General features: G+C 34.3%; 6 protein-coding genes across 10 annotated transcripts; 2 read left to right on the top strand and 4 right to left on the bottom strand.

The window, feature by feature from the left end:
* Positions 1-12,945: 12,945 nt before the first annotated feature.
* Positions 12,946-15,768, bottom strand: LOC130798141 (protein FAR1-RELATED SEQUENCE 5-like). Its single transcript, XM_057661021.1, has 2 exons — positions 13,840-15,768; positions 12,946-13,749 (listed from the first exon to the last, which is right to left on the bottom strand). The coding sequence occupies exons 1-2, from the start codon at positions 15,622-15,624 to the stop codon at positions 13,741-13,743; spliced, it is 1,794 nt and encodes a 597-aa protein (XP_057517004.1). The 5' UTR covers positions 15,625-15,768; the 3' UTR covers positions 12,946-13,740.
* On the bottom strand, positions 15,768-20,673 carry LOC130798142 (uncharacterized). Its single transcript, XM_057661022.1, has 3 exons — positions 20,019-20,673; positions 18,038-18,130; positions 15,768-16,061 (listed from the first exon to the last, which is right to left on the bottom strand). The coding sequence occupies exons 2-3, from the start codon at positions 18,111-18,113 to the stop codon at positions 15,778-15,780; spliced, it is 360 nt and encodes a 119-aa protein (XP_057517005.1). The 5' UTR covers positions 18,114-18,130; positions 20,019-20,673; the 3' UTR covers positions 15,768-15,777.
* A 4,540-nt stretch (positions 20,674-25,213) lies between these two features.
* LOC130798143 (Holliday junction resolvase MOC1, chloroplastic-like) lies at positions 25,214-26,616 on the bottom strand. Its single transcript, XM_057661023.1, has 2 exons — positions 26,240-26,616; positions 25,214-25,897 (listed from the first exon to the last, which is right to left on the bottom strand). Exons 1-2 carry the CDS (start codon positions 26,591-26,593, stop codon positions 25,766-25,768), a joined length of 486 nt encoding a protein of 161 aa, XP_057517006.1. The 5' UTR covers positions 26,594-26,616; the 3' UTR covers positions 25,214-25,765.
* A 13,579-nt stretch (positions 26,617-40,195) lies between these two features.
* On the top strand, positions 40,196-56,563 carry LOC130798145 (uncharacterized). 2 transcript variants are annotated; one of them, XM_057661024.1, is made up of 13 exons: positions 40,196-40,551; positions 41,549-42,809; positions 46,899-47,126; positions 47,215-47,438; positions 49,276-49,350; positions 53,352-53,423; positions 53,492-53,590; positions 54,177-54,248; positions 54,322-54,436; positions 54,606-54,674; positions 54,828-55,146; positions 55,228-55,303; positions 55,989-56,563. In XM_057661024.1, the coding sequence occupies exons 1-13, from the start codon at positions 40,405-40,407 to the stop codon at positions 56,400-56,402; spliced, it is 3,171 nt and encodes a 1,056-aa protein (XP_057517007.1). In that variant the 5' UTR covers positions 40,196-40,404; the 3' UTR covers positions 56,403-56,563. The 2 variants fall into 2 exon arrangements, with proteins under 2 accessions (XP_057517007.1, XP_057517008.1); XM_057661025.1 differs by having other exon boundaries at positions 49,285-49,350.
* A 5,154-nt stretch (positions 56,564-61,717) lies between these two features.
* LOC130798146 (solanesyl-diphosphate synthase 1, mitochondrial-like) lies at positions 61,718-91,867 on the bottom strand. Of its 4 annotated transcripts, XM_057661026.1 has the most exons (14): positions 91,582-91,860; positions 90,097-90,253; positions 86,775-86,846; positions 83,949-84,026; positions 77,808-77,888; positions 77,623-77,694; positions 75,087-75,242; positions 72,080-72,166; positions 69,287-69,358; positions 69,107-69,192; positions 67,396-67,528; positions 66,434-66,523; positions 65,759-65,857; positions 61,719-62,905 (listed from the first exon to the last, which is right to left on the bottom strand). In XM_057661026.1, exons 2-14 carry the CDS (start codon positions 90,247-90,249, stop codon positions 62,726-62,728), a joined length of 1,359 nt encoding a protein of 452 aa, XP_057517009.1. In that variant the 5' UTR covers positions 90,250-90,253; positions 91,582-91,860; the 3' UTR covers positions 61,719-62,725. The 4 variants fall into 4 exon arrangements, with proteins under 4 accessions (XP_057517012.1, XP_057517009.1, XP_057517011.1 ...); XM_057661029.1 differs by lacking the exons at positions 83,949-84,026; positions 91,582-91,860 and adding an exon at positions 88,228-88,535 and having other exon boundaries at positions 61,718-62,905; positions 86,770-86,846; positions 90,097-90,234; XM_057661028.1 differs by lacking the exons at positions 83,949-84,026; positions 91,582-91,860 and adding an exon at positions 88,228-88,535 and having other exon boundaries at positions 61,720-62,905; positions 90,097-90,234.
* A 13,991-nt stretch (positions 91,868-105,858) lies between these two features.
* On the top strand, positions 105,859-106,982 carry LOC130798148 (serine/threonine-protein phosphatase 7 long form homolog). The gene is made up of 2 exons (XM_057661030.1): positions 105,859-106,267; positions 106,346-106,982. The coding sequence occupies exons 1-2, from the start codon at positions 105,875-105,877 to the stop codon at positions 106,865-106,867; spliced, it is 915 nt and encodes a 304-aa protein (XP_057517013.1). The 5' UTR covers positions 105,859-105,874; the 3' UTR covers positions 106,868-106,982.
* The last annotated feature ends 37,197 nt before the right edge of the window (positions 106,983-144,179 follow it).

Here is a 144,179-nt window from a genome sequence, read left to right on the forward strand (position 1 = left end):
AAGTACTCTTGCATGTTGAACTATTAAATGTAGAACTTGCATAATATAACTTTATTTAACGTTCAAACGATTTGCAGGCACAAGGCGTTGCAGCTGTGATTAAGTCCAGTCAAGAGGAGCCTGTGTAACACCCCGTAATTTATCGGATTTAAAAAGAGAATATAATAAGATAAAAATTAATAAGATTATTAAATTATACTATTTTACATATATAACTATAAGAATAAGGTAAATTAAATTTTAACGGTAACGAGTTTTATCGCGTACGATGTCATCGTGTGACGTTTCTTTTCTGTTTTAACAATATCATTATAATTACTTAATTAATTAATTAATTGAAAAAAAAAGAAATAGGGGATGTAAGGGGGTGGCCGGTTGTGGAGCATGGGAGGAGTCTTGTAACTCTTCTCATAATTGTGTATTATGGCACAATTGCTATCATGGTCTTAAGTGTCTATTAATCCCTAAGCCCTTTGATTCCATCACCATTTTAAACTTCAAGTAAAATACAAAGAAAAATTCAGAAATTTTTTTCTCCCTTTTGGCTCTTTGAGTTTCGGCACATTCAAAAGAAAAAAAAATATTCTTGTTAGCTCTTTGGGTTTCATCAAGTTCAATGGTTTCAGGTTGTATGAGGGTCATGGACATATTTTCGGAGTTGGAATACATGGAAGACATTGTGGACTTTGGCTAGGTTCAAAGGTAGGGCTAATCTATAGGCTACTTCCCCAATTAGTTCCAATACTTCATAAGGACCTATAAAACAAGGACTCAATTTACCCTTCCTACCAAATCTCATGACACCCTTGGTTGGTGACACTTTGAGCATTTTTCACCTACTTCAAACTCTAATGCTCTCCTCCTTTTGTCTGCATACGACTTCTGACGATCTTGCGCTCCCCTCATATGTTCTTGGATCATTATCCTTACCTTCTTTGTAGTCTCCTCAATCATGTCTGGTCCTAATCCAACGACTCATTAACATCATTCCAACATATAGGACTCCTACACTTTCTCCCATATAGGGCTTCGTAAGGAGCCATTCCTATGCTAGAATGAAAACTATTATTGTAAGAAAACTATACATACATCAAATTATCCTCCCAAGATCCACCAAAATCCATAACACATGCTCTTAACAAATCCTCAAGAGTCTGAATCGTTCTCTCTGTTTGACCATCAGTTGCTGGATGAAATGCAGTACTGAACTTTAGTATCGTGCCCACTGCTTCTTATAGCATCTTCCAAAATTTGGACAGAAATCTCGAATCTCTATTCGATACAATGTCCTTAGGCACTCCATGCAATCTCACTACCTCTTGAAAATACGCGTCTGCCATCTGTTGCATTGTCTAAGTATTCTTCATCGCTATAAACCTTGTTGTTTTTGTTAATCGATCCACTATCACCCATATGGCATTTTTCCCAGTTTTTGACTTTGGCAATCCTACTACAAAGTCCATTGAAATCGACTCCCATTTCCATCCAGGTACTTCTAATGGTTACAATTTTCCCCCCGGCTTCATATGTTGAATTTTCACCTTCTGACACGTTAGACACTTCGCCACAAAGCCTGCAACTTCACGCTTCATGTTGGCCACTAAAAGTTCTTCTTAAGATCCTTGTACATCTTATCACCACTAGGATGTATTGAGTATGGGGAATTATGGGCTTCAGTCATAAGCTTAGTCTTAAGCTCCTCGTCATGCGGTATGCACCATCTTCCTTTATACTTCATTACGCCATTTTCATCACTTTCGAACTCAGGTGCTTGACCATCCTCCTTCAACTTCTTCAATTTAGTTAACCAGTTATCCGTAATTTGCTTCACTCTGATTTCCTCAAAAATATCGGATTCAATCGTCATTCCATTCAATTGAGTACCCACATATCCATACTCTACTACTTCTAAGTTCATCCTACGAATCTCTTCACACAACTCATCTGCTAAAATTAATGCATTCATTGTATGACTTGACTTCCTGCTCAGAGCATCAGCTACCTTGTTTGCCTTTCCCTCACAATACTTCAAGTCCAGATCATAATCCTTAATGAGTTCTAAACCATCGTCTTTGTCTCATATTCAACTCCTTTTGAGTGTACAAGAACCTCAAACTCTTGTGATCAGTATAAATCTTGCACTTTACTCCAAATAAATAATGTCTCCAAATTTTCAATGCAAAGACTACAGCTCCCAATTCTAAGTCATGTGTGGGGTAATTCTTCTCATGCGGCTTAAGTTGTTGTGAAGCATATGCTACTACTTTCCCATCTTGCATCAACACACTACCTAGTCTATTCTTAGATGCATCTGTATAAACTTCATATTCTCCACTTTCATTCGGTAAGGTCAGCACTGGAGCAGAAGTAAGCCTTGATTTCAACTCTTGGAATGCCGCTTCACACTTCTCATCCCATTGAAACTTAGTGGTCTTCTTCATCAAATTAGTGATAGGTTGAGCGATTCTCGAGAAATTTTTCATAAATCTCCTATAGTATCCAGATAGACGTAAGAAATTTCTCACTTCTATCACATTAGTGGGTGTAGGCCAATTCATTACTGCTTGAACCTTCGAGGGATCTACCATTACTCCATCCTTTGTAATTACATGCCCCAAAAATGCTACCTTTTCCAACCAGAATTCACATTTTGAAAACTTGGCATACAACTTATTCTCTCTTAAAATCTCTAAAACTTTCCTCAAATGAGCCTCATGCTCTTCTCGATTCATAGAGTACACTAAGATATCATCAATCAAAACAACTACAAACTTATCCAAATAAGGCTGAAAAGTTCTATTCATAAGGTCCATAAAGATAGCAGGCGCATTAGTGAGTCCAAAGGGCATGATTGTGAACTCATAATGGCCATACCTTGTTCGAAAAGTTGTTTTGGCTATATCCTCTTCTGCAATTCGTAATTGATGATAACCTGATCTCAAATCAATCTTTGAAAATGTTCCTGCACCCCTAAGTTGATCGAATAGATCCTCAATTCTAGGAAGTGGATACTTATTCTTCACCGTCACACTATTTAAATCCCTATAATCAATACATAGTCTCAATGTTCCATCTTTCTTCCTAATAAATAATATTGGGGCTCCCCAAGGTGATACACGTGGTCTTTTATATCCTTTATCCAACAAGTCCTCAAGTTGTACCTTCAACTCTTGCAACTCGGCAGGTGTCATCTTATAAGGTGCCTTTGAAATGGCTCCTGTTCCCGGAACTAAGTCAATCTTGAAGTCTAACTCTCTCACAGGTGGCATCTCTGGAATCTCATCTGGGAACACATCAACAAACTCCTTAACTACAGGTATCTCTCCTAACTCGTCCTCTTTCATGCTCGTGTCCTTTACATGGCAAAAATATACGGGGTAGCCTTTCCTAAGATGGGTCTGGAGATTTAAGGCGAAGATAAGCTTGGTCTTTGGTGGCTCGGAAGTAGTTTCTTGGTAGGTTAGTTAATTTCTCTTAGGGCCTCTAAAGGTAATTCTCTGTTTAACACAATGGATTTTAACCTGATACTTCTTTAACCAATCCATCCCCAAAAACGAAATCGAGGCAACTAACAAAAAAACGAAAGACAACGAAAATATAATTAAAAGAAATAACACATTACTACTAAGTACTTAAAAGTACTTCAAAACAATAAACCCATTCGTCCCCACTCTCATAATTTTTTTTATTTCTAATTTACTTAAATTATTTAAAATAATTTTACCTTGTACCATCTAACCTATTTTTAATTTAAGCCTTTATCAACTTTAATTCCTAAACGACCTTAAGATTTGACCAAAACAAACCTAAGCTACTAATACCACTTTGTAACACCCCGGTCCCTCAGACCGCTGGTGACTACTCTTAGAAACTGTAGACTAGCCCCACAAACCAACACAAGTCTTTCCAGCGCACTTTGGCCTCACTCGTGCGCACCCGGGAAAACTTCCCAAGAGGTCACCCATCCTAAGATTGCTCTCCATCAAGCACGCTTAACTGTGGAGTTCTTAGCAAATGGGCTCCTTAGAAAAGAAGATGCACCTTGTTGATATGAGTAGTCTATCAATCCTTTTTCAAGCTAAATCTGGGGTATTACATTAGTCGTGTTCCGTTGTTTTATGTACCGATGCGTTAAAAACTCGTTAAACGCTTAAAATAATTAAAAATAGTAATTGGATGTCAGAAATTATGAAATTTGGTACCCAAGGTAATTGACGCGTTACAAACGCAACGGCGAAGTCGGATTTTTCACATAAAGTTTCTAAACTGTCCAAATCGATCATTTAAGTTTCTGGTTAAAGTTTACAAATCGGAACTATTAGGAATTTGATGAAAACATTTAAAATTATCAAATCCTAGTGATGTCTTAGTAGTATGGAGTGGATTAAATGTGTAAACACGTTCTAATACGTGATTGTTTTGTGTGTGTGTGATATTTAGGACCTCGATTTATAAGAGGGCGAAATTTCTATCGTTATTAAATATCGTTTGGTTGCAGTGCTTAAAGGTACACGCTTAGACCCATACTATTTATGTGGTTGTGCAAGTAGTGTTGTTTCATTTCTAATCGAGGTATTGTAATCACATAAGGATTAGACACTTCAAATAATTTGAAAGAAATTAATTGGACATTGAGAATTTATGTGTTTGTCACCCAAAGGGGTTGACGTTTGGTTGTATTATGTTACCCAAAGGGGTTAATGTATTGGTTTGGATTATTATAATTATTGTTCTTATGGCAGTTTTGGATCATTACAATCACCATGGGGGTATGCATACTTTAGCCTTTGACGACTCGAACAAGACGGGCAACATCTTAGGTCGGTGGTTGCCTTGAGATTAGCTCTCCCAAGTGTATTCCTCGAAAAAGACTTGGATTTATACTTGAACGACCGGAACAGGACGGACAACGTTACAAGTTGGAATTATCTAATAATGAATGATTTATACTTGAACGACCCGAACAGGAGGGGCAACGTTACAAGTTGGGATTAACTAATAATGAATGTATTAGAGCCTATGCATGCTAGGATAAACATATTACTTGTGTTCAACGTGATTGATATTTGTATGAAGTCTCTGACGTGTATTGGTTTGTTTCTTTGGAACCTACTGTGTGTTGTCATACGACGACTAGTAGGTTGATTGCAGGTGGGGTCTGGAGTGAGGTCTCGACTTAGAACCCGTAATCATCAAGACTATGCTATTATCTTTTTGTATTGGATTATGAGTAGAAAGAAACTCTGTACTTATGTAACAGGAGATAGTGTAGTTTTTTTTTCGCTTCCGCTTATTTCAATTAGTTAGTCTAGAGGCCTTTAGGCTCTCGAGTTGTACGTTAGAGCTTTCGCTGACATATTTTCTTTCACGTTAGTATGTTTTCTGTTTAGTTATATTTCTTTATCGACGGAACGTTGACGAACCTAGAGAAGACTTTTTTCTAGAGCCCAAGGAGTGAACCAGAATTTTTATTTTCATATAGATTATCGGGTCATTTAAACCGGGCCGTTACAGCCTGTAGGGGAGATTGCCCAAGGCATTCTCCTAGGGACCCAGTTCCATCACTTTATTCTAGAAGTGGCTGCGCCGGAGACCTCTGGGAATGTGTAGAGGGCATCTCCTCCTCATGCCGACGTACATTTGGAAGAGGTCGACCTGACGTACCCCTAGGATGTTGTGGGGTCCTCACAGAATGCGGGATCATTGCAAGGTGCGGGGTCATCCCAGTATCAATCACATCCCCTCCCCGAGCGCCATATGACCGCCTCTTACTATCGTAAAAGGCAGTCTAGACCATCAAAACTAGAATGGGTCCAAGAGGAGGATGACCATTAGTGTCTTGTTTATAATATATAGAACATTTGTGTATATTGAATATTTGTAATATTTTGACATTTGTATATAGTTTATAATATATATGTAAATGTATATATGTTTTTCTATCGTGTTTAGCATATGTTTATTACGAATTGAATGTTATTGCTCGGAGATTTTGGCGATGAATCATTCCGCCTTGAGTCATGCATTGGGCTATAATCGCTCTATTTATCTTGAAATGATGTATACGATTAATCTATATCAAACAAATAATCAAATTCAAATAGGGAAGATGATGTCGAAAATTCAACACAATTTCAATCATAACCAACGAATCCGATAGCAAATTACATAGTTTATTCGTTAAATTAAAACATCGCTAACTAAGATTGCTTCTCAAACTTTCTCATAATCCTTTTAGTCTCTTCTTTCATATGTGCCATATCATCTATTTGCCTCTTGAGATTAAATACCTCATCTTTAAGCTCTTGTTTTTCTTTAAAAAGCTGAATTATTAAGTCTCTCTGCCATTTAAATACTCTCCGGATCAACCCACTTAAAAACCGTGCAACCGAATCCTTCATCCAAGTAAAATGGACAAGCAACAAAGCCACGGCCAGGATCGGAGTCACCCCAATCTGTGTTATTTTTAACTTCATAGCCACAATCACAAAGCTCTTAAAAGGATGCTTCTTTGACATCTGAGCAAGACATATAATATATGTAAATCGGGTTAAAATGAATCGGATATTCACATGTAAATATGAATTCCGGATTACACTTTGGACAATTAAGTTAAACTGTTCCTAAGATCGATGATGTTCTAGAGATAAAGAAATAAATAATCTAAAGAAAAAGAAAAAATAAATCTGCGTAAGTCTTCAAGTTTACAATTTGAGAGCCTATCGACCTCATCAAAATAAGATAAAGTTCAAAATAGAATATACTTGCTAATATAAATAATAAAGTTCAAACGATAAAATGACATAAATACGTGTGCGATAGTCAACAAGATTACAGGTTCTAACTTTTGAATTCTCACAATCTAGCCCTACCTGCAATCAACCTTCTAGTTGTCAAACGACAACATCATAGCAAGCACCAAAGAACACAAACCAATACATGTCAGAGACTTCATACAAAGTGTTATACATGTTACATACAAGCAATGAGTTCATCCTAGCATGCAAAGGCTCTAATAGTTAAAATATCATATTTGACTTTCCAATTCCCAACTCATGTTGTTGCCCGTCCAATTCGGGTCGTCAGAATAATATAAAAGTTTGGAGAAATACACATAGGAGATCTAATCCCAAGGCAACCTCCGGCTAAGACGTTGCCCGTCCTATTCGGGTCGTCAAAGGTAAAGTATGCATACCCCTATGGTGACCGTAATGATCCAAAAATGTTATGGGAACGATAACAATAATAATTTTCATCCCAATAATTTAACCCCATATGGGTAACCAAGACAACCATCCTCAAATTCCAATTTAAAACTCCTTTCAAATTATTTTTGGTGTATAAGTCTTAAGTGACATACGACATCATCTCAAAGAATGAACACAACATTACTTCACATAACCAATTACAAAAGTATGGTCTAAGTATGTACCTTGATAGTACGGCAATTCAATTCAAGGCACTTTCACAAACAGGATGTCAACCTCTTATGAACCGAAGTCCTAAACACAGATACACACACAAAAAGCACATATTAGAACGTGTTTACACTTTCAATTCATTTTATACCATCAAGACATTACAAAACTTCATATTTTTAAATGATAAATATTAATCTCAATAACTTCCTAATTTTTAAAACACAACCAGAAATTTTATTGGCCTTTTTGTATAGTTTTGAAAATAAAAATCTGACTTCACCACTGTGTTCGAAAGACATCAATTACATTGGGTACCAAATTTCACAATTTTTAAAGCCCACTTACTATTTTTAACTAATTTAGTGTTTAAGTGACCTTTAATGCAATCGGTGAACAAAACGACAAACAAAACACACTCGAATGTCGAGGTTCAAGGCACGCCTGTCAAGGCACACCTACTGTCTACAATTTTTATTTATTTATTTATTTATTTCATTTAAATATTTATATTCCTTTAATTCCTTTAATTTAAATTCAATGATTTCTATTCCCAATATTTACAATTCAACACATACTACCACAAATCATTCTTAAAAGAAAAAGGTAAAGGACACTCTCAGTATCCTGCACAAGGCAGAGTCCGAATGAGAGTTTTTCTTTCTCCTGAAAGATGCGGACAAATCATACCCGTTCCCCTAAGGAGGGAGTAAAGAGGAGATGCACGCAGTCAAGAAGCCCCCTAACTGATACTTGCGTCTAGTATGGGTCGAACTCCAAACCTTTTGCTTCACATGCAGATGCTCTATCCATTGAAAAATCATTCTTAATAATGAAATAATCAAAATATGAGCATCCACACATACACAAATCTCAACACCTAATTAAAGACAACATAAAAAAAAAATACAAATAATTATATTAAAACATTTCTATATATAGATATATATATATATATATATATATATATATATATATATATATATATATATATATATATATATATATATATATATATATATATATATATATATATATATATATATATATATATATATATAGATTTTGGATCAAATGAGAAGGGGTATGAAAATGAGAAGGGTGAGAAGTAATCTAAAGCATTCATTTTTTTGATCAACGGACAGATTTAATTTGTTTAATTTGATAGTTGCACGCGGTTCATTTTGCTTTTTACATGTAATATGAACCGGTTTTTTATTGATTAACCGGTTCAATATATAAAGAATTTTTTTTTCTCTCTCCTACTTTACTTTCCTCCCGTTCCATCTTCCTCAAGAATTTTCGTTTGAATCTGCATCTTCCTCCCGTTCTTCAACACTTAATCTGCTTTACTTTCGTTTGAATCTCGACATTTTCATTGTTCTTCAATCGTTCTTGATCTTTAGGGTTAATTTCTGTTGATCTTCATTCTGCGATTTTACATTTTCATTCGATTTTTAGGGTTTTGATTTTTTTATTCTCGACATTTTGATTTTTATTCTGGATTTGAGTATTATTCTGTTATTTAGTTGTCATGATGATTGTCAGAAGGTAATGTTATTCTCGACATTACATTTTCATTCTTTTTCATTCTGGATTTTCATTATTCTCGACATTACATTTTCATTTCCTTTACATTTTGATCTTCATGATGATGACTTCAACTTCGATTATCACACTTTTTTTTAGTTGTCATGGCAAAAACAAGAGGTTCGTCAACTTCGAAGTCAGGTCATCAACGAGGTCGCAGTATTCCAGTTGATATTCCCTCCACTTCTAATTTACATTTGAATTCCAACACAAGAAAGAGAAGAGCTGAGGAAACTGACAATGTACAACAAAGGTCTGTAAGGTAATTTTATTGACTAGTATGTTGAATTCCAACATTGTAATTCCAACAAAGTATTCCAGGTTATCAACATTGTAATTATTCATAGTCATAGTATCATTTATTGATAACATAGTATCTTTTTCTAAGAACATTGTACATTTTTTTTGTTGTTGCAGGTTGAGATCTACATTTCAGACCAAAAGTAGACCTTCTCAATTGATCAAATTGATGAAGGGATTCACTGAGAAACAAAAAATCTCAGTGAGAGAGATTGGTTTTGGTGGCCTTCTTAGTTTAAAGTTATGTAGAAATCCATCTGCAATGCTTGGTTGGCTTGTAGATTGTTTTGATCCCGGTAGTTGTATGTTTTCAATAGACTCTTTCAAGTGCTTTCAAATTTCTGAACATGACGTATATGATGTTTTTTGTCTACCTCTGAATCCAAACAATGATGTAGAATTAGTTTCAAGGTGTGCGAACAAGTATAATCCTGATTTTCCCTTGAAACAAGAATTTAGATCCTTTTTTGGTTATGAAGATACAAATGCAGCAATTCCCTTAGAATTGCTTGAACGAATGATCCCTAAGATGATTGATGGTGGGGATGAGTTCAAGCAACTTTTTGTTTTGCATGCTATTTCTTCTTTCTTAGCCCCTACCCAAAACAGAACAATAGACCTTAAGCTTGTAAAGTCTATAGTAGATCCGAATAAGATTAGTACTTTTAATTGGTGTAAATATGTTCTTGATCAGTTTTGTGACTCTGTTGTTAGATATCGTAAAGCAAAGTTGCAATTTTTTTCTGGATGCATTGTTTTGTTGGAAATTATTTATTTTCATCGTTTGAAATTCAAGAATATCTCTTTGCCATCCTCTTTACCTCTTATCTCTCATTGGACTGATAAGGATGTGTCAAAAAGAATTAAGGAGGAAACATCTGCTAATCATTTTGGCAGTGGTTTAATTTTGAGTACATATCCTGTGAGTGAGACGATGGTGTTTGAGTATGGTCAAGCTGTTGGGTTAAAGGTGAACCACGTTGATACTGCACAACCAAGTGTAAATGAAGAATCCTTCAGAGATCAAACAGTGCAAGACGATGATAAAATTGAGTTTCAGTTGCCTTCAAATGCAATGCGTAATTCTGATATACGCCGATTAGCCGGAGATGTAAGTATAATCTTACTTATTTATGTTGCCTTCAACATAGAACACAGTAGCTATACATTGTCATAGTAACTTTTAATCACAACATAGTATCTTTTTCTAAGAACATAGTAGCATTCACCTTGGCAACAAATATTTTTCAAAATTTCAAAACAGAACACAGTAGCTATACACAGTCATAGTAACTTTTAATGATAAAATAGTATCTTTTTCTAAGAACATAGTAGCATTCACTTTTGGAAAATAATCATAACATAGTATTTTTTTTATAATGTTATAGTTACTTTAATTTGAACAACATTTAACTTTATCTTTACTTATTTTTGTAGGAAATATGTGAGTTGCTGATGCTCATGAGGAGGGACACTCAAGTTGTCTCTGAGTTTTACATGGAGAAAATTAAGTTGTTCTTAGAACAAAAACGTTCATTTTCTTCTCCTCCTGTCCCTTTTGCTGATGTTCCTTCTACCTCATCCACACCTTTTTCTGAAACCCAAAGTTTTTTCATGAATCCTACCGTGCTGAATACAATCGATGAGATAGTTGACACGGTTAAATGGGTTACCTCTATTCCAAGTATGGTGAATGAGGTTTTTGTTGCTGATGAGGGTAATGTAGATGTTTTGCATCAGGTAATTGAAGATGATGTAGTGGATGAGGTTGAATTGGATCAAGTTGTTGATGATGTGGCAAATAATGTCACTGTTTTTGAAAGCCATGGTTATGAGAATGTATTGATACATGGCAGGGCAAAGTGTTCCATTCCTTTTAGAGGTTTGAATGATAAATTTACGTTTGTTTCACATCTGATGAAATCAAACAAAAAATATATGAGAACACTTGGTTCGTTACTTCAAGAAACAGTCGACTATTGTTTTGTTTTTGACAAATGTTTCGACAATAGGTGAGTTTTTTTTTTTTGTTTTTCTTTTTTTGTGATTTTTGTTTTTTATTATACTTATTTTATTCCTTTTATTTGACAGTGAATTGCTTGTGAATTTTGAGGACAATTTGAGAATTCAAAGGGAAGAGTTTTATACTCTAGGGGATCCCTCAAAGTGTACTCATGTTTCTGTTGTGGATTGTTGGTGTTTATTACTCAATGAAAATGAAAAGAACAAACAATCTTCCAAAAAGTTCTTTTTTAATGCTAGTTCTAGTGTACGTTTTTTGTCATTTTTATTCTAAATAACTTTTCTTTTATTTTGAACTATTTTTAGTTATTTCATTGTTTATTTTTACAGCTTGCTTTGTTGGATTTTAATAATAGTGGTGGTTCTCAACAAATTGATTTAATTTATGATTCTTGGGTCAAATGGGTGGATTTCAACCAAGTTGATTTGTCTAAGTTTGATCTGGTAAGATATGTTTTTAATGATTGATTTACTTATATAGTCACTATTTTAGTTATTATAGCTACTAATAGGTAGTTAGTACTTGTGTAGTCACTTTTTTTTAGATATATTTATTGATTCAGTGATATATAATATACAGATTGTGGTTCCAATACTGAAGGGCAGTCAGTACTTCTTACTTCTTTTGAATATGAAGTTAAGAATAGTGCAATGGATTGACAATGTGAACCATACTGCTATTTCAGAAGAAGAAATTAGAAAGCTAGGTGACACTATGGTATGTGTAGCATTTTATTATCCTGAAAAACCTTTTGCCTATGTTGCTAAGATTATGAAATATTTATTAATAAATATTTAAATGAAACTTTTGTAGAAAGATTTGCTGTCAACAATTTTTGATGATAAGATGCAAGCTACTGATGTTATTCCATTATGGAAAATGGAACGAGTTCCCACTGATTGGAAAACGACTGCTAGGACTAACATTGAAAGTGATGTATTCATGATGATGAGCATGCTGTTTTTTGAGGGAACAGTTGATTTCCAGTGTCCAATATTGAATGCAGTTACGATTTTTCTTCTTAATATTATCTTTAAATGAATTTTTTTGAATGACATTCTAATTAAAAGATTCAAACTAAATGTATTTTCTTTTTATGTAGGCTCCATTGAGACATGTTGCAAGAGTTAAGATTGCTGGATCTTTATTGTTATCTGATTTGAACAAACAAAGATCTAAAGTTTTAGAAGAGGTGTCCAATTTTAAGGATAAAAGACGCTCCATTGCCAAACAAGTTTCTATCAGAAGATTAAAGATTCGTTAATGTGAAGTACAAGATGAAGTTGTGAATTTTTTAGTTGTACAAACATTTGATGGAACATAGTAGATAATCTAATTGCTGTAGTTACTAGCTAATCTAATTACTAGATAATCTAATGTGAAGTTTTTTATGACTGACAATCTTTTTCTATTTTCCAAATTAAAAAAAGAAGGCAGTAGCTATACATTGTCATAGTTACTTTTTGTTGACAATCTGTTGCCTTTTTTGTTGTTTTTTTTGAATGTTGTTTAACAATTTTGAATATATGCTCCATCGTCCATCTCGAAGAACCTGAATCAAAGAGTTTTGCATTACTAATGGATCCTCAATCCAATTTGAAAAGATATTAATTACTTACTTTTTTTTTTGAATATATGGCTAACTTCAGTACTTTGCTTTCCTATTAATTCATCAAAGATATTAATTACTTCTATTAGATGCGATTAAGTTGAAAAAGATAAAGAAGAAGTTCTTATGTAGTTATTAATGAACCTTTTTTTCTTCTAACTTGTTTGGGCACATGAATTGGAGTGTCGGGTTGGCATCAAGCAAACCAATCACCGGCCTAATCTGTTGGTAAATGAGGATGGTTTCAGGCCGGTAAAGTCGAAGTGGGTGAGAAAAAATAAAGGTTTATCAATTGACCAGAAAACCGCCATGTTTAATGGGCAAATTTAGCAGCATGTAGGAATCCTAAAATTGCAGTAACAGCTGATGTTCCTGAACCTTGTGCATCCACTAGTAAGGAGGATGCTATGAATCCAGCAGAACATCCGCGTGCTCCAATTGGGGAGATTTCACAATACCAGTGTAATCCTCTAATGACTAGTAATGGCTTTGAGGCACTACTAACTATAGATGATTGTGATGAGCACAGAACAGTGTTGAAGGAAAATAGTAGTAATGAGGCAAGTAAGGTGCATAACAAAGGAGGGGGGAATGGAGTGGATGTGCATAACCAGTCAAATGTACAGAAGACAGTAGCTATACATTGTCATAGTAACTTTTAATAACAACATAGTATCTTTTCCTAAGAACATAGTAGCATTCATTTTTGCAACAAAAGATTTTTCAAAATTACAAAACAAAAGACAGTAGCTATCCATAGTCATCTTAATATAATCTCTTCATCTATCTGTTCTTCAGCATCAATTTTCCTGCATAACAAAAATTTTGCACTTTCATTTACATAATCAAATTATTAAATAAGGATACAATAAAATATAAGCAAATTATATATTTTATACCTTCAGTGGGGTATCTTTTGTTGATGGGCAATTTCGACTATCATGATAATCAAATTTACCACAAGTTTTGCACTTTCTTTTAGGCTTCTTGCTTTGCTCAATAGTTTGTTCCTTTTCCCCAATTATTCTTTGCCTTTTTCCTTTGTTCTTTGATTGGATTGGGTTTTGTATTTCCATTGTCGAAGATGAACTTGTGCCTACTAACAATTCGATTTGTTGCTCTTTAGTAATGTCCACCCTCACATCATCACTTTCCTCCAATTTTCTACTAATATCTTTTAGGTTTTGTAAAAGTGATTGTAAATCACTCTCACTCCGTTGAGCTAAACCTACACAATTGAATATTTCACACCAAACTTCCCCCAACAACTTCCCCACGTTGTTACACTTTTTGCTCTCTTCAATCAGATTCCCATGCAAATCAAAAATAGGCTTCTTTAATGCTAGCTTCGTCCAACGATCTAAAACATATTGCTGTGGTATTTGTGTTATTTGTCTTGCACTCATAACACAAATCGCATGGGAACATAATATTCCTATCCGTTTAAATAACTTGCAATCACAATCTACCTTCAACTCGTCAATCGAACTTCCCAGTATAAATTTCACCTTGTACATCTTACTTACCGTTGAGTCCAAAACAGTTATACTTTCCACACTTTCAATCTTTTCAATACTTTGAATATAAGTTTTGAAACAAGACTTATAAACTTCATTTTGAAAAAGAAAAAATATTTTTCTAGTATAGACTTCACCGGCATGTTTTTCAATCGGCAATGGTGTTTTATATTGTGGGTTTGTGTGAAGTGATTCAGCATTGAGCTTATCTTGTTTGTACCTCTGTGCATCCATTGCACTTTCATAACTCATATAAAATTCAACAAGTGTCATGTGCGGGTTTGAAAAATGGTTGAAGAAACTATTAACACTTTCCGATCGGGATGTAGTTCTCAAAATCCCCCCCAATGGGATATCCCTAAAATATGCGGGTATCCATTGATCTCGTATACTAAATATATTAGTAAACCATTTATCTGTTTGAAGATTGTATTTGGTCATAATTCCCTCCCATTTTTCCTCAAATTCATCTTCTTCTTGATCAATATTCCACACACACCCATTTAATTCTTTCAAAAAATCTTCATTTTTGTTCAATTCCGGTCCAACTTTATCAGTCACTTTACTCATGATGTGCCACATGCAAATTTTGTGTATTGTGTGTGGAAATACATTTTTAATCGCAATTTTCATTGCAGGGTCTTGATCAGTTATCAAATATGTTGGCATACACTCCCCCATACAATGTAAAAAAGTTCTAAATAACCACTCAAAAGATTCACTATCTTCCTTAGCTAATAAACCTATACCAAATGTAATACAAGACTTATGATGATCTAAACCAGTAAAAGGGGCTAAAACCATGCTATACTTATTGGTGTTATAAGTACAATCAAAAGTAACCATTTCTCCAAATAAACAATAATTCTTTCTACTTATCGCATCGGCCCAAAATAAACGTGATATGTGGTCCTCCTCATCTAAAGCATAATCAAAATAAAACCCCGTGTAAATATCTCTTTTTCTGATAAAATTCTCGATCAACATCTTCCCATCATCTCCTTTAATATATGCTTTCAAATCCCTATGGAAATTCTTAAAATCTTGCATTGTCACTCCCACATTCTCATAACCCCCGACATTTTCCTTAAACAATCTAAAGGATTTAACCGGTCCTATATTAACCCGTGCATTCTTAGATATGAAATTTTTGTGCAACAAAGTCATTTTCCTATTACCCAATAAAAATTGACGCGATGTAGGGCTAACTAGACAATGATTGTGCGCCTCTTCGAATTTTAAAACATGGTATGTTCTCTTCGCTATGTCATATTTCAAAATCAATCTAGCTTTACAACCAATTCTTTTGGTTGATCTCTTCTAACGTGCAACAACATCTGCACTTTTCTTAAGTTTAGGTTTTATGATACCCTCCCTACTACAAACAAAATATTTTAAAAAAACAATACCCTTTTTTTTGTAGGTAGTAGATGAACGTATATCAAAACCGCAAATTTCAGCATATTTACCATAAAAATCTAAGGCTTTCTCTAAGTTTTCAAAAGCCATACCAACAAATGGCTTTTTATCAAACTCACAATGAGGAATCCACAGGGTTGAACCATTTGGGGTAACTTGTGTAATAGTTCTTGGAGTTTGAGTCCCTGTATAACAATCCAAAGTTTTTCCAAAATTAAAAAAAGAAAACAGTAGCTATACATTGTCATAGTAACTTTTAATCACAACATAGTATCTTTTTCTAAGAACATAGTAGCATTCACTTTTGCAACAAAGTTTTTCCAAAATTAAAAAAGGAAGACAGTAACTATACATAAACATAGTAACTTTTAATCATAACATAGTATCTTTTTCTAAAAACATAGTAGCATTTACTTTTTGAAACAAAGTTTTTTCAAAATTAAAAAAAGAAAGCAGTAGCTATACATCGTCATAGTAACTTTTAATCACAACATAGTATCTTTTTTTAAGAACATAGTAGCATTGACCTTGGCAACAAAGATTTTTCAAACTTACAAAAGAGAAGACAGTAGCTATACATTGTCATAGTAACTTTTAATCACAACATAGTATCTTTTTCTAAGAACATAGTAGCATTGACCTTGGCAACAAAGATTTTCAATATTACAAAAGAGAAGACAGTAGCTATACATTGTCATAGTAACTTTTAATCACAACATAGTATCTTTTTCTAAGAACATAGTAGCATTCACTTTTGCAACAAAGTTTTTCCAAAATTAAAAAAGGAAGACAGTAACTATACATAAACATAGTAACTTTTAATCATAACATAGTATCTTTTTCTAAAAACATAGTAGCATTTACTTTTTGAAACAAAGTTTTTTCAAAATTAAAAAAAGAAGGCAGTAGCTATACATCGTCATAGTAACTTTTAATCACAACATAGTATCTTTTTTTAAGAACATAGTAGCATTCACCTTGGCAACAAAGATTTTTCAAAATTAAAAAAAGAAGGCAGTAGCTATACACCGTCATAGTAACTTTTAATCACAACATAGTATCTTTTTTTAAGAACATAGTAGCATTCACCTTGGCAACAAAGATTTTTCAAAATTGAAAAAAGAAGACAGTAGCTATACATTGTCATAGTAACTTTTAATCACAACATAGTATCTTTTTTTAAGAACATAGTAGCATTGACCTTGGCAACAAAGATTTTTCAAACTTACAAAAGAGAAGACAGTAGCTATACATTGTCATAGTAACTTTTAATCACAACATAGTATCTTTTTCTAAGAACATAGTAGCATTGACCTTGGCAACAAAGATTTTCAATATTACAAAAGAGAAGACAGTAGCTATACATTGTCATAGTAACTTTTAATCACAACATAGTATCTTTTTCTAAGAACATAGTAGCATTCACTTTTGCAACAAAGTTTTTCCAAAATTATAAAAGGAAGACAGTAACTATACATAGTCATAGTAACTTTTAATCATAACATAGTATCTTTTTCTAAAAACATAGTAGCATTTACTTTTTGAAACAAAGTTTTTTCAAAATTAAATAAAGAAGGCAGTAGCTATACATCGTCATAGTAACTTTTAATCACAACATAGTATCTTTTTTTAAGAACATAGTAGCATTCACCTTGGCAACAAAGATTTTTCAAAATTAAAAAAAGAAGGCAGTAGCTATACACCGTCATAGTAACTTTTAATCACAACATAGTATCTTTTTTTAAGAACATAGTAGCATTCACCTTGGCAACAAAGATTTTTCAAAATTGAAAAAAGAAGACAGTAGCTATACATTGTCATAGTAACTTTTAATCACAACATAGTATCTTTTTTTAAGAACATAGTAGCATTGAGAAGACAGTAGCTATACATTGTCATAGTAACTTTTAATCACAACATAGTATCTTTTTCTAAGAACATAGTAGCATTGACCTTGGCAACAAAGATTTTCAATATTACAAAAGAGAAGACAGTAGCTATACATTGTCATAGTAACTTTTAATCACAACATAGTATCTTTTTCTAAGAACATAGTAGCATTCACCTTGGCAACAAAGATTTTCAATATTACAAAAAAAAGACAGTAAATATGCACAATCATAACTTAGTATTTTTTTTTTGAAGAACATAATAACATTACCTTCTGACAATTCTTTTTCATTGTTGGAAGTTTTTGGTGAATCTTTCATATTAAGCACTTTTTGTAAATCTTCCATAGTATCTCAATCTGAGTCTGTTAATCAAAATCAACAAAGAAAACGAAAATGAAAATCTGACTCTGAGTTTTGAAGATACATGTAACGGACAGTTCTTTTCCAAATACAGGTTTAATATAATATAATAGTAAATAATGCTAAGCGGAAGTCTATCGAACCGTGATTATTTCGAAAAAGAAACAAAACAAAACAGAATTTTCAATAAAAACAAAGACAAGGAAAACTTAAATCATTAAAATATAATTTTACGTATTACATCTTTCGTTAATACATAATTATCGTTTTTACATACCCATAATATAAACTACATACTTATAATATCCTAATCTCACATAAACAATACAATAGCTTCTTAATAACTTCATGTAAAGTTACCTGCAGCATCTGCTCCCGAAATATGGGAACAGCCGATGGAAATCGGTCAGCTTTAAAAAAAACCGAGTATAAAAACTTACCGTAATTATGCAAGTATAGAGAATATATGCATTGCAACAAATAATATGTAAAAATAAGTGCATCACAGTAAAAAGTTATGCAAGGTATCTTATGTATTGTAGGGAATTCATTTTTATATTAGATTCATTTATATATATTAAACTTCTGGTCCTTCTGCTTGAGTACCAGGGCGTGATTTACTAACACTTCTGCTTGAGTGTTAGGGCATGGAATCCGATTACTTATTTAATGAATGCAACACATATGATCTTTGTTTGATATATGTAAGGGCCTGTTAGGGTGAGGTAAACCAAAACCCCTAACTTAGTGGGAGTCGTCACTCCTCCAGTATAATGTTGCTCGAGCCACAGATCAGGTTAAACAACCTTACTGTGTTCGCCGTATTTTACGTGCCGGAAAACACGTCCCACGTTTTTTACATGCCGGAAGCATGGTTCGGCATTTCCTTACTATCAAGCCTTTTTATTATCATGTTACTGTTTTCATATAAATGCAACATTACAATAACATACAATAGAAATAAATTCATTACGACTTACATACAAATAATCATTTATTACTATTAAAATCAAAACTAAATGGGTCTTTCGTATTTATTTATAAATAAATTTCAATTATGCTTCATTATTTTCTTAATAACTTATTTTTAGATTTAATACATGAATAATTAATTTTCTTAAGATTAAAATCTACATGAAATATTTTAAAATAAATAACTTATTATTAATTGAGTTGGTGTATATTCTTATTCACCAAAATAAATTAATTTTAATTATTATTTTCATTTTTCTTTCTTTTTTGCCTACAATAACAAATTAGATTATTAATTTATTTCTTTAAAATTTAAATATCACAAAAATTTTACAAAAAAAAAAAAATAATTTAAATGAAATAAAAATACAGTTTTACTAAAATAAATTATTTTTTTCAGAAATAATTATTTTTAACCCAAATTTATGAATTTCTTTATTTTATGCATTTTTTTAGCAAAAATTAATAATAATATTTATACTTCACTATAATTCACGAAATCAATACAAAACTTATATTTCATATATATATATGTACAGAAAAATTTTCGTTTAAAAATATTAATTTTTACTATTTTAATTAAAATTATTTCAGATTATGCGGTTTGTTTTTTTTAGAAAAACAATTAATAATAATATTTATACTCAACAATATTTCACGAAATTAATACACAGTCTATATCTCATATTTATATATGTACAGAAAAAATTTCGTTTAAAAATATTAATATTTACTATTTTAATTTAAATTATTTCAGATTTTGCGGTTTTTGGCAATTTCAAAGAATAAATCATATAAATTAAATTACAACGAATTAATTCACCAAAATTTCCAGAAAATGAAATTTAAATATAATAAACACATATAAAAATTTATGGGCATAATTTCATGTAAATAAATATATGTAAGAATTAATACCTTTACTAATATCACTATTAATTAATTCCCTTTGTTGTAGAATTTTTAGCCACAAAATTAGCTTCCTCCCCTTGAATTTCTATAATTAACACTAAATACTATTATTAGAAAATTTTTGAGAATTTTTAGGAATTTTTCTAGGGTTTTTTTGGAATTTTTAGGAATTAGATTATCTTTGTGAAATTATTTTATTTTTTTTTTTTTCTGATTTCCTTCTTCTGTTTTTTTTTTTTTTTTTTCCACGGCATGTTGGTCTTAAATAGGCCATGATTAGCAAAAATTATCTATTATCTAATTTTACTTCATGGGCAAGAAATAACAACAAAAATCCAAGATATTTATTCTTGGTTTATGTAAGGGATAAGACTAAATTAAATATTTTGTCACCTAGCCTTAGTCTTGCCGCCCACTATTTTAGATTTTTACATTTTTTTTTTTTTTTTTTTATATTATATATATTTTTATTTTTAATAAATTAATATAGGAAATAAAAAGATTAAGTTATTGTAGGTAATTTAGCTAGACTTAATATTTAGGTAATTTATTTTAAGAGAAATAAATTATACATAAAAGAAAATCGAGAGCTTAAAAACGATTGGAATAAAAATTCGAAACGGCATTAAAAAGAAAATAATAAAACGAAATGATTATTGAATTTGTCAAAATATTTAAGATTAAGAAAAACGGTCTGTTACAATACATAAATCCTAAAATGTAAATCTTCAATTAGCATACCTTAATTCAAGGGAAGAAGAAGATTCAAATCAAGATCTGAGTCTGTAAATCAAAATCAACAAAGAAAACGAAAATGAAAATCTGACTCTCAGTTTTGAAGATACTAAATCGAAAACGAAAATGAAAAACTAAGAAAGCAATCAAAACAAATCTGAATTTGTAAAAGGTACACATAAGAAATCGAAAACAAGTGAAGATTTTTGGCAGACTAAGAAATCAAGAGAAGAGGAACATTTTCGCAGAAGAAAACGAAAACTAAGAAATGAATCAAAAAAAATCGAAAAATAAAAACTATAAAATGGTAAATTACTAATTTGCATACCTTAATTGAAGAGAAGAGGAAGATTTCGCAGAATAAATCGAAGGTTTTTCGAAGGTTTTGAAGGTTTTTCGAAGATTTCGCAGAAGAGAAAGTCCCTGTTCTTCAAAAAAACCGAATTTGCATTTTTTTTTTACTTGCCCTATTTTTTCCGGCTTGATATCCAGACCATTAGATCTTTGAGAAATCGACGGCTCAAAATCCTTCTCACCCTTCTCATTTTCATACCCCTTCTCATTGGATCCCTCCCCTATATATATATATATATATATATATATATAGTTCATTAGCTATTACAAGCGGTTTTTTTTTTACTTTTAAAGAAAATAGTTGTTCATCTCCTTCTGGGTATATTCTTTGACATTTTCTCTTCTTTTCTTCAACATTTTCTTGCTCTTTCTTAATTTTTTTAAGGGCTTTTCTCTATCTTACTGCATCACTCTCTCAGCCTACATCTTGATTCTTCATATTCAAGCTTGTAAGTACTAATTTTTGTTTTTGATTTATTAGTTTAATGTATAAGGATTTTTTGATTTTTGCGATCTTGTTTTTGATTTTTTCATTTGTACTTTTATTTTTGAAGCTGGTTTATTTCTTGAATATATTTTTATTTTAGATCTTGTTGTTGATATTTCTTCCAATTGTTTTTCGATCTTCATATTTTAGGGTTTTTTTAGTTAGATTTTGATTTCTTTGATGTTTTTTTTTTTTTTTTTTTTTTTTTTTTTTTTTAAGTTTTGTGGTTGATTTTGCAAATTGATTTTATTTTGAGGAGGAAAGATTTTTTCAAATCCTATCATTTTCTCATTATTGAAGAAGACAATGAAGGTAAGTTAGAGTTTCATAATTATAGTGTTGATTGTGTTAGTATTATTGAAGTTTGTGTGTTTACTTTTGTTAGTTCAATGATGGTTGATTGATGCACAGTGTGTGCTAATCCCATTGTTTCTTACTAGTTATGAAGTTATTTTTGACTTTGTTAATATTTTCTCTTTATTTTTCCTTATACTAATCTGTTTATGACTCATTAAGCCTATTAACTCAATTGGCAGAGCACTCTATTCTTTGTATGGATTGTATGGAGTATGTAGGTTCAAATCCTACATAGGCTATTATTTTGTATTTTGTATTTTGTAAAAACAATATGACCAATTTTTGTGATATTATTGAACATGTTAATCTTATTTTCCAACATTTTGATCTCATTTGTAAAAATAGTAAATCGGCTGTTTTGAATTTGTTTTTCCACAATTTCATATAAGGAGATAGTATCTCATTATAATTATAGTATCTTTTACTAAGAATGTAATGACCCGTCTTAATATAGGGTGTATACACTCTCATAAATAAAAAATAAAACATCTAAACTTCAACTTAATGTTTTAGGTAACCCTACACTCTCTTAGTCTTATTCCCCAGTCGATCCGAGTGAATTCAATCATCACCTGCAACAACTAAACAGCAAATTACCACTTATTGGCCAATAACTAGACTGTCCTTAACACCAAGGTTCAAATTTAAACAAAAAACTAATGTGATGCTTAATTAAAATTCAAATCAATTAACAACGATTCAACCATACAAGCCAAACCGATAGAGTCAAATAATGTTGATCAATTCAATTAATACCAAAGTAGGATAACCAAATCAATTAAAATCAAGGATAATTTTTCCAAAACAATTTAACAAAATCAAGTTAACAATATTTTCAAGTCGTACTTGGAACGGACGCAGTGAACAAATTCGCGGCCCACTAAGCCTAGATAAAGTCAGGGCGAACCTTGGGTTAACCACAATGATATAGCCCTGTCTAAGAATGGCCAATCTCTCTTGTTTTTCGAAGATCCAGCATAACAAGAACGACAACTAAATCTAAAACTAATCTACTATAGACGTGTTGTCCAATCGAACGAACCACTATGGACTTACCCAACGATTTCCAAATAACAACAAAACCAATGTTCATAAGGAACAATTATGGATTTATCCTTAAGAACCCAAAAGCCACAATGACCATTTCCAAAATACCAAAACTCCTAAGGAGTAGTTCAAAACCAATCAAGATCAAAATCATACAGTTTAAGTTGTAATGTCTGAGTTTGGAATAAGGATAATTCGAACTTAATCAAGAATACACCTTACAACAACTCTTGGCAAGAATATACTACAGACAGTGTTATTTTATTCTTAAGTATAAACTTGTCGACAAGCAACAAAATAGTTTTATAAACCATCACAATAAAATCACATAACCATTATAATAGTCAACAAAAGTCAATGGTCATGGTCAAAGTCAATGCCAAAGTCAAGTTTTCTATTTACATGACTTTAACAACAAATGGTCATAAACTATCTAATTAGAATAAATAAGTAGTACATGAAATTAACACATAACCAAGCAATTAGGTACATGACCAAAATGAATTAATAAATTAAATCAGATTTTAATTCCTCTTAAACTAAATAAATTCACAAAATTTAAATTAACTAGTTTAAGCCATTATTAAGTAATAATTTTGTAAAATTAAACCCAAACTCATTAAATTAAATATTAAATGATTACCAACTAACTAGATACTGAATTAGATCACATGAAATTAGATTTTAACCTTTTAGCTAATTCACTTAACACTTTACTCATAAATTAGTTAATTTAATTAACCAAAATGAAACTAGACCAATTATATTAAATAATTTTACTAAAATAATTATTAGACTTAAATTAATGATAAAACTTAATTTTAGACTCAAATTTAAATAATTTACGTGGCTAACTAATAATAAAATAAATTCTGGAAATAAACTGTCAATTAATCGCAATAGTTGAATAATTACTAGAAATTTCATTTTAATTAGATTAATTGGCCCGAATTAAGCAAAATTAATTTACACTATTACCTACTGATTATAACATATTTTATTGTTAAAATAATGTGGAAATAAATTAAAAATCAATAAATTACAGCCAAATTACTATTAAATAAAAAGTGCAGATTTTCTAGATTTTCATAATAATTTAAAATAAAATAATTCAAATTACGAAAATTAATTTTAACCAATTCTAAATTAAATCTATGTTATAAGACATCATAGAAAATTAAAATAACAATAATATATGCACGAAAATAATTAAAGCAAAATTTACAATATAAAACCGAATTAATCAACTTAAATTATAATTAATTCTAAACAAGACTTCCATGTTTGATTAAGAAACTAAGTGAGGAAAAATCTAGTTACCTGGATAACTGAGGAAAGTAATAATCTTTAAAAGATTAAAGAAAACTCCAAGAAAATGACCCAAATAATTTGCAAAATAAATTCCTTGAAGTAAGTTTGAATAATTCAAAATAAGTCTTCAAAAGTAGCCCAAAAATATGATAATATTTTGGCACTTGAAAAAAATGAAGCAAGTATTTTGTTATGTTTTTTTTTGAGAGAGAAAAGAATGAGAGAAAGAAAGTTTATGAGTTAGTTTATGAATGAATGAAAAATTACATAACAATAGGCCAGTATTTATAAGAGGGGAAAAACCATCCCAAAAGACTTCTCATAATGGAAAAAAAATGAAAAGATTTGAAGGATGTTCATGCATTCATTCCATTCTAGAATGTACCAAATAATTAAGCATGAATTAGAATCAATTAACCTAATTAAACACTAATTTTACAACCCTATCATGATAATAATGTACTAAAAAAATATTTAGTCCTCCTAATTTAAAACTTGTTACCACAAGTTGGTCCAAAAATAAATAACTAGGACATATAATAGTAGTACATAAATTTAATTAAAATAATATATTAACTCAACAACAACAACAATAACAATAACAATAGTAATAGTAATAGTAATAGTAATAATAATAATAATAATAATAATAATAATAATAATAATAAAAATAATAATAATAATAATAATAATAATAACTTACGCACATTTTAAATCACATTATAAAGCATAAAAGAGATAGTTATAATAAATCATAAATAATATCATAATAAATTATTTTAAATTAAAAGACTAGACTTAAAGAAAAGTAACTAGAAAGAGGAATAAAATGGAAATTATGCCATAGAGAAAATTCGGGGCATTACAAAGAATATAGTAACTTTTTCCTAAGAACATAATATGTCAAAAACTTTTACAAGAACATAATAATATTTTACAAAGAACATAGTATATCTTGTAATAAGAAAACAGTAAAGCAATAGTAAATAAATAGTCAACTTTAACCAGACATCCTCATCTTAACCATCTATTCATTTATAAGAAAAATATAGTTTCGAATTAGTTTTTTTACAATTACATATAAGGAGACAGTAACTTAACACAATTTTAGTATTCTTTACTAATAACATAATAATTTTTTTTACGGATATTTCATGATATACCATTGAGTTTCTCCGAAATTCACTATATACCACACAAAATGTTTTAATTCACCATATACCATTGAGTTTTCGTTCGTTAGCACAGAATACCATTAATGACAACTGCCGTCAGTGTGCCATTTGTGGTAAATTACCAGTATGCCCTTACGCATTCAACTGGCGCCATTGTTAGGGTTGACTTGCCCAAACACAACATATGTCTTCAAAAAATTAACACCCACCTCAAATTGTATATCATTTAATCCAAAAGAGATGATGGCATATGTTAGTCTGATAGACTGATAGTATGTTCCAAGTCATCAGAGGTTCAAGAATGATCTCATACCTACAGGAACATCAAAACTCTGCAGCAATTGAACAATGGACCTCGCATCCAATTGTTTCCGACATGTTTTCCCAACAGATACTTTCACATATGGAGAATCAAACACCTGGAAAGGTAGAATAGATCAATAACAACACTAGTAAAAAAACCTAATGTAGAGCATCCACAAACCAAGCAGAATAACCAAATGGAACAACTCCACCCAAATTTTGGCACTCAAGGAAGTGTATATTGCAATTAATTAGTGTACAGAATACATATAAACCATATAAAGCATCAAAATCAAACTTTTACAATAAACAAAAGTTATCCAGATGATAATTCAATCAAACTCACCAAAATTAAACCAATTTGCAACAAAAAAAAAAAAGAAAAGTAAAAGTAAAAAAATCAAACCAAAAACACCCAATTGAAAAAAAGAATTCAATTTATGCTAAAAGTTACTTACTTGAGCAGAAATAATACCATTACAATCAAATTTCAACAGAGATAAAGCACCAGAAACATTTAGGTCAACACCAATAACCCATTCCGACCCACCATTTACTTCAACTCCTTCATTTCTGTTGCTATTTATTCCATTAATTGAGAGTGAAGATAACCAATTTTCTTTAAGTATTTGGGAATTAATTTTTGAAATAGTACTGGTTTTAGTAATGGGTTTTCCATTGAGAGCTTGAATTACTTCAATGGTGTTTTCTACATGGTGTGAAGTAGTGTAAAAGAAGCGGAATCTAAGAGACTTTGAGAAGAGGGAAGTTGGTTTAAGGTAAAATTTTGAAGAGGAAGAAAGTGGGTTCATGAAATTTGGTGGTAGAATCAGCTGTTGGAAATATTTGTTCTCAAAAAAAAATGTAATGGTATATGGTGAATTAATAATTTACCACAAACGGCACACTGACGGCAGTTGTCATTAATGGTATTCTGTACTAACGGACGAAAACTCAATGATATATGGTGAATTAAAATATTTTGTGTGGTATATGGTGAATTTCGGAGAAACTCAGTGGTATATCATGAAATATCCGTTGTTTCTAACAACATAGTGTGTCAAAATCTTTTATAAGAACATTCTAACATTTGAATAAGATTATAGAATCTTGTAATAAAAAAAACAATAAAGCAATATTAAAAAAAAATATTCATCTTCAACCAAACATCCTCATTTTAACCATCTGTTCATCCTTATCTTAATCATCTCTTCATTAAACATAAGCAAGTTACAATTTTAAATTTGTTTTTTTACCATTACATATATAAGGAGATAATAACTCATTATAATCATAGTATTCTTTTTTAAGAACACAGTAACTTATTCTAAGAACATAGTAAAACTTTTAAAACATACTATATTTTTATTAAGAACATGACATTACATATATGAAGAGACAGATTTAGCCCAACAAATAGGAGCCTATGTAGGATTGGAACCTACATCCCTTGTGCAATGTAAGCACAGTTTCATAATGCTCGACCAAATTGAGCTAATAGGCTTAAAATTATAAAAGATAGAAAGCTTTTCCAAGGACATAGTAACCTTCTTCATGCACATAGTAATCTTTCTTTGGGTATACTGATTCACATAAGATTTTCCCTAGTTTCATCCCCAAAGAAAGGTACTATGGGATTAAGAGGAAGAACACAGAAGTGGAAACCCAGAAGCAGTCTAACAAATGAACGACAAATTTGATTCCCAAAATCCAAAAAAAATCAGAATTCCTAAAACCAAGAATCTAAATGAACACATAGTCATCGTTTTCAATTTATTTCTCTATTTTTCAATTTGTTAAACCAATTTCTCTTTATTAATTAATATTTTACAACTGAAAACCTTAAATCGTTTTCCCCAATTTGAAATAAACCTTGAAATGCCACAAATCGAAAAATCAAAACAAAAAATGAGTAGAAAACTTACTTGATTATTAGCAATGATAACCAAAATGTCTTGAATTATTCAAAAATCTAAACAAACTCAGGGTTTTTTTTACATATTTTCTGAGAGAGAAGGGTGAGAAGTGTATTTGTTGGTTTTTGAAGAGAGAGAAACGTGAAAGGGATGTTTTTTGCTATAAATGAACCGGTTCTTTTTAATTTTTTTGAAGCGATAGATCTTTCTTAGATCAATTGCTGTAAATCATTCTCATCCTTTTCATTTCAAGACCCCTTCTTTATTAAATTGAAATTTTGCTAAAGAATCATAAATGATTATAAATAAATACTCACCCACAACTCATCTAATAAATTAAGATTTTGTTAAAGAATTAGGATTTCATTAAAAAAAAACTTTATCAATCTAATTGTATGAACACAATCCTTTTAACAATTAAATTTTGTTAAAAGATTATGAACTCATGGAAAACTAAACATGAATATGAATCATAATAAACCATATAAAGGTAACACATGAATATAATTCTTCTAACAAATTAACTTGTGTTAAAGAATTATAAATCATAAGAAACTATATAAAATTAACACATGACTAAAATTCTCCTAATAAATTAAATTTTGTTAGAGAATTATGATTCATAAGAAATTATATAAATTTAACACATATATATAATTCTCCTAACAAATTAAATTTTGTTAAAGAATTATGAATTATAAGAGATGATAAAATTTAATACATGAATATAATTCTTTTAACAAATTAGATTTTGTTAAAGAATTACAAACCATAAGACACTTATATAGAAAAACTAAAACATGATTATAATTCTTCTAACAATTAAACTTTATTAGAAAATCATAAATCATAAGAACCTTTATAAAATTAAAACATAAACATAATTCTATTAACAAATTACATCTTGTTATAGCGTTATAATTTATGAAAAACTATATAATCTAAAAAAAATAAAACTCATGAACAACTTCTCTTTAACAAAATAAATTTTATAAAAGAATCAAGATCTTACAATTTTTTAGGATCAAGATCACCCAAAACCAACACAAGATATTTTTCCTCACTTATTCTCACTTTTTTCCTCCTTGATAGAATGATATTGGAATATGATAAAGATTTTTCTAATTTTTTCTTTGGTTATAGAACCCACATTCAAAAACTAAATTAAATCCTCATAATGTCTAACTTTAAAACCTAGGTTAATTGTCCATTAAGTGTATTTAGGGAGGAGTTACATGAACTCCTCCACTATACACCCCAACCGGCCAAACCCATCAATTACCTTCTTTTTTTTAAATTTTTTTCTTTTTAAATCTATGTATTTATTGTTCGGATTAATTTGTTAGACGCAAAAGTCGTTACATGATAAACAAAGGTATAATCAAATAATTATTTAATATATTTAATCGACTAATTATTTATTAATAATTCATTTTTTTCTTTTTAAAAAAATCGATAATTTAACGGGGTGTTACAATATAGTAACATAATTAATATTCAATAATAATATAAATCTTTGTAAATTAAGCATCATATTAATGTTATACCTTATATTACCTTCAAAAACCGCAAGCTAACATACGAATGACGGAGTTTGGATATAATGAAATAAGGAAATGTTGATGTATTTATAGAACATAATAACAACGACTATTTTCAACTTTATAATGGTTATTTTTCTATTTCATAACGACTAGTTCAAAGACTTGACAAAGAGAGAAAGTCAAAAAAAGTCAACTTATATGTTCGCTTTTAGTAACAGCGAACAAAGGAAGACATGGTCAAAACAGGTCAAATCTTTATTAACTGTTACTTTCGCTGTTAAGTAACAGTGAACATATACCTTGACTTTTTTTGACTTTCTCTCTTTGTTCGCTGTTACTTACATCGAGTACACCCAAACCTCAAGTCTAGGAAAAAAAGTGCTTATCTTAGGAAATAATTTTTCACATTGCTTATTGTTTGACTTTTTATTATCATTTTGCTTATTTAGTTCAAATTTTCACAAAATGTTGGGACTTGGAGTCTCTGATTAGGCCCAATTTTTCAACACTTGGTCTTGGGAGTAACCGTCTCAGTATGAGACAAACCATTTTCTTTCCAAGTTCAATTCCATTCATAATTTTAGAAAAAAGGAAAAGGAAAATATAATAATTGTCATATTTGAAAACCTTGATCACGAAATGATTTTAAAACCGCCAAAAACTTCAAGCTCGACAATAGGAAAGAAAATAATAAAGATTTGCACATTCAATTTTTCACAAATCTCTATAAATCATTAAGGAACTATCAAGAACTTCTACATTTCATCTGTGCAACTCCATAAATCTCTCTTATGAAGGATTTAATAAATGAATTTGAGATGAAAATGACTTTATAGAAATTACGAAGAGATGCAGACGAAATTAAAGGCTTATTATGAAATATTGTACATAAACATGATAATGTTCAAATGATAATCTACTATTATTCAGAGTTAAGGATTGATAATGATCAACAATGATGGTGGTTTATAACGTTGATGGTGAAATTTGGTGCACAAGGTAATTGATACCTTTCAGACGCATTGGTGAAGTCGGATTTTCTGTTTGAAATTTTTAAACTAAATTGTCCAAAATCGGTTGTAAAGTTTCTGTTTGTTTTGGAAAATATAGAGCATTGTTTTGATGATTGAACCATTGAATATTTTTGAGAATAGTCATTCAATAATAGTATAGAATGGTTGTGATGTGTGAACACGTTCTAATATGTGGTATTGGTGTGTGTTTGTGTTAGAACCTCGATTCATAAGGGGTTAGTAACCTTGCAATGTGTGGTGATTATTTTTGGGTGTAAGTGCTATCAAGGTACACGCTCGGATTATATCTTATGCAATTGGTTACGAAAAGTAATGTTGTATTCATTCTGTGATGTGATGTTGCATATTACTTAAGGATTAGACACCTCAAATAACTTGAAAAGAGATTAACTTTCAACTTGAGGATGAATGTGTTATTACCCTAATAGGGTTGACATAAAATAATTTAGGTACCCTTATAGGGCTGGAATTATCATTATTTCTAATAAGAGCCAACATGGGTATACTTTACCTATGATGACCCGAACAGGTTGGACAACATCTTAGATCGCAGGTTGCCTTGGGATTAGCTCTTCTATGTGTATTCCTCCAAACTTATACAACACTATGGCGACCCGAATCGGACGGGCTACGATATGAGTTGGGGGAATCGAAAGTCAAATATGATATAAAGTCTATCGTATGCTAGGATGAACTCATTACTTGTTATTTATCCTTTACATTTCTTTATATCATGTCTTTGACGTGTGCTGGTTGTTGTGTTGTTCTTTGGAACCTGCAATGATGCTGTCACATTGACAACCAGTAGATTAATTGCAGGTGGACATAAAAGTGTGATAGGTGGACCTCTAGGAACATGTTGATATGATACATCCGTTTTGTTTTAGTCATGAACTTTTGTTATTTGTTCAATTTTATTTTAATTAATATTTTGAATGTTAGATTTCTTTAGCTCGTCATGTTTTGGTGTTATCAGATGCTTATCAAGATATTATCTTTAGACTTTTGCTAACTTTATTTGTTTTCTAATGAAGCTTAATTATTTCTTTATCACTAGTTTACCATCGATCTTATAAACGGTTTAACTTAAATGTCCGACATGTCACCCGAAATTCATATTTATATGTGAATATTTGTTCACTTTAACTCGGACTATTACAAAGCTAGTTGTTTATTATCTTCTTCATAAATTCTCATGAAAGACGGTTTCTCAAAGAGACCATCTTTATGGGCCAGCCCATTTAATATTTTTTTTAAATAGAAGTTGCCAAGTTGGGTTCATTAAAACTTGAAATTGTGATTTTCAAAAAATTACTCTTATTATATGTGCATCATTTATGTTAGTTATAATTTTCCTTCATTAACCTCTTCTCCTTTCGTCTTATACTATTCATCTTCAAGCTTTCTCTTCTGAAACATTCTCAAATTTTAGATCATTACTTATTGAATCAATAAGTTTGATTAATCTTTTCATCTTTTCATATTCTCTAGACTTTTTTGTTCACAAAGAAACAAGTTTGATTCATTAATTGTTGATTTATTTTTTTTTTAGTATTTTTGACATATTTATGATTGTTCTTGTTATTATTTGTTTAATAATATGTAATTTTTTGTAAACAATATGTAATTTTTTTATTATATTTATGGAAACTTATAAGAAGAAATCAAGTTTATTCCTTTATTTTGGTTTTGGTGTTTCTTTGGTTTTTTTTTTTGTTTTTTGTTTTTTTTTCTGCATGATTTGTTAGTATTTAGGGTTTTGGAAAAAGGCATTAAGCATTTTATAAATAGACATTAAGAATAATGTAAATATGCATTAGCCATTAAGGATATCAAGTTGGCATTAAGATAACTGTAAGTAGACATTAAATATGATGATGCAACAGCTCAACTTATAAACTAAGTAAGAGAAGTTGTCATGGATTTATATACCCAAAATGAAGTCAAAGTCAAAATAATGTTTGGATCAAAAATCGTCAAATCCTCATTTGTGAAAACTAGCCTGTAACTCAAACAGCTATACCAAAAACCAAATGAATAAACATGAATGTATAAAGGTCCACAACCTATACAACTACTCTATTACACCAACTGACAAATCTAATACACACAAGTGACCAAATCTTCAATCAAAGAGGTCTTCTAAACACTTTCTTATCGCCTCTGATATTCCTTTGTTCCCGGCTGGTACTGATCTGTAAGCAATCTAAAAGATGGAAATAATAAGAAGTCAGATTTAACTGAATGAGCAGAAGCAATTCAAAACAAAACAAACATTACATCAAAATAAAGATTTAAAAGCAACATCAGTCTTAGATCTTTGTGTGCACTAAGAATCTAGTTGAGAGAAACACCTATAGCTCAAAGGCTATGTTACTCTCGGATGAAGCTAGTCAATATCTGAATGACGAATCGCCTCAAAAAATAGGTAGTAGGAAAACAATGTCCCTCTACTTCGTCAAGGACCAGATCCTGAGCCCAATCCATTGACCATATCACATTATCAGCATAATAAGTCAACAAAATTTGTCTCAATAATTATCATATTTATCAATTTCAAAATAGCTTTAATAAAACAATTTTCAAAACTATAGTCTGGTCAGAGCCTTTCAAGGAACTGCTACAACTCACCAACAACATCATTTCAACGAGTTGAATCCAGTTCACACCTATTAACTAGAAGGCTCTTCGACAAAGTCGTCTCCTAAAGCAAAACAATAAACATAATATCAATAAGGTGCGTTCGATACTACTATATTAGCATATAACTTCTTACAACTCCTCGTAAGACCATAACTTAACCAGGATTCTATCTCGACAATCCAACATTTTAAGTCATAAAGTCGGTTTCTAAACATATTAAAGAAGAGTATAAACCAATAATGCTCACAACTTTATATTTTCCTACATTTACACCCTGCTTATTCATCTAGCATTTCAAATCATTAAAATTTGTGCAAATCTCCCTATTATGCCATCAAGATTTTATAATCATCTAAAATTGTTCACATCCTCTTTAAGATTACCAACTTCCACAATTCTCTTTATATTTCCAATTACACAAAGTAGAGATGTAAACCATACCTAAAAGACTCACATTCATTCATTCAACAGGTAAATATCTAATATATCAAAAGCAACATTTTCCAATAATTCCTTAATCTCATCATCCATTAATCTAATATTAATAAACATAATATCCATCTCTTTTTAATTGCACAGTAGATATTATATCTTAAGGTATCTAATTAATTTTATGACTGTAAAAATTCTTAATGAGTACAAAAATTTTAACATAAACAAGATGAAGAAAGTTTAAATGTATTAAGATAAGAATAATTAAAAAAAAAGAAAAAAAATAATGAGGCCATATGCCTCTTGAATTCGGCGGCACTGAGAACCAGGAAAAAGAGAAGGAACACACATATTTATTGGTAGAATTAAATATAATGAGTATGAAACTTTGTTACCTCCTTGATGCTTTTGGTAGCAAGAACCAAGAAATTGTTGTATTCCTACGCCAACTCATACAAGAAGGCCATCCTCTTGTTAAATTCTAACAATCACAGGTAGGAGGACGGATCTTTCGACATTTCAATGCAAACCAAGAATGGAATGGTGTTTTTGCTGCTTTGGGCTTCGAAAAACAAGAGTACGAAATGTAGATGGTTGCAGTTATACGAAAATTGCCTTTCAAATTCCCATCGAGACAAATTAGGGAAGAAACCTGTGAAAGTCAGAGGGAATGAAATGTAATTGTTTAATCGAAAATATTTAAAGGGAACAATGTAAGGGGTTGAAGAAGAATATGAACAGTAACAACGGGTGGGATTCTAAATTCCCGATGCTTAAATTTCGCCACCCTTTTCATTTTATCGCCACCCCTCTAAATGAAATTACGAATTTGCCCCTGAATTTTAAAAAATTACAATTTTGCCACTAATTTCAAATTTCTTATTTATAATAATAATAATAATAATAATAATAATAATAATAATAATTATTATTATTATTATTATTATTATTATTATTATTATATCAATAACAATAATAATAATAATTAACTTTTTTATATTCTTCAAAAAGAATATAAATAAAATTAATATTATTATTATTATTATTATTATTATTATTATTATTATTATTATTATTATTATTTTCCAAAAAGAAAAAAAAAAATTGAGTCGTCCAAAATTGGGCGATTGAACCGGGGTCCAGTCGCCCAGAATCGGGCGATTGAACCATGGTTCAGTCGCCCAGAACCGGGCGACTGGACCCCGGTTCAATCGCCCAATTTTGGGCGACTCAATTTTTTTTTTCTTTTTGGAAAATAATAATAATACTAATACTAATAATAATAACTTATAGATTAATGTGGTCTATTAGCTCAGTTGGTTAGAGCGTTGTACTAATAACATAAAGGTCACATGTTCGAGACCTGCAAAAGTCATTATTTAATAATTATTAATTTTATATAATCTATAAATTATTATTATTAGTATTAGTATTATTATTATTTTCCAAAAAGAAAAAAAGAAATTGAGTCGCCCAAAATTGGGCGACTCAATTTTTTTTTTAATTATTAATTTTAATTTTATTATTTTTGTTGTTGTTATTATTATTATTATTATTATTATTATTATTATTATTATTATTATTATTATTATTATTATTATTATTATTATTATTACTGTTATTATTATTGATTTTATTTATATTCTTTTTTAAGAATATAAAAAGTTTATTATTATTATTATTATTATTATTATTATTATTATAAATAAGAAATTTGTAAGGAGTGGCAATTTTATAATTTTTTAAACTTTAGGGGCAAATACGTAATTTCGTGGGGAGGGGGGGTGGCGATAAAATGAAAAGGGGTGGCGAAATTTAGTAACTCCCTTCTAAATTTTAGGGCAAAAGATTAAATAATAAAAATTAAAATTAAAAATTAAAAGATAGATAAAAGAAATAGTGGTTTTTCTCACTTATACCAACGTACTTTTAAAAATTCTCAGTTGTACCCAATAAATTTACCAATTCTCAATTGTACCCAATAATTAGTAGGGTTTTTCTCACTTATACCCACGTGCTTTTAAAAATTCTCAGCTGTACCCAATAAATTTTTCAATTCTCAATTGTACCCAATAATTAGTAGGGTTTTTCTCACTTATACCCACGTACTTTTAAAAATTCTCAGTTGTACCCAATAAATTTACCAATTCTCAATTGTACCCAATAATAAGTATTAATTTAGCAACAATAACCATTTTTTAATGACAACTTAACAACAGTTAGTTAGATTTATTAAAGGCGTTAGTAATATCTTTTGAATTTTTTTTAGAATTACCAGTAGCATTATAATGTAGCGACTTTAACGGTCCATTTGATGGTAAATACTAAACAACGGTAATAAAATGACTTTTTGAGTAAATTTTCGTATTATGTTATTTTCATGGCGATGTAAGTTTTATCCACAATTAAGTGTTGATAAATTTCTCATGAGAGCTGATTGCACACAAGTGCGATGAATTTTCATCCTAAAATCAATTAGTAAAAAGAGTAGTCCATTAAGTTTATATGCTTGTCTAATCCTCTCTAATTCTTCGATATGAGATCACATGTGGTTACTATGTTCCCACAAATATTTTACTGAATTTTATAAAAAAAAATGATTACTAAAGTAAGACAAGTATGATCAATAGCCTTCACGTGTTTTTTTCTTGCAAATTTAGCTTAAATTTTCATTATCATTTACACGTTCTAATACCAATAATTAAACGAAACGTAAAAGTCATTAGTTCAAAAAATAAGTTTAATTACCTTTTGATGTAATAATAACAAAAGTCAGCCAAGATCAAATTTTGAACAGCTTCAGCTACCAACATGAGTACGTGGGTATAAGTGAGAAAAATCTTACTAATTATTGGGTACAATTGAGAATTGGTAAATTTATTGGGTACAGCTGAGAATTTTTAAAAGTACGTGGGTATAAGTGAGAAAAACCCTACTAATTATTGGGTACAATTGAAAATTGGTAAATTTATTGGGTACAGCTGAGAATTTTTAAAAGTACGTGAGTATAAGTGAGAAAAATCCTACTAATTATTGGGTACAATTGAGAATTGGTAAATTTATTGGGTACAGCTGAGATTTTTTAAAAGTACGTGGGTATAAGTGAGAAAAACCCAAGAAATAATAAAAGGATAGTAAAAGGAATCATTGTATTAATCATACCTTTTGGTACAGTTTGTTTCTTTATTGTCTTAGCTCACAAACTATTTATTCAACTCAAATTTATGTTGAGACAAAAAATAATTCTTATTCTTAATAGTTGTTTTCGATTTCCTATTTATAAAATCATAAATTATTTCCTAAATGTTATCGATCTAAGTAGGTATTAAAGATGATATAAGTAGGCATTAAGGATGATATAGGTAGGTATTAAGCATACTGTAATTTGGCAATAAGTATATTGTAACTTGTAAGTAGGCATTAGCATTCTGTTAGTAGGCATTAACGATGATGTAAGTAGGCATTAACGATGATGTAAGTAGGCATTAACGATGATGTAAGTAAGCATTAAGCATCATGTAATTAGGCATTAAGAATGATGTATGTAGGCATTAAGCATACTGTAAGTTGGCATTAATTATATTGTAAGTAGGAATTAAGCATATTGTAAGTAGGCAATAAGGATGATGTAAGTAGGCATTTAACAATATATAAAGTAGGATATTGATGCTAGTTAAGTTGGTGTTTAGAATATATGTAATAGTGTTTTAGCATTTATTTAGTTATATTTTGCTAATTGGATTTTAAGCAACAATAATTAGTCATTTAACTTAACTAAAGTATGTATTAGATTTATGATTATTCTTGCTATTATTTGTTTATGTCATTTAATACTATTTTATGATTGTTTTGTATACACAAGATTGACAAAGACATATATAATAATTACAAACCACACCGTTACTTGTGTAATGGTAAAGAAGAGATCAAGATGTATCTGCACAAATTGATGCTGTGAATTAAATAAGCTTCAATAGTTGTTAATGGTTTGAAGAAAATTAGAGCAAAAAAATGCATCTCACAAAAAAAGTAGTGTGTAGGGAATGATCTAAATATATGATAGGTTGTTGTAAAAAGCAAGAGTCGGTCTTACATTTTGATTAAATAAAAAACAGTTTCCTTGTGTGTATTAAGCAATTTATAATGTATTAAACTATGTGAATCGTTTATTGTTACTTTTTGTGTGTGTTATGACAAGGATTTTGTGCATTATAAATCCTTTTACATTTTAAGGATTTTGAGTTTCAATGCCTACTTACATCAGACTTGATGCTAACTCACATCAAACTTAATGCCAACTTACATCAAACTTAATGTCAACTTATATCAGACTTAATGCCCACTTACAACACACTTATTGCCTACTTACATCAAACTTAATACCAACTTACATCAGACTTAACGCCAACTTACAGCACACTCAATGCCTATTTACATCATACTTAATGCCAACTTACAGTACACTTAATACCTACTTATATCATCTTAATGTATATTTATATTATATTTATGTCTCATACTTAGTACCTACTTATATCATATCTAATACCAACTTACAACACACTTATTGCCTAATTATATCAAACTTAATGCACTTACAATACACTTAATACCTACTTACAATAAACTTATAGCTACTTAATACCTACTATATTCCCATCATCATGTTCAACGTCATTGTGTTCTTCAATTATTAAAGCTGCATCATCATACTTACTGCCTACTTACACTCCTTAATGCCTACTTACAATATTCTTAATGTCTTTCTACTTCCTCCTCAAAACAACAACTGGGGTTTGTTTTCCAATAATTTTTATAGAAAACAATTTTAAAAGACAAAACAACAACTAGAGTTTAGTTTCAAAAAAATCAAAAACCAAATATGAGTCTTTCTTCTTCCTTCTCAAAAATATTGCAAAATTTAGAGACAATTAGCAGAATAACCATATCAATGGCGGAATATTTAGTGTTAGACACAACAATGGCGAAAGAGAAGAGAAGATCAATGAACATTGAATGCAACGCTTTTTTTCAAGGAGAATTATCCCTACTGTGCTCGGAAAAATAAAACGATACGGTTTCTTTTGAAACTCGTGTAACTTCCTCTACATTCTTATTTTTCAGTTTTTTAAGTAATTAATGAAAGGTATGGAGTGGGCTGGGCTTGAGGACCGTTTCTTATAAAGACGGTCTCTCAAGAGAATAATTGTATCTTCTTCAACAATCTTATTTTTATAATCATCAAATTATTATACCTGTATTTTATTACCTTGAAGGATGATTGAAGGGGGAGAGTTGGAGCTAGTTTCAAGGAAGAGTATGACTCTACTGTGATGCCATTTTCTACAAAAATACATATAAAACAACATTATCAAGATTATGATAAAAACAAGTATATTTAACATAAACATAAAGTTTAAATAACATTCACAACTACATTCACCATTAACAACCATACTTCTAAAAAAAAAAACAAATAAGTAATAAAATCAATTAACAAGTAACTTAATGAGTTAAAGATGCCATAAAGAAGTAGTGATTTGTAAATGTGTAAAGAAACATTTGAATAAAGATAAGAAATTTTAATTGAAACCCTAAAATAAAAAAAAAAACACAAAATCAAAGAAAATTACCTTAAAAGTAGACCTGATCAAACACCGGGTCGGGCGGGGCTGAACGGGAAAAAACAACCCATTGATGCGGGCCGGGGTCGGGCCGGGTTGAAGTACGGGCATAAAAGTTCCTGCCCAAACCCGTAATATGCGGGCTTGTGGGCCTATGTTATATATTATTTATACATAATTAAAAACACAAATTACAAAGTTGAATGATACCCATTTGAGAGTCCGACTTATCGGTAAACTCGCACATTGTACCTAGAAATTGTTGTCTTCAAAATAATTTTCAAATTGTAAAATATAAAAATGAAAAAGAACAAATGTACACACAAAGGATGATCAGTGTGTTTATATAATTCAGCATACTCGAATCTTTGAACAACTTAGAATATCTGAATCCATTCATAAGTTGGCATGATTGGTAAGCATCAGTAATGTATCAACAAAATCCCCTATATGGCTATATGGGGTCTGACTTCTGCACTAATCTAGCCCCCTTACAACTTCAAAGAACATTATCAATAGAGCCCCTTTATCAAAATGCAAATCATGAACAAGCTCCTTTTCGGGTCGGGCCGGGCCGGGGCGGCCCGCGAGCCAAACGCCAATCCCAAACTCGTCCCAAAAAAATTCGGGTCACTTATTTTCTGCCCAAACCCGTCCATCGGGCCATATTTTGGTACCCAAACCCTCACTTTTTCAGACTGAGTCGGGCCGGGCCGCCCATGATCAGTCTACTTAAAAGCAATCTAAGTTTATGCCAAAACACTTTAGTTGTGTTAATTTGGAAGAAGGAGGGATGAATTGAAGCTTGAAACTTTTTAATTGGAGGAATTTGGTGTGAGATTCTCCAAGGTTTTGAGTTAGGGTTTAAGGTTTGGGGAAATGAGAAAGAAGAAAGAAAGCTGTTGAATTTAGCCACGCCTTTGTTCGCTATTACTAACAACAAATAAAGATTTTGGTCAATAAAAGTCAAAGTCTTTGTTCGCTATTATAAACGGCGAACAAAAAATTTAACTTTTTTAACCAGAATTTTTATTTGCTGTTAATAATAACGAAGACTTTGACTTTAATTGACATGCTTATTTATTCGCTGTTAGTAACATCAAATAAGCTCCTTACCTAGCTTTGGAGCATAGCCACCTATATGTTGGAAAAATTTTTCCAAAACTTATTTTGACAATTTTTATTAACAAAAATAAAATGAACTTAGTTTTTTCAAATTTTCTTGTAATTTTCTTTACTCCACCATCCTGGCTGTAAAGAATATTTTATTTCTTCTCTCTCATTCTTCTTTTCGTTGGATCCTTTCTCGTTTTCTCATCGATCTCATCTTCTCCCCCCCTGCACTATAAAATGCAGTAAATCGATTTTAAATCCTTATATTTACATAAAAGTATTAATCAAATAATTTTTTCGGTTTGGAAGCATTTTCAATGGCGGGTCAGAATCAAGGAGGAAACTTGGATCAGTTTGAGGCATATTTCAAAAGGGCAGATTTGGATCAAGATGGTCGTATTAGTGGTGCTGAAGCTGTTGCTTTCTTCCAGGGATCTGGTTTAACTAAACAAGTTCTTGCTCAGGTAATTGAATTATACTTCTACTTGTATTGATTTTTTCTGTTAACTAAGTTTTCTTTAGTTGATTATATTAGCAAATTTGTTGATGTTGTGAATTATGGTTGTGTACTTCTGGGCTATTGGGCATGTGCAAACGCATGGGCGTAGTATCAATTATTAGTTTAAATTACATTTTCTTGCTTTTTTGTTTTAATGCAAGATATTTTGTCTAGGGAATTTTTTTGGGGTGTTGGTTTTCCTATTTGTTGATTATATTGGGCAATTTGGCATGGGAAGTTGGAGATGATATTTGATATCAAAGGTCAATCGGAGATAATTTGCATACATCTGACTTTCCATAACCTAATAACGTGGAAGCCATTTTATGGCGTTAGGGCAATGAAATGGAATCCATCTTACAGTTGTCTTAAGCTTAAGCTGGTGAGGGAACTAGCAACTATCATGGATTAGTTCCCTTTGATGATTTTCAGTCCTCTCTCTATTAAACCATTCTGTAAGAAAATATGAGATTAATTGTCAAGGAACCTAACTCAACCAAAAGCTTAAGCTAATAGTTGAGGCTCCAAGATATGTTATATTCTCTAACACACCCCCTTTGGGCTGAATGTGTGGATGCAGCACAAATCCTCCTCATACTCCTCATATGGACGCTTAATATTCCACTTTAAATGACATGTGGTTGAGATTCGAACCCGTGACCTCGTCACACTGGCTTCTTACCATGTCAAGGAACCAACTCAACCAAAGGCTTACGCTGATAGTTTAGTCCCAAGATATATTATATCCTCTAACATTAATGTACATGGTTGGAACCCTTTTGTAAGATCAAGATGTTTTAGTAATCAAGTGGTCGTATTAGAGGAATTGATAATGAGAACACCATTCTATCTTGATTTTCTTTCTGTTTCAATTGATTTGTGGTTTTGAGAGTTAACTTTGTCACACTTTAGAAAGTTACCTGAGGAAATAATTACTGATGTGCTAGTTCATTTTGTCACAGATATGGACGTATGCTGATCAGAAGCATGCTGGTTTTCTTGGCCGGCAAGAGTTTTTTAATGCTCTCAAGCTGGTTACTGTGGCACAGACTAAACGAGAACTGACACCCGAGATTGTCAAGTCAGCACTCTATGGACCAGCTTCATCCAGAATCCCTCCTCCACAAATAAATCTTCAACCCTCTGCTACAGTTCAGACACCTTCCATATCTGGTCGTCCTGCAATGCAGATGGGTGGTATGATCCCTACAGTGTCACAAAATCTTGGTTATAGAGGACCTTCACCTCCTAACCAGAACATACAGCAGCAATATTTCTCTTCTCCAGGGAACCAATCAATGAGGCCCTCCCAAGGTCTGCCTACTAATTCAGCTTCACTTCCTGGTCAAAGTGGTCTGGGTATTTCAATTTCGGGTGCTTCACCTACTGGTCTTCCAAACTCTGGCATGTCAGTTTCTAGTCGTCCAAGCTTAGGCATGTCAACACCTGGTCTTCCAGGTTCAGGCTTATTTAGCACTGGCCTTACTAGCTCAGGCATGGCAGGACCCAATGTTCTAAGTTCTGGGATGTCTCCCTCTGTTTCAAGTTTAGGAATGTTGTCTCCTGCTCTTCCGAACACTGGCACGTCCACCAATTGGATGGGTGGAAATATTGGTGGAGCTCCATATGGGCTGGAATCTCAAGTTTCCAACAAGGGGACTGCTCCTTCTACTTCTCAAAATACGCTGAATAACAGCTTTAAAGCAACTACTCCTTCTACTGATGGTTTTTCTTCCAATACAGTTGCTGGAGGTGATCCGTTTGCTGCTTTTTCAATGACAAAACCAGGTGCTTCTCCAACAACATCTCTACCTCCCGCCTCAGCTATTGTTCCTGTATCTGCTTCACCTCCAGCATCCTCTGTTCCTTCTTCGACAGTTGTTTCTGTATCATCTGCAACTCAACCTCCATTAAGATCGGGTTCTCTTGATTCGTTGCAGAATGCTTTTGTGAAGCCAGCTTTGGGTAGTCAGCCACTGCAGGCACATACTATCGCTAATTCATCACAATCTGTACATCAAGCCACTTCCTCTGGTGTTCCACCTCGAGTTTCAGCTGGACCTGATAATTCTGTTGGTAAATCTCAGACACCATGGCCAAAGATGACAACTCCTGGTATACAAAAATATACCAAAGTATTTATAGAGGTGGACACTGATAGAGATGGAAAAATCACGGGTGAGCAAGCACGCAATTTGTTTCTAAGCTGGAGACTTCCACGAGGTGCGTAGTTGTTTCTTTTGTAATTCCGACTTCAATGGTAGGTTTTGGAATTAATCATAGTGGCACATCATGCTCAAATTGGATGTTATATTGAAGAATTTACATTTGGAAAAAGGAGAAGTCTCATAAATATATTTTATACAATGTCAATACACCATCTTTAGTTTTGATTCTTTGTTCGAGAAACTTATGGACAAAAGCAAAGATATCGGCTTTCAAGTTATAAGTATCAATTATTTTTTATGACTTCACTTTTTTCTGTGATCGTATTTGGGTTTTTTGTTGCCTTTGATTTTGATCATCTTTTGTCCTTGCTAGTTTTTGTAGATCATGAATTATTCTCTTGGTAGAGGGTCTCATTGCGTAATGTCTAGTCTAGGTGGTTTTGTTAGCATTTTAGTTGTATATGTTTGACCCTAGCCCTTGTTTGGTTTATGGTCGAGGACTTAAGGTTAACACTTTTAGTATCTTTTGATACATTATTTTTTTTGGTACCAAAATCCCCATGACAATTATATGGGTTTGAGATAGAATCTTTCTAATGATGAATGTTGTGAGTAAATGAACTTGGGCACGTCATAGAATTGGAGATTAACTGTTGAACATGAAGTTTTTTGATTAATTTCGCGAAGTAGGATTATCAAGTTCTTAATATGAAATATGAATAGACCTTAATATCTTAAATCTGGAGATAATACCTAATATAAGTGTGTGGATGGACACAATTCATTAATAAGATTTTAATGTAATTATGTTTCTATGTGGCTAAAGATTGTGACTGTAAGTGGATTTGTGGTGATATATGAGTTGTGATAGATTGGTCATGTTGGGTAAAGCTAGAGGATTGTTCATTTCAATTTGATCTTGATATTAGGTTTTGCTTATTCATGATATGTAGTTTTTGGATTTGCATTGGCCCACTAAGTTGAGAGTCTTTGTTTCAGTGCAAGATAGAGATATGGCTAGAATATTACGATCATGTGATGAGGATGGAGATGGAGATGGAGATGGAAAGGGTGGTGATGGAGTTGGAGATAGTGGCGATGAGGATAAGGGAACACTAAAATATTTCCTAATAGGGAACTTTTTTTTCACATTTTCTCCATTGGGGGAGCCTTATAGGTTCAAGTGCATTTGTTATTATCATTAGAACTTTTTCTCATTATAGAGAGAAATTTAATATTTTAGTAGTGGGTACTTCGTTCTTGATTAAGTTCTCATGTTTGACTACCTAGTAGCATTAAGTTGAATTTTTTTTATCAGCTAATAGCCATCTATTAGAGAAAAAAGTGGGTCAAAAAGCCGAATGTCAATGAAAAAGCTACCCAAAGCACCTTTTAAGTTTAATTCAAACCAAAAGCCAACCAAAAACTTTTCAAAAATTCATTTGCCAAACACATCCATGATAAGATGATGAGATTGTACAAAAGGAAATGACAAGATATTATCTGTAAACCAATGGGAACAAAGCCATGTGTCAATCACCATATCACTCATAGGAAGCCTACACCTCAAGCATCATTTTCCTCCTAAAGAGGTTAGTAACTTAATATGAAATTTAACTTGTTAGTTAAGCTTTAAGAAGAGCAGAGGCGTAAGGCGCAAGACCAATGTGCGGGCTTTTCGTATGCGAGGTGCACAATTTTGCGAAAAAGCTCCAACATCATTTTAAAAACATATGTAATACTTAACAACATGAAATTCATATTATAATAACATATAAGTAAGATAAACACTATTTTAGCACATAAAATCATATGATAAGTCGATAATATAGTCATAAGTTAACAAAAGAAATAAAAACTAAAGCAAAAACAAAGGTCAAAACAACAAACAATGATTTTTTGATACTTGAAATGTTTTGCGGCACACTTGAAAAGAATTAAAAATCTAATTAGAATCATCGTCCTCATAAGCATCTTCACCATCTCTTATATAGTTCTCATCATCACTAATATCCTCTTCTTCCTCTTCATCATCTTCCACTAAACAAATTAAATAAAAAAGAAGCTAGACTAGATACTAAATAAAGCAACAACCTTTACTCTTTTATAAAATAAATCAAAACAAGAGAAGAGGGAAGCATGGAGGAAAGACCAAAAGAGACAGAAGCAAGAAAGAAGAAACCAAGACTGAAGGAGACTTTGAAGAGCCTCAAAAGAAGGATATTTAGGGTGAAATTACCTCTTTTCTCGAGCCAAATTTCTCGCATACCTATAGTAAGTTGTGTCTACCGACTACTAGGACATACAAAGTGACTCTTTTTGGTGATTGTGTTGCAATCTGGATGCCATTAATAGTTTCCTATGGCATGTGCTTATCCAATGAGACTTCTTAGTCTTATAGTCTTTGGGTCTCATGACCTATCTCGGTCCCCACTTATAATTCCCTGAACTCTTAGATTCTTTCTATAGGTTACAAGAGGGACATTTGGATAGGTAGTATTATTCGAAGTTATGTTCAAGTCAAAATTTTCACATAGTCCTCAATACGTTTTGTCTAACGGGACATACCTAAGGGACTTTTGGGACCATTATGTGGCCTTCTTGGAACCGTTTGATGGTAACCCAATGAGATCTCTCACATTGCCTTTTTCACCTTATCAAAGTTTTATGAAAACACCACAAACATGTGAATCATACATATAACCGTTGGATTGGGGATGTTGGACATATCTTTGCCCGACTCAGATTCTCTGAATTTTGTCCAATGCTACCTATAGGTCAGTGGAGAGATATTTGGGTAGGTGGAACACTATTATTCAAGCCAAACTGTGCTGAATTGGGTCAAAGGGTCCAAGGGCATTATTAACAATTTATTGTTAGTTAGTATTTGTATTTTGTTAGTTAGAATATTGTATTTTAGTATTTATTTGTTGGGCTTAGGCTTATATATAGAGCCAGCCTTGTAATGTTTTAGGGACTTTTTGGGATATATTGGAATAAGAGAAATAACAAAGGTGCTTGGGCAAACTCTAATTGCTCCACATACTATCTCATTTTGGTTGTGGGTCTTGGCCGGTCTATTACACAAACTCGCTACACAACCCAAAATAACTTGATGAGCCTAGGTGCCTAGGATAGCTTATCAAACGCCTTTCCAAAGACTTTGTTCCATAGATGTAGTCTTTTATAACTCAAAAAGAGACTCATAATGAGGTCATTATCGGATAAAAAGTTACTACCTATTTAATCTTTCAAGTCTGAACTACCTTGGGTTAAATTTAAGGGTTAGAAATTTTAAAAGGAAAATTTTAAGGACATCCACACACCTGTATTTGATGGATTGGAATGGGGCATTGATGGTGCATGATAAGAGGATAAGATTTACCGAGATGCATATGTTGAGATGGATTTATAGTAACAATCTTAACCGTAGAAGTCCATGATTAAATATCCTTTGATTAGAAATTCAAGAAGTGAAGCATTATAGCAGCTAAAAACTTAGAACACTGAGTTATGATGGAATTATTCCCTATATTATAGTTGGCAGCCATGTATAATATAGCCTTTGAATTTAATCTTAGAAGTCCAGGATGAAATGTTGCTTCCAATCATCCAATGTATCTGATTATTTTATTAAAGATTATTTTATTAAAGCCCTCTTGAACTGATGGCATAAACTTAATTACAAAAACAAAAGACATCTTAAATAATATATTTTGAGCTGCTTCAATGAGAAATTCATCCCTGGTAGTTTCTGTTCATCTTCCAAAGTTCTTGGCTGTCAACAGATGTTCAGAGATGTCTAGAATTTGTGCTGAGCTGCAGTATGATAATCACAGGAGAAAATAAGGTGCTTGATATCAGTCATCAGCTTTGTAGAAGGACGGACTGGGATGTTATCTCCTCAATTAAGGAGCATCTGTGGATATTTTATCACTTGGGATTTTCTATTAAGTGTGTGTGCACAATATGTCAATAGGGGAAGTTAGCAAATGTGTGTCATGTTAGGCTCTTAAGTTGCTGGCTTGATTGATTAATGTATAATCAACATGATGCTTACTCTTATTTTATCCATTATTTAAAAGAAGCAATTTTGTGATTTTTTTATATGCTTTGCTCATTCTTGTTTTCAATTTTGTCTCAGAGGTGTTAAAACAGGTGTGGGACTTAGCTGACCAGGATAACGACAGCATGCTTTCGTTGCGAGAGTTCTGCATAGCTCTGTTCTTGATGGAGCGTTATAGAGAAGGGCATGCCCTCCCACCTTCACTTCCTAATAGTTTAATGGTTGATGAAACTCTCATGCGGATGACAGGCCTTCCAAATTCATCGCATGGAAATAATGCAGCATGGGGAGCACCTTCTGGGACTGGTATGGTTAACATTATAATTCTAGCCTTCTGTATTTTCTTTCTTTGTGCCATGTTTTTCTTAGTTCAAATTTTTTTCTTTGAAATTAGGTTACAGGCCTGTTCAGGGTATCCCGGGTGCACAACCATTGGGGCCTGCTGCTGGTTTAAGGCCAGCATTGCAGCCAGCTTCTCAGCCTAGTGCAACAAAAAAACTCCAGCAGCCAAAGTCTAGAACATCTGTATTAGATAACTCCCAAGACTACCAACTCGGTGGCAACGAACATAATTTGTCACAATCGAGTGTTCCAGAGATGAATGATGCAGAAAACAAGGTATTGGCCTTTGAACATGAAATTTACATTGATAAAATTAAGTGGTAATAATTTATTAAATTGTTATTTCATGCTGTCATGTGTGGCTTCATTGGAAGACTCTATCCTATGTAGTAATATATGCAAGTGCAAAAGAAGCATCCCTCTTTGAGAGAACATTTGAGGAATTTTTCTATCCTGGCAATAGGTTTACCTTGACGCTAGATTTCCGTTTGCTTTCCTTTCAAATGAAGATATTGCATTCTTTTTGATGAAAATAGGGCTTAAGGACTATCAGCATTATCTTTTGCTGGCTAGTGCTGAACCTGTTGTGGGGAACTTGTGGCTCTTGATAGACCTTGGGAGTTTAATCTAGCTTGTTACTTGAGTAAGGGGGTGGGACCTCTAAGGTTCCCCTGAACATTCACAAGCTAGATTCTTTTACACATATCTCGCAGACCCTCATTTTTGCTACTCATTGTTTGCATGCGTAGTAAGGAATTGCTTATATGTTTCTTGTAGGCTGACCAGGATCATTGAGTTTCCTACCTCTAGAAAATCAGATGTAGATTTGCATGTATCAAATATCAATTTAAGTTTAGCAAGGAGACCAAATTGCCTGAATATGCAATCTGGAACCCTAAAAATGTCGATTTCGATTCTCTACACAATGGGTTTTATGTTCCTTAGTGGAGGCTGATAGCACTGAGACATAGGAGCTAGTGTCTTTTTTAGTCTAGTGATCATCAGGACTACCAGTGACTAAACAAATTATACGTTATGGGTCTTAGGTGTTGCTAACTATTTTATATTTGTTAATGTCTTCCCTTATAATACATTCTTCTTCTGCAGTTTGTTTTCCCAAGTCCTAACAGAACTGTGAAGAATTAATTATTAATTTTTATTTATGTTTTTTTTTTAATTTTAGCTAGACTTCAGCTGTGTGAGGGAATTTTGGTTGTATCTGTTGTCTGCATATTAATTTTAGCAATTAAAGAGACACAGTTTGAAAATCTGAGCTGTGCGCTTTGTAAAACTCCCAAGAATTGAATTCTCTATGCGAACTCAACTTTGTACCTGTAGAAATCTTTCCAACTGTCATACTTCATAATGTAGCTCTATATTAATAGCCCTGTGCTTCCAAGGACAAGTTCTGCGCTCATAATGTCTTCTAAGTCAAATTTAAATTATATGGAGATTAGACTGGCTTTCCAATTTTATTTTAAAGAATCATTTGCAAACTACAGCTTTAAGTTTAGGGCTTTTGCGAACTACAACCTCGAAGTTTCATATTTGTGAATTACAGCCTTCAACTTACTAAGTCACCAGATTCCGATGAATTTGTCCCAAAATACCCTTTGATTGGGTATTTTGTGAATAATTCACTGAAATCCGGTGAGTTGGTTGCAATGATGTTCACTTTGGTAAGTTGAAGGCTGTAATTCGCAATAATAAAACTTTGAGGCAATAATTCGCAAAAGCCCTAAACTTGAAGGCTGTAGTTTGGAAATGATTCTATTTTGAAATTACATAAATTGTGGGAAAACATGTTGTCCATGGTTAAAAAGAGATTCCATCTTCCATCTAGTAAAGGCTTGGGAGTAAAAAAAGGAAGATATATATATGATATGTATTTGGAGACAAGTAACCATTTTGCATAAGTCATGTATCTATTGCAACTACATGTGCATGTATAAGCTAGAAATGTTCCTTTTTTTTGCGCAGAATAATTCCTTTGGTTGTTTACATATGCCTTTGGAACACTGGTCATACTTAGCTTGTTATTATACTTTTCTGCTTTCCACAATATTTTCAACAACACATTAGATCTCTCTAACTACTAATACATTTTTTTAAGGTTGAAAAGGTAGAGAAGGTAATTCTAGATTCGAGGGAAAAGCTGGAGTACTACCGTACAAAAATGCAAGAACTTGTGAGTCGCTTCTTTATGATATTTTCAATTTTGCTGAGTTTCAAAACGTTTTATTTTCTTAGCACACTTGATGATGGATGTAGCCGATCCTAATCTTTTGGGATTAAGGCTCTGACATTATGTTGTGTACTTTACAATTGATATTCATCCTCATTGTAATATGTGCATTGGCAAATTCTGCTTCTTGGAAGGACTGCGGAATTGTTGCTATAAACTGTTTTCCTGGGCTAAGAACGCGTTCGAATGTGAATTATCATGTTTGGTAGAGTTATTCATGGCCGGGCTACCTGCTAGGATCGACCAATCCGCCTTGGAAAAAGCAAGCCAACTTGGACAATATTTTTATATAAAAATTTAAATTTGGATGGGTAATACCCGCCCGCTAAGATAAATGGGTGGGTAAAGACACAAAAAGTAACATCACAAGAACTTAGACTCTGAATTCATAGTCATATTACTTTGAATGCCTATTAGTATGGACTTTAAAGGTTTTACTTTTAACTTTAAAACACCAAAACTAAAGTCTAAAAGGCACTAGGCATTACTTAGTAGTCGTATCTCACATTTTGGGCAATGCATTGTATTATATTCATTGGTGTTAAGACTTAAATTTTTAGACTCTGTATTGTAATTAAATTTCTTGTGGGAATGTTTGTTTGAATTTTTTAAGTTTGTGTTTTTATTTTTGTATTTTTCATGCTCATTAACCTTAGGTTTCGCCTAGAGCTGTTCATGGGCGGGCTACCCGCCAGGCTCGAAAAACGGGCGGATTTGGACAACCTTTTTCAAAAAAATTTAAATTTGGACAGTAATACCCGCCTGCCAAGATAAATGGGTGGGTAGCGATGCCAAAAAAATTCCAGCGGGTATACCCGCCCACCCGCTAAGTTTAATATATTAATTATTAAATAATTAATTCTATTGATTATGAAACTAGTAGTCTACTGTCTAGTACTGTTTGTCTACTACATACCTAACTTTAGTAATTAGAGTCCATACCCATTTTAATAATTTTTTTAATTTATTATGATTGGAGAGGTATATGTCTGGACTTCATACTCTATAGTAAGATAAATCGATGATGCAATGCTTTTGTTGGATTATCCAACATAATGTTTATATTCATGTAATTTGAGTATTTTGAGACTTTTTTATGTATTTGGAGTATTTTGGACAATGTATTGTAATTTAATTGTTATTAAAACTTAACTATATATAATTTGTATTATATTTTTAATTTTATATAATAAATACCTGCCTATCCGCGGGTTCCGCTCGCTTAAAAAATAGGCGGGTAGCGACAAAAAATATGGCCGCAAATATGGGTAGACTTTTGAATATTTGAGCCCCCGAGTAGATTTTTTAGGCACTATCCGGTCCGCTACCCCCCAAGCCAGCCCATGAACACCTCTAGTTTCGTCCACTAAGAAATAGGCCGGATAGCGGCAAAAAAATTAGGTCTGCAATGGTGGGCAGACTTTTTAAATTTGAGCCAATGTTCAAATTATTACTACCTGCCCAAACTCACCCATGAAACACTTATATCGTATGGTGTGATTGATGGGTAGAATTAGAGCCCTTGGTATTAATGCTCATTAGTTGTTTAATTCTTGATCAATCAATTGGTTCACTAAGATCCTTTAGTAGGTAAAAACTGTTGTTTGAACCTAGCTAAACCACCCGTTGTCCTCACATATTCTAGTGAATTGAGGACAACAATGACATTCAATTATCCATATACTATTTAAGGGATCCCTAGGAGTGGTTTGGGGGGTCGGATGTACGCAACTTTAAATTATTTGTGATAACAGAGGTTATTGACTTGTTTCCAATTGACCCACCTAGAAGGTTTAAGAACAATGGAAGAAAAAAATTGAAGTTTTTTTTGGCATAATATAGAAATGATGATTGTGGCAATTATGGAATGTGCACAGAATTCAGGTAGGAAGATTGGGGAAGAATCGTAGTGCAAAATACATTTTAGTCATGGTTGCAGTAATGGTCATGAAATGGATTTCACAACCAATGTGGAGCCTTGGCCTATATCTCGGTTGCGTTAAGCTTGTGAACCTTTACAATATTATCACGTAATATGGCAATATATCGCACTAGCATCATGCTGGATTAATGGTATCATATATGCATATGGAAAAGCTTGAGCTAGAATGGAATTCAATGGGTTTAACCCATTCCATTTAAAAATAATTACTTTTGCCTCTAAGGAATATCTTTTTTTTGCCATCATAGTTAGATTAATTATGAAAATCTCTTTTTCTCTCTTAGATAATGACTAAGAGAGTTTATTCCAATATTGGGTTTTGTGAACCTTTTGGGAAGGGAGACCACATGTTAGTAATAAAAGTCCGATTGTTGCCCATCAAAGGCCTTTTCAACTGTTTTAAATAGAAGTTTATAGATCAAAAAAATTGTACAAGAAAAACTCTTGAAATGTTGTTGCAATGTTGTGTGTGAGCTCGATGACCCGAGATTATATACAAGATTGAAAATCAAGATATGTAATGATAAGATGCGGGGATTGAAAGGTTGTGTTTGTAAATTGATTTTTGTGTTGTTTTTAATATTTTAAAGAACATGTATGATGAATGTTGGGATGGCTTAGAATAGGAGCGAATGTTGGGGGAGTAATCATAGTGCAAAAACAAGGCCACATCACCGTATCACGACCGTATTGTTAAGGTTTTTGAGTTTGCAGTAGGCGAAATATATAGGCTGCATTGACCACTAGATCATTCGTGTTGGGCTTGAAATACGTTTTGCGTGCTTTACCACGACTGTGACTGAAACCGTATTTTTGCTCTATAGAGTATATATATTTGCTTCCTATAGATTCATCACAAGTAAATTTAAGTTTGGAGATGTTAATCGAAAAGTTAAAAGATAGTTTGCAAGCTTTGTGTTGACATTGATACATGCACACCATAATGTTAATAGAAAGGCCTCTAAGATCATAAGTAAGGCACTACTTCACTAAGCATAGAGACTTTCTAATTTGATTTTCCAATCCAAGAAAATTAAACAACACAAAAGTTTTGAACAAAAGTTCGATTTTTCATATTATCATTCAACACTGGAAATGAACTACAACGGAACTATTTATAGTTGTACAAAGCATAGTGTAAAAATGCAGTAACGGTCACAATTAGGTAACAAAATAGTGATGCGGTAACATGAGTGTTGTGCTTGCCGTAACGCCGAAATGTTAGTTAAATCATTAGATATCCCTTTATATGGCCCGAAACACATTTTTTTTACATCTTTACAACGTGGGAAATATCGGTTCGTTTGTTTTGAAAAAGCTTTACAACATGGTCGATATTAATATCTCTAATTATACATAACTAAAAATATAAAAAGTTAATATTAATACAATTTACATTGAGGAATCAAACAAGATTCCATTTGGCTATGTTTCAACTTATATGTTAATAATAAAGTACATATTAAAAATAAACGATGAATAGTATTCAAAAAGAAAATGAAAAACATGTGGTGAATAGGAAGGAGTATATTTTACTAGGAAAAATAACAAGCAAATAAAGATAGATTGCTCTAATGCTTTTTAATTCGATATAGATTTTCTTCACCCCAAATTATTAACTCCTAAGTTTCCAAGAACATTGTGGAAGTATCAAGTTTTCACTAGCATGAACGAATTCTATAACTCTCAATCCCGAAAGAATTAAAGAATACAAAGGCAAGACAACAAAAAGGTTTTTTGATAAACGCTCTATGAATTTTATTGATGCAAATGCCGTCCTTATATAACTGAAATGAAAAGTAAATATAAAATATATAAAGCGGGATTAGAACATATTCAAACAGTAGATAATGGGTTAGAAAGCTATTAGGTCTGCTTTTGGATCTTTGTTGCACTAGTGGAAGATTTTCCTTGTAAACCATAATTATACTCAAGCACTGTGTATACCCTTCACTTTTGTATCTTTACGTTATTTCAAAAATAATATTGATATTCTTGCTAGGTTCTATACAAAAGTCGATGTGACAATCGACTGAATGAGATCATTGAGAGGGCATCTGCAGACAAGCGTGAGGTATGTCTAATTCCTATTATATATTTTGCAATTGTTTTTCACTTGGAACCAATGGAATTATATTTCAGGCGGATTTACTGGGAAAGAAATACGAGGAAAAGTATAAGCAAGTTGCAGAACTAGCCTCAAAATTAACTATCGAAGAGGCTAAATTCCGAGAATATCAGGTTATGGCATCTTCAAATTGATCTACGTGATGATTTAGCTAGTTATCGAAATGATCATTACTATGATGGTGATGTTTGAATATTATGCTCTTCCATTTCATTAAATGGTGCTTGCTTAGTGCTTACTAAATTTTAACAATATGAGATTTGTTAATTGCAACTGTTACCTTCGTAAGCCTTTCTTGGAGCTTCATGTTTGAGTGTAATATTGAGAGGGTGTATGTTTCCATATCTACTAAGTGCTTTTGTTCACTTAAAATATTCCTATGTAAATTATTTCCATTTCTTGTCTCGTGCTTTTGAAACTAGATTTTTGCGGTTTTTCCCCAGCATGGTGCTAACTTACAGAGTCATCCATTATGTCTTCGATTCTGCAAATTCTTGTTTTTAATTCTTTCATTTTCACTCAGGCTACAGGGTGCGTTTTTATCTTCCATTAAGTGGTATGATTTGACTGTTACTGACTGACATGTTGTCTTGGCATTTTGCTGTCTGGAGTATATGATGGACGGAAGTCACAAAAGAATTGTTAGTTTTAAAGGCTGCGTTATCTTTGCTAACATGTCTTTTTTACTTTAATGTGCAGGAGCGAAAAACAGAGTTACAGCAAGCAATTATTAACATGGAACAAGGGGGAAGTGTCGACGGCATCCTTCAGGTAGAGACTTCAAAAAATTGTATCAGATTACCATGCTCTTTTCTTGACTTGTATCCTTGTATTTTTCCTTTAGGTTCGTGCGGATAGAATACAATCAGATTTTGAGGAGCTCTTGAAGGCATTGTCTGAACGCTGCAAGAGACATGGAATAGAAGTTAAGTCAGCAGCATTGATTGAACTTCCTAAAGGTAGTTTGAGTGACTTGGTTGTTTTTCTGATAATATGAATTATCATCTTTCGCATATATTCTAGTAAACTTTGTTATTGATACGTGGGAACTGTTTGGTAGAAGTATCTTTTAGTAGTCAGATAGATAATAGCTAATGCTGCTGAGTCAATTTTTATGTAACTTCTAAGGCTGGCAACCTGGGATTCAAGAAGGAGCTTCTGTCTGGGATGAAGAGTGGGACAAGTTTGATGATGAAGGTATGCACACTGACTTCTTCTGGTCACCTTTAGCGAGGTTTCTTATATGCTGATCGATGCAATTTTTTTTTGGTTCTAGAGAGCTAGCCATCCTCCTAGGCAAAAGGTGAGGCGAACTTTGTATCTGAACTCGTCTTTTTATGATTTGTTCAGGACTCCTATTCGACAAGGATGTCAGTATGGATGGAGAACATGCCAAAGCTTCACCAAGATCCACATTGTTCGAGAATGGAGCATACACTCCTGATGATGTATTTGGTCCTGACTCCCCATCAAATGTGGATGCCAAGTCAGAGAAGCTGTCTAGTAGAGGTGAGCGTGCTCTTGATAGTGAATTTGGATACACTCATAGTGAAGATGATTCAGCTAGAAGCCCGCATGGAAGCCCAGTTCATCGAGCCACATTAGAAAGCCCATCACAGGATTTTTCAGATATCTTTGCGAAGAGCGAGGCAGATTCCGATTTCAATCAGTATGCTATGCTTACTATTTCTTTTCTTGTCTGACTCAGTTTACGAATTTTAACTTTTAATATCTCCATTGTCCTCCACAGAAGCTTTGATGACCAGGGTTGGGGCAATTTTGATGGTACTGATGATGCAAACTCAGTTTGGGGATTTGATTCCAAGGTATGGCAGTTTCTTTATTCCGAAATGGGCCATCATTATAAAAGCCATTCTTGATGTGTTGAATATAGTGAACCGCCCATGGGTAATGTTCCATCTGTTCAAAACAATACCTCATTTCCTTTGAATTGTTTCCATCCAAAACTATGCATTTTTTGTGAGTTTTATTGGGGTGATGAGCTCTTAAATATCAAAATATCCTTTTTTAATATTTTGTAATTTGTTTCAATTTCTTTTATTTAAAAACCCAAATCCTTTCCCTTCCTCTCTTCCTTTCTCCCTCACCACAACTTCTATTCTCCGTCTTCCACCAGCGAGGCGAAAGCCAGGACATCAGATGAAGCAGGGCCAAAGTTTTTATCTCAAAATTTTATCACAAAGATGTTCTTAGGTGTAGGGGTTGAAAATCTTCGTGAGTTTAGAGCATTTGAGCAATTTTGTTATTGTTATGTTAGACAATGAGACTAGCCAGCATGTGATTTAAACATAGAGTTTTAATAATTTCTAGGCCAAATATCCTATTGGTACTTTTAATTGATACTAAAATTTGAGAGTGGGTTGTGACTGATTTTAGCCTACTAATAGCTCTGCTCCAGACCATCAGCAAATATTATTATTCATCTTCATGCTTAAAGTTTCTCTTCCTTGATTTATGTTCATGCTTAAAATCTCTCTTCCATCTGTGCAGGATCATGGTGATCGTCTGTTTGAATCTGGTGGGTTTGGCCTAAGCCCCCGGACGCATTCCCCACAAGGTGACAAAACTTACAATAAAAGAAGCCCATTCAATTTTGCTGAGTCGGTACCAGGAACACCATCCTTCTCAAACTCGAGGAACTCTCCAAGATACAGCGAGGCTGGGGACAATTTCTTTGATAATTACTCGAGATTTGATTCTTTCAGCATGAATGCAAGCAGCCAATTTTCTCCACCACGTGAAAATTTTACAAGGTTTGACTCCATAAGCAGCAGAAGTGGTTTGGGTGAACATAGTCGAGGTTTCAATTCATTTGATGAGGCAGATCCATTTGGATCCTCTGGGCCATTTAAGGTCTCTTCTGAAAATCCCAAGAAAAGTACAGATAACTGGAGTTCGTTTTAGCTCATCACTTCTGAGCCTATGATCAAGCCTTCTACTTTGCGACTCTTTTAAGTAATATGCAGTATATTGTGACCAATATTGTGTGTTTTTATAGCAAATCATATTATTATTATTATTCTTATTATTATTATTATTATTATTATTATTATTATTATTATTTAGTCTGGTGTTGTATCTCCTGTTCTGGCATACAGCCTACAGGAACTGCATTTATGCAAATGTTTTTGTTTGTGCCCCTTTCAAAGAGTCAAGAGTTGCAGCCGACATGAAATCATGAGGGTTAAAAGTACAGAAACACATTGTGATTGTGATTGTGATTGTGTTTGTAGATCATTCTAATTTATGTTTTATATATTCTCATTATTTTTATATATTTTCATTCACATATTTTTTCTATCTTTTAATTTTAATATCCGATAAATTTCAAAATTTTTATTTATTTCATCCGAGTTTCAAGTGCTTAATAATTCGTTCATCATTAGTTGCCCTCTACCAGTTTAAGTGAATTTGATGATGGTGATGATATCAATTGGATCCCAACTAGTTTTATACTCAAGAACTCTGCTCATCACACTATGTCACACTATTTTATATTGTTTATTTGAATCAATTTTCATTGTTTGTCTTTGCTCATTTTGCATTATTTTCTTATTTAAAAATAGACCCTACCTTCTTTTAGTCTCAACCAAAAATTTAAATGCTCTTTTAATATCAACCATACCATGCAATTCATTCATGAAAATTTGAAAAAAATAAGATAAATAAACAACTTAATTCCAAAAATAAGGTTCATGAAAACTTATTTCCCAAAATAAGCGTCCGTACATCCAAGCCTAGCCTCGGGATAAGTCGCTGTTAGTAGCAGCGAAAGAGGAAAAAAAAAAAAGAAAAATAAAAACCCCAAAGTCGCTGTTAGTAACAGCGAATGAGGAAAAAAAAAAAATTAAAACCCCAAAGTCGCTGTTAGTAACAGCGACTTTAAGGTTAACTGATAACTTCTTAATCTCGTAGGTTGGAATGAGGAAGTAACTGAGAACTGAAAATATAAAAAACATCAAGTCGCTGTTACTAACAGCGACTTTGGGGTTTTTATTTTTCTTTTTTTTCCTCTTTCGCTGTTACTAACAACGACTTATCCAAACCAGTGGTTTGGATGTACGGACGCTTATTTTGAGAAATAAGTTTTCACGGATCTTATTTTGGGACATAAGTTGTTAAAATGTCTTATTTTTTTCAAATCTTTCATTCTGTTAATTTAATATCACATTTCATAACTTTACTTTTCTTAAAAATCATCCTATCTTTTTGATTCAGAGGGAATATAACTTTTAACTAATGATGACATTTTCTCACACAATATGTTAGGATAAAAGAAAGTACAACACCAGTCTGCAATTGTATAGCTAGTGATGGCCATCGGGAGGGTTATCCAAAATCGAAGCGGTCCGGAATTGCTGAAAAACCGTTTTAGAACCGGAACCGTCTGCAAAAGGTTTCACCTAGCCGAACCACGAACCGTTAAGTTTCCAAAAAAAAAAATCTGACAGAACTGTGGAACCTTTGGTAGAAATTTGACCAAGGAACTACAAAATAGTTCACCCGAATCAGACCGGTTCAAAGGAACCACCCCGAAATCACCAACTGGACCAGATTGGTTCACTCGGCTCAACGATTCCTTGAAACCAGACCGAAATTGTACGGCTACCCCGGCCCAGACTCCCGGTGGTTCTTTGGAAGGCCAAATACTAGTCATTGGGTTTTAAAATGTAGCTATTGCAATTCTCCCTATAAACATCATTTAATTTCAATCACTTTCATTCATAATTCTTCTCATCTACTACTCTTCTCTACTTATTACACAGTCATTCTCTCAATTATATAATTAGTTTTTTAATTTTTTTAATTATTTCTTAATTACATAATAATTTCATTATTATTATCATTTCTTCATTTTTGAAAAAAGGCTCTAAAAAGGTTACTTAAGTGACAAAATCGAACTTTTTTACTTTTCAAAGTGCCTTTCACTTGTAAATTTTTGAACTTTTAAAGTGCCTTTCACTTGTAAATTTTTGAACTTTCAAAGTGCCTTTCACTTGTGAATTTTTGCATAAAATACTTGTATACAGTAGAAGTAAGAATTATATTGGAAAATTGTGTAGTCCGTTACACGTATATGAAGCACATTTTAGACGCATGATGTTTGGGACGTACGATATTTTGGGATGTGAATTAATATAATAATAATTGATATTAGTTTAGATAATTTATCTAGTTGGTTATATATTATTAATTAATTTCATTGTCTATTTATATAAATATTGTAGGTTGCTTCTAAAGGTAAATAGTCGTTCCGAAAAATATTTCTTTTGTTTTTGGCAACAATATAGTCGTTGCTAAAAATAGTAATCACAAATATTACTTAATTTTTCCCCCTACATTGGGTCGTCGTAAGAAATAAAATTATCGGGTATTGCAACAACTTATGTTGTGAAAAATCTATATTTAACAACGATCAAAGTTGTTGCCAAAAATGTAAAAGGTTTGGGAGCTATTTTTTTTCGTTGCAATAAAGGCTGTAGGAATTGCAACGACATTTCTTGTGCAACAATAAAAGTCATTTCTAAAAACACCATACTTTTCCAACTACCTAAGTCGTTGTTAAAACCTTTAGCTACGGCCTTACACGCAACAACTAAAGTTGTCGCAAAAAACATTTTTAGTAATGAAATGTAGTTTTTAGCAACGACATTTTTTGTTGCTAAAAACGATTTTTCTTGTAGTGATCATTGGGAGGCTCTAGCTACAAAAGAAAGGCCACTTCAACTCCAACGGTACTCGACAACCTTCGTTAGTAATTATGAAAATGAGCCAAATTATCAAGAAGGTTACGACCAAGAATTAAACGATTATGCACATGAGGAAAAAGAACAAGAAATTGAAGAAGAAGAAGACGAAGAAGAGGAATCATCGATCCCTATTGGGATAATTAGATCTCGATAATCATCAACGAGAATGCAAGAATTACAACAACAACAACAACAAACTCGTGGTAAAAGATTCAATTTCCAAAATGTCGGGTAGTTCTATAATTTTATTGTTCAAATTGATTAAATTTAACTATTTGTTCATTTATAAATTGTGGTATTTGAGTATGTCTTTATGTTTTAATTTAGAAGAAGAGCAACTAGTAAGTCAACCTTTTCCGACAATGCCACCTTCTAGTGGATAGCCGTTTTACATGTGTGGTCGTACTTTTCAAAGCATCCAACCGACAATACGAATGTTTTCATGTGTACATGTCAAACTTGTGAAAGTCAAGGAGTAAAACCATTAGTGTCATACAATTTCAGCAAAGGTAAATACTATTTAAGTTTTTAACAAATCATATCCATATTTTGTAAATAAAGAATATACTAAAATGCATTTGTTGTGTTTTGTGAAAACGTGTCAGGTTGTGGTACGAGATATTTCAACAACCATTTAGCAAGGAAACATAAAATCACAAAGGAGACTCATGCAACAAGTGTTAGTGAGACTACAAGTGGAAGCGTTTGATGAACTTTCTAAATATATATGTAATTTCTAAAGAGATGCCATTTAACCATGGTGGAAGTCATGCTTATGAGTATTTCACCATAAAAACTTTGCAACAATAGTATAGAGCGATCCCGAGGAACACTCTTAAATGCTGCGCAATTAAATTATATGAAATAAAATGTTATGAATTAGTAGAAATGTTTAAATCTTTCAATGGTAGGGTTAGCATAACATTCGATATTTGGTCTGCTCCCCCACATTTAGAACCTTATATGTGCGTAACAGCACATTGGATAGATTATAACTGATTTATTCAAAAAAGAATTATATCCTTTGAGTTATAATATATTTATTAGTAGAGATATGCAAAGAATGGAGGTTGTTAGATAAGATATTCTGTTGTTTTATCAATAACGCAACCACAAACATTAAATGCATGGAACTTTTGTATGACGAACCTTCTTTCAGTTTTATCTTAGGTGGTAGATTATTACATATATGATGTTGTTTTCATGTTATTAACTTATTTTGCCAAATAGGTATTTAAAAAGTAAGTGATTTATTAGAACCTATTAGAGACGTGATTAAGTGGCTTAAATTATGACAAGTAAAGAAGAGATATAAATAATTATGTGACCATTATGGACTTAAAAAGTATATTGGTATTTAGATACTCTGACACGTTGGGGCTTGACCCATGATCTATTAAAAAGGCTATTAAATATCGTGCTGTTATAACACAATTGTATAGTGAATGTGCGGATAAAGGTATAAGCAATGCAACATAGGAATAACTATAGGTGTATACAAAATATTAGAAGTGTATGACCATACAACTAAGATTTTTTCATATATTTACGAACCAAATGCCCACCTAGTAATAAGTGAATACATTACCATTTTTTAGCATCTTGTTAATCATTTGCATAATTATACTAATGAATTCTTAAAGTCGGTTCTTGTACAAATGTTAGATAAATAGAAGTATTTTAATGACATTCCTTATATTTATGAATTGAGATAATTTTAGACTCATGTCTTAAAACGTAAAATCTTACAAAATTGATAGGCTTTTACCACCATTCATTAAATCATTCAAAGAGTGGTGTACATAATTATGTTAAAAACTGTAAAATGCTTTTAGTAGAGCTTTATGATTACTATTCAAGTGTATATAACCCTGATCGCGATATGTCTAAGCGTGTTAGTGTCTCAGTATGTCCCACTAGATTTCATCAAGTCATAGCTAACATAATAAGCCAAGATAATAGTTTTATAGGGCATTTTTCTTCCTCACGCTCCTCTTCATATATAGAAGTAGATAATTATCTTAAAAATTATTTTGAAATTGAACAAGATAGTTTTAATATTTTAGAATGGTAGAAAGAAAAATCAATAAAATTCCCCATATTATCGAGAATTGCAAAGGATATCCTTACAATTTCAGCTTCTATAGTTGCGTCGGAGTCTGCTTTAAGTGCAGATAAAAAAGTTCTTGATGAAAAGAGATCTCGTCTTACTCTATATACTGTTCAAATATGTGTTTGCAAAAAAGATTGGGATCAAGTGGAGATTCATACACAAGGACTCAAGAACGATCATGATCAAGACGATAATGATCCATGGATGATGATGGATACATCTGCATCATCGTCAGGAGGAGAGTCAGCGGAAGCATCTAACCAACAAGATGATGACGACGAAGACGAATAGAATCATAAATATCGGACAAAGATTAATCAACATTCAACTACAAATAAAAGGTATGATAAAGAATTACGTGGGCTTTGATTCCTTCGGGATACGTAGGCAGCTTAGTATTCCTTCAGGATACTAGGTTCAAGTCCATTTTCTCCCTCTTTTTTTATTAATCATCTTTATCGTTTCTTATTAATTTATTTTTTCCTTCTTTTTAGTAAATATTTTAATAATGATGACAAGCAATGAATTTCACTAATAATCAAGTAATCATCAAAGGTACGTCCGCATTATTATAGTATTTTTATATTATATTTAAAGGAAAAATAAGAATGGAACCGATGGTTCGACCCGAGAGTTGGACCGCCGGAACCGCCTTATTAACCGTTTGGAACCGCCCGCAACCGAAAACGTTCGAATTAGATTTCAGATGGAACTGGAACCGGAACCGGAACCGAAACCGGCCCAACCCGGACCGTGGCCATCACTAATTGTAAATAAGCATTTTAAGTACTTTTTTCGGTGGACATTAATTATATTGTAAGTAGACAATAAGGATACTGTAAGTAGATATTAAGGATATAGTACGTGGACATTAAAGTTTAATGCACTGTGCCTAAGAGACGTCTCTTTAAGAGACATCTCCCAGAAGATCGGCTGTATATACACTACAACTAAGCATTGCTTAAATATATTTCCTACACCAACAGCCCAAAACATTATACTTCTTTTGCTTATTCACGCTACTCTTTCTCACCAATTCATAACAAAAAAGGAAAAAAGGAGACGAAATTAAAAGCTGAAAGGTTTATGCTTAAAACAAAATAATGGGGTTTTAGGAGCAACGAGCAACAATTTTCGAAAGCTACTTTCACTGGTTATACTGTTGTACAATTGAAAATACTGTCCATTATAATTCAGCAACAATTTTTCATGCTCGAGCTCAAGCCTCTGTTTATAAAATTGCTACAAAATAACATAATCAAACTCGAGAAAGAATAGTGGCAAAGCAGTACCCTTGGAACTGCCCCATTATACATAAATTGAGCAAAATTGTAAATTTGAATTGCTTAGAGTAAAATCTTTGTTCACTTAGTTCTTTTTATGACTCTTTGTGTAAGATCTACGAGTGCACGCCTTGACCTTCTAACATCCTCATCATCACTTTCAGGCAGCGAATCAATAGCTTCTGCTGCAAGGTTTGCATGCTTCAGTGCTAAATCCTTCGCTCTTTGTAATCCTTGACTTCTTCCAAGGTAATCAAGCGCCTAAACACAAAAGTACCGAATATGCATTATACTCCTTACAAAACGCAATAAAAGATATGCGATGAATCAAATATTCCTTGCACCATAGCAAAACAAAAAACGTTCATGACTTTCTTGTACAAGTTTTACACTCAGTCATTTTTTCAAGACAACGATGCCCCCAAGGCATACAAGGTAATTGACATCTTTCAACCAAATGGGTATAGCATGAAATATGAACATTAGGAAACATCATCAATCAACATTACTCTTCCTTCTCCTGAATTTGCTCCATACACTAGACCTACAAATTATTTCTTTTACCTACATTAAAACCTATAATTACATCACCAAAGGAAATGAAGGACATGAACCCACCCTTAATATCCCACTAAAATACTCACTGTTCTATTTTTCTTAACTTTGTATCAGTACCCTAAGATTACAAGAGGAGTATGCCATAAGGATAAAGGTCAAACTAAGTAACTTCAATGTCAAGAATATGTTCAAAATACATCATGCCCTCAACTTGGCAAATTTTGAATTAGATTCCTGAATAATTTAGAACTTTCATTAATTTGATGGAACGTTTGTCCGAAATAATGCATCCTAATCATTTCCCTTGAACAATGTTAAATAGAACATATGACCTCCATCAAACGATCCTGAGCCATGTGCACATTCCACAATCCAAAAGCCCAAAATCTTACAAAATCATTGCACCCTCTTTCACAGCTCCTTGGGGCATGTTTCTACAGCTAATTTTAACCATACTCATTTCTGTTAAATTTAATTTAGCTCCGCTCAGTTGATTAAACTACATTTACTCTCGCATTTCACTAGTTCAGTTCAATTCAATCCAATCCAATTCAGCCCAAACAAACATTGCCTTAATTAGAACTCTTTTTGAATTCTTAAATTATATATTTACATCAACCATCAATACACCAAAAAAGCGACTAGACAACAAAAACAGAACATCAAGAGTAAAGAAAAGCAGCCTCGTGCTTAAGGAAAAACTAAATTTCACACTAGAAGTGTTCAATGGAGCAGGCGGTCCAACTCCTTTAACAGCCTAGTCAGGCTCGGTCATACCTAGCGTATGGAAAAACAGAACATTTGACCCGGCCTGCTCTTGCCCATTAGTTTTTGATTATCATCTAAATATAATTTAAACTATATTTATTTAATTCAACTACAATTTAATGCCTCTGTCTTGATGGTTAAGTTTATAATCTATCTGTTCTTTTAAGCGTAAACGTGCAATACCCAGATCATTTTAAGTCATCTACTTGAATTATATTATCATGAGAAGCTTTTATTAGGAGTATATGAAGATCATAAGAAAACAAATTAGCTGCCACATCAGTTTAGAAATTGTAGCATCAAAACAATTCATAAAAGCCATTTTCCGTTATGACGACACTATACGACATACACACAAATTAAAATAGTGCCACATTATATATCAATTAATTGAGAGGTCTCAAGGTATCTAGTTCAAGAATAGCTATAGTTGCCCAGCAATTTGTTTATGAAACAAAAATAAGTAATTTAGAAGATGCATGCTGTATTGCACGTGTTCTTGACAATATTTTTACCATGTACACGAGTTGCTCACTTCTTAATCCATTTGGGAAAAGTTTTTAGAGCAATATTGGGTGTAAAATTTGTAAATGATTACAGCAAGTACAGCTAGTTAATGGTACATCTTGAATTTTGCGTGTAATATGATTCCGACCCGTTAAATGCCCGTCCCAAATCCCAACCCATTAATTTTGATTATGAGTCGAAACATTAAAATCCCAAGCCTTATGAAGAATTGACGGGCTCGACCAATGGGCATGGTCACAGGCTCTTAGTGGGCCCCCAACCTGCACACCTCTACTTCACAGACAGCCAAGTCTTAAATTCTTGATACAAAATCTGACAAGAGTCTGTTTAAATAACACCCCAGCCCCAATAAACTTACGATGACAATACTAGACACAACTCCTATGATATTGAAATTGACCCATCAAAATAATCTAATGCAGCTAATTTGAAACAATTCTGTATGACAACAATATATCATAACCCCAATATCATTAAGTGACTCGTACTTAGACTCCAAGGTCAAATGTGCATAGCCTTACATTTGTAAAAACAAAGAGGTCACTTCTAACCCTTGTTAGCAAACATGATGTGCAACTTCACACAGAAAAGCACATGATTAAATGAGTCAAGTCCATTATAATCATAAACCAAAACTATAAATCTTTGACTTCATCAAAAAATTGTAAAAATGTATAGATAAAAAGGTACACCTTATTAGAGGCCTACATATGCAGATGATTAAATGAGTCAAGTCTATTCCAGGTGAATTCATTGTTTTGATTGACTTTTTCCATTCTACATTAATTTTTTGCTCTGGTGGTATAAGAAAAAAAATTGGACTACAATAGCAAATTAATAGAACTGAATATGATTTTGCGGGGATAAGAAAATACAAACATAGACACAACACACAAGTCACAAGAAATATGAAAGAAAATGTGATCATTTGGGAGTAGTTTAATTAGGTATATGCAGATGTCATCAAGCTATTGCATAAATTACAATTCATCAAGAGCACACTACATTCAGAGAGAGTTAGATGTTGAAAATAGCTCACAATATGAAATAATACCTTTGTCTTTTTGTTTGTTCATATTTAACCAAAAAGCTCAACTATTTTGTCAAACATGGACAAACAAAAAAACAAAGGTAGTAGATATAAGTCAGTAATTCAACTGCCACCAAGGATAAGATAAAAGGCAGAGTTAAGTGAAATACAAAGAACAAGAAACAAAACAGGATTCAAAATTTTAATGGGAAGTTCCAAAAAAAACATACAAGATCTATATCTGCCGGGTTGTCGAAGCCTCGCTGCACAACTTCACTTAATTGAGGAAACTCTTCTATGGCAAACAACAGTGGAGCTGTGACGATTCCCTGTGAAAACCATAACAAAATGCAGCATTTTGAGAAGAGACAAGAAAATTAGTAACTCAGTATTAAGCCCTCTAAAGAATGGTCTGGATCTTTGGAATGAAAATACACCCCTCAAAGCCAGACTGCGGAGAGACAAAAAATATCCAGGAATCTCTTGTGTGAATAAATGAAAAATAAGTGAGCATATACGTTCATACATTCACACATATACTTTTTAACAGATAAATGCATGTATGTATCAATAATGATATAAGGTATCTCAACATTTGCAGTTATTTGTATTCGAACAGCATTAAAGACCAATTCTGTTTCAATTTGTAAAAAGGACTATGAATGATGCAGTAGCATAATATTGCAGCGTCAAATGCTCATTGCATTGTAACACAAATTTTAAAGTTTGTAAATATTTCAATTTTTATAACCTAACAACCAAGATCAGGTTATTTTGTCAATTTTATGAGGCCTTCAGATGCTTTAGTTGTGCTTGAAAATGTCCCAGATGCCCAAAAAATGAATTTTTCAACACCAGAATTATTGCTCTAAGCCTATATCACAGAAAAATAGGGGGAACCTTACATGATGAATATCAGAAAGTGAACCCTTTCCAAGTGATGCGGATGTGCCCGTGAAATCAAGAACATCATCTATCAATTGATACGCCAACCCCTGATAAGAAAGAAAAAATTAGAGCAGTAATGAGCATTACTCATAATTGAAGAGCTCACACGGTTCAATTTTCTACAATCCTAGCTAAACCTATTTGCATACACAGTTAAATATCATGAACCGACACAAAGGAAGGGAAAAATGGAAGATCATCAAAATTAAGTTAGTACAATCTATTACTTCATTAGAGAGAAGCTCGTAGGAGAACCTAGAAAGAGGAGCATTCTATGAGTAGAGTTGAGTAGAGTAGAGAGAGAATGGAATGCTATAATTGTTTTTGAGGTTTTGTATAGAGCTTCTTAATTCACAAAACTTATCTTAACATCAATTCTATATTTCTATCTTCCTATCTTTCATCCTCTTTCTCTATTTTTGACACACACACGCACACACGCAAAGGATCTAATGAAAACCATTAAAGCGATGAAAATCATAAAATTTAAATTTGGGGGTAAATGAGTCCTTCAAAGGGGTACATATTTTATATGTGCGGGTTTTGAGCTCCTAATTTTAAAATATCTACGAAAACGCCGCTGACAATTTCCAGACACTGATTATGTACTTCATTTCAAAATTGCGGATATTTACCAAAATGACATTGAGATATGTATCTCAAAAAACAGAATATGTACCCGGATTTTAATTTTCATCACTTCCAAGTGGTTTTTATGTGATTTTTGTATTACCTTTGTTCTAGAATATTTGCAACCGATTAACACATCATGTGAGAGAATATCATTATCAGTTACAAGTATAATGGAACGGAGGAAGTTTATCTCCATAAAGAAAAGCTCTTCACTGATCTGACAAGTAGATTTTCTTATTCGATTTTCTTCAACATCTAACATATGCCAAAAGAAGAGGTAACCCACCAGATTTTTCCCATACTCAAAAGCCAACGTTGCAACTTCTGTAGTTTGCCCCGCAAGAAGAGCAATGGCCTTGCAGCTATTTGAGATCAATGACGCTGTCTTGTAATAGGTTTTTTCCAAATAGTACTGCATGCTGCAAGTGGAAATGAACTAAATTATCACCCCAGCAAATTGCTCAATCTTAATATTCCTCCACCAATATCCTCGTAGCTTTGTCAGTTAATGGTAAACAACTTCAAGCTATCTACTCAAATTCCAGTAGTTACGGTAGAAGACATAAAATGCACACTTCGAACTACAGAATACAGATTTCTAACTACTAAGACTCAGCATGTCAACAATCTGATGAATATAAGCTTGTTTCACTTTCTAAATGTTGTAAACCTATCTCGTGCTAACTGCCAACCCTTTTCAATACCTAAATGACAGCATAACGGAACAGCTGAAAACTAAAAATTCTTAAATGAAAGACGTCCTCCCTCTTTGCCCCACCCTAAGAGGAGCCTCACTAAAAGTGCTAGGAAATGGTATGAATTTGAAGAGGACAATATTAGTGTTCCTTTACTTCAAATATGTTAACCTAGAAAGTGAATAAAAAAAGATCCAATGTCAAAAAAATTCAAGATTATAAGGAATTTTACAAATTACACAACTTAAATGCCATGAATTCCTCTAGATAAACATTTTAATTAACAAACCCAACGCCAAACCTTATCCTAACTAAGATAGGGAACACCCCCACATTACTTGAATTTGGTTGATGACATAAGATGCGAAGACGTTTCACGAAAGTTTTCACTACCCTACATAAATATTTTATTGAACAGCTGAAGAAAAAAATGTAATCGGTTCCACATGTATTTATAACTTGTAATAAGGATGAGAATTCTTTACCAAAAACATTTAAATAAGTCAAATATCTTACACAAATCATTCAGACAATTGAAAAAAATTTAGAGATAATGGTATTTTCCAGCTACATGGAAAACGATAGATAAGATCTAGGTGAACTAAATTCAAAATATGAGTAGGAAAGACACTCTACCCAGGACTTTGACCAGGTAATTCTCGCTCCCCCCGAAAGTAACATGGCTACTGATGCTCAAAGATATTAATTATGGAATTCAATGCTTAAGAGCTTATCTAAAAGTACTTCAGTGCATTAACAAAACTCAAAGTTCATAATCTTTCCTTTCATATCAATCATTCAAAACAATTTAACAGTTATCACCAGAAGTTTTTCCCAAATTCTTTTTGTCCATAAAGCCTAGTGCAAAAATGCAGTAACGGTCACAGTGATAGGAAGATGTGATTGTCGTACTGCCAAATATCGGCGGCCTGAACCATTAAATATCGCTTGGAACGACCTAAAACACGGTTTTTTAAACCTTAACGTTGCAGAAAATATCAGTTCGGTAAATTTAAAACCTTTACGACACAACTAATACGATATGGTGTGGCCTTATTTTTGTACAATGCCATAAAGAGCCCCACTCTTTAGTTTTGCTTTTACCCATCCATTAAAATTCTTTGTCTTCAAATTTAACTTTCCTAGACCTATACATCAAATGACAAGAGTTTTTTAATGCCATTCATATACACATTTTTTGTATAAGGAACACTCAAATCATTTAAATCTCAGTGTACTAGACTAGAAGACAAATTTTCACAAGAATGCAGCAAAGATAAATGCAAGAACAAAAAAACATACTTTAAACGCTGTTCAGATGTCGTTGTCATTTGCATTGTCTCACCAGTGACCAGATGCTCTACTACTGTAGCTAGTAATGATACCACCTGCAAAAAGAAATCTCATTTGAAGTTTGTCGCATATGAAGAAAAAATAACTAAAGGCACGACTCATAACCTCAAAAAAAAGTTCAACATTTACCTCAGTGTTTTTCAAAGAGGCTAAAGCTACACAAGCCCGGGAGAGCAAGAAATCACCAGCTAAAACTGCAACCTGCTCTGTATAATAGACAAAGTCAAGAAACATGCACTAAATAGATCAATTTTCACATACTTATTCACGAGAACACACACACAAATATAGATCAGATGGAAAAGGTGTTCCAATTCCTTTTAAAAAATTTAAATTACTTATTTCATAGAGCATCATGAGAACACACACATACAAAAATATAGATCAGACAGAAAGCACATTATAACAAGACACACATTTGCATGAATTCTGAAAATCCACTTATGCTCCAGATTACATGTCCTAACACATAATTGCCGACATTGAGATTAAACTCTATTGTTAGAACACAATTACATCTCCAATGCATGCATATTGAACAGGGCATGCTTAAACTTCTTCCTTCTTTGTTATGCAACAAATTAACGTCCAGTCATAAGAATAACAGCTAAACAAAGAAGAAACCTCGTATATCAAAATCCAGTACCCTTCAACAAAGACAAGCACAGACTTGAGAGAAATATAGAAACTAATAACAAACAGATGAAGTATATACTTAAGCAGCAGGAATGGCTACGTTGTTGTGGTCCATGTTTTATTTGGGAATACCAAACTTCCTACTTGGACAATATGCACACATATAGCTGTATGCCTGTATGACATATGCAAGCATACAAGAACTAATATTGACAGCATACAATGTTGAAACTCTTTCTCAGTATATAGTATCATAGTGCAAAAACGTGGTAGCGGTCATGGTTAAGGTAACAGATACAATGATACAGTAACGGGGATGATGCAGTTGCCGTACCGCCAAATATCGGTCTGCACCATGAAATATCGCTTGGAACGACCTAAAATGCGGTTTTTTTTACACCTTTATAATGCGATAGTGAAAACCTTAACGATACGGCTGATATGAAACGATACGACCTTATTTTTGTACTATGTGAAGTATGGACAAGGGTGTTGGGCGCTGGGTGGAGAATGATTGCAAACTTTTCCATTCAAACCTTGCACTTTTATATGGAAAAAGGGTGCAGGCAGATGAGCTTGAACATTGGTGAGAGCTCTAGAAGATAGGTCAACAGTGATATTTCTGTTGTACCTGCATTTTGTTAAAGAAGTAGATTTTCATTTAGATTGTGCGGAAGAAATTAATTTGACAGAAAAAATATGTTGCTATTTCTCCTGCAAGCAGCTTACTTAGTCGATTTCTGGCTCTTGAGCATTACCCAAGAATTTCTAAACGGCAAGAGCTATGCTGACATTACAAAGTTGTAATAGTGGATGTGGATCTTGGTGTAGCTTGAGTGGTTGCTAAGATGTTAGTATTTAAAGGACACTGTTGAGACTCAAGACACAAAAATGTAATGAATAGTGTAATACTTTCAAAATAATTGAGAAGTACCTTTTCTGTAATAAGTTTGTTAAAGACCCATTTTCAGCCTAGAAAGTCAACTTTATAACATAGTCTTCCTTTCTGGGTTGGAAAATCGATTTGGTTAGCCATTGTAAAGGAATTATGTTCAGGAACTATATATTTCTAATACATCGTCTATGTTACTTATTTGTGTGAGATTATGAAGCGAGCTGTGGTCTATGTTAAGTATTGTGTTTATGGATTAATGACAATCAAGTAATTTAGCTTATTTTGGAACATAAAATTGATTATTATGGACAGAAAGCTGACTATCTCTGCCATTTTCACATGGTTGGAAACTAATTGTGACCCCTATGCTAAATTAGAAGTTAGAGGCCATAAATGCAGAGAGCAACTCTGATAAGACAAACATATAACTGAATAAGACATCTGAACAACAAACTACGAGAAAAAAAGTTCAATTCCAAAATTAAACTCCCAGATGTTTTCAGGGTCTGCAATGTACAAGGCTGAGTGAGTCGATCATTATAAGAGACTTTTGCGTAGTATCTCATAAAAGCCCTGCACTTATTATTGCCTTAATCACAATTGGCTATAGTTTCAAGATGCAACACATCATAATATATATCACATTTTATGGTAACTAGGAATTTCAAATAAGGGAAAGAAAAAAAAGGAAATGTTTTCAATACTTCATTTTCTATTAAAGTTTACTTCAGATTCCTGTATTATACTTTGTAATTTCCCATTAGAAAAACTCAATAAAAAACATCATCTTATTCGTTCTAAGTGCATGGACAATTTAAAAAGATCTCCCTTAAACAAGACTTTCATCAAAGAGAACTCTTTCAAGTTCCCACTCAATTCCATTGATCCCAGTTTTATCATTGACATGCTATCTATAAGACAGACAAGGTCCATCACAAGCCATTGAGATCAGCACACGAGGGGAAGGCAAGAGTACACCACAAATTAATCCCTATCAGACTATCAGTCAATTTAAGTTACCCGTAAGCAGAATGTTGTATGACTCACACACTAAGCAACTATTTAAGCTATCAAATTAGAAGTAATACTACAGTTTAGCAGACAGCACAGAACAAGCAGCTGGTTTTGAAATTCTGAAAAGTCCAAATAAAATGGCAGAACAAAAAAACTTCTAGAGTTGTAATATTTAATTCTCGATTATAATATTAACATTTTTTATCATGTAAATATTTTGAGACAAACCCTATAAAATTTTAAATAGAGCTCAGCACGAGATTAAGGTCAATGTCAGCTAGCAAGACCCATTAAAAAAAAAAAAGTAGTACAATGACCAAGATGTACTCTACCACATTTGACATGCGTGATGCAGCAGGAGAAGGTGTAAACATTACCTTATTGCCCATGACTGCGTTTAATGAACTAATACCACGTCTTGTATCGGCATCATCCAACACATCATCATGAAGAAGGCTAGCCACCTAAGACAACAAAAGATCCTCGCTTCAAACCAAGAAACAAATTATCATGGCAAGCATAAATCCATGAAGCTAAAAGTCAAAAGGGTGTCCATCAACTCGAAGCTAATAAAAACATTTGGAACATCACTAATAAGGCAAATATTGAAAATATCAAAAACATGCACCATATATAAATTACATAAAATTACACACCAGAAATATTTATTCTCATAAGAGTTTAAGAAATACAAAGTTAAAACTAACCACAGAAAGAACAAGACCTAAAATGGGAATGGGATAGTTATTGGATGGAGGTAATAGCAACATAAGAAGCAGTAGCACCATATAGAAATGGCCAGTAGCCTAATGAAATAAAACACAAAATCAAATGTTTTGATTAATACATACATAAGTTAAGGGAGCAGGGAAAAATGTAACAAGGAAAATCACATTTAATGTTCACTATCAACTAATCACAAAATAAGTCCTGATATCTGGTTTTGATAATCTTACAGTTCTACAACATTACTCCAGATACACATTGCAAGCAAAGTTGTCCTTTTTTGTTGCATACACTGTAATAGAAATACAAAGAACCAAAGCTAATTTAAAGTAACATCTTGAACGTTTGCAGAAGAAAAAAATTATTATTCAGGTAATCTCAAACATTTTCTCAGCCATAGATTAATTTTCATGAAATACAAAGCAGCAATTTCAAAATACATAAACATCAAATTAGAAATAGGGGGCCAAGGTCAACATAAAAATTTTAATAATATTATTAGTGATGGCCACGGAGCGGGTTACCCGGAACCGAACCGGTCCCAAACCGCTTGAAACCGTCCCGAAACCGGAACCGTTCGCAACAGGTTCCGAACCGCGGAACCATGAAACCGCCGGAAAAAGTTGCCGGAACCGCGAAACTGCCGTAAAAAAACCGCCTGAACCGGACCAAAGAACCGCGGGCCGGTTCACCCGGACCACTGGTTCCAAGGAACCGCCCCGTAACCGGAAACCTGACCGGACCGGTTCACCCGGCCCAACGGTTTATTAGATCCCATCAGAGACATAGTGAAGTGGCCTAGAGTTGGACAGGTAAAGAGAAGATATAAGCAATTATGTGACCATTATCAACTAAAAAAAGTGTATTGGTCATTAGATACTCCTACACGTTGAGGCTCAACCAATGATTTATTAAAACAGGCTATTGGTTATCGTCCGGTTATAACACAACTGTATATTGAGTGTACAGATAGCCGTATAAGTGATGAAACACGGGAACTAGCTATAGGCGTACAGAAAATGTTAGAAGCGTATGTCCACGCAACTAAGATTTTTTCATATGTTTACGAACCAAACGTCCACTTAGTAATAAGTGAATGTATTACTATTTTTTATCATCTTCTTAAACATTCGCATAATGATACTAATATATTTTTAAAGCTGATTCTTGCAGATATGATGGACAAGTGAAAGACGTATTTAACTGATTTTCCTTTTATTTATGGAATTGCGACAATTTTAGACCCATGTTTTAAGATGGAAATCCTTACTAAATTAATTGGATTTTACTACCAATCATTAGATCACTCGCCTAGTGACGTACATAATTATGTTCGAAATTGTAAAAAACTTTTAGCAGAACTTTATGATTACTATTCTAGTGTATATAACCCAAGTCGCGATACGTCTAGACGTGCTAGCGTCTCGGCCCGTCCCACTTATTATAATCCCATAAAAGCTAACATAATAAGCCAAGATGATAGTTTTGTAGGACCATCTTCTTCCTTACCCTCCGCTTCATATTTAGAACTAGATAATTATCTTAAACATCACTTTGACCTTGACCAAGGTAGTTATAATATTTTAAAATGGTGGAAAGAAAAATCAATAAAATTTCCCATATTATCGAGATTTGCAAAGGATATCCTTGCAATTCCTGCTTCTACAATTGCGTCGGAGTCTGCTTTTAGTGTAGGTAGAAGAGTTCTAGATGAACAGAGATCTCGTCTTGCTCCACATACTATTCAAATATGTGTTTGCAAGAAAGATTGAGATCAAGCGGAGCTCCAAACACGAGGACTCAAGAACGATGATGATCCATGGATGATGATGGATACATCTACATCATCGTCAGGAGGAGAGTCAGCAAAAGCATCTAACCAACAAGATGATGATGATGACGAAGACGAATAGGATCATGAATATCGGACAACGATCAATCAACATTCAACAACTACAAATAAAATGTATGACAAAGAACTACGTGGGCTTTGATTCCTTCGGGATACGTAGGCAACATAATATTCCTTCAGGTACTAAGTTCAAGTCCATTTTCTCCCTTTTTTTTATTAATCATCTTTATCGTTTCTTATTAATTTATTTTTTTTCCTTCTTTTTAGTAAATATTTTAATAACGATGACAAGTAATGAATTTCGCTAATAATCAAGTAATCATCAAAGGTATGTCCGCATTATTATAGTATTTTTATATTATATTTAAAGGAAAGATAAGAATGGAACCGATGGTCCGACCCACCCGACCCGGGAGTTGGAACAGCCGGAACCGCCTCATGAACCACCAAGGAACCGTTTGGAACTGCCCAGAACCGGAAACGTTCAAATCAGGTTCCACATGAAACCGGCCCAACCCGGACCGTGGCCATCACTAAATATTATTAAGGTAATAATATTAAGAAAGAAAAGATAGTAATGTATCACACATATTGTGACAAGGATAGCCTTAATACAAACATAAGCATTTTTTTTTATCCCACTCTTTCCCCACCCCCCCCCCCCCTCCCCCTCCACACACGCACAAATAAAAAAAAAACACCAAACAATTAAACCTACAACATTATGTCAAAGTGTTGGCCTAAACCACATACATTTATAAACAACACGTAACAGGGAAAAGCAGCAGATAATTATATATACTCACATGTATCATCTCAGTGATCTCAGCAATGCACTGCTGTCTTCTTCGAAGTTCTGCTTCCAGGTTATCAACTACTACAACAGGTACAGCAGGCGATAGTCTATCAGCTGAAGAAATAGATACAGGCATGTTCAAAGCTGTTCCCATCAACAGTAAAACCTGCACGAAACGGCAAATAAATCCTAAGCAACATGCTTTGACAAGATTAAATCAAGTCTAGTGCATCAAAATTTAAATTGTTCAGCAAGATTCCGTGTTGAAAACCCAGTTAGGTGCAGATCTAAGTCAATTATGACCTATATAAAATTCATAATACACTCGTGCAAACAGGAATAAGAAGAGGAATCTGTCACACAATTATAAACCTGATACCGGATTTAAGCCAGGAGAGTGGAAAAATAGATTCCAAACATCCAGAGAAGGAAATTCGTACAGTTGGATTCCCGATAGGATTTTAAGTATATGTTAAGTTGTGATTAAAAATGAAAATTGTATTTTTGGAGACAAATGCTTTTATTATTAATATTACCACTTTATGATGATGATCATTAATAAATGTAAATTATCAATTTTTTATTTGTTAGTGACACTATTCGGGATGAGATTCTTCATCATTTACGGAAACCAGGAAAATAATACACAAATACTAACAAATTTTGATAGATTGTGATGACAGATTGAATTAATTAATCCTTCTAATACTTTGAAGATGTGGTCAAAGGATACGTTATCTCTGTGATGAATTTCTAATTGAGGTTAAAAATTAAATTTAAATAATAAAAATTAAAAAATCATTTGGTCTATGATGAATGATCACCTTAATGAGAAAGTTGGTTGAGGGCCTTGAGGCTATCAGTCAATGTCCCTTGCTCTAATTTACCAAGGTTTGATGTGTAATCAAAATCCCACCACTCAAGTAGGAGACAAATGAGGTTTCCACTAGATAGTGGCATTCTCTTTCATGTCCCTCTTTAAATAAATGAAAATAGTTGTATTGGAGAGTAATGACGATTACTTGTAATTTTATGATCATGTGATCATGTGACTTCAGCATTTCAAAAGTATATTAGTTTTGCAAGTACACATTTTTAAGTAATTCTTTAAAAACGTTTTTCCAAATCAATTATTTTATGAAATGGAGTCTCGGTTTTTCCAATATAGGGAGTTCATCTCCCTAGTATTATCTTCCTCTCTATTTTGCAAATGGGTAGTAGGACTTGAGAGTGGGGAATAATGGGATCATAGGATCACCTAGAAGATCATTTTAGTTCATGTAATTAGATTCTTGAATTTTTAACATTTGGATAGTTTATAGACTATTTCGGATGCAATTCAATATGGTTGATTACAGATATTTGAGTTGCCCTAGTTTCCTTGATGAATCAACGCGGCAATAACACCCTTATCAGCTAAGATGAGGATTTCCTAGCACATTTTTCAAATGTTCAAATTTTGAAGGTGTTACACCCTCAGTTTTCCATTTCGAATTTGAAGGTGTTACACCGCATTGATGAATCAACTCAAACATTTTTCAAATTTGAAATGGATTCAAATTTTGAAGGGGTAGAAAGAAATCACAGGATTTTCAGTTCTAAAACAAATGGGACAAAGAAATCACAGGATTTGATTTGTTTGCAAGCACAGGCCTGTATTCATTTCAAAGAGTGATTTGCTCCCGCGTTCATCACCATTGATTGATTAATGTTTCTTCCTCTCTTCTGGGAGTTTCTTCTTTAATTATTCCCCAATTTGGTTTTGCGAACTGCTTCGCCCCCCTAATAAACACTTATTTCTTCCCAAAATTTTAAAAAGTTAGTTTACTAATTTGGATGGGGTAAATTCTAAATTTTCAAAATCCAATTAGAATGAGAGAGTAAATTTTCTACTTTTGCCAGGCGAGGGTGGACAGAAATGAAGCATTGGTGAGTGGTTAGTGAGAAGCAAGTAGGAGGAAGCAACAAGGTGAAGTGAAAGAAAAGGGACAATGGATGGTTTTCGAGTGGTAATCGTAGTCTTGTAGGTTGCTGGACAGGAGAGCAACAGGAAAGGTGAGCAGAGAGATCTGCTGTGATTGAATAATTAGCTAATGGTGGTCTTAGGGATAATGACGGTGATGTTGGGTGAGAGCAAAAAGGTCAAGGCAGGCTAAATTTTATTAGCTAAAAGTGGGATTTTTCTAGTTGATGCAAAGGCGGGATTGTTCTTATGTAATGCAAAGGTGGAATTTGTGTAAGTCAATCGCACAAAGGTGATATTTTTAGAATCATTTTGCCCAATGTCAGTGATGGAGACACCATGTCCCAGTCCTACAGCTACACAGTAGGACTCAATACACCAGAAAATGCATAAACTTCAGAACCACGAAAAAATATAAATATACCAATTGTAAACTATGACTCTATGAGCATCATTGGAGATTATCTCAGATATCGCATTTTTCAAGTAAACAATTAGTATCATGTCACTTTATATCACAGATTCACAGTTTAAAAGCACACAATAGAGGAATAAACCATGAATATATGCAATTAACACATACAGTTGGGCGGAAGCGCTTTCCTTCAACTCCTAATTTAAAGAAATATTCAGCAGCAGATGCCAATTTAGGGACCTGCAAGATGCCAACAAAAAAGCACCATATAGTCTCCATTATCTATAGACCTATTCCTTATTCAGAAATTACTTATTATTCATTTACAGGACAAGGACAAGTAACTTGTTCACCTCTGCAACCACCATTGACCTCAATCTATCAGCTACGAGTGCTAATTCATCAGCAACGAGGGAAAATGGATCTGATTGGTCCTGCAAAAGGATTTAAGCAACTTTAAAACAAAAAAATATACACACTTAGAACCATGAATAAAAAATGCGATTATCAGAAGAAATAAAGCCAGCATGAAATATGTGTTTAAAATCAAACAAAAACAAACAATTAGAATTGTGACTTAAGCATTTTTCTTTTTAGTTTATTACCACTTCATTAACTAAACAAAAACCATTTATGGGCATACCCATCAACAATTATTCAAAAGCAACAAACAGATGCCTATATTGGATACTGTAATTGCTTACAGCTTTTTTTTCAGGAAATACAAAAGGGCAAAGAGAAAAAAAAAAAACATGTCCTAACAGCAAAACAGATTACGCATGTTTTAAGTCTCACTAATTTCAGAAACTCTCGAAACACCCACCCCGTAACCTATGATGACCTAATATTAGTTCCTGTTGCCCCGCATGGAAAAGAAGACAGAGTAACTCATCAAATGACATGCGCGTGCCCTAAACACACACATACAACAGATTTTCATCAAAGCACGAGGCCACAGCTGGTTCTCAAAAATTTCTACTTAAGGAATACAAGATTTCCATTTAGCGAAAACATATTATTCAACTTAAGCGATAACCCTGAAATTTAAAAACAAAGGTCTAAGAAAAAGAAAACAAAAAAAAATTCCATCTGGTGACATAACAAATGGATACACAAGTTCAGCTAACATACAAATGTTCACTGCAGGATCAATATAAAAGCAAAAATAGCATTAAGAAACACCAAAGCATTCACTCTTGAATGATCAACGGAAGCACTTTTCCAACTTGTAGAATGACGTCAAAAGGCAAAGCTACTATGTATTTGGTGTATCCATGTTAATGGTTTTCTTGCTGAGAACACAAAGCAATACCCATTGCTTGCTGGGTTGAGCTAGCCCAGGGACCATGAGCCAATAAAAAGCTCTAATTATAAAGGGAATCTTGGGTACTGAGATCATTTTGGAGAGAGAAATGAAGCAAAGAATTATGAGGCAACGATTAAAAAAGCGAGGTGCATGAGTCACTCAAAGAAGAGTAAAGAATCCAAATCCTCTTATCAGGAGTTAAGGATAGGCGAAAATTCTCTAGAATGGTAAGCTGAACTATAGAACATGAAAGACAGAATTTTTGCCTATGTACGGTGGATAGATTATATAGTCTAGGAAAAAGGGCTCTTAAAGTTTGATATTGTCTTACCAAAATATAATGTTGTCGTGAGATGGATAATAGTTTATTTTGATAAAGAAAATATATAACTTAGAAAAAGCAATAAAAATCTAAAGACACGTAAATAGTAGAGAGCATTGAAAGAAGAAAAATAGAATAATTTAAAAAAAAAAACATAGACAATAGATTGATTATTGAAGAAAAGAAAATCCGAAAGATTAAAAATCTAAGAAGCCATAAGAAGAGAAGAAAAATGATGACAATTCAAATAGAATAAAAAAATGAATCTATTACAAAGACGATAGAAAAGAAATAAAGAAAATAGATTGTACCTAATCGGGTGAGACTAGAGAGTGAGGTCCACAAAGTTGTAAAATTGTAAAAGAGCAAATCCTTTTTCAAAAGACAACTTTTTTGTCTAATTATTATATAACAACTTACTAAAGTCATTTTTTCCTTCATCAACTTAAAGTGCAAAAAGCACAAGGAGCAAAAAAAGCGCACAAAAGTGTGCGCCTTATGTGTATCGCTAAACCCATAAGAAGAAAAGAGATTTTTTTGACCAGTCTTTGTAATGGAGAGTTTTTGGCTTGTCCCTCCATTAATATGGCCAAGATTTGTTCCGTTTTGTCTTGTTTCTTGGCGATTTCTCCCACTGTGGTCACTAATTCATCTCTTCCCGACCCCATAACAAATTCTTTGATCTTTGCCATTTCTTGTTCCAGAATTTCCAACCTTCCCGGAGCATTCGGATTACCCATTGTCATAGATCAAATGAACCGCTCTGATACCTGTTGTGACACTTGCTGCCTGCGTTCTCTTGTTGAGAGCAATAAAAGAACAAACACCAAAAGAACACAAGGATTAACACACGGCTTAGAGTGTCGTATAAACTCCCACACAACTTCGAGTATTGTGTAAACTCCCACACAACTTCGAGTGTTGTATAAAGTCCTTATTTCTGAATTCTTATTCCAATTACAAGATAAGATCATACAATGAGAGGCTATCCCTATTTATAGCCTTCTAAGCCTAAGACCTTGAGCCCACTAACAAGAATAAAGGCCCGCTAAAAACATAACAAAATAACAAACTAACATGTCACCTATTGACTTCGTATCCTCCTTCTTTGATATGTTTTGATTATCTCGGGAGCCTTAGATGTTACAAAACTCTACCCATTTTGCATGTCTTTTGTTTAGCTTTTGTTGCCCATGTATAAATTTTAAAGCCTCATGATCAGAATGAAGAACAAATGATTTTGGTCTTAAGTGGTGAGACCAATGATCAAGAGCTCTAACTATGGCATAAAACTCACGATCGTAAGTAGAATAATTCAACTTAGCCCCATTCAACTTTTCACTAAAGTAACTCACTGTTTTTTTTTTTTTTTTTTTTTTTTTTTTGTTATCTTGAATAAGGACAACCCCTATTCCAACCCCACTTACATCACACTTCACCTCAAACACATATTAAAATCAAGAAGCCTAGGTATTGGAGCATTACAAAGCAAGTTTTTCCTTTTTTTAAAAGCATTTTGAGCATATTATCCCTATTCAAACTCTCCTTTTTTTGGTCAACTCAGTAATAGGAGCCATAATGGTTGAGAATTTTTTAAATGAACCGCCTATAGAATGTTGCAAGTCCATGAAAACTCCTGACCTCATGCACATTGGTTGTAGCCAACCAAGACTTCATTGCCTCCACCTTTTCTGGATCAACAAGGACTCCTTCCCCAGTCACAATGTACCCTTTAAACACTACACTAGGATTCATGAATACATATTTCTCAAGCTTCCCGTATAACTTCATTTCTCTCAAATTTTCAAACAACCTCCTCAAATGTACCACATGATCTTCATTTATTTTACTATACACTAAAATATCATTCAAGTAAGCAACAACAAAATTAGTGATAAACGGACAGAGAACTTCATTCATCAACCTCATAAAAGAACTAGGAGCACTGCAAAGCCTATATGGCATCACTAACCACTCATATAACCCCTGTTTTGTTTTGAAAGCAGTTTTCCATTCATCCCCTTCCTTATTCTCGTCTGATGATATCCACTCCTTAAGTCTATTTTGGAAAAGACTAAGGCTCCACTCAACTTGTCAAGCATGTCTTGCAACCTAGGCATCTGAAAATGGTATTTGATGGTAATGCTATTTATGCACCGACTATCAACACACATTCTCTACGTATCATCTTTCTTAGGCAAAAACAACATAGAAACAACACAAGGACTAAGACTTTCTCTCACATAACACCTTTCAATTAACTCATTCATTTGCCTCTCAAACTCTTTATCTTCATCCGATTTGCATCTATTAGCGGCTCAATTTGGTAAACGTGCTCCTGAATCAAGTCAATGGCATGCTTAATGTCTCTATTTGGGGTGAGGCCCTTGGACAAGTCATCAGGGAACACATCTTTGTACTCTTCCAATAACTCATTTAAGGATGACGAGTTATCACAAGAAGTAGCTTTTGTATCTTTGTTCCTTACAACTAAAGCATACCCTTCACCATTCTCTTCCACTATTTTTTAAATTCATTACAAGTCACAAGAGAGTTTCTTTTTCCTTTTTCTTTTTTCGCAACTTTAGGGGGTAAGGGAATTAATTTAACTTTTCTACTATCCTTAGTGGTTATAACATATTCATTACTTTGTCCTCTATGCTCTGAATTATGGTCAAATTGCCATGGTCTTCCAAGCAACAAGTGACAAGTATCCATGGGTAGTATATCAAACCACATTTCATCTTCAAAGCTTCAAATAGAATAAAAGACTAGGACTTATTTCTTCATCCTTATTCTAGTGCTATCATTCAATCAATTCAGTTTGTATGGTTCAACATGATCTCTAGTAGTCAACTTCAATTTACTCACCGCCTCCGTTGAGATTACATCGGTTTGAGCACCACTATCAACAATCACATTGTAAGTCTTCTCACCAATCTTGCATCTAGTATGATACAAGTTATTTCTTTGCCTCAAATCAGATTATGGTTCACTAAACAACACTTTTCTTACTACCATCATGTTATATTCATCTTCTGGTTGTATTTCTTCATCGTATTCATTCTCCACTTCCTCAAAAACAAAATTGTATCTTTGTTCCTCTTCATCCATCATAGCACATTGAGTAGCAATCAAAACAGCCTTGCTAGAGTGTGCCCTTTTCCATGACACTTGAAACATTTTCTTCTTAAAGCAAATTCACTTGGGGGTAACAACAGCCTTTTCTTTCTTTAAATCATTTTTCAAACCACATGATGTTGCTTTACTTTGAAAGGTGCCCCCTTCAGAGTATGAAGGAGTAAATTTCGAAGTATTTTTGTAAGGAGTTCTCTGGTTTTTCCTTCTCTTTCTCTTCTTTGTCTTGGCTTTCATATTTCAGAGCCAATTTGGACACATCACTAAAATAAGTGTAGTGAGTGACTTCCACCTTTCTATTGATTGTTTTAGACAATCCTTTCACAAATTAAGCAATTTCAAAGGCTTCTTTCTCCTACAAATCACATATTAAGCAAAGTTTTTCAAATTCTTTTATGTATCTTTCACACACATGCCATTATCTTGTGAAAGATGAGTTTAATTCAAATATTGTTCCTGTTCATACTCCTTACTCACCCATTTATCTTTCATCTTTTGTTTTTTCAAATTTTCCCATGAATCTACCTTTTCTTTTTCGGCTCTCCTCCTATTAACTTTGAAATTTTCAAACCCTAAAGTAGCAAGTTTTGCAAATTTAAGCACAACAAGCTTAAACTTTTTTTTTATCATCATACCCCTTGTATTCAAACACGGTTCAATTTATCGTAGCCAATCAAGAAATGATTCGCTATCATGACTTCATCAAACTTCGGAAGATCTATTTTCAACCCCCTACCTTCATCAAAAATTCGAAAACTTCCTACACTACTACCATCTTCTTCCTCCATTTCATATTTTCATTGATTCTATTAGATGTTTTTAACAATAATTCACCCATAATATCCATTTGAGCATTTTGACTTTCTTTTTCAGCAACTATTTCTTAATTTTTCCTCTCCAACTTATGTAATTTTTTAAAAATAACACGCAACATATCTGCAAGATCTCCATTAGTGCCCATTGTCTCAATATTTTATTTTTTAAAATTTTTTTTTTACACCATATGCCGAGACTATTAGCCACAAACAACCATTTTTTTAAAAAAAATACGCCATTTCGATCCACCAAAGTCCAAAAGCTTCTAATACCAAATAATGTAAGTGTAATCAAGAGAACACTTAGATTAATTTTTATTTGTAAGACAGAAAAAAAGAACAGAAGGATAAGAGCCAAATCACAAAACAAACTCGATGATTTGGGATTTAGGCTAGAGACAAGAACACACTCAATCTCCCCTAGATTAACACTCAAGATAAACTCAAAGTATTAATGGAAATCTTGATTCTTTGGACAAATACAAAGATGACCAAGAGAAATAAACTCAAAGTTTATAATAAGCATAACAACATTCTGATTTTTACATCACATCAAGACTCCTATTTATAGGGCTAATACAAGATACTAGAAGCTCTAAAATACATCCCTTATTTTCGGTCAATACATCCCCTTTGCTGGTAAACAAATTCATGAATGAATAAGAGTTCATGTACCAAAAGTCTTCAAGCAATTATGTTGATATTTAGAAGATATATTCATTGCCCCTTAGCCATGGGCGGATCTATTCATGGGAACCCCTGACACGTGCCCTAGGGGGATTTTAAAAAAATTCAAAATTCAAAATCTAGGGGAAGGAACAGAACGCGCGTTTCACTTTTCACAAATTAAAATGCTCTCAAAAAGACTCCCTTCTCTCTTTAAAAGATAAAATCCTAAAAAATCAAAAACTACCACCACAGCTCTGCCGCCGACCGATTGCCTACCCCAGCTGCCTCCTTCCCCAAGCGCTTGTGTGCTTTCAGCAGTCGGCTGCCACCATTCACAAAACAAACCCTAAAAATCAGAATTTTGATTTTTAAGGTATTTTCACTCTTAATCTTAATATTAATCTTTATGTTCTAATCTTTAATCTTAATCTTAATCTTAATGTTGTAATCGTTAATCTAAATCTTAATCTTGAAAATTGTTAGAAAGTTAGTCCTTGTTTTTTTTTTTTTTTTTGTTTATCTACTTTGAATAATTGAACATTTGTTAATGTTGATGTATTTGTTATTGTGTTTGTTATGTTAATGTGTTTATTAATGCGTTTAGTAATGCTAATGTGTTTGTTAATTGAATATTTTTCAATGTTAAATCATGCCTCTACTTACATGGCTTGCTATATATGTTAAAGAAAGTAAAAAAAAAAAAAACAAAAGAAAAAAAGCAAATCGAGAGAGGAGAAAGGGAAAAAAGGTTGTCATTCTTTTCAATGCTTTCAATCTGAACCTATTTTTTTGGTTGTGTCTGGTAAGCTATTGCTATGCTCTAGATTGAGTATGTTCGATAAGTTCATTGGTGTTGAGAAGAGGTCAACCGTTGCCTAAAGTACCATTTAATTACACACCATAGATCTCTCCTCTTGTTTGATGTATCAGAAATTGCAAATGGTAAGCTTTCGTATAACCAAATTGTAGAGTTTTTGAGGAGTTTTCTATATGCAACTTATAACATATCACGCATGTACTTTGCATCACCCAACTTGCAATGTGCGTTGTAAAGAAGCATGAAGCAAATGCAGAATTCTTTAATGCCACAAAAGATAAAGATAATGTATTTGGCCACATTGCAGAGGTACATTGAAGTTTTGTTTATTTATCCCTTGTTGAAATTGAATCTTAAAATTAAGCCATTGTTGAAATTTATTTATCCCTTGCACATTGAAGTTTTGTTTTTTGAATTGTGGGCTGAAAAAAGGCTTTGATTACAAAAGAAAATCTGTCGAAGTTGACGAACAATTTTCATAAAATTTCATTCATTTGATGGTGCCCCGTGGAACTCTGAACCTTGGATCTGCCACTGCCCTTAGCTATACATAATAAACAAATTCATCCCCCAAATACATTAAAACTGAACAATCCTATTCATGTATTAGACCCTTGATTTTCTTAGTTTTTCATTAGATAAACATAATAAAATATGAAAATAAAATAGGTAATATTATGGACCAACATGAACCAATATGATGCCACCCTTAAATTTTGTACCATGTGATTATTTGTGATCCCATATTAAGCATGTAAAAAATTCTGACTTGTGAAAAAATGTTTTAAACCCAAGTGTTTCAAGAACCAACGTAACCGGCCTATGAACACTCGATCTTGGATCAAAAGGTATATGAGAAAGGTATTGTTTTCTTTTTACCCTTTTGTTCATTATATAGTAGTTGAGTATTTTTTATTGATTGACAAGTTGACAACATTTATTATGACATGCCCACTAATTCTTTTATGTGTTTTATTTCTCCCCATCATACTTCAATTTTTTCTAAAGTCCAATTAAGAATAATGATGGATCAATTGATCATACACTTATTTTTATTTACTACTCCCTCCTATTATCTTTACTTGTCCCATTTGGTTTTGGCACATTTGCCAATGCACGTTTTTAATCTTAAATATCTCTAATTGTGCTTGAGTAAAAATTATAAAAAGTTGATATTAATAAAATTTACAATAAAACGAATTAAACAAGAACCCACATGACTATGTTGTAACTTATAGATTAATAACAAATCACATAATAAGGGTGATTGATAAATAGTGTTGAAAAACCAAATGGGACAAGTAAAGCGAATAGAAGGGAGTATTAAATTTAGTAAATACAATCTCCATTCCACTAAAAAGGGGACATTTTCTTTTTCACGCTATCCAATGCATTTATTCAATGCTTAATATCACTTAAAATACATAAGGAAATATTATTAAAAGTGGATATTAATAATCTTTACATTAAGATGAATCAACCAAGATCTCACTTGAGTATGTTTTAAATTATAGATTAAGAATAATATAAAAATTAAGAGTAATAAGTGAATAGTGTCAAAAAGCAAATGTCCCCTTTTCAGTGGAATGAAGGGAGTAATAATTTTTATCAAATATGTTTATCTCTAAGTACTTTTATTTCATTTGAGAACTATTTTTCAAATTTTCGAGTCTCCATAGGCGTACCCAATACTAGGATGATGTCCCCGTATCCTTAAATTCTAAAAAAACATATTGGACACTGGGACCCACACCCGTACCCAATATACATACCCGAATCCAGGCAACATAGGTTACAACTAACGCATAACATATTTCTCTAACATGTATATTTAGGTACAATCTTGTGCTATTTTACTATTTTAGTAAATTTTAGCGCAATATAATGGATGTATGTTAATGTTTCATGCAAGTATCATATGAATATCATTATTTCACATATCAAACATGTTTTAGAATTGTTTTATGAGCTTTTAAGTCAAAAGTTGTGCCTCTCCTACAAAAAATTCTCGTTTTCGTTGTACGCCTCATGCGACCCTTTTGCGCCTCACTGTGCCTTGCGCCTTTTAAAATTAAGGTCTAGAATTCTTGTCCCATTCCCCATTGCGCAGACAATGCCCGAAATAAATTAGGTTCAAAATTCAAATCCTAATCTAAGCCTTAAGATAGAAAAGTGAAACATCATTACTCATCCAAAAAAAAAAATAACATGCATAACTTTGAATAAAAAACCACAACAAAATTCACACCTAACCTCAATAGTAGATGTGGCACTATGATGGACATGATGTCTTGCTGCATGAAGAAAACTGCAAGATGTTTCATACTGCACATTAAAGACAATATCAACTTATGAACAACATGATGAATCATAAGGATTTGTGAGATGGATATCACAATTATACACTACAAATTATCTTAGAAAGGGACTGAGAACTATGATAGAGATACATGTATATTTTAGTCACTCAAACAAATAACATTCTATAAATTACAGAAAACAACACTCCATAAAGTGAGCAAAGAATTGGCACTGACACCCAAAAAACTACTTGACTCACTATCCACTACATTGGAAATGCAAACATGAGCAAAGGCAGAAAAATAGCATATATAATGTTGTAAGTGTAACCCCATCAAAATCATCACAATATTGCAAGAAAAAATCAGTAACATGAATTGTGTAACCTTCATTAAATTATCAAGATGACATGATCACACACAAATAATACTTTGGATGGCATGAGGCCCCATCAAAATAATCCAAGAGGGCAGCAAGGTGCTATGAACGCAAAAACATACAATTTCAAACCAGAAGTAATTGATTTCTCAAGGCTTTTCTGACAACTTGAATTTTGGAACAAGACAGCCTCCTCCTATAACATGTTTCTTTTGTTTCTTTTAGGTGCAGGCGTTTGGCCTTTCCATTGAAAATAAATTAAAAAAAAAAAAAAAACTCCATTTCTTAACAATTCAAATTTTCTAGATTATGCATTTAAAAGAAAACTTAGGATAGTTCTTTTAAAACCATGGTGTAAAAATGTGGTGGCGATCGTGAGTCGCGGTAGCGGAAAAATGTGATTATCCCGTAATGGGTCGCGGTTTTCATACATAATGTATTTATTTATTTTTAAAATTTTTTAAAGTGATTTATTTAAAAATTACTACTATTATTAACAAGTTGCATATTAAAATGCTTATATGTTAATAATTAAACATAGTCAAATGATATTATTTATATGTGGTCCCCATTTAAACTTTATTAATTCCATTTGTCTTATTAATTTGAGATAGATTAATGAAAATGAGACAAATTTAGTGGGACGAAAGAACTAATAACTTATAAAATACCATACAACACCATTTATTAATAACTTTGATTAAAAATTTTAAACTCCACATTTGATCATTTACTACAGCTGGCTGCTACAATACTGAGGTGAGTTGAAAGAAAGTAATTATTGAAGAAGTACAATCTGCATCAAGAGTCGTCAGTAAATGTAATTATTCAGCTGTAAAAGGCTTTTAGTTTCTAGCTTTCTTGAGAAGTTCAATCAAATGGAGGTGAGAGATTGTAATTTCTCATCTTCAACATGAAGACATGAACTCCGACGGTCCAACCTCACCAACAATCCGTAAAATACAATTCAGCGGCAAAAAAGATTCATAGCAACTTCAATACACATTATGAAAATCAGAAACCAAACCTTAAATAGAGTTTCTTGAAGATGGGATTAGAGAATCTGGTAAGTTTCTCGACTATTTTTCAATTTTTTTTTTTTTTTTTGTGTTTTTGCTCTATTGTTTTTTGAAAGTTTCTTGAAAATTTGCAAATCTCGCTCGTGATTATGAGATTTCCGGTCTGAAACGGTCGTACTGTCCGAATTCTGTTTTGATGCGTCTCTTTTTAACTCGTCATTACAAAACGCGGTATCTCGTAACCGTGAACTAAAATCCCGTTACAAAATGGCCGCATCGAGATATAACGGCCGCATGTTTACTCCATGTTTAAAACCTAATATACGTAAAATAAAAAGGGATTAAAATGGCTAATATGTTAGAATAACAACCTACAATGGTTGTTACTCCCAGATTTTAAACCATGAGTTACGTAACGGACTTTTGCGTAGTGATAAGTTCATAATCTATCATAAAGCGACGGTAATGAAACATAACGACTTCATTTTTATTTCATCTCCTAACCCAGCTTTATAAATTAATGATCTTCTTTAGTCAAACCTTTTTCACATAGATCACCCACATGTCTATAATATAAAACCTAATCATCCACATAAATAGATGTCACAAATTGCAATCAAAAACAGCAATACCAAAGCACGCCTATGAGAGCTTAGCGCTTAGTGCTTAGTGCTTAGTGCTTTGATTCAATTGTGGAACATTGTGAATTAACATAAATATTGTCACATCTGATGTCATGGGCCAAACGCAATGAACATCACTAGACAACCAAAATTTAGCACCGCTTCAATCTTAAACCCTAATATCCCATGCAACTTCCAACCACAAGTACTCCTATTTATATAAATTCACTAATTGACAAAAACTCATAAACTTGCAAAGAAAAACATTTAAAGTATTGTTGGTTTATACATAATGCAAATTCTTCCCAATTTTCCGTGTCATTTTAATTAATATAATGTAATTACCTAAAAGACAACCCTTTTATGAGCTCAAGGGAAATAAGAGGAGCCTAAATTACAAAAAAGCTCCTACTTGGTCCACATTTTTACCGTAAATAATGCAATTTCTTCCCTATTGGTGAAAATTTTACCAACAATATCACAATGAAGGGGTAGTGAGGATCAAACCACCATGATTGGGAGGTCAAAAGTCGTACCACTTGAGCTCCCACTTGATCTCCTACTTGAGCATTACCAAATATATAATTCACATCATTTACATTCAAGAGGTTAGAATGAACCCAAAGCACTATATATAGCTTCACTATTCGTAAAAGAAGCAATAATGATGTATTCTATTCACCTTAAAAGATTTAAATATGTTGTTTGAATGAAAGCTCCCAATACATAACAAGAAGTTCTCATCAGATCAGGATTTTAGATAAATTAATTTACTCAAATTGAAAGACGAATCAGAAATTGGGTGTCTCTAATTCAAGGGCATGCGTTGAGAGAAAACTGTGATGAATCATTAAAGCTAGACATTTGCCTTTCTACCAATGAACACCTACTAAATTTATGTTTTTTTTTTTTTGTTTTTTCCAGCTTCCTCATAAGAATTTTCAGAACTCTAAAATCTAAACTACTTACATGAAGGCACATAAATTCAAAAAAATCTCATACTAGTGAATGATGGCAAATACAGCCAAAAGAAAACTTTCAAAGTAATATAAGAACAATAGAACACAAACGACCCAATCCTCGTGGTAGCACAAACATAAGTAGAAATAAACCAAATAAGAACATAAACTGAACCAATCTTAAGCAATGAAGTCCACAAGTCAACATTCAAGAAAAAAGCTAATCCATCCACATACAAAACATAATGAAAAAGAATGAGCAAAGGGGAGAAAGAAAGTAAAGATATTGATGCACCTTAGAAGTCAAAAGAGGATTTATTGTCGCATTAGAGTTGAACAATTGGTGATACATCGAAAATGCAGAATTCGAAGCTGATGAGCAAGAATAACACCATCGATATGCACTCACCACCCTTGAAGTCCGAGAAAATCTTTGGAAAAATAACATCTCTCTAATCATGCCAATAGGGGGACAAGATTGTAAGTAATAAAAAACATATCACATACTAAATGGGAATTGATAAAACACTTATTTTTTGTCGAACCAATCACATTTATAAATATACTACTAGTATTTTAAGCAACTACAATTAAAATTTCTACAACTTATACCCAAACACAATTGAGAATACTTTTAGGTTGTGTTTGGAGTTAAGTAATTCATTTCAAATTATAGATTTCAATTTTAAATCATAAAGGAAGAATTTGAGAATGACAAGGTTTGAGAACTCATTTTCAAATTCTCAACTTTAACTACATTTAAAATAATGGTAGTGGAATTGACTCAAATCTAAAATTGCATTTCATTGATTTATCAAACATTAAATTTGAGTCAATTTTAAATTTTCAAATGAAATCATTGTTTACAAACATAGCACTAAAGATATTGCAACTAAGAATATCTAATTTATACTAAGTTTGGTAAAAGTGGTACGTAAAGGACATCCTCCTAAATCTCATAATTCCAACCAATTACAGTTATAAATACCAAATTAACATCACTATGGTAAAAGTAATCAAAAAGTATTATACGAATCATGTTTGTTCCAATCACTACAATTAAAAATTATTGGTTGACTTGATGTTGATAAAAATGAGCTGCTAACTATTATGAAACATAAACATTATCATAATTAACATTTCCATCACCCATTACACAATCACATAATGATAAAGAGAAGAAAAAAGAAGAAAACTTGGTCAACAATCAACATATCCAGGAATTAAACATTAAAATTTAAAAGGCTCACAAATAAAATTTATATTCAAGCAATTAATGAGATAACAATTTCAAAATTACATTTTAATAATCACTAGCTAGGCCACATACGAATATTTCATAAATTTCAAAGCTCAAACAATTAATTAATTAATTAATCAACTAGAGTGCGAGCATTAACAAAAAATGCACAAACTAATTTCTGATAACAAAGAAAGAACAAATGAACGATATATATTTCTTCCTAACCAAATTCAGTTATTTCTTCCTGCTCCTTTCAATGCGTCTGAATTTAGCAAAAACAATTCAAAAATAAAACAATACCTCAGACAGATTAGCGTCAGCAGAAACGGCGACTAATATATACTTCATAGATATTTTTGATGATAAATAAAGAAGGACAAATATTGATCAAATTTGGAGTAATTGTTGAAAATGTCCACGGACTTGAATAATAAACTATAAACCTAAACAAATCAAAATTTCATAGATATTTTTTCCTGCTTACTTCCAATGAATTTGAGTTCAGATATTAAAAAATTTTCAAATATCAAAAAATACCTAAGACAATAGCCTCAAAAACTTTATCAATTCGGCGGCAACGGCTGATAAGATAATCGTTTAACAGCAAAAGTTGAGCACAAAGAAGAATCAGGAAACCGCCAATAAAGGCCACAAAGTAGTTCAAAAAAGCGTCGTGGTTACACGTCGGGAAATTTCCGGCGCATGAAAAAAGCGACGAGAAGAGGGGATAGAAAGGAGGTGTTCAATAACGACGACTGAGAATGGGAAAAATTGGAACTTGTTGAGCAGGAAGAAGTTCAAGAAAAGGGTTTTTTTTTTTTAATTTAAAGGCACGTGTTAAGTCACATGAAGTGGTTCATTTGTCTTCCTACCTAGTTCCTAACCTATAGTGAATAGTCTAACCATAACAAAATAAAATAAAAACTTAAATAAGGTATGTGGTATGCCATTTGTTACTGAGATGAAAAATCAGTCTACTACCGTGCTCTTTTGTGCACCACCTGTATAAGGTTTTAAGTTTTGGGGCAAACTACTAGTTCATACATGTGGTAAATTTTTAACGTGGAAAATTATATAGAACAATTTAGTTTTTTTTTTTTTTTTCTTATAATAATCTCATCTATTAATTAATTATGAATAATTTAAACTTTAGATAATATATGCCTATAGTAAACACGATAATCAGATGACTTGCTATACTAAGTTTTATTCTTTAAAAATAGATAAACACAATAAAATATCGAAAAAGTGTAAAAAAAATGTTTAAATTTTGTTTTTGATTTTTTTTATTATTTAAAATCTTTTATGTAAGTTTTTAAAATTTTTCTCTAATTTTACATTAATTTTCAGTTTACTTTTTTAATAAATTAACTATTATAGCAAGTTATCCGGTTACCCGAGTTTACTCTAAGAAAATACTCCCTAAAGTTGGGATTATTATGGTTAATTAATAGGTGAGATTATTGTAGAAAAATCATGAAAAGATCATATTATTCTAGGTAATTTTTCATTTTAATAATATACTATTTTTGCCTTGAATGCTACGTATATACACTTCCAAAACACTTTTTTTTGGGGAAATTATCATTGGTATTGCTAAGTTTTTGCACTTTATCATTGTTATCCCTAAATTTTTTTTTTAATTATCAATGGTACCTCTATCATTTAATGCTTCTAACAACCGTGACATTAATGTAGTTTTGGTCGTTTTCTATATGCTTATTTTGAAATTTAGCTAACTATGATTAGTTTGTCTTCCCTTATAAACTCACGATTAACTCCCTTGCTTTCTCAATCTTTCTCCATCTTCACTTTTGCTTTTACTATTCCTCTCCATCCATAGCTTCCTCAAGGTACTCCTCATCTAGCACTAAGGTGTAGTTAGGAAGTTCTACAAGGCCATCTAGAACCCCAAACGTGAATTTCATTGAAGTTGGTGTAACATCCATCTTGTTTAATAATAATAATAATAATAATAATAATAATAATAATAATCAATAATCAATAATATAGTAATAATAATTCTATATAAAAAATAAATTTTAGAAATTTAAAAATAAAAAAAATAAAAATAACTCTCCATTAACAAATAACTTCCCACTTCTTCCTCTAAATCTTATAACTAACCTTACTTACCTATTATAAATTAAACCAATTACCCTTAATTCATTCACATTATTACTCACACTTCCTTTTTCTCCTACAAACTACTTCCTCCATCTCCCATTTGTTTAAAATTCAGTCAAGAAAACGCAAGATTTCGATATTAAAGGTATGAATTTCATCATTTTGTTAGAGGTTTTTATATCCAAAACCTAAAAATTTATGCTAATTGAAAAATATCCATCTTTTATTTGATAAAAAAATATATTTCTGACCTTAGTTTTCTGACAATACGACGGTCACCGGAATACCATCGGCGTGCGACGGCGGCCACCGGAGTCACCGCCGACCGGCACCTTCTCGTTCTTCCTTCTCCCTTTCTCCTTCTCTCCCTCACTTCTTTTCATTTCGTGGATTGGGGCTGTGTAACCCAATTCTATTTATTTTATTTATTTATTTTTCTTCTTTTCTTTTTTTTTTATATAAATCCTATTTAATTATTATTTAAACTTTATCTTTTTCTTTTAAATCATTACTTCTACTCTTTAAAATTTTAAGTACATTTTGAAATTGTTTTTTTTAAATAAAATAAATTATGTATATATAACGAGAATCTTTTAACTTATTTATTTTGAATGGGTTGATCGGGGTATTAAATTGAGATATATTATTTTCTCGTGTAGACAGCGGATTCGTAGACAGAGATTATTATGAGCGTACGTTGTCTAGGATCGCGTGACAAGGTAATTCTCAATGTCCATCTAATTAGGACTATCCCGTTAGTATTATGTGCTAAGTGATAATTGATGTGTTTAAATGAGTGCATGATTTGATATGACATTATTTTATATGATGTTATGCTTAATATATTCTCAAATTATATTTATTATTATTTTTGTCAAACTTGAATTTATAATTACTATTTTTTTTTTTTGATAAAATTTATGTTATTATTTTGATAACGAAATTAGATACGGTTTAATTTGAAAGAGAAATACTTATAATGTTATTATTTTGATGAAAGTTATATTATTATTTTAATAATGATTTTAAATGCGATTGAATTTGGGAGAAAAATTGTAACACCCCAGAATTTTCGACCCCTTAACGAAACCGAAACCGTAAAGGACGGGAGGAAATTCGGGTGTTACATAAAAGAAAAGGAAAAGAATTTAGATAAACGTTAAATATTAACTTTACCAAGGTGAGTGGAAATTTTGGCAGCATCTGCCTTAAAACTGTGCGCCTTTATAGAAAAATAAAAGTTAATTTAGAAACTAATAAAGTAAAGGCACCAACGGCCTATCAAGGGTATGTCACGGCGGAATGATTCGTCGCCGGCTTCTCAAATCAACATGCGAAGCATGGATCGTGGTTCCAGTGTTGACGTTTGCGTTTTAAAAAAACTTAATTCCTTAAAACCATACAGAGTTATAAACTACGCAGCATAAATACAAATATACGAGGGAGGATGCACGGCCTCATAAAAAAACATATACAACCAAAGTTTACAAAAGATAACAAAAGCTACAAAATCGAAAGATTGCGGTATGACACAGGTTATGCTTCGCCCTCATCACTCTCCCCAAATGCAATGCAATGCAAAAGAAGCTCCAGTACCAAAGGCCAATGTGTCAAAGCAGGACAATCATAGAAAGTCATCAACAATCAAACATAAACACACGTACACGTTAGTAACTAGCATCAAATATAATAAGGCCAACTACTAGATAACATTATATAAAACAACATAAGATGATTTCATAAAATGCAAGCACAGATAGTAACCGTTTATCGGCCACTTATACTTCTTAATTTCATTACGTGCTTTCCAACCCGAACCATGTGTTCTTAGGTAGGATACAGGTCTTCACGCTCCTCTTTTCAAACATAAACTCTTGCAAAATACGTATAGTTCAACTCGACCAAGGCATTAATAGAATACCTAACACATGACCTTATAGAGCTTGTCTATCTTAAGGTAAGCGTGATCATAGTCTGTAATACCCTTGAGGTAACTTAACGGCACACTTCTCACTAGCATAAAGTATTCTATCAATAAGTAAATGTTCTATCAATGAGTAAATATTCTATCAAAGAGTAAACGTTCTATCAACATGTAAGCTTTCTACCAAAGAATGAACCTTCTATCATTAAATAACTTTCGATCAATGAATAAACTTTATATCAATGAATATTTCTATCAGTGGATCTTTTCTCTACTTCCTGGCATAGTGACACGGCCAAGGGCGTTATCGGCCACCCGGCGCCCATGGCAAAGTATGAGCTCATGCCCCCTCTGTAACAACCGTTTTTTTTAATAATAATAATAATAAATAAATAAATTTCAGAAAAAAAAATAATAAAAAAAAAAAGAAAACATAACTCCCCATCAACAATAACTTCCCACTCCTCCCTTTAAACCTTATAACTAACCTCACTTACCTCTTATAAATTTAACCAATTACCCTTAATTTCATTCACATTATTACTCACACTTCCTTCTTCTCCTATAAATTACTTCCTCCATCTCCCATTTGCTTAAAATTCAGTCAAGAAAACGCAAGATTTTGATATTAAAGGTATGAAATTTCATCTCTTTATAATATTGTTCTACCAATTTCAATCCAAATTACACATTTTGCATTTGAAAAAAAAAATTAATTATGACCTTAGCTTTTCCGGCGATACGACGGTCACCGGGATAACACCGGCGTGCGACGGCGACCACCGGAGCCACCGCCGGCCGACACCTTCTCCTTCTTCCTTCTCCCTTTCTCCTTCTCTCTCCTCCTTCCCTTTCTTCTTTCTTTTTCGTGGGTTTCTGAAACTCACCCACTTTTCTTTTTTTTTTTTATATATATTATAATTATGATTATTATTATTATTATTATTATTTTTTTAACCCTTACAATTTTAAATCTTATAATAAAATGAGTTAACTATGTTATTTAAAACCTTGCTCTTTTATACTACTCTTACAATTTTAAATTACATGTTTAAATTTATTCCTTTTTTTTAAATTAAAGTATATAAAATAAAAAGGAGTCTTTTAAATTATTTTTGAATGGGTTGATCGGGGTATTAAATTGAGATATATTATTTTCTCGTGTAGACAGCGGATTCGTAGACAGAGATTATTAGGAGCGTATGTTGTCTAGGATCGCGTGACAAGGTAATTCTCAATGTCCATCTAATTAGGACTATCCCGTTAGTATTATGTGCTAAGTGATAATTAATGTGTTTAAATGGGTGCATGATTTGATATGACATTATTTTGTATGATATTATGTTTATATATTCTCAAATTATATTTACTATTATTTTTGTCAAACTTGAATTTATAATTTTTATTTCGATAAAATTTATATTATTATTTTGATAACGAAATTAGATACTATTTAAATTGGAAGAGAAATATTTGTGATATTAATTCCTATTGCCACCAATTGATGTTAGAATGGTGATTTGGAAAATGAGATTTCAGTTGGATAATTCCTGAGATATATATTTATTAGGAAAAATTTATGATCCTAAAATAAAATAAATAATGTATGTTTGATTATATGTTTGCGTGATCGCGACTAATTATAAAAATCTATTAAATCACGTAAAGTGTAACTCGAGGGAAATGAAGCTCTTATATTTGTTGTGATCCAAGTATAAGGGTGATAAACAGGTTGCCCTGTTTGGTTAGTATAGCTGCCGACAGGTATTATTATTATTATTTCTGATACTTGATACGATGTTTGGTCTTCCTTCTATTTGTTGTGATCCAAGTAGAAGGGGTGTGCACACTAGGATTCCCTGAGACTACTCTGCTGGCCTTGAATTATTTGGGGTGACGACCTCTTGATGAAGTAGGTATAGGGGTAAAGCCTCGGCCTACTGGCGTTCTCGTTCCCTCAAATTAAAAATTGATTATGTGTTTGTCATTATTAAATATCAAATTAACAAATTGGTTTATGTGATATTATATATATTGTTTTTCAAAATTGTTTTCTTTTAAACTCAGCTATGTATTATTTTCTAAAATTATTTTCAATTTAATTATATCTTATTTTCTTAAAATCATTTTCAAACTTAATCGTTTTACGGGATGGAGTTGGAATTACTCAATTTCCTGATTTTGGGAGTTTTTCCCTTGTTTTTCTTGCATTCTTATGTTGCAGGTTATTGATTGCGTGGGAATCGTGGAGTGAGGATCACTTAGAAATATAGCTTTTACTAGAGTCGTATTTCAGTTAAAATTTTACCTTAAGTCGTTTAAATTTTATATGGACATAGATTGCGTTTCAGTCTTCTCTTATGTTGTAAGACCCTTTGTTGGATTTAAAGTTATTAAGTTATTTCTTAGTCGTTAAGCCTTACATTTATTTTATTAGAAATAGATGTGGCGGTAACACTCCCATGAGTAGGTTTTGGCTCATGTTTTTCATTAAAAGTGTCTTCAAAAGTCCGACCTATTCTAAGGGTGTTACACCCTCCAGCTGACCCTCTCGGGTCCTAACTTCGGGAAAAACTAACACACTGGGGTACTAAACCAGTGAAGAGGTCACCATATTGGGGTTTGCAAGGCCCGCATGGTAACATCTCGGTCAAGGGGCGGTATCGTCCACCCGACGCCCAATGACCCAAGCATGCTCATACCCCCCTTACGGTGGTCCCGTCGAACCTCACCTAGGGGACTACTAAATCAACCGGACATAATCCAGTTGAGTCACACCAGCTAATCATAATCTAATACTTTATCAGATGGGAATAACTTCCACTTTCGACTATTAATGAGTGCCCGGGGATAGCAGCACGCCAAAACCTACTGAGCCACTCAACAAATATATGAAATTCACCTATAAAGGATTCATTCTAACTCCAATTAAGGCATAACCTAATTCTAAAATAAATAAGGGGGTGGTTCCCGCCTTCTATTAACACTCTCATTCTCTAAATTATTCTAAGCGCAAGGATTTCATAGTCGATAGCTCTTCATATAAAGTGTACTCACTAGTATCTCATAGTTTTGATGCAGTGCATATTATTACAATAAACAATAATGTCTTAAATAAAATTGCATATAAGGGTTCGTTACTGCGTGTACGTACCTGTAAGCGTCACTGCACAATCAAAAGTCACAAAATCACCCGACTAAGGCTCTACTTTCCTCTTACAAGATGGACACCTATATAAGTTATGAGTAGAACTAATAAGTTCCCTTAAATACCTTGCCATACCAAACTAAATACCAAAGTAACCGCTATCACCCATTCAACATGAGTTTCCGATTACTCTAGCTCGCACACAACTCATTCAATACAAGTCAAAATCATTAACTCAACATAACATAAGTCTTTCCATCAATTTAAAGTAGAAGTATGTGTGAATCGTTTCTTTACATTAACTAATTTTGAGCATATCGGCTCGCGTTACCCAAATATAACTAATCACAACTAAATCTTACAATTTTAATATAATATTAAAATAACGATAAGGCAAATCTTAGAGTTATCGTATCGAGATATCATTTGTTACATTCTCTAAAGCTATTAAGAACTATAGTCAAAACAACACGACAATTAACTTTAGCAACCATCGACGATAAGCTGACATTATGCTCTTGGCTTACTAATATCATGTATCTATAACTTCAATAACAACGTAATAAGGGTATTTGTAATTCACAACAATCAAACCACAACAATTAGTAGCTATTATTCTTAATCAATCAAAATCACTTTCATAGTCAACTAACATCAACACCGTTACTAATTATTCAAAACAAAAACCAATCGACTAAATCTTAAAACAACTTTTAAAGTAATTTGATCAATCATCACAAAAATATAGTATAAAACACGCATCATTAGTAATTTCATCTTTAAATCCAAGTCCTAATCGTTTCGTGTTCAAAGATAACATATTTAATTACTACCCATACTAAGATTCAAAGAAACTAATACAAAATCAACACACCACCCAAAATTTCAAATCACACTTCAAACCCTAAATCATAAACATGTTTAATTCATCAATCAAATTCTTACCCACCAAAAAGATCCAATGAAATTAATACAAAACCAACATTAAACTCAATATACTTAATAAAACTCCAATTAAGGCTAGAAAATTAATTAGAGAAATAAAGAGATGGCTTACTAAGATGAAACAAGAGAAGGGTGAAGAAGGGAGGAGTTGGTATGGTGGTGTTGTGCTGTTGCTGCCGGGAAAACCACCACGAAGGTGGTTGCCGCTGCTTGGAGACTCACGAGCTGCAGGGGGGAGGAAGAGAACAAAGCAGCCACTGCTGCTGGGTGCCGTGAGGGAGGAAAGCGCGCTGCTGCTACGGTGGCTGCTCACCGGTGGAGGAAGAATGTGGCTGTTGGTGGTGGTGTGCCGCAGTGGAGGGATGAGAGAAGGGAAGAGGAGAGGAGAGGGAAAGGTGAAGGCGTGTTTTGAGTGAGTGAGGGAAGGAGTAGTTACAACCCTAACCTGTCCTTTTATATTATTTACACACATATTTATTTATTTATTTACCTAGGTTCATTTTCTTACGAGGCCCAACCAAGAAACTCATCTTTGTATGCTCACACATTTTAAATAAAATAATTATTTTGATTCGAACCCCTTTATAGCATCGTAATTGTTTTTTTTTTAATATAAATATATGTTAATTAAATTCGTATATGAAAGGAATTTATTAAAACTACTTCAAAAATTAATTTAATATAATTATAAAATACTCGAAAGCTATTAAAATATTAATTAATGACATCAGAAAATCCCAGTGTGTTACAAAAATATTATGATATTAATATTGCAATTGAATATTCTTGAGATATATTTTTCTTGGGAAAACCTATGATCATAAAATAAAATGTATAATGTATGTTTGATTATATGTTTGTGTGCACGCGACTAATTATTAAAATAAATTAAATCACGTAAAGTGTAACACGAGGGAAATGAAGCTCTTATATTTGTTGTGATCCAAGTATAAGGGTGATGAACAGGTTGTCTTGTTTGGTTAGTATAGCTGCCGACATGTATTATTATTTCTGATACTTGATACGATGTTTGATCTTCCTTCTATTTGTTGTGATCCAAGTAGAAGGGGTGTGCACACTAGGGTTCCCTGAAATTACTCTGCTGGCCTTGAATTATTTGGGGTGACGACCTCTTGATGAAGTAGGTATAGAGGTAAAGCCTCGGCCTACTGGCGTTCTCGTTCCCTCAAATTAAAAATTGATTATGTGTTTGTCATTATTAAATATCAAATTAATAAATTGGTTTATGTGATATTATATATATTGTTTTCACAAAATATTTTTTTTTAACTCAGCTATATATTATTTTTTTTAATTATTCCAATTTGATTATATTTTATTTTCTTAAATCATTTTCAAACTTAATCGTTTTACGGGATGGAGTTGGAATTACTCGATTTTCTGATTTTGGGAGTTTTTCCCTTGTTTTTTCTTGCATTCTTATGTTGCAGGTTATTGAGGATCACTTAGAAACATAGCTTTTATTAGAGTCGTATTTCAGTTTAAATTTTTCTTTAAGTTGTTTAAATTTTATATGGACATAGATTGCGTTTCAGTCTTCTCTTATGTTGTAACACCCTTTGTTGGATTTAAAATTATTAAGTTATTTTTTAGTCATTAAGCCTTACATTTATTTTATTAGAAATAGATGTGGCGGTAACACTCCCATGAGTAGGTTTTGGTTCATCTTTTTCATTAAAGGTGTTTTCAAAAGTTCGACCTATTTTGAGGGTGTTACTGTTGGTGATAGCTGGGCCATGTTGAAAAAATGCTACTTTGACCCAACTAAGTTCTACAATGTTAGGGTCTCAAGTTCTGTAACAAATCTTTGAAGAATTTATTACAAGTGTATTTCGTGCCAAGAATTTGAATGGGCTTATTATGCAGATTTGAAGGAAAATCTTGATGAAGTTGCAATTCCAGAGGTCTAGGGGGTTGCTCCTGTGATGTTGAATGGGGAAGAATTTGCTGAACTCAAGGCTACTGGTTTAGGGTTGTCTAAGAAGATTGATAGCTTAATGAAGTTTATTGTTTTATGAAATTTGTTGTACTGTTTTACCTAATGTTGTTGGTTTTTGCCATTCTAAAGATAAGGCTAGCAAATATGTTTAGGGTTAATGTTGGTGGTAAGTTTAGTAAATAGGTATTAATGTTAGTGTTGGTGGTAAGGTTAGGAATTTTTTTATTCTGTAAGTATATCATTGTGAACTTCATCATTTGAAGCAATGAAAAGATACTATCAATATCCATTAGCATTCTACTCTCTTTATGTATGTATGTAAACAGCTGCTTTGTACAAAACCATTCCAAATTCACTGTAAACCATTCTATGATGTTATTTGTCATACAAAATAGGATGCATTATAAAACAAACTTCAAACATTGTGTACAAAATAGGATGCATTACAAAGCAAACTTCAAATATATAAAGAACTGGTGTTCATTCCAAAATAGGATGCTTTATAATACAAGACTTCTAAAGACATCTTTAACAGCTAAAAACATACATGCTAAGATGCCATCTAATATAATGTACTTAACAACTCCAAAACAATAGCATGAATCATCCATTTAAATACATACATCCTTCACCTTGCCTTGCCCTTCCTTGATGCCTTGCCCTTCCTAGCATAATTTATCCATCTTTGATGATAAAATTAATCATCATAAAATCATGGTAAGTTACTTATACTTCCAACCATCAAATTTATTTGATAAATAAAATGGATTATCATCATTTACACCAAATGATAAACAAGACCAAATAACCAAGATCACTTACTTTACCAATTTCCATGGATATAAAAACTTACTTAAACATGTAACATATTATACTTCTCTATTATCATAAAATTAATAAACATGAATTTAACATAGATAACTTAATAAATTTTACTTAATGTAAATAGTAGTAAAGATGTTACTTGACTTGTAGATTTTATCAACTCTTACACACTTGACAAATATCATCTCTACCAAGTAACTTTGTCCATCTTTCTTACATGATTTGATCAAAACAAAAAACAACGCAACCCTCCATGAACAAACGCATCATTTCATGAATCAACGTGTCCTTTTATCAAAGCAACACATTCTTTTTATCGAACCAATGCACCCTTTCAAAATTCTCTACGATTATCTCATCACCCGATCATGGTGTAATTTTCTTATAAGCAAACTTTAAAACTTCCCCAACAAATTTGTCAATTTTGACAAAGTTTGTGGTTAAAACTTTGAGACTTGCCATACTTATTTTAGAAATATGATGTTTTAGATTGTTGTAAATGTAACTTTAATTTTATTAAGCAAACATATAAAATAAAGTTACATAAACTTAGTAAGTTACAAAACATATGACAAGTTCAAACCTTTGCTTAACATACACCAAATGTGAACTTCATCATCAGGAATACCATATATTGAACATAGTAACGAGAAGATTTTGTATGTGAACTTCATATTAATTCTAGGCGAGATGCTCTTTCCTAAAACATCATTTCTTCCCTACTACGGTGCTTGGGAATATAAACCGGAAATATGTTCTGAGATACAAAGAATTACACTAAATTCCTAGTACAAGGAAATTAGAACGACATGAGTAAACTTAAGTGGAAGAAGAAAATGGAAATTTACAATCGAGGATTGCAAGTTCTCTATGTAAATTGCTAGAGAGGATAAGAAATTCAGAAATTACATGTATGTCTCATGTAAATCTCATATTAGAAATAACTTACACGTGCCTTCTATATTTATAGAAGAGTTTACAACCATTCATGAAGTAATATGTCACTTTATAAACCGCAACATCGATTCACGAATCAATGTCGATCATAAATCAATACATCCCAATACATTCACCGAATAAAACAAACATTGCAAAAACCAGCGCCAAAGTAGCAAGCCGCGACCTGGCCAACTCGCGAGCCGTGACCTGTGCTTATACCAAAACAGAAAATTTTGCAATCTTCGGATATTTTCAATTAATTATTAATTTAATTAATTTATTTGATTGAATTAATTTATTATTTTCGATAACCATTATACGCTCTAAATGACAACACGAGGTAGTGATCAACGTACCCAACTATTATGTAGTATCGATCCAGTCTCGACGAGGTTTCAATTTCTTGAGACATCATTGATGTATTCTCAACCGTTCAAAATATAAAACCACCTATAAAGCTTTCTTGTAACTATTCTGTAATTTTGAGATTCAATAAGTTCTATATTACGAATAAAATCTTCCTATATTCAAATCAATCTCAATTATAGTGAGATACAAACCTTTGTAATCCTTTTTCGTAATAAAGATTTGAGTAAAAAAATCAATCTTTTCAGTTATAGTAAGCCGACAAGCTTAGTCAATACGATTTTTCAATGAGATCGAAGTATTCAATGTAAACATATTTGTGCTTGACAGTAACTAACAATAGATTTGACTTAGCTAGCTAATGATCTTTGGTAAACAACAACTTTTTATTCAAAATTTAATACAACTATTCCCAATCTATGGCCAAATTAAAAAAAAATTCCCACTTTCCTTAAAATGGGAAAGTATTTCCAAGTTTACCGTCCACGTAGGATTGCTTTGAGAAAATTTTTTTTTTTAATGAAACCGCTACATGAAATGGCGGTTTTATTCAGGCATTTAAAGTAAAACGCCATCTGAGATGGCGGTTTGGTTAAGGTAAATTTTTTTTTTTAAAAAAAAAAAAAAGTAAAGTGGAGTAAACCGCCACTTGATTTGGCGGTTTGGTATTAGTACAAATCTCGATAATGTCGTGAGATGTTGTTCACTGCATTCCATTTTGCTCTTCATTCAACTTGCTGCCGGTTTTGCTAAAAAAAAAAAAAATTCTTCACTCTCATTTACTTCAAATTTACAATTCCTCTCATTCAACTAAGCTAATCAACTACATTCCCATCTTCTCCTTGTGTACTAGTTCATTTTCATCCTCATTTAAGGTATGAATAAAACCCTAATTTTTATTCAATATGCAAATTGTTTTTTTTGTTCATTATTGTTTGAATTGAAGTTATAAAAACGTTAATTGTTTGTTACATTCTATTGTTTTCATAATTTAAGCTTACGTTTTACACATTTGTAGTTGAATTTTAGGATTTGTTTTGTATGCATATAAAGTGTTTGATGAAATGCTTCAATGAAAGTTTATTACTTTGTAGGGTTAGTTTAATGGTTTTTGTATATATTCATGGTATTTTTAGCTTTTATATTTGAAATGAACCTTATAATAAGTGTTCTAATACCTTAGTATCACAAATTCTTGTATTCAAATTTACACTTCCCGTTATAGTGTATTGGGGTGAGGAAGTCATGATATTGGTTGCAAATTGGTAGCAAATTGGTGGAGATATCACATGAAAGATCATTATCCCATTGAAAAACATGTTGAATTGGTTGCAAATTTGGATAATGCGAGGGAAGTCATGATATTTTTTATGATTTTTATAACACTTATGGCGATGAAAAACACGTAACAGCGATCATGGCGATGCCGGGCCCAGTTGATCCATCAGTGCTTACGCTTCAGGCGACACACAGGAGCGTAGCTGCGTGGGAGGGCTCCACTGCCCAATTGGTTACTCGTCAGCACTACCAGGCGAGTATGTTACGGTGGGAGGTGGATGACAAGGTATTAGACGTAGTCGAGCTAGCTGGTTTCAGATACATTCACCGGTTGTTGGGAGGGGGCTTAGAGCTCGATCGAGCTCTTATCACTGCATTGGTGGAGAGGTGGAGGCCGGAGACACATACCTTCCACCTCACAGTTGGCGAGGCAACGATCACGTTGCAAGATGTGGCAGTTATCATGGGACTGCCGGTTGAAGGACAAACAGTCATTGGCCATGGGGAGGGAAATTGGCCAGCATTAGTACATGAGCTGCTAGGGGTTTGGCCGGAAAACCCTCAGGACCCCACCCAGCCGAAGATCATCGTTGGATCGTCATTGAAGCTGACTTGGCTTCGACAACATTTTAGCGCGCTTGAGGATGATGCAGATGATGTGACGGTTGACAGACATGCCCGAGCTTACATCTTGTACCTGTTTGGATGCATCTTGTTTCCAGACAAGAGCGGCGACTCGGTACAGTTGATATATCTCCCTCTACTGGGAGACTTGGAGCGCGTAGATGAGTACAGTTGGGGAAGTGCTACCCTAGCGTATCTGTATCGTAACTTATGTCGAGCATCTCGTAAGGGTGCCAAGGACATGGGTGGATGCTTGATGTTGTTACAGATATGGTCATGGGAGCACATTCATATAGGGAGGCCCATTATTCGGACGGTTCGACCGGATGGGCAACATGATCAGGAAGATGACGCGGATGATTTTGAACCGATATTAGGGTCACAGCATCGGCGCGGGATGGATCCTTTGGCAGTAAGGTAGCAACACTCAATTCACTATTCAAATTCATAATTTCACTATTTTATGATAGATGAAAATGTTAATCAATGTTTATTTGTTTGCAGCTGGCTTCGCGTATATCTTTCGAGATCCCACTCCCCACATACTCTCGTCTACTACAGGGACACACTAGATCGACAACGGGACGAGCAAGTTAGTAACATTTACTATTTGTATTAGTTATGAATAAATTGTATACATTACTAAGCATATTCATTTCTATTACAGATGACATGGCAGCCTTACACAGCGGCTATGATGGAAGCTCTACCGCACATATGTACATCGGGCCACGAGATTTGGAGATCGCGTTGTCCTCTTATTTGCTTTGACATCGTCGAGCTACATCTCCCGGATCGTGTCATGCGTCAATTCGGTTTGGAGCAGGTAATTCCGCAAGCCTGTGACACCCAACGTCAACTACATGCGATCGATCGGAGGATTGGGGACAAGAACTACCTCGTACAACATAGATCGCATGTAGATGCGTGGAACGACCGAGCATCTACATTGGTTGGAGGAGATAACTTCACAGGTCATAGCTCTGCTATGTACATGAGTTGGTACAGGCGCATCTCCATATTACGCCTAACGAACACCGCATTTGCGCAGCCAGGATCACATTACCATCCGACATCTACGTTACTGGTACGTTTTCTTTCAACACTCATAACAAATAGTAATAGTTTTAAGTAACTGTTTTAACAATATAATGATAACAAACAGGCTGAGCGCATCCGATCGGTGTTGATACAATGTAATGACACGATTCAAGGGGCCGCTACATCGCCAGTTAACGTGGGCTATCGGCTATGTTCTCAGACCTTAGGCTCCATTAATGCGTCGTTGACCGATGCATTGAGTCAAGCGGGTTATGAGTACCTCATACCGACTCCACCCGTCATTGGCGACGTAGATGACACATTCCACACTCCTTCTCCAACGAGTTCAGCCCATCGAGGTAGCTCTTCCGGAGGATCCAGTTCTCGGTCCACAAGAGGCCGCCAGCGTTCATCTACTCAGGGTCGGTCTTCCAGATCGCCATCGACATCCGCTACTATGTCGCCGTTTGTTCCCCCGTCTTCCATCAACACTCCTCCGCCACATCCATCGCCTCCGCAAAGGATTATCACATATCAGCGTGCTAGTCAACAACGAGCTCCTACTCTTAATGTCATTGCGGAGGTTGACGAGTTCACACCATCATCATCCATCGGTGCGCAAAACAAAAGGGGCCGGGGGTTGTAGTTTAACAAACTTTGTATATTCTTATATGATTTTAACTTCTTGTATATTCTTGTATGATTTTAACTTTGTATGATTTTCTAAGAATAGCTTGATGAAAATCAATAAAAAAGTAAATTAATCAAGAAAAAGTTCTACTTTGAATGTGGTTGATTTGAATCTAACATTTGGTGGACATCTTATGAGGATCTCTGATTTTTATGTCGGCACCCACACTTTCCTTTTGCTTTAAAGTTTGTTTATAATTGTCGTGTTACCAATTCTTACGAAGCATTTCTATATAGGCTTTAATTTTGCTTATTCTCAGAGTCCGAAGGTCTACAAAGCGAAATTTCAAATCAAGCTGGTTCGTAATTGATTAATATGGAATAGATGATATTGAACTAGTTTAATGCAGGTTACGTTCACAATTTAGGGGAAATGAAAGAAAAAAAAATTGTTGCAGGCCACCAGCAAACCGCCACATGAAGTGGCGGTTTACCAGGGACCAAACCGCCACATGAGATGGCGGTTTGCCTTGACCAAACCGCCACTTCATGTGGCGTTTTTGTGCTTTAGATAAACCGCCATCTCAAGTGGCGGTTTGTTCTGAAAAAATTAAAAAAAAAACACTTTTCCACGTGGACGGTATTCTGGGAAATACTTTCCCAAATTAGGTAAAGTGGGAATTTTTTTTTTTTAAACATTATTCTGGGAAATGTCTCCCTTTTATCTAAATCAAACATTTTTTAGTTCTTAATTTAATGTCCTTCTAATCTTTATTTATATTAACATATAATCAATTATATTATATACATACTAGTAAACAAATTGATATTTATGAACAATCTAGGCATAATCTTTATTTAATTTAGTCATTTAACATATAATTTGTAGTCATTTCTACAGCTTAACTTAATTTTAATCATATAACTAACTTCATAGTTTATTTCAGGATATTATTAACGATAATCAATTTATTATTTAAACTACATGAAACCAACTCAACATCTTAACAAACTAGCCACATCAACTCCTAATCCTAACTTACCAATTTTATCACCTGATACTCAACAAAGATGATCAATCCATAGCTCAACTAAACAAATCACCTCATAACCTTAATTAACTAAATCGATTCATAAAATCCTAACGAGAAAATACTATCATAAACACAATAAAACCAACTCATAGCATTTGATTCGTACTTATTTATTTAATATTTAATTCCTATTCATATTAAATCTAAGTCTAACTATTCTAGTTTCTTAATCAATTACGAGTACAATTCACCTTCAAAAATTATTTATAATTCCATTCCTAATCAACTCATTTGTCATGATCTCTTAGATCGTACCCCAACTCAACATTATTTTTTAATAGACTAACAATAACACAGAGAAATTCTATACTTCAATACATAACCATTTCAAAGCAAAAATAAAAACATATAGTCAATTCAACATTTCCAAATAAAACCTACTCTATAATTAACTCTTATCATCAACAACAAACTAAATTTTGCTCCCTCTTTAAAAAAAAAAAAACAAAAAAATAAAAAATAAAAAATAAAAAAAATAAATTTTGTTCTCCATTTCTTTTTACATTTCCAAATAAAACCTAAACCGAAGTAAGACTAACCAAAATCTCAACTTTCAATTACAATCCTTCATTTCATAGTTTGATACCAACAAAATCAAACCTTCAATAACAACTCATTTCACAAATTTAATAGTTATATAACAGATTTTATACACATATAATTTAAATTAAGCTCATTTGAAGTTTAAAGTTGAAATAGCCATAACTTCTCCTACACAGATCTAAATTATGCGTTTCTTAATTCTATCTTGGATAAAATCTTAATAATAACAATTATTTGAAATAGCATTTTTACTAAAAATGGCCAAAAACTTGTAAAATTGCATTTTTTTGAAAGTAACTAAATTTCATACGAAAATCAATAAAACATAGAAAATCAATAATATAAATTACTAATAAACACATAACTAATTCTTTGTTAATACTAATTCACCCAAAAAACCTTAAAAATAAAAAGCCCCAAATTGATTTCATAGCACGAACCCTAATTTTTTAAACCTGATAAAATTATAAAAAAATTGAGTTTGTCGACCACCAAAGAAAATTAGAACGCCACAAAGATTGAAAAATCACCACTTGAATAAGCCCTTAACGCCTAAAGACGAACCAAAGACAGAAAATTTCTTGTTTCTTCCTTATGTTGCCATGAATGAAAATAGAGATAGAAGCAAAATTCTGAGAATAAGATGTATAAGCTTCTAAGGAGAGAAGAGGAGGCAGAGAAAATGATGAAGTTATAGAGAAAAATAAATGAGAAAAAGAAGAGGCGGTGATGCAAATGAATTGGCGTGTACATGCTTCAAATATATGTTTTATTTTTTCATGTTTTGTTGTTCCTTTTTAGTTTTTAACATAAAACTAGATTTTGTCTCTTTACCATTTTTTATATAAATACATTTCTATCTTTATTGTAATTAATGTTGCCTAAACTATTATTACTTTTATTCATATTATTTTTATAATGTTATATTATGTAAATTGAGATTTTAATAAAATAACATTAACTATATTTCCAAAAATTTGGGGTGTTATAATCTACTCCAGTAAAATAAGTTTCATTCTTGAAGTTTAAAACTATTCTTTAATTTGCACATAAAATCTTTTCACCTTTCAAAATGTAAATTCATTAACTTTACGTATTTAGCTAAATAATTTATAATAAAGAACAAAAAATAAACTTTCACAAAACTATTACACCGGTATACTATCAACATCCCACAAACTTTAAATAGAATAAAACATTCAATGCAAATCAAAATATTTCATTAGATAATAAGAAATGAAATAATTCTGATTCCATCTTACCTAAAAGGTTAGTTACATACTTGTAACTTAAAGCATGTCTATTGAAATAAGTGGGGATATTAATAAACTCATAAGCTCATCGTCATTATGGTCTTACGTAGAGGCACTTATTAATAAACTCATTTAAACATTAGTAGGTGACATCTAGTTTCTCTAGAATTCTCTTTATTTTCTAAAGGGCTTTTTACGTGAGGTTTTGTATCCTAGTTTTGGGTAGTTTTTGTCAGTTTGTATTATGATATATGATTGGATTATGCTTGGGTGTTGGTAGCTATTTAAGTTTGGTTGTGCAGCTAATGTTTAAACTCATCAAGTGTTCTGTTCATATGGTATAAGTAAGGTATGCAAGGTCTGTGACAAGTGTGTAATTGAAGCTATTAGTGAAGTATGTAGCTGTTGTAAAGATACATTGTACAGGTTTCATGCAAAGATGATCAAGTTAGTAGGATCAAGACAATGCGTCTGTTATGGCACGTGTTTCTTTTAGTATTTGTTATTTCTGTTTCACTTTGTAACTAACTATCCTTGAGGTTGTTAGTGATTGGTTTTCTTGTTTTATCTTGGATTAGTTGTGTTTCACGTCCTATAAGTACCTCATTTATCATTCTCTTTGGGTAATAAGAAAAAACACAATTATTTGATTGTTTTCTGTCTTCCCTTAGCTCTCTTTTCTCACATGGTATCAAAGCCAATCTGCTTTGAACCTAGCCCCTATTCCCTTCCTTCCAAGAACATACACAGTTCTGTTTCTTGATTTTTTTTCTTCTGTTCATGCATCGTTTATCCTTTATAATGGTAGGCAAGAATGAAAAACACCAAGATATCACCATGAACCCATCTAGTGTATACTATTTACATCCCACAGATGTTGGTTTAAAACTTGTTAATACTACGTTCAAGGGAATAGGTTTTAAGGGATGGAAGAGAGCCATGTCCATTGCGCTTTCTGCAAAGAACAAATTAGGCTTTGTAGATGGGACTATCAAAAGATCCAGGACAAGCACATCCAATGGCAAAGCATGGGATCGAGTTAATGACGTTGTCATTGGTTGAATCATGAATGTGGTTGATGAAGACATTTTTAAAAGTATTCTTTTGCTAAAAACAGCAAAGGAGGAATGGGATGAACTTGAACATCGATTTGGTCAATCATCTTCAGCACAATTGTTTCACATTGAGGAGGAATTGAGTAAGATTGTGCAAACACCAGATATGACAATTGAAGAGTTTTATACAAGAATCAAGGGGATTTTGTAACACCCTCAGAATGGTCGAACTTTTGAAAACACCTTTAATGAAAACATGAACCAAAACCTACTCATGGGAGTGTTACCGCCACATCTATTTCTAATAAAATAGATGTAAGGCTTAACGACTAAGAAATAACTTAATAACTTTAAATCTAAAAGAGGGTTTACAACATAAGAGAACACTGAAACGCAATCTATGTCCATATAAAATTTAAACAACTTAAGGTAAAATTAAAACTGAAATACGACTCTAGTAAAAGCTATATTTCTAAGTGATCCTCACTCCGCGATTCCCATGCAATCAATAACCTGTAACACAAGAATGCAAGAAAAACAAGGGAAAAACTCCCAAAATTAGAAAAATTGAGTAATTCCAACTCCATCCCGTAAGACGATTAAGTTTGAAAATGATTTAAGAAAATACAATATAATCAAATTGGAAATAATTTTAGAAAATAACATATAGCTGAGTTTAATAGAAAACAATTTGAGAAAATAATATATATAATATCATATAAACCAATTTATTAATTTGATAATTAATAATGACAAACACATAATCAATTTTAAATTTGAGGGAACGACAACGCCAGTAGGCCGAGGCTTTACCCCTATACCTACTTCAACAAGAGGTCGTCACCCCAAATAATTCAAGGCCAGCAGAGTAGTCTCAGGGAACCCTAGTGTGCACACCCCTTCTACTTGGATCACAACAAATAGAAGGAAGACCAAACATCGTATCAAGTATCGGAAATAATAATACCTGTCGGCAGCTATACTAACCAAACAGGGCAACCTGTTCATCACCCTTATACTTGGATCACAACAAATATAAGAGCTTCGTTTCCCTCACGTTACACTTTACGTGATTTAATATATTTTAATAATTAGTCGCGAGCACACAAACATTCATTATACAATTTATTTTATGATCATAAATTTTCCCAATAAATATATATCTCAGGAATATCCAACTGAAATCAAATTTTCCAAATCACCATTCTAACATCAATTGGTGGCAATAGAAATTAATATCATAAATATTTCTCTTCCAATTTAAATCGTATCCAATTTCGTTATCAAAATAATAATATAAATTTTATCGAAATAAAAATTATAAATTCAAGTTTGACAAAAATAATAATAAATATAATTTGAGAATATATTAAGCATAACATCATATAAAATAATGTCATATCAAATCATGCACTCATTTAAACACATCAATTATCACTTAGCACATAATACTAACGGGATAGTCCTAATTAGATGGACATTGAGAATTACCTTGTCACGCGATCCTAGACAACGTACGCTTCTAATAATCTCTGTCTACGAATCCGCTGTCTACACGAGAAAATAATATATCTCAATTTAATACCCCGATCAACCCATCGAAATAAATAAATTAAAAGACTCTTTTTCATTTTGTATACTTTATTTAAAAAGAATAATTTTAAATATGTAATTTAAGATTTTAAGAGTAGTATAGAAGAGCAGGGATTTAAAATAGTTAACTCATTTCATTATAAGATTTAGAAATTTATAAGGGTTAAGGATAATAATAATAATAATAATAATAATACTCATAATTATTATATATATAAAAAAGAAGGTGAGTTCCAGTAACTCACGAAACAGAAAAAGAAAGGGAAGGAGGAGAGAGAAGGAGAAAGGGAGAAGGAAGAGGGAAAAGGTGTCGGCCGGCGGTGGCTCCGGTGGCCGCCGTCGCACGCCGGTGGTGTCCCGGTGACCGTCGTATCGCCGGAAAAGCTAAGGTCAGAATTATATTTTTTTCTTTTTTTTTTCAAATGCAAAATGTGTAATTTGGATTGAAATTGGTAGAACAATATTATAAAGAGATGAAATTTCATACCTTAAATATCAAAATCTTGAGTTTTCTTGACTGAATTTTTAGCAAATGGGAGATAAAGGAAGTAATTTGTAGGAGAAGAAGGGATTGTGAGTAATAATGTGAATGAAATTAAGGATAATTGATTTGATTTATAAGAGGTAAGTGAGGTTAGTTATGAGGTTTAGTGGGAAGAGTGGGAAGAAGAGTGGTGGGAAGAGTGGGAAGTTATTGTTAATGATGTGGGAAGTTATTGTTAATGGTGTGGGAGGTTATTGTTAATGGTGGGTTATGTTTTTATTTTTTTATTTTTTTTATTTTTTTTTTCTGAAATTTATTCATTATTATTATTATTACTCTTTTTTTTTTTAAAAGAAAGGATATTACATACACTCCCCCTTAAAACAAAAGTTCGTCCTCGAACTTAAAGTTAACTACTGAAGTTTTAAAAGAATATAGAACAGTTTGATAGACTCGCATCACCCCCCTATTTAAAAAGTTTCGTCCTCGAAACTCAACGTACCTGTTCGAAAAGTTTGGGGTATCGCTTTCTCATGTCAACTTCGGTTTCCCATGTAGCTTCTTCGGTTTGCTGGTTCGTCCATAATATCTTGACCAACTTAATTTCCTTGTTCCGGGTACATCTTGTTTTGGTATCAAGGATTTTTATTGGTTTTTCTTCAAAGGTAAGGGTTTCATCAAGTTCAATGGTTTCAGGTTGTATGATATGTGAAGGGTCATGGACATATTTTCGGAGTTGGGATACATGGAAAACATTGTGGACTTTAGCTACGTTCATAGGTAGGGCTAATCTATAGGCTACTTCCCCAATTCGTTCTAATATTTCATAAGGACCTATAAAACGAGGACTCAATTTACCCTTCTTACCAAATCTCATGACACCCTTGGTTGGTGACACTTTGAGCAAAACTTGTTTACCTACTTCAAACTCTAATGCCCTCCTCTTTTTGTCTGCATACGACTTCTGACGATCTTGCGCTTCCCTCATGCGTTCTTGGATCATTCTTACTTTCTTTGTAGTCTCCTCAATCATGTCTGGTCCTAATCCCAACGACTCATTAACATCATTCCAACATATAGGACTCCTACACTTTCTCCCATATAGGGCTTCGTAAGGTGCCATTCCTATGCTAGAATGAAAACTATTATTGTAAGAAAACTCTACATACATCAAATTATCCTCCCAAGATCCACCAAAATCCATAACACATGCTCTTAAAAAATCCTCAAGAGTCTGGATCGTTCTCTCTGTTTGACCATCTGTTGCTGGATGAAATGCAGTACTGAACTTTAGTATCGTGCCCACTGCTTCTTGTAGCATCTTCCGAAATTTGGACAGAAATCTCGAATCTCTATCCGACACAATATCCTTAGGCACACCATGCAATCTCACTACCTCTTGAAAATACGCGTCTGCCATTTGTTGCATTGTCCAAGTATTCTTCATAGCTATAAACCTTGCTGTTTTTGTTAATCGATCCACTATCACCCATATGGCATTCTTCCCTGTTTTTGACTTTGGCAATCCTACTACAAAGTCCATTGAAATCGACTCCCATTTCCATCCAGGTACTTCTAATGGTTGCAATTTTCCCCCCGGCTTCATATGTTGAGTTTTCACCTTTTGACATGTTAAACACTTCGCCACAAAGCCTACAACTTCACGCTTCATGTTGGGCCACCAAAAGTTCTTCTTAAGATCCTTGTACATCTTATCACCACCAGGATGTATTGGGTATGGCGAATTATGGGCTTCAGTCATAATCTTAGTCTTAAGTTCCTCATCATGCGGTATGCACCATCTTCCTTTATACTTTATTACGCCATTTTCATCACTTTCGAACTCAGGTGCTTGACCATCCTCCTTCAACTTCTTCAATTTAGTTAACCAGTTATCCGTAACTTGCTTCACTCTAATTTCCTCAAAAATATCGGATTCAATCGTCATTCCATTTAATTGAGTATCCACATATCCATATTCTACCACTTCTAAGTTCATCCTACAAATCTGTTCACACAACTCATCTGCTAAAAATTAATGCATTCATTATATGACTTGACTTCCTACTCAGAGCATCAGCTACTTTGTTTGCCTTTCCTTCACAATACTTCAAATCTAGATCATAATCCTTAATGAGTTCTAACCATCGTCTTTGTCTCATATTCAACTCCTTTTGAGTGTGCAAGAACCTCAAACTCTTGTGATCAGTATAAATCTTGCACTTTACTCCAAATAAATAATGTCTCCAAATTTTCAATGCAAAGACTACAGCTCCCAATTCTAAGTCATGTGTGGGGTAATTCTTCTCATGCGGCTTAAGTTGTCATGAAGCATATGCTACTACTTTCCCATCTTGCATCAACACACAACCTAGTCCATTCTTAGATGCGTCTGTATAAACCTCATATTCTCCACTTTCATTCGGTAAGGTCAGCACAGGTGCAGAGGTAAGCCTTGATTTCAACTCTTGGAATGCCGCTTCACACTTCTCATCCCATTGAAACTTAGTGGTCTTCTTCATCAAATTAGTAATAGGTTGAGCGATTCTCGAGAAATTTTTCACAAATCTCCTATAATATCCGGCTAGGCCTAAGAAACTTCTCACTTCTGTCACATTAGTGGGTGTAGGCCAGTTCATTACTACTTGAACCTTTGAGGGATCCACCATCACTCCATCTTTTGTAATTACATGCCCCAAAAATGCTACCTCTTCTAGCCAGAATTCACATTTTGAAAACTTGGCATACAACTTATTCTCTCTTAAGATCTCTAAAACTTTCCTCAAATGAGCCTCATACTCTTCTCGATTCATAGAGTATACTAAAATATCATCAATAAAAACAACTACAAACTTATCCAAATAAGGCTGAAAAGTCCTATTCATAAGGTCCATAAAGATAGCAGGCGCATTAGTGAGTCCAAAGGGCATGACTGTGAACTCATAATGGCCATACCTCGTTCGAAAAGCTGTTTTGGCTATATCCTCTTCCGCAATTCGTAATTGATGATAACCTGATCTCAAATCAATCTTTGAAAATACTCCTGCACCCCTAAGTTGATCGAATAGGTCCTCAATTCTAGGAAGTGGATACTTATTCTTCACCGTCACACTATTTAAATCCCTATAATCAATACATAGTCTCAATGTTCCGTCTTTCTTCCTAACAAATAATACTGGGGCTCCCCAAGGTGATACACTTGGTCTTATATATCCTTTATCCAACAAGTCCTCAAGTTGTACCTTCAACTCTTGCAACTTGGCAGGTGCCATCCTATAAGGTGCCTTTGAAATAGGTCATGTTCCCGAAACTAAGTCAATCTTGAAGTCTAACTCTCTCACAGGTGGCATCTCTGGAATCTCATCTGGGAATACATCAACAAACTCCTTAACTACAGGTATCTCTCCTAACTCGTCCTCTTTCATGCTCGTGTCCTTTACATGGCACAAATATACGGGGTAGCCTTTCCTAAGATGGGTCTGGAGATTTAAGGCGGAGATAAGCTTGGTCTTTGGTGGCTCGGAAGTAGTTTCTTGGTAGGTTAGTTTATTTCCCTTAGGGCCCCTAAAGGTAATTCTCTGTTTAGCACAATTGATTTTTGCCTGATACTTCCTTAACCATTCCATTCCCAAAACCAAATCAAAGTCTTTTAAATTAAACTCGATAAGGTCCACGGGTAGTTCGGTTTCAGAGATGACAATAGGCATACCTAAGTAAAGGTTCTTACTGAGAAAGGTTTCACCTGAGGGTGTGGTTACCTTAGCTTGACATGAGGAAGAAGGTTTAAGGGAATGTTTTTCGATAAAAGATTTAGATAAGAAGGAATGTGAAGCACCAGAATCAAAGAGTACAAAAGCAGGTTTAGAGTTTACAAGGAAAGTACCCGTCACAATGTTGGCGTCCGACTCAGCTTCACTCTTGCTCATAACGTGGAGTCTTCCATTGAAAGTACGTCCTCCATTTCCATTGTTTCCATTGTTGTTCAGATTGTTGTTGGCGTTGTACTTGTCATTTGCTGAACCATTTCCTGCTTGAGTATTGTTCGAGCGGTTGTTGTTGAAGTTATGGTTCCTAGATCCTCCTCCATTGTTGTTATAGCCCTTGTTGTGTCCATTCTGCCCTGATTGGTTTCCTTCTTGCCTCTTGGGACAATAATTAGCCTTATGTCCCGCTTCGCCACAAGCATAACATTTAATTGGTTCGCGTTGACACGTATAGCCCGAATGACTCTTCTCACATTTCTTGCAAACCCAAGCCCTCTGGTTGCCATTCCTTTGCTGGTTTTCATTCTGCCTAGGGCTTCGGTAATTCCTATCGTTATGTCCTCCTCCGTGGTGATTGTTCCTACCATTACCCCCATTGTTACCAAAACGAGGTCTTTTATCATTACTTTGACTATCAGCATTGCTTTGGTCTTTCCTCTTGTTCCTTCCCAACACATCTTCTTCTCTTTGCAAGATCCTCTCCATGTTACAAGCCTTAGAATAAGCCTCTGCAAGGGTAGATGAGGTACTTCCTCCTAACCTAGTTTGTATCCTGAAAGCTAAACCATCCTCAAATTTTTGTGCCTTAGAAACTTCATCAGGGACCATGTTAGGGCAAAACTTAGCATACTCATTAAACTTTTGGGCATATTCCTTGACACTCATAAACTTCCCTTGGTTCAACCTATTGAATTCACTGCATTTTTGTCTCCTAATATGTTCAGGGAAGAATCGACCTCTAATAGCAACCTTAAAAGAATCCTAGTCAAAGTTTGGTTGATTACTAATGGTTTGTCCCTCAGTTTCCCACCATGTGTCAGCATCCTCACGTAAGTAAAACGTAGCTTGATTAACCTTTTGGGCCTCAGGGGTTCCATTTGCAGTAAAGATTTTCTCCATGTCACGTAACCAATTCTCTAATAGCATAGGGTCCTCTTTTCCAACAAAGGTAGGGGGTTTTAAAGTGGCAATCTTCTTAGCCATGACAGCTTGGGGGTCATCATGTCCATTGTTCATATTGTTAGCTTGGTTTTGCACTAATAGTCCTATGTTTTGCGACAACTGCTCAAGTACCCTCACTCTAGCTGCTAATTGTTCAGGCGTTTCGGCCATGTTATTTGCTTGTTGACGCCTGCGAGATCGAGTGTAAACGTTCGGGTATTGCATAGGCTTCCTATATAAGAAACTAAGCGTTTACTACTCACGTTTTCATCATGTTCATATACACTTATTCTCAATATTCAAGATTAAAAGAAAGGACAAGGAAACAATTTGCACACACAACATAAAAAGACTCATGAAAATATTCATTAATATAAATTTTTAAATAATAATCCAATGACAATGAATAAAATCAACATCGTTCAAAAATAAAGGCAACTAGCGAAATAATCTAAAGCTAATAAATTCCATCCTATCCTATTTTTCTAGTTAACAAGTAATCATCAAAGTCACTTTCGAACTGGCTCTTCCTCAAAATCCTCCTCGGGTTCCTCCTCAGGATCTTCTACATAGTCTTCCTTAGGTTCATAGTTTTCTTCATCTTCAGATTGAATAAGTATAGGTATGGTATCGGTGTTATCATCTTCCCCGTCACTCTCATTCTCGTAGTCATAGGAGCTCCCAGATACATTATAAATCCACTTCGCCTTAGCATCGATCATCCTCTTTTCTAAATATTCTAGAGTAAGGAACCATTTCTCATTTTCATCTGCATACCTTTCCCAATTGGGTCTCCCCTTTTTAATTATGTCGTTGTATTCTTTCTTAAGTTCGGCATAAGGGCCTACATCACTCAAGGTTCGAATAAGGACATCTGCTTGCTTAGGTGGTGTGTTATAACCAGAGTTGCCATGATACTTATTTAGGTGGCAGTTCTCTATGCTTACACGGAGACGATGGATATATGAGGAAATGGGTTCTCCTGCTTTCATAGAAAGATGGTACGGCGCATCACGAAAATTTCTAACACTTTTCCTAGCAGTGCAACGGAATCGAGGCATCTAACAAAAACGAAAAACAACGAAAATATAATTAAAAGATAACACACTACTACTAAGTACTTAAAAGTACTTCAAAACAATAAACCCATTCGTCCCCACTCTCATAATTTATTTTTATTTTATTTTAATTAATTAATTATTATTATAATAATAATTTATTTTTTTTAACTTACTTAAATTATTTAAAATAATTTTACTTGTATTATTTAGCCTAATTAAATTTAAGCCTTTACAAAATTTAACTCCTAAACGACCCTAAGATTTGACCAAAACAAACCTAAGCTACTGATACCACTTTGTAACACCCTCAGAATAGGTCGAACTTTTGAAAACACCTTTAATGAAAACATGAACCAAAACCTACTCATGGGAGTGTTACCGCCACATCTATTTCTAATAAAATAGATGTAAGGCTTAACGACTAAGAAATAACTTAATAACTTTAAATCTAAAAGAGGGTTTACAACATAAGAGAACACTGAAACGCAATCTATGCCCATATAAAATTTAAACAACTTAAGGTAAAATTAAAACTGAAATACGACTCTAGTAAAAGCTATATTTCTAAGTGATCCTCACTCCGCTATTCCCATGCAATCAATAACCTGTAACACAAGAATGCAAGAAAAACAAGGGAAAAACTCCCAAAATTAGAAAAATTGAGTAATTTCAACTCCATCCCGTAAGACGATTAAGTTTGAAAATAATTTAAGAAAATACAATATAATCAAATTGGAAATAATTTTAGAAAATAACATATAGCTGAGTTTAATAGAAAACAATTTGAGAAAATAATATATATAATATCATATAAACCAATTTATTAATTTGATAATTAATAATGACAAACACATAATCAATATTAAATTTGAGGGAACGACAACGCCAGTAGGCCGAGGCTTTACCCCTATACCCACTTCAACAAGAGGTCGTCACCCCAAATAATTCAAGGCCAGCAGAGTAGTCTCAGGGAACCCTAGTGTGCACACCCCTTCTATTTGGATCACAACAAATAGAAGGAAGACCAAACATCGTATCAAGTATCGGAAATAATAATACCTGTCGGCAGCTATACTAACCAAACAGGGCAACCTGTTCATCACCCTTATACTTGGATCAAAACAAATATAAGAGCTTCGTTTCCCTCACGTTACACTTTACGTGATTTAATATATTTTAATAATTAGTCGCGAGCACACAAACATTCATTATACAATTTATTTTATGATCATAAATTTTCCCAATAAATATATATCTCAGGAATATCCAACTGAAATCTCATTTTCCAAATCACCATTCTAACATCAATTGGTGGCATAATTATTTCTCTTCCAATTTAAATCGTATCCAATTTCGTTATCAAAATAATAATATAAATTTTATCGAAATAAAAATTATAAATTCAAGTTTGACAAAAATAATAATAAATATAATTTGAGAATATATTAAGCATAACATCATATAAAATAATGTCATATCAAATCATGCACTCATTTAAACACATCAATTATCACTTAGCACATAATACTAACAAGATAGTCCTAATTTGATGGACATTGAGAATTACCTTGTCACGCGATCCTAGACAACGTACGCTTCTAATAATCTCTGTCTACGAATCCGCTGTCTACACGAGAAAATAATATATCTCAATTTAATACCCCGATCAACCCATCGAAATAAATAAATTAAAAGACTCTTTTTCATTTTGTATACTTTATTTAAAAAGAATAATTTTAAATATGTAATTTAAGATTTTAAGAGTAGTATAGAAGAGCAGGGATTTAAAATAGTTAACTCATTTCATTATAAGATTTAGAAATTTATAAGGGTTAAGGATAATAATAATAATAATAATAATACTCATAATTATTATATATATAAAAAAGAAGGTGAGTTCCAGTAACTCACGAAACAGAAAAAGAAAGGGAAGGAGGAGAGAGAAGGAGAAAGGGAGAAGGAAGAGGGAAAAGGTGTCGGCCGGCGGTGGCTCCGGTGGCCGCCGTCGCACGCCGGTGGTGTCCCGGTGACCGTCGTATCGCCGGAAAAGCTAAGGTCAGAATTATATTTTTTTCTTTTTTTTTCAAATGCAAAATGTGTAATTTGGATTGAAATTGGTAGAACAATATTATAAAGAGATGAAATTTCATACCTTAAATATCAAAATCTTGAGTTTTCTTGATTGAATTTTTAGCAAATGGGAGATAAAGGAAGTAATTTGTAGGAGAAGAAGGGATTGTGAGTAATAATGTGAATGAAATTAAGGATAATTGATTTGATTTATAAGAGGTAAGTGAGGTTAGTTATGAGGTTTAGTGGGAAGAGTGGGAAGAAGAGTGGTGGGAAGAGTGGGAAGTTATTGTTAATGATGTGGGAAGTTATTGTTAATGGTGTGGGAGGTTATTGTTAATGGTGGGTTATGTTTTTATTTTTTTATTTTTTTTATTTTTTTTTTCTGAAATTTATTCATTATTATTATTATTACTCTTTTTTTTTTTAAAAGAAAGGATATTACATACACTCCCCCTTAAAACAAAAGTTCGTCCTCGAACTTAAAGTTAACTACTGAAGTTTTAAAAGAATATAGAACAGTTTGATAGACTCGCATCACCCCCCTATTTAAAAAGTTTCGTCCTCGAAACTCAACGTACCTGTTCGAAAAGTTTGGGGTATCGCTTTCTCATGTCAACTTCGGTTTCCCATGTAGCTTCTTCGGTTTGCTGGTTCGTCCATAATATCTTGACCAACTTAATTTCCTTGTTCCGGGTACATCTTGTTTTGGTATCAAGGATTTTTATTGGTTTTTCTTCAAAGGTAAGGGTTTCATCAAGTTCAATGGTTTCAGGTTGTATGATATGTGAAGGGTCATGGACATATTTTCGGAGTTGGGATACATGGAAAACATTGTGGACTTTAGCTACGTTCATAGGTAGGGCTAATCTATAGGCTACTTCCCCAATTCGTTCTAATATTTCATAAGGACCTATAAAACGAGGACTCAATTTACCCTTCTTACCAAATCTCATGACACCCTTGGTTGGTGACACTTTGAGCAAAACTTGTTTACCTACTTCAAACTCTAATGCCCTCCTCTTTTTGTCTGCATACGACTTCTGACGATCTTGCGCTTCCCTCATGCGTTCTTGGATCATTCTTACTTTCTTTGTAGTCTCCTCAATCATGTCTGGTCCTAATCCCAACGACTCATTAACATCATTCCAACATATAGGACTCCTACACTTTCTCCCATATAGGGCTTCGTAAGGTGCCATTCCTATGCTAGAATGAAAACTATTATTGTAAGAAAACTCTACATACATCAAATTATCCTCCCAAGATCCACCAAAATCCATAACACATGCTCTTAAAAAATCCTCAAGAGTCTGGATCGTTCTCTCTGTTTGACCATCTGTTGCTGGATGAAATGCAGTACTGAACTTTAGTATCGTGCCCACTGCTTCTTGTAGCATCTTCCGAAATTTGGACAGAAATCTCGAATCTCTATCCGACACAATATCCTTAGGCACACCATGCAATCTCACTACCTCTTGAAAATACGCGTCTGCCATTTGTTGCATTGTCCAAGTATTCTTCATAGCTATAAACCTTGCTGTTTTTGTTAATCGATCCACTATCACCCATATGGCATTCTTCCCTGTTTTTGACTTTGGCAATCCTACTACAAAGTCCATTGAAATCGACTCCCATTTCCATCCAGGTACTTCTAATGGTTGCAATTTTCCCCCCGGCTTCATATGTTGAATTTTCACCTTTTGACATGTTAAACACTTCGCCACAAAGCCTACAACTTCACGCTTCATGTTGGGCCACCAAAAGTTCTTCTTAAGATCCTTGTACATCTTATCACCACCAGGATGTATTGAGTATGGCGAATTATGGGCTTCAGTCATAATCTTAGTCTTAAATGTACTATTTAACCTATTACTAAGAAAACTAAAAATTTATTTCATAAATCTTCAATAAAATCAGTTGAATCTTTTCGACTTTTACATATTGATATTTGGGGTCCTTTGAGACACAATTCAAGGATTAACATGAATCTCTTCATCACTATAGTTGATGATTACTCAAGATTTACTTGGGTATTTTTTGTTAAACAAAAATCTGAATTCCTTTCAGTGTTCAAACACTTTTATGACTATGTTCTTACACAATTTGACAAAAGAATTAAAAGTGTAAGAACGGATAATGCTAAAGAGTTGTCTCAAGGAGACACTCCAAAAATCTGTACAGAAAAAGACATAATTAGCCAATCTAGTTGTGTTGACACTCCCCAACAAAATGAGGTAGTAGAAAGAAAGCACAAACATTTATTGGAAGTAACTAGAGCTTTGTTCTTTCAATCTAACCTCCCACTACATTATTGGGCAGATTGTGTCATGTGTGCTGCACACATCATTAATAGAATGCCTTTAAAACCTATAAGGCACAAAACACCCTATGAGGTTCTTCAAGGTATAAAACCTGATTTCTCTATGCTCAAGGCTTTTGGTTGTCTTTGCTTTGCCTCAACTTTGAGAAAAGATCGAACCAAAATTGATGCTAGAGAAGAACCCTGCATATTCATTGGGTATGATTTAAATCAAAAAGAGTACAAGTTGGTTAACCTCAGAACTAGACATGTGTTTTTATTTAGAGATGTTCATTTCCATGAACAATCTTTTCCTTATCATTTTGATAAAGGTCTCAATAAGGCACTACATCAATTTTTTTATACCTAATGCTAGTGAATCATCTAAACCTTCCCAGAGTTTAATCATGAGGTGTCTAACAAATATAGTGCAACTGACTTAGCCACTAATAATGAGCAAAGACTTCAAAATACGTTAAGAAGGTTTGTTAGAGGGTCTCATAAGCCTAAGTATTTACAAGACTTTGTTTGTGCTAATTCTACATCAACACATTGGTGTAATATCATATCTTATAAGGCTCTCACTACTGGTCATCAGTATATAGAACAAATTCACAATAATCATACTGAACTAACTACTTATCAAGAAGCCATCAAGAACCCTCTTTGGATTGAGGCAATGAACAAAGAAATCCAAGCTCTCTCAGACAATAACACTTGGGATATAGTGCAACTTCCTCCAGGAAAAAAGGCCATAGGATCCAAATGGGTCTTCAAGGTCAAACTTAAATCAAATGGATCTCTAGAAAGATTCAAGGCAAGACTAGTAGCTAAGGGCTTTAATCAAAAACACGATATAGATTTTGAGGAAACTTTCTCACCTATAGTGAAAATGACTACTATTAGATGTCTTTTAGCCATAGCTGCAAGCCATAAATGGAATTTTCACCAACTAGATGTGAATAATGCATTTCGTCATGGTGATTTCCATGAAGAAGTGTGCATGAAAATACCTGATGGTATACCTAATCCAAACAACAAAGTATGTTTACTAAAAAAATCCTTATATGGCCTTAAACAAGCTTCAAGGCGGTGGCATTCTGAATCGGCTAATGAGTTAAAAGGACTGGGCTACAAGCAGTCTAAGAATGATTATTCTCTCTTTCTCAAGAAAGATCATCATGACATTACTATTGTAGTTGTGTATGTAGATGATATATTGCTTACAAGGAGCATTCCCTATGAAATCAGTAAACCAAAAACTTATTTGAACAATGCTTTCACTATCAAAGATTTAGGCTTTCTACACTATTTCTTAGGTATTGAAATTAGTCACACTGAGTCTGGTATGATCCTTACACAACAGAAATACACTAAGGAACTTTTAAAAGAAAGTGGAATACAAAATTTTAAAAAGGCTATTTCTCCTTTACCTATCAATTTGAAGTTAAGGGCAGATGAAGGTGATCTTCTCCCTGATCCTACACCTTACAGAAAGTTGATAGAGAAGCTTAATTTCTTGTCTCATACAAGACCTGACTTAGCTTTCACTATTCAACACTAAAGTCAGTATATGCAGCAGCCTAGAACCTCTTATTGGAGTGCTCTTTTACATACCTTTAGTTATGTTCACTGTACATGTGAGCAGGGTATTATTTTATAAGGAACTAATGGACTAACTTTGCAAGCTTTCTCAGATTCTGACTGGGGTGCGTGTTGTGATTCCAGAAGGTCAGTATCTGGCTATATTTTGATTCTTGGCAAGTCCCATATTAGCTGGAAGTCCAAGAAACAACCCACTATATCTAAATCAAGTTCTGAGGCAGAGTATAGAGCCATTGCTAATGCTGCAGCTGAGGTTACTTAGGTTGTTAGGTTATTGCAGGAAATTGGTATATCAAATCTGAAACCCGTGACCTTGCATTGTGATAATATTTCAGTTATTCACATAGCTAAAAACCCTATTTTTCATGAAAGGACCAAGCACATTGAGCTTGACTGCCATTTCACTAGAGAAAAAAATAGTAGAAGGGTTGCTTCAGTTAACTTATTTACCTACTCGAAATCAATTAGTTGATATTCTCACCAAGATCTTACCTTCTTATTAGTTAAACAACTTGCTCTCCAAACTAGGTGTTTTCAAACCTCACACCTAGTTTGAGGGGGGATATTATGATATATGATTGGATTATGCTTGGGTTTTGGTAGCAACTCTGGTTTGGTTGTGCAGTAATGTTTCAACTCACCAAGTGTTATGTTCATCTTGTATGTAAGGTATTCAAGGACTGTGACAAGTGTGTAATTGAAGCTATTAGTGGAGTGTGCAGCTGTTGTGAAGATACATTGTACAGGTGTCATGCAAAAATGATCAAGTCAGTAGGATCAAGACAATGCGTCTATTATGGCATCTGTTTCTTTTAGTATTTGTTATTTCTGTTTCACATGTTAACTAACTACCCTTGAGGTTGTTAGTGATTGCTTTTCTTGTTTTGTCTTGGATTAGTTGTGTTTCACTTCCAATAAATACCTCCTGTATCATTCTCTTTGGGTAATAATAAAAAACACAATTATTTGATTGTTTTCTGTCTTCTCTTAGCTCTCTTTTCTCACAGTTTGTTAGTAGGGAAGAGGGAGTTATGTCTACAATTCAAAAAGCAAAGGAGATTGTGGATAGTACTACTCTTGGCTTCAAGAAAGATATAGGAGATTCTTCTTATAGTCAAGAAAGGTATCCAAAGAATAAGGAAAGATTAGAAGAATTGATTTCGAGGTCAAGGAAAGTTCAGGTGGCTTTAGGACATGCACTGGTATATATGGTTGGTCCGGTCGGGGCAAAAGTGGAGAACATGAAGTTTAATCAAGGAGTTAGCTGGGTATTTGGGTTTGCCTTAGATTTTGGCTGGGAATTTTAATGAGATTTTGCTTGAAACTGAGCAAAAGAATGGAAATTCTTGTGACCTTTCTTCGAATAGACGAGGGGATAATTTTATAGAAGAACGGTTAGATATAGCTTTTACCACCAAGGATTGGCTTGGCTTTTTTTCCCCTCTTTTGCTGTGCAACATATTATTTGGGACTCTTTCTATCACCTTCCTATTTTGGTTCATGCTAGCAAGGACGTGAGTAAGGCTGACAGAGGGGTGCCGTGGGATGTGAAGCCGTTTAGATTTGAAGCTAAGTGGCTCCATGCGTCATCTTTCAAAGAAATTGTGAAAGACGCTTGGGATGAGGCTGATAGAGGGGTGCAAACTACTTCATTGATTGAGGAAGAAAGAAGAGTTGAGGAGGAAATAAGGGACATAAGGAAAATTATAACGGAGGCTTGGTAAAGATGTTGACCTTTTATTCGTTAGGATGAGGAAAAGAATACCTCGTATTTTCATTATCGGGCTTCTCATCCTAAAAAGAGGAATAAGATTGATTCGTTGCTGGATTTGAACGGTGTGGCTCATGACAAGCAGGAGGATCTTATGTGTATAGTATGTGAATATTATTCGAGTTTATTTTCTTTTTTGAGGCCTCCGTTAGTGTGGATTCTTTTGATGATATTGATGCTCGATTGACTGATATATGCGATCGGTTTTGTTAAAACCATATTCCAAGGAAGAGGTTGTGGTTGCTTTGAAAGGTATGCTCCTTGGTAAATCTCCTGGGTAGGATGGTTTTCCTGCTATGTTGTATAATAGCTTTTGGGATCTGATTGGTTAAGAGGTAACCGGTATGATTGTTCAATCCCTAAATCATAGGGGTATGCGGAACAAAATCAGTGACACTAACGTAGTTTTAATACCAAAGGTGAGAGAGCCTAAAGAAATGAAAGATCTCTGTCCCATCAGTTTGTGTAATATTTCCTACAAGCTTATTTCGAAGGTTTTAGCTAATAGACTGAAGACCTTTCTCCCTGATATCATTGAGGATAACTAAAGTTTCTTTGTTCCAGGGCGTCTTATCACAGTTAATATCCTTCTTACATCTAAGGTCTTTTATTTCATGAAGACGAGTTTTGGTTGCAAACGTGGTTTTATGGCTTTGAAGCTTGATATGAGCAAATCTTATGATTTGATCGAGTGGGATTATTTGAGGGGTGTTATGTTGAAGATGGGTTTTCCGGTTATGTGGGTGACTAGGTTCATGGAATGTGTGACTTTTGTTTCTTACTCTTTTCTAGTTAATGGTCAGCTTACGAGTTCTTTGAGACTGCAACGATGGCTTCGTCAAGGCGATCCTCTTTCGCCTTATTTGTTCCTTTTATGTGCGGAGGGGTTAAGGGCTTTGATCAAGCAAGCTTATAAGTCGAGATTGTGGAGTGGGATTTCTATTGCAAGAGGAGCTCCGACTATTACTCATTTGTTCTTTGCGGATGATAGCATTATTTTACCCATGCTACGATTGCTGAAGTGGAGGTGATTGGGGGAATTTTGCGAATGTATGAAGCGTTGTCTTGGCAAAGAGTTAACTTGGAAAAATGCGAGATTTCTTTTAGTAGGAAGCATGAGCTAAGGTCCAGAATATTATTAAAGATTCTTTGGGTTTTGTTGAGGTTACTATGCATGTAAATATTTATGTTTGCCTACGGTGTTTGACAAGTCCAAGAGGATTTCGTTTGCAGCCTTACGAAATAGAATGTGGAAGAAGCTTTAAGGGTGGAAGGAAAAAATGTTATCTAGGGTGGGGAGAGAAGTGCTGATTAAATCTGTGGTTCAAGTGATCCCTACTTTTGCTATGAGTTGTTGTTTGCGTAAAGATTTTGTTGCTTTGCTGAGGAGGTTTTGGTGGGGCATTCCCAAGGGAAGGACGGGCATTTTTTGGAAAGCTTGGGATCAGTTATGTAGAGCTAAAAAGAATAAGGGGTCAGAATTTAGTGATTTTGAAGTTTTCAATCAAGCCATGTTGGCTAAGAAATTGTGGAGGTTGCATTCTCGTAAGTACTCCCTTCTGGCTAGATCTTTTAAAGCTTGATATTTTCCGAATAATGATGAGTGGAATGCTAAGGTTGGTCACTATCCCAGCTATGGTTGGCGTAGCATTGGGGCTCTCGGAAGGTGTTGGTCGGCGATTTTCATCGGAAAGTGGGTGATGGCAAGAGTATTAAAGGGTGGAGGGATGTGTGGATGGTTGGTAGAGGCTTGGGCCATGTTGTTTTCCCTTGTTGTCGGTTAAGTGGTGATCTTACTATCGATACTTTTCTTGATCCTTTCAGAAACATATGGAGGGAGGACTTAGTTTGACGTTCTTTTCTTCCTTTTAAAGCTGATAATATTCTTCAAATTTCTATTAGCCTTAGCGGCCAGCCAAATGAGTTGTGTTGGGTTCATGGTAAGGATGGTATTCTGAGGGTGAAGGATGTTTATATGCATGCAATAAATTTTTCTAAGGTTGCCTCTTGTTCAAATGGTCTAGATCCGATTTAGAAGAAACTTTGGAAGTTAAATATCCCTTCTAAGGTTCTTGAGTTTGGTTGGCGTGCATGCTGGGATATTATTCCTCATCGGGCCAATCTTTATTTTAAGGCATTGCGGAGTTTATTTTTTGTCCGAGGTGTGAAAGTGTGGAAACTTTATTTCATTTGGTTCACGATTGTCCTTGGATCCATGATGTCTGGGCTGCGGCCCATTTATCATTTCTTGGATTGCCTTTATGTTCTTTCAGAGATTTGGACTGGATATGGGGGTCTTTGGCGACTAAGGAGGTCGAGAAATTTGTTATTATTTGTTGGAAAATCTGGAAAGTTAGGAGTGATGTGATTTTCAATAATGTTTTTGTTCCTCCTCTTCTTTGTGCTGGGAAGGCTTTAGATTGGCTTAGGGAATATCATAAAGCCTTGTCCTATGATAATAATTCTTTTAGAGATTCCAGGAAGCAGGCGAGATGGAAGCTCCTCTTATGCATGAGATTAAAGTTAATTTTGATGGTACCTTCTCGATGAATAGGAATTCAAATGGTATGGTTTTGTTGCTAGAGGCCATGATAGAAATGTCATTTTAGTTGGATCAAAATCTATCTGGAATAGTGCTTTGGCTGAAGAGGTAGAGGTGAGAGCTTTATTTTGGGCTACGCTAGTTTCGAAGGAGCATGGGTGGAAGTCGGTGATCTTTGAGAGTGATTGCAAGCTTCTTGTTGACGCATTGCAGGGCAAGCTTAAGCGGTGTTTCCACATTCAGTCTATTGTTGATAATTGTTTGTCGTTGCTTAATTTGTTTGATTTTGTATCTTTTCTCTTTTGGTTGGTCTATGAGTAGTGTTTGTGATAAGGTTTGGGCTGATATTGCCTCGACTTGGTTAGAGGACACTTTGTATTTTGATTTGATATTATCTAAATCTTAGCCTTCCTTTTCTTTCAAAAAAAAATTCTTATGATATTCATAATTAATTATCCCTATTACATAGTCATTTAGATCAATACCTTCCAACATTACTCTTTATGTAAATTCTTAACAAACTAATAATCAAACCTTAGCGTTAACTGAATTTGATATTGGTATTAGAGCTGGTTTGATTTGGGTACTCATGGATCTTTATATCCGCGTGTAAAGGAATGTAAGGTTTTTAATTCAATTGAGGTTGAGTTATGATTATTTATTTGTTAAGAATTTACATAAAAGTAAATGTTTGAAGGGATTGACCTAAACAAGTATGTTTTGAGGACAACTGATTATGGATGTCATTAGATATAAGTATGTTATGAGGACAACTGATTATGGATGTCATTAGATATATGTTTCAGAGGTTGACTGATAATGGAATTAATGATAAATTATAAGAAATTATTTAATTTATAGGTCTATTTGTAAAAAACTACCTAAAGTATTGTTTTTGTAAAAAACGATATATTTCATTGCAAATGACTAATATTTAATGGAAAAGGTTAGTTGACCATTAAATTTCAAGGTCGTTCGAACGAAATAAAGAAGATAAATTAAAAAGAAATAACACCTGTAAATTTTTGGCTGGTTAAATCAATTTTTAGTTATAAAAAAAAGATAAACAAAAAAAAAAATTCATCTACTCATTTTTTATTTAATTTTTAATTTTTTCTATATTTTTTACCCACCAAAACGATATTTTTTCAAGAAAAGAAAATTGCGATTACTCTTATGGGGTAATTCTTTCGAAAATTCGATCGAAACAAGTATAATGCCTATTTCACGACACGTAAATAGAAAAGGATATTTAACGTCATTTTTACCCATCATAACAATGATTTTTCAAAAATCAGACGTTGCAATTATCCTTAAGAGGTAACTCTTTTGAAAATTCAGTCGAAACAAGTACTTCTTTTCCCTATTTTTTAATAAGTAAACCGAAAAAGATATTTAACATCATTTTCGAACATTGCGAAGGGTAAAAATAACGTTAAATATCTTTTTCGGTTTACATGTTTGAAAATAGGAGAATAAGTACTCGTTTCAACTGAATTTCTGAAAGAGTTACCCCATAAGGATAATTGGGACATCCTTTTTTCGAAAAATTATCATTATGATGGGTAAAAATGACGTAAAATATCTTTTTTTGACTGGATTTTTGAAAGAGTTTCCCAAAGCGACGTCTATTTTTTGAAAGAATATAGTTATGATGGCTAAATATGACGTCAAATATCTTTTATTTTTTTTTTGTTAATTTATGTGTTTTAATTTTTAATTATTTAAAAATACGAGGACCAATGAGATGATGCCACATATACAACTTAACCTCTCAAATTGGTGAAACCCTCAAACTTAACAGTCAATTAACATTTTTCTTTGAGTTAAAGTCATTTGCAAAAAAATATATCACATTAGGTAGTTTTTTGCAAAATACAAAATAAAAAAATACAGTTTTTTGCAAAAAAAAAAATACATAAGGTAGTTTTTTGTAAAAAAAAATACACAAGGTAGTTTTTTGCAAATAGACCTATACATTAAGTAGTCTCTTACTATTATTATTATTATTATTATTATTATTATTATTATTATTATTATTATTATTATTATTATTTCTTTTTTTTTTATTTTTTTTTGAAAATTGAAATTTCATTAAATCAAAACCAAAACACCAATGCAAGATGAGGGGCAAGCAAGCCTCTCAATTTGCATCACACCTTGGTTTCAACACTCTACCCTTCATATGCATATAGGAGGAAAGAAAGCCACGTACACGGCAAATACAAATCAATCTTAGACATTTCGTCTTGAACGTGTACGTCAAACTACAAAAAAAAAATAGTATGGAAAACTTGATCTCCAGAGGAAGCCCTATAATCGGAACAGCTAGCAGCCTTTGTCTGACTTCCTGCTTGACCTTCTTAATTACTCGAGAGAACAACACAGCCTCATTCCTCACACTCCAAATGCAGTAAACAAGACTACAAATTGTAGTTGTTTCGGTTTGACGAAACGAGGAAGTGGGATACACTTGAAATACCCGGAGATAAGTAGAAGTGTGATCAAGAGAAGCGACTTAGGAGAGGAAGCGACCTGAATTCCTGCAACACAACACGTTAGCCTTGTCCGGGGGGTGATCTCCCGGAAAACCCCTCCGACGCTCAAGTCAGAACGTAAATCGGAAATTAATGACTGACAGATTGTAGAATGAATGCAAGAAGGATGGTCGGGATTGGGATTGCTAGTGCTAATGCTAGTGTTTGGGAAGGCTAAGGGAGTAATGTAAGCAAGGATACTAGGAAAGCTATTTTAGATGTCCTCTCCCCTCTGATGGTTGTCCCTATTTATAATGTTGAAGGAGGAAGTTACTTCAGAGAGGAAAGGTGGAAGATCATGGGAGTAATGGGCAGCAGCTGGTGGTCATGAAGGAAAGTAGAAGATAGTGGGCAGTTATCTACCTTGGAAGAAGGATTATCAAAGAATGTGGGGGAGTGGAAAGTTGGGTCAAACAGGTGGTTATTATTCTGGAGGGAAATTAAGGCATCTGGAAGTGAGTAGCTCATGGGCCATTCAAGGAGGATGGGACATTCAACAAAAAGCCCATTGACCGAAAGTCAAGGTCAACAGAAAAGGTCACAGGGTATTTTGGTAATATGATGATAATTATTAAATAAATAAATTAATTAATTAAAAAACAGTACCATGACATTTAGCCCCACGCAGGAAGGGTGATGTGAGGGGAGAGCCACAACGACTAGAAACATCCTCCTTTATGCGGAAAAACAGGTGCCCTGGCGAATCTCCTCAAGGATCTTGAAAATTGAACTTGCAAGCTTCGAATCGACAGTTCATGTGCTGAATTCCGAGTTGTAATGAAAAAGATATGACCTCTCTTTTTTTTAATCTTGTTAGGTGAGAGCGTATTGAATCTGGGTCAAACAGGCATATGAAGCCGCGGCTTGAAGTATGCCGCAGAGTAGCCACAGATGTGTTATAATCAGCGAAATAGTGAATGTGGGATCTTGATTCCGCGACATCATGTCTCGGCCCTTGCTTCACTGATATCGCAGAAATCAGGTTTTCAACAAAACACCCAAGGAGGGTCCGACTTATCGACTGTGCGGATTAAATCAACTGTCTGTTTTGAACTGATGCCGCGTAACGCCAAGGGTATTTACGAATCGGATCCCTAGCAATGACGCGGCATAGCATTCTTCTCAAGATATTTCTACACCTATTGCTGAACTATGCCGTGAACTAATAGTTTGCGTCTTCACTCGCAAGTTCAGCACGAGAATCCCTCTTCAACACTTAGAATATTTTGAGAAAGAGAAGGACCACCTGGGGGTCCGACTTATCGACCACACGGATATCTTTGATATTTGTGAAAAAATGTTCAGTACTTCGTCAAAGCAGCCCCCTTTATTCTAGCATGATACGGAATGAGCCCCATAACTCGCATCTTCAATCCCGCGGACACACATGAGAGGTTCTATACTTAGAATTTTTCACCTGGACTAGGGTCATTTGGGGGTCCGACTTATCGACCACACGGATGAATATGGGAATCAGCCACTTTACTTTTCACCCCTCCTCTTTTATGACGGGGAACCAGCTCGCAGACCCGTGTCTTCAATCATACAGAAATATGGGACTTCTCTCATACTTAGAATTTCTACATCATGACTGAGTGCACCAAGGAGTCCGACTTATTGACCACACAGATTTCCTTCGCCCTTGAGATATTTTCATATTTCCTTCCATCACATTTCACCCGCCGTGTCCATAAGTCGGACGGTTGAATGGGTAATATCTATACTTAAAATGATTTTCCTTTCTGGAGGTTCAGTTTAGGGTCCGACTTATCGACTCTCCGGACATATTCGAGTGCTAAAGGACTTTGAATAATTATCTGCTCCCCCCTCCCTGGGGGTCTGACTTGTCGACCCACCGGTTGGATGGCTTTGACATTCAAACAAATTTATGACGTTCCTCTCTAATTGGGGGTCCGACTTTTCGACCTTCCGGCTATATTCAAGAGTTAACACTTAGAAAAATTTCGCAACATAACCTTTCAACTAGGGTCCGACTAATAGACTTCACGGTCATTACTAAACACTTAAGAAAAATCTGTCTTCCCCTTATTGGGAGTCCGACTTATCGACTTCCCAGCTTTCCTCCGGAATTCCACCCTTTCGTTCGAGTGCTCAAGTCCCAAGTGAAGCATTTATTGCTGCTATAAATAGGGTAGTTGGAATAGTTCCATTTCACCTAATCTTCATTAACTCCCTCAAATCTTCAAATTGCAAGAAAGAGAAAGTAGAGAGAAACGCTCGGACAATCTTCATCCCTCCTTCAAACTTCTGACAAATCTTTCGAAGAACTTCAAGGTTTCTGACAGATCTTCATCAAGTTTCTGACAAATCTTCAAATTTCTTTAAGGTATTCAAACTTTTCCCAGATTTTTCGAATTTCTTCAAGTTATTCTTCAAACTGTTCTTGAATGTTAGCCTAAAACTTTGAATTTGTTTATGAATTTAGTCTCTATTCTTTACAAGTTTCGACTACTACTTTATTATTAACATGGATGTCGCGGCTACTCAAGAGACTATAGCTAACTCAGACACCAACCCTACTAACTTGCCGGAAACTCCTTTGATAGTACGTAGGCGTCTTAATAAAAAGGGGTTACCAATGAATGACTCGGATGAAAGTAGTTCGGTGAGAATTACCCCCCATTATGAACCAATAAAAGCTGGGGATGAGTCGTCTGTATCCCCTATATACCCTCCGGAGATTATGAAAACTGCTCCTTGGGAAGTGAGCATTGCTTTCTTTCCAAATTACTTGCCGCGAATAAATCCTGACCTAGAAGGCTTATTGTATGTAGATATGGAAAACCTTGAAGGATCAGCCGAGTCTTCTGGAAGGGAGAGTGCAGCGCCAGTTCCTCCTCCGTTCTACATTCCAAACGGCGGGCCCCTAAACTACTTCATTGATTTACAGACCAAAAGAGATCTAGACAACCGCCGGGAGGCCATCTCTCAAAAATGGGGTTTGAAGGATAATATAAACATCATTACCCCGGGGAATTATGACACCGTTAGGTTTCCTCCCCCACATTGTATAGCTGTATACTTTCCTTCTTTTGAATTAGGGCTCAGATTTCCTCTTCACCCGTTTTTTAGGGAGGTGTTAGAGTTTTTGAACATTTCAGTGCCCGAGTTATACCCAAACGCCTGGGGTTGTATGGTGGCCTTTTTGATCCTATGCAAAGTTTTGGCCGTGCCACCAACACTCACAGCTTTTAGATATATATTCAGAGCCCGCCTATGTAATTCGCAATCATACGGCTGTGGCTGGATTACTTTTACACACCGTCGAGGACTGAAGATAGTCCAAGACCTCCCCGATAACCAGAAGGGGTATAGGACGAAATTTGCATTTTTGTATAATTCAGAGGGATGGAACATCAAGACCTCTTTTGACATTAAACCCAACCTCGCGGGTTTTAATAATGGGATCCCGCAGTGCTCTTTTAGTGACGCGGTGATCATTGAATACGCAAAGATGGACGTTCAATTGGGAAGGAAACCAATGAACGTCCAACTTAATTGGATACCTGGTCGCCCTGAGTTGGAGAACGAGAACCTCCTCTCATCATTCGGCATCAGCTTGGCTATCGATCGGAGTAAGAATTGCCGGGTTTCTTCCTTTTCTTTCCTATGATATGTTTAACTGTTTCTAACTCGCGATTTTTACAGGGATAGCCAAGGAGAATCTTCGAGCAAAGAGTCCGGAGCTGATGAAGAAATTCAGCGTTCTAAGACTTGCTCAAGGGGCCATCCAACGACCCGAGGATAAGCCTCTTCCCCTTCCTCCGAAGGTATAACTTCACAAAATTCTTCGTTATGAAAGATTTATGTTGATTCTTCCTAACTTTTTCTTTTGTAGGACTCGGCGACTGTAGAGAAGGGTCTGGAGGACGTGCCCTCAGAGCAAGAGGCTCTCCGACTTCTCGAAGAGAGAAAACAAATTCACATCCCCGATGAATCTGAGAGGGTGATTCCTCCACAGACAAGGGGGGTGAAAAAGAGTGGGAAGAAGAAGAGGAAGCGGGATTCTTCTTCCCGCAAGGAGAGCTCGGCCAAGAGGCCCTCTGTGGGTACGATCCCTACGGTCGTACCTCTCCGCATAAGGTCGGTTGATGAGGAGGCGTCTCCCTCTTCGGACTCTCCACGGCCAGCTTCGAACAAGGGGAAGGAGAAGGTGGGGGAGTCTTCCGCGGCTCCCTCATCGCAGTTTGCTGAGGTTTATCGTCGTCGGGAAGTTTCCCCTTTTCGACACGAGACACCCTTTCCGGAGTTGGGGCATAAGGGCTTAATTGTTCGTTTTAACAGGGCGACGTCCAACTTAATCAGCAAGGTGGACGTCGACCTACTAGAGTCCATGCTCCCCCGTGACAGGGTGCGTCAGGCACAAGCTTCGGCGGCAGAGGTAATGACTTTTTTATGCTTAGTAGTGTGATTACTTGGTTTCCGGATTTATTCACTTGCCGTTCCTTTGCAGGCGTTCATACGGTTGGCTTTTGAGCTTGACGCAAACCGTCAAAGTGCCGCGGACCAGGAAACCATTGCCGCCCTTACCTCCCGCTGTGAGGAGTTGAATGACGAATTATCAAAATTACGGGAGGACCTGCCGGGCCTAAAAGAGAAACTGGCCAAGTGTTCTGAGCTGAAAGAGCGCTTGGTCAGAACCGAACAATGGCGGGAAAGGGCAAGGAAGCAGCTGGACCAGACCATCGAGAACTTAGATGCTGCTTCCACCTGGTCTGCGAGCCTCGGCCATGAAGTCGGCTTGCTGATGGATACCCATGCCAAGCTCGTTCATCAGAACCAGCAACTTATGCAGCAAGTATCGACTGATTCTGCCCACTTCAAGATGATCCTATCCGCGGCTAAGGCGTATAAATTGTGTTTAGCCAGGGAGGCCCGGATGGCTCGAGATTGGCTTCTTTCGGATGAGCCGGAAGCGTCGAAGTTTCTTGGAGATCTGACGGCGGAGATGGTGAGAGCCGGAACCCTGATCAGTGACGAAAAGTATCGTTTGGCTGCCGCAGAGTTGGGCATGGATTTTACATCCCTTCAGCAAACTACTGATCAGAAGGGAAGTGAAGCCTTGTCCAACCTTGCTCCTGTCTTGGACGGGGAGTCGGCGGTACTAGTCGACGCTGCTTGGGATGCGGATGAAAGGAGAGCCTGGTCCGAAAGGATGGATGCTGAGGCTGAGAGGGAGGCTTTATGTCTCGACTTGGATCAGCTGGCTCTCTCTTCTCCTCCGGCGTCAGATGTCCCGGAAAACTTGACGCTCTCCAACCTGGAGGTTTTGTGCCTTGATCTATCGAATCTTATTATTGACGAAGGTAGGAACCTCCAGGGCTTGTCCCGAGAGCTGTCCGAGATCGGGGTGGAGCCGTTTAACGTTGAAGATTATGTAAGCTTCACTCCCAGTCTTGAAGAGGGAAAGATCGAGCCTCCTCTGCCGCCGGATCAAGACGTCGAGGCTTTTTTGGAAGATGTATAGTCTTGCAATTTTGTAATTCTGATTTTTACAAACATTCAACTCTGTATTTTGAATATTTTGATGTATATATCCCTGATTATGGAGTTTATTCGTGGTATCCATGCTTTGATTCGTTGAGCCGTGGCTTCTCTCTTCTGAGGCCGCGGAATATTACTTAGAGGACGTGATTTTTTGATGTCACGCGCAGGCGACATCAAGGAAATTTGTACTTAGAAAATTTTCAGCCTTTAGACCCCAGTAAGGGGGTCCGACTTGTCGATGTCCCGGTTGCGGGTTACCTTAGTGGGAGACTTGGGATTTTCTTTTGAACTCAGGAACCCCAAACTGGGGGTCCGACTTATCGATGTCCCGGTTGGGAAACATCATTTGGAATATTTTGAACTTTAGGGACCCCAAACTGGGGGTCCGACTTATCGATGTCCCGGTTGGGAAACATCATTGTGAAAAACTTAGAATATTTTGAACTCTAGGGACCCCAATCTGGGGGTCCGACTTATCGATGTCCCGGTTGGGAAACATCATTGTGAAAAACTTAGAATATTTTGAACTCTAGGGACCCCGATCTGGGGGTCCGACTTATCGATGCTACGAACGGATGTCAGATACTTCAAGTGATTTTTGGTCTTGGAACTCTATCCTAAGGGTCCGACTTATAGGTATCACAAGTTTGTTAGTGACAAAATAATTTGATAATGGGACCCCTCTCAAGGGTCCGACTTATGGATATTACTGATTTAATAAGATTTGCAAAAGAATTTTACCAAATATTTGTGAACATAAGAGCCGGATAATCTGAAAATAAAACCTGTTTATTAATGATTGTTAAGGATACAAGCGATGATTGAAGTAATTTTGAATTACAACGCAATTATGTTGCGGAATGACTGTAGTCGCGGATTGGTACTGATGAATCTGTCACTGATGAGGATTACAACGCAATTATGTTGCGGAATGACTGTAGTCGCGGATTGGTACTGATGAATCTGTCACTGATGAGGCTGTTTATGCTGATGCTTGTCGATTGCCCCTTGCAAATTTTATTAAATGAAGAATTTTTTCAAATGGTCTCCATTCCATGGTCGGGGTAGTTTTTTCCCTTTCATGTCTTCTAGTTCGAAGGTTCCGGGTTTGACGACGTGGGTGACTCTGAAAGGTCCGTCCCAGTTGGCCCCTAACTTTCCTTTCTCCACGATCTTTCCCGTAGCTTCTATTTTTCGGAGGACTAAATCACCAATTTGAATGCGTTTGGTTTTGACGTGGCGATTGAAGCTACGGATCATCTTTTGTTTTTGTGCTATTGATCTTAGCATCGCGTTTCCTCTTGTCTCTGGCAGCAGATCTAAGTTTGCTCTTTTTCCTTCCTCATTTTCGTCGTGTGAGTAGTAGGTGACCCTTGTAGAGGGTACGCCTATTTCAACTGGGAGCACGGCTTCAGATCCGTATACTAAAGAGAAAGGTGTATGCCCCGTTGCGTCCTTGATGGTTGTTCGACTTGCCCATAAGACGCCTGGTAGTTCTTCATCCCAATTACCTTTGACCCCCTCTATCTTCTTCTTAATGCCATTCAGGATCTCTTTGTTTGCGGACTCTACTTGACCATTAGTTTGCGGCCTGGACACTGAACTGAATCTGATTTGGATGTTAAACTTGTTGCAGTACTCGATGGTGTTCTTGCTGACGAACTGCCTTCCATTATCTGTTATGATCACCCGGGGGATGCCGTACCTTGTGATGATATTCCTCCATATAAACTGACAGACTTGTTTGTCCGTGATTGAGCTAAGGGCTTCCGCTTCTACATATTTTGTGAAATAATCAATGGCCACAATGATGAATTTGCGTTGCCCTTTTGCCGGAGGGAAGGGGCCAAGGAGGTCCATGCCCCACTTGTCGAAAGGCAGGACGGCTTGCATGGCGGTCAAGTAATTAGATGGCTTCCTTCCTATCTTTGAGTGGTACTGACATTCAGGACATCTTTTGATCAAATACTCCGCGTCTTCTCGGAGTGAGGGCCAATAATATCCACTTCTAAGGACTTTCCCAATGACAGTTCGTACTCCTTGGTGTATACCGCATCCACCTTCGTGTATTTCGCGGAGGATATAGTTTCCTTCTTCAGGGGATACGCATTTCAGGAGGGGGTGTGTATATGACTTCTTGTAGAGCGTTCCTTCGTGGAGTTCGAACCATCTGGCTTTCTTCCGGAGCATTTTGGCCTGACATTCATCTTGGGGAAGCGTCTGATTCCGCAAATATTCGATGTATCGACCATGAAGTTGATGCTGGGGTTAGGAAGCACTTCCCAGATTATGTCTCGAGCCGCGGATGTTTCTGCTGAGCTGGCAAGCTTTGCTAGGGAATCAGCCTGGGCGTTCTGGGATCTTGGAATGTGCTCCAACGTGAACTTGTCGAATTTTTGAACAAATTCCTTTACTTGCTGCAGGTACATTTTCATGCTGTCATCTTTAGCTTCGAATTCCCCGTTCACTTGTCCAACAATCAATTGGGAGTCAGAGAAGGCGGACAATTTTTTGGCTCCCGTTTCGTAGCAAATTCTCAGTCCCATCAATAATGCTTCATATTCGGCCTCGTTGTTGGATGCTGCGAACTCGAACCTGACCGCCCTTTCCATACGGACCTCGGCGGAAGACACAATGAGGAGTCCAGCCCCACTTGCTGATTGGGTAGAGGACCCGTCTACATACAACTTCCATTCCTGATTGGGTTCAGGATGATAGGGGAGAGTGCTTTCAGCAATGAAGTCAGCCAGAGCTTGGACTTTGATTGCTGTTCGAGGCTCATATTCGATGCCGAAATCCGCCAGCTGGTTTGCCCAATCTGTGACGCGGCTTGACTTGTTTTTCCCTTCCAGAATCTTTTTCAAAGGTTGATCAGTCCGGACGATGATCTGGTGGGATTGAAAGTAGGGCTTCAATTTCCTGCTTGCCATGACGATTGCGAATAGGACTTTTTCGACTTCACCGTAGTTTCCCTCCGAGCCACGGAATGCATGACTTACATAGTATATAGGAAGCTGTTTCTTTTCCCTTTCCGCAACCAGTACTCCGGATAACGAATATTCGGAGACAGAGACATATAGGACTAGCTTCTCCCCTTTGATGGGCGAAACTAGTTTTGGCAAGGTGGACAGGTGCTCTTTAAGTTGGCGGAAGGACTCTTCTGCTTCTGCTGTCCACTCGAACTTCTGTTGTTTTATTGTTTTAAAGAAGGGTAAACATTTATCCGCGGACTTGGAAAGAAATCTTCCAAGAGCAGCCAGGCACCCCGTGAGCTTTTGTACTTTTTTTACTGAGATGGGAGATCTCATGTTCTGTATAGCCCGGATTTTATCGGGATTTGCCTCAATGCCTCGCTCGTCTACCAGGAAGCCGAGGCACTTTCCTCCGGTAACTCCAAACACACACTTGTCAGGATTGAGTATCATTTGGTGCCTTCGAAGGGTAAGGAACGTCTCTCGTAAGTCTTCGGCGTGCTGACTTGCTTGTTTGCTTTTTGTGATCATGTCATCTACATATACTTCTAAATTCCGTCCAATCTGAGATTGGAAGACCTTGTTGACCATCCTTTGATAAGTTGCGCCCGCGTTTTTTAATCCGAAGGGCATAACCTTGTAGCAATAGACTCCCATACTGGTAATGAAGGCCGTGTGAGGTTGGTCTTCAATTGCCAACGGAATCTGATGATAGCCGGCATTGGCATCCATGAAGCTTAATAATGCATGGCCTGCTGTAGAATCCACCAGATGATCTATCTTTGGAAGTGGGTAATCGTCTTTAGGGCACGCCTTATTCAGGTCCGTGAAGTCGACGCACATCCTCCACTTGCCATTCGGTTTTTTCACCAAGACAACGTTGGATAGCCACTCAGAGTATTTGCATTCTTCAATAAATCCGGCTCTCAACAACTTCTCGACTTCCTCCTTGGCGGCCTCAGTCCGCTCTCTCCCTTGATGTCGTAGCTTTTGTTTTATGGGTTTATAGCCTGGTTTGATGTCAAGTTTATGACACGCGACACTGGTAGGGATGCCAGGCATTTCTTCCGTGCAAAAAGCAAAGACGTCGCGGAACTCAGCAATGGTGGCCACTATGTCCTGTTTGACCGTGTTAGGAAGATCTTTCCCCACTTTGATTTGTTTCTCTTCGAACATGTCTACTTCCTCGTATCGTTCTATGGGGCGAGGCCTTTCATGCGTGCTGAGATTTTCCTTGTACACGCTCATGACAGCTGGGACATTGTCTTCCCTTTTTCTTTTTGCAGGTGTCTCGGAAGACCCGCGTTTCAGGGTGTTGACGAGGCATTGGCGAGCCGTCACTTGGTCTCCCTTGAGAATGCCAACTTGTCCATTATCTGTCTCGAATTGCAGCAAGAGTTGATGGGGAAAGATTGCTGCCTTGATCTTATTAATGAGTGGGAGCCCCATGATAGCATTGTAGGGGAAGTTGAGATCTACCACTGTGAACCGTATGGGCATGGTCCGGCTTTCACTTCTCTCCCCTACTCGTACGGGGAGAATGATCGTGCCCAACGGAATGACCTGACTCCCTCCAAACCCAATCAGTGGTTTGTCCAGGGGTTGTAAGTGCTTTTCCTCGAACTTCATCTTTCTCAAGCACTCCATTGTAATAAGATCAGCCGTGCTTCCCGTATCTACCAGCACCCGTCTGACTTTCATTTGCCCGATTTTAAGAGTGACCACCAGGGGGTCGGTATGGGGTTGTTGCAGCGGTTGGGAGATCGTGGCATCGAACTTCATGACCGGTCCCTTAGATGCGGCCATGGGAGGTCCTTTCAGCAAAGTGTGGACGCTGTTTTTTGCCGCGCGGATAGTGGGATATTCCTCCGTGTATCCCCAAAAAATCATGTTGATAGTTCCTTGAGTGTCGGAACTTTCGCGTCTGGCTTCGTTCCTCTTGGGGGATCGGCGTTTCTGTTGCCATGGCCTCCTTTCCCCTTCTCTTCCAGCATCATAATCTCTCCTGTTGAGGAACCTGGACAGTTTTCCCTCGTCAGCCAACTGATGCAAGATGCGCTTTAGTTCGCGGCATTGTGCCAGAGTATGGCCGTGTTCTTTGTGGTAATCACACCACAGATTATAGTTGCGCCTATCAGAGGGGTGGTAACTGGAGGTGGAGCTGGCAATTGATCTCGAACAGCGAAGAAAATGTCCCTCCTGTTTCGATTGAATATGGGGTCGTTTCCTCCATCTCCCAGATTCCGCGTCCTAGTTTCTCCTTCTGTAACATATACGTGTCGGGCTCGTGGAGCTCCCATATCAGATGGCGGCGTAGGACAACGCGGCATGTAATTCTTCTCTCTCCTCGAAGAATGCTCCTCCCTGTTTCGTGAGGATTGATGGGGGGGGGGCCGACATCTTTTTTCTCAAATTTTCGCCTTTTCGGATCATGTGCTTGACATATCTCTGAGGCCGTGACATAACTTTGGCATTGTTTCATGGCCTCTGCATATGTCTTTACTTGACTTTCAACCAGCTGGAACTTCAGCCGTTGGGCCTTCATTCCGTTGATTAGGGCGTTTAGGGCAACCGACTCCTCCAAATCAGTCACTTCCAACACTGCCTCATGGAACTTCTTAAGATATGAGGATATGGACTCTCCTTCCAATTGAGTGACACTAAGCAGGTGGAAGTTTGATTTCTCCTGCCTTCTTGAGGCTATAAAGTGGCCCAAGAACTTGCCCTCTAGTTGGGCAAAGTTGTGGATGCTTCCTCCGGGAAGGGAGGTGTACCACGTCAAAGCTACTCCTGTAAGAGTAGTTGGAAAGAACTTACACCATAACGATGAGTTGGTGGTGTACAACAACATAAGATTCTTATACGCCGTCAAATGCTCCTGCGGGCATGACGTGCCATCGAAAGCAGCCATGTTTGGTACCTTTATTTTCCCGGGATTGGGAGTATTCAGTATCTCCCTGGCCAGGGGAGAGACTAATGATATGGGCTCTTCAGGAAGGACACTCTTGTCGGCCTCATTCCGCGGCATGGAGGTGGGAGTGAGGGGACGGCTAGACCCGGCGAGTTGTGCCTTCTTCCTTTCCTCCCTTCTTTTATCTACCAGGGATTGGACGCTCTCAGACGTCTTTCGCTTTTTGCTCTCTATGAAGGTTAGGGCATCTGGAGTGGCGGTTTTGGATTTGCCATCTCGTGTATCTGTCTTGCTATGGTGCGGGTAAGTTCTGGACCTTTCCCGCCTATTTTTATTGCGTCTACTGGAATGGGAAGTCCTCGAGTTCCCATCTTGAGATTCATGAGATTTTGGTATCTCTTGACGGGGCTCGATTCGTTCCTCTAAGTTCTTTATTTGGTTCGCCATGTCTTCCAGTACCCGTTGTTGAGTAGGGGTATTGTTTATGACGGCGCGGAGTTGTTCAGAGAACGCGGCCGTGAGATTTCGCGCTAGCATGTCCAGATCACGGCGAGTCACGGCTTGATTATTAGCGTGACCCGCTGAAGTGTCTGTGTCTGTGCTATGCACGGTGGCGGTTTGAGTCGGGTTCTTCTTGGGAGCCATGACTTCTTGTCAACTCCCCACAGACGGCGCCAAACTGTTTCGGTTTGACGAAACGAGGAAGTGGGATACACTTGAAATACCCGGAGATAAGTAGAAGTGTGATCAAGAGAAGCGACTTAGGAGAGGAAGCGACCTGAATTCCTGCAACACAACACGTTAGCCTTGTCCGGGGGGTGATCTCCCGGAAAACCCCTCCGACGCTCAAGTCAGAACGTAAATCGGAAATTAATGACTGACAGATTGTAGAATGAATGCAAGAAGGATGGTCGGGATTGGGATTGCTAGTGCTAATGCTAGTGTTTGGGAAGGCTAAGGGGGTAATGTAAGCAAGGATACTAGGAAAGCTATTTTAGATGTCCTCTCCCCTCTGATGGTTGTCCCTATTTATAATGTTGAAGGAGGAAGTTACTTCAGAGAGGAAAGGTGGAAGATCATGGGAGTAATGGGCAGCAGCTGG

Source organism: Amaranthus tricolor, chromosome 13, assembly GCF_026212465.1.
Source record: "Amaranthus tricolor cultivar Red isolate AtriRed21 chromosome 13, ASM2621246v1, whole genome shotgun sequence".
NCBI lineage: Eukaryota > Viridiplantae > Streptophyta > Magnoliopsida > Caryophyllales > Amaranthaceae > Amaranthus > Amaranthus tricolor.

Bases quoted from the DNA above. Each gene is read 5' to 3' on its own strand.
- LOC130798141 (XM_057661021.1), bottom strand. From the start codon at position 15,624: ATGACTTTGTTGCACAAAAATTTCATATCTAAGAATGCACGGGTTAAT.
- LOC130798143 (XM_057661023.1), bottom strand. From the start codon at position 26,593: ATGAACCCACTTTCTTCCTCTTCAAAATTTTACCTTAAACCAACTTCC. The intron at 25,898-26,239 runs GTAAGTAACTTT...CTACCTTTCCAG, and splicing joins ATGGTATTATTTCTGCTCAA to GTGTTTGATTCTCCATATGT.
- LOC130798145 (XM_057661024.1), top strand. From the start codon at position 40,405: ATGGCGGGTCAGAATCAAGGAGGAAACTTGGATCAGTTTGAGGCATAT. The intron at 42,810-46,898 runs GTGCGTAGTTGT...ATTTTGTCTCAG, and splicing joins AAGCTGGAGACTTCCACGAG to AGGTGTTAAAACAGGTGTGG. The intron at 54,249-54,321 runs GTAGAGACTTCA...TTTTTCCTTTAG, and splicing joins GTGTCGACGGCATCCTTCAG to GTTCGTGCGGATAGAATACA.
- LOC130798142 (XM_057661022.1), bottom strand. From the start codon at position 18,113: ATGGAAGATTTACAAAAAGTGCTTAATATGAAAGATTCACCAAAAACT. The intron at 16,062-18,037 runs GTAATGTTATTA...ATTGTTATACAG, and splicing joins TGAAAAAGAATTGTCAGAAG to GGACTCAAACTCCAAGAACT.
- LOC130798146 (XM_057661026.1), bottom strand. From the start codon at position 90,249: ATGTTATTTTTCCAAAGATTTTCTCGGACTTCAAGGGTGGTGAGTGCA. The intron at 75,243-77,622 runs GTATGTGTTAAT...CGTTTCGTGCAG, and splicing joins GAAAGCGCTTCCGCCCAACT to GTTTTACTGTTGATGGGAAC. The intron at 65,858-66,433 runs GTAAGGTTCCCC...TGGTTTTCACAG, and splicing joins CACTTTCTGATATTCATCAT to GGAATCGTCACAGCTCCACT.
- LOC130798148 (XM_057661030.1), top strand. From the start codon at position 105,875: ATGATGGAAGCTCTACCGCACATATGTACATCGGGCCACGAGATTTGG. The intron at 106,268-106,345 runs GTACGTTTTCTT...GATAACAAACAG, and splicing joins ATCCGACATCTACGTTACTG to GCTGAGCGCATCCGATCGGT.